This window comes from Castor canadensis, chromosome 5, assembly GCF_047511655.1.
Source record: "Castor canadensis chromosome 5, mCasCan1.hap1v2, whole genome shotgun sequence".
Lineage (NCBI taxonomy): Eukaryota > Metazoa > Chordata > Mammalia > Rodentia > Castoridae > Castor > Castor canadensis.
Window position 1 is genome coordinate 103,122,285 of NC_133390.1, and position 144,179 is coordinate 103,266,463.

Sequence of the window (144,179 nt, forward strand, 5' to 3'; positions counted from 1 at the left end):
TGGATGCTTGTCTTTACTCTTAACTCATATATTTCACTCTAAAGTGTGACTATGGTAATTTTTCTGTTGCCAATTTGTCTCTATCCAGATTAGGTACATTATTAAAACTGCAACAATGAAGGTGTTTCACGTGACTATGTACATGAGTTTCATTACATGTGAAGGATATTCATTTAGGATGCACACACTCAATAATGCTTCAATGTGGTTTTACCACCCTAAAATCCAGTAGCATATTTTTAAGTTGTCTTCTTCGCTTCTAGACTTATTTCATTTTATTTACTGTATAGGTCTTGTTCAAACAGCCTTTTCTCACATACTATATGATCCTAGACACAAAATCTCTTTTGTCTTTTTTTTTAACCTTTATTTTCTCTTTGTGGTGTTGGTAATCAAACTCAAGGCCTTATTCATTGTAGGCAGGTGCGTTACTGCTATGCCACTGCCCCAGCACTCAGTTGTGTTTTACAAGGCTGCTTATCACTACACACATGCAGTATTATTTTAATCACTAAAACTCAGTAAGTGCTAACATCTAGTCAGGCAACTTAATTCTTGTTATTTTTCTTCTTAAAAATGTATTGGCAATTTCAGTAATTTTTCAAACAAGCTCCATTCGTTAAATTTCTGAAGGGAACTTATCTGGAATTGCATATTACACAGGGAGAATGAACACCATTATAAGATTGGGTTTTCCATGTATGGAGAAGGTATATTTCTCTTTTCTGAGGAGAAGAAATTTTACGTATGGTCTTATAAAATTAAAAAACTCTGAATCACACAAAGTTTGTATTTTACCATAATTATTTCTGGATACCTCATAGATTTCCAAGAATTTGATTCGGCTTCAGTTCTAGTCTTTTCTGACTACCTTCTTTTTAATCATTTATGTTCTAATTAATACAATTTCTTCGTCCTATTTCTATTCTTTTTATTAATTTTGTAACTGATACAAAAGCATGAGACTTGTACATGGAGCACCATGTTGAGTTTTCCTGTGTGTACACACTGTGGAATGTTGAAATTACCTCAAACACAATACCTCCAGCATCTAATCCTGCCTTTGTGGTGAAATCTTTCAAAATGCTTTGTTCTAGTTTCTTGGTATAACTAGTGTATAATTGTTACCTATGGTCAGTCACTCTATATTATGGTTGTGTCACCACCCTGCAGCACTATTAGGAGGTGGTACAACTTTTGGAGGTGGATCCTAATTAGTAGTAGGTCATTGTGGACTTGTTTTCTAGAAGATGTTGAATGTGGATCCTTCCTCTCTTGTCTTACTGGCTGCCTTGAGGTGAGCTGCTTCTGTCATGATAGAACACCTTGCAATAGGCCTAAAAGCAACAGGACCAAGACTATGGACTGAAATCTCTGAAACCATGAGTGAAAATAAGTATTTCCTCACTTTAAAAATTATTTATCTCATGTAATTTGTCCTAGTGGTGAAAAGCTGTCTAACACAGCCTACCATGCAATAATAAACCAGAACTTCTCACACTGCAAAATAACTTAGTTCCTATGACCAATCTTTTCTGTCCTTCCTTGCCCACTATTTTCCTCAGCCTCTTGAAATCATCATTCTACTCTGAACTTTATCAACTCTTAGATTCCACATGTGTCAGATATGTGGTACTTGTCTTTTAATGACTCATTAATATAACAATCACCAGTTCCATCCTTTTTTTGTGAAGGACATGATTTTGCTCTTCTTTAAGGCTGAATAATGTATATGTATAATATTTGTGTATATGTGATGTATATGTACTATATTTTCTTTATCCATCCATCCTTGTGTACATACTAAATTTGCTTCCATTTCTTGGCCATTGTGAATAGTGATGCAATGAACATGGGACTGCAAATATCTGCTGAGCATACTGATTCCATGTCCTTTGGTTATATACCCAATACAGGGGTTACTGAATGTAATAGATATATTTTAATTTTTGTGGAAACTCCATAAAGTCTTTCAGAACAGTTATAATAATTTACATTCCTCCCAAGAACATGTGTAGATCTCTTTTCTCCTCATTTTCACCAGCATTCTCTGTGTTTTATTTTCCAGACAATGGCCACACTGACTTAAGTGAGGTGATTACTCATTGTAGTTTTAATTTGTGTTTACCTGATGATTAATGATGTTGGCATTTTTTCATACACTTATTGATCATTTTTCCATTTTTTATTATTGTACTGTTTTTATTGTGGGATTTATAAAAGTTCTTACAATGTATCAAATATATCACACTTGAATTCATCCCCTCCACCATTCATCTTTGTCCATTTGTTATGTCTTCTTTTCAGAAGTCTCTGTTTATGTCTTTCATCCTTTTTTAATGTTGGGGTTTTTTAAAATTTTTTATTTTGTCTTTTTTGTTGGATATCAACATCTTGTCAGATATCTTTGAAAATGTCTTCTCCCACTCAGTAGTTTATCTCTTCATCCAATCAATACTTTCTCTTTTTTGTGAAGTTTTTAGTTTCATGAAAGCCCATATTTGTCCATTTTTGCTTTTGTTTGCCATTCTTCTGGGGTCTGCCAAATAAATTCTTGCTCATTCCAATGTCCTAAAGTGTTTCCCCTGTATTTTACTCTAGAAATTTTATATTTTCAGGTCTCATAGTTAAGTCTTTAATATATTTCTTTTTTTTTCATTTATTGATGCTTCTTTATTTTGTTTTAATTATTACATTAATGATTTCCTTTTCATTTGTAATTGACATAAAATTATACACACAAAAATATTTATGGGATTCCATGTGATGCTTCAATAGGATACAATTGTATAAGCTTAAGTCAGAGTAAGCATACCTGGCTCCTAAAACATTTACCATTTCTTTGTAGTGAAAACATTTAATATTCTTTCTTCCAGCTTTTTTGAAATATTTAGTACAATATCATTATCTGTAGTTACCCTAGTATGCAGTAGGACATCCTATCTAACCATAACTTAGTAGCTGGTACCTGTTGACTAATCTTTTCCCATTTCTTCCTCTGCTCTACTCTGCCCAGCTTTTGGTAACCACTATTCCATTTTCAGCTTCTAAGAGATCAAATTTTTTTAGATTCAGCATATGAGTGAAACCATGTAGTCCTGGCTTATTTTACTTAAGTTCTATCCTATTCATGTTATCACAAATGACAGGATTTCATACTTTTATGGCTGAATAATATTCATACACCCACACACACATCACATTTCTTTACCCATTCAGTTAATGGACATTTATGTTGATTCCATTTCTTGGCTATTATGAATCAGGTGTGTCGAAGAAACATGACAGTGCAGATATCTCTTCAATATACTGATTTCATTTCTTTTGGATATAAACCAGGTATGAAGCTGCTGAAAAAAACAATAGTTTCACTTTTAATTTTTTTGCAGAATTTCCATATTTTTTTCAATAATGGCTTTGTACTAATTTGCATCCCCAGCAACAGTATGCAAGGGCTCCCTTTTCTCCACATTCTCATCCATACATGCTAACTTTTGTGTTTCTGATGATCAGCGTTCTTATTGGAGTGAGGTGATATCTCACCATTGTTTTGATTTGTATGTCCCTGATAATTAGTGATGTTGAGTACATTTTCACATACTTGTTGAGTATTTGTATGTCTTCTCTTGAGAAATGTCTGTTTAAGTCTACAGCCTATATTAATAGGCTTTTTGTTTGTTCTTGCTGTTGAGTTTTTGAGTTCTTTATAATTTCTGGGTATTAACTCCTTTTTTATTTATTTTTTTATTATTGTTTTATTATTCATATGTGCATACAAGGCTTGGGTCATTTCTCCCCCCGCCCCCACCCCCTCCCTTACCACCCACTCTACCCCCTCCCTCTGCCCCCCACCTCCTTAATACCCAGCAGAAACTATTTTGCCCTTATCTCTAATTTTTAATATATTTCAATTTGATTTTTTAACTGGTGAGAGATTAGGCATTTGTTCGATCTACATGGTACCCAATTTTCCCAACACAATTTATTGAAATGAGCATCCTTTCTTCAATGCATGGTCTTAGCATAATTGTCACTAATCAGTTGTCTAGAGAAACATTGTTTTTATTGTAAGCTCTGTATTCTATTGCATTGATTTATATGTTTATGTGACTACTAGGTCATGTTGATTACTACTATGATTTTGAAGTATATATTGAAGTCATGAGATATAATGTGTCCTGCTTTGTTCTTTTTGCTTCAGATCATTTTGTGTATATGTTTGTGTGTGTGTTTATGTGCTTTCCTGAAAGTTTTAATACCATTTCTTCTAATTCTGTGAAGAATGCCAGGAATATTTTCAGAGAAATTACACTGAACTTGTAGATATCTTTGGGCAGTATGCAAAAATTTAACAATGTTAATTCTGCCAATTTGTGAACTTAGGATGTCTTTACACACATTTAGTGACCTCTTTAATTTTCTTTCATCAATGTTTTGTAGTTATTGTGGAGGAGTCTCACTTCTTTGATTAAATTTATCCCTAGTTCCTTTTCATTATGGTTTTGAGAATGATTAAGAATTGCACTGATTTCCTGATTTCTATTTTTAGATAATTTTCTACTGACATAAAGAAGTTCTAATGAATTTTGTATGCTAATGTTATACTTTGGAATGCTGCCAAATTTGTTTAATAGTTTTAATGGTATTATTAGAATGTTTGAGTGTTTGTATCTATAAGAGTATGTCAGCTCAAAAGTCACAAGTTGACTCCCTCCTTTTCAATTTTGACAGCTTTTACTCATCTTTCCTGATTTCTTTGAGTAGTGCTTCTAGTACCACGTTGACTAAAATGGTGACAGTGGGCAGCCTTGCCTTGTCCCAGATGTTAAAGAAAGAGCTTTCATGCTTTTCCTCACTCAGTATAATGTTAGCTGTTGGCTTATTGAGTTTGTCCTTTATTATGTTGAGGTACATTCCTTCTATTACTAATTTCTTCAGAGTTATTTTTATGAAGCAATATTGAATTTAGCCAAATGCCTTTTCTGCATCTACTGAGATGATAATATGGCATTTGTCCATCTGCCGATGTGGACATATATGTCTAATAAACCAGACTCACATTTCTGGGATGAACCCAAACTTGTTATATTTTATAAATTTTTTAATGCTTTGTTGTGTTTGGTTAGATAGTAAGTGTTGTTATTGTTATTTTCGTTACTGTCTATTTATATTTTATTCTTGTGCTGAGTAGAGGTACATTGTGGAATTTAGAAAAGTTCTTACAATGTATCAAATATATTATACTTGAATTCACCCCTTCTACAAATCTTCTTTATCCTCCCCTCCCCCCATTCCTGGAAAAGTTTTACTGAGGATTTTTGCATCTATTTTCATCATGGATATTGGCCTATGGTTTTCTTTATTGGTTGTTGTGGTTGTGTCTGTGTATTGTTGCTATTAGGTTAATACTGGCATTACAGAATGTATTTGGAAGAAATTACTCCTCTCCAATTTTTTGAAATAATTTAGGAAAAATTTATGTTAGTTCTTCTTTAAATGATTGGAAGGAGACAGCAGTGAAGCATTTGGTCTTAGGCTTTGTTTTGATAGGACGTTTTTATTAATGATTCAGTTGTGTTGCTTATTATTGGTCTGTTCATGTTTTGGATTTCTTTAAAATTCAGCCTTAGTAAGCAATCTATGTCCAGGATTTTGTTCCTTTCATCTAAATTATCAAAGATTTTGACCTGACTTTACTTCTTTTAGTTTTCTTTTTCTTACTTAGTCATTTTACTTAAGCATTTTATTATTTTGCCTTTGTAATAAACAATAGCTCTTAATTTCATTGTTCCTCTGAATATTTCTTTCATCTCTATTTCATTCATTTCTGTTCCAATCTTCATTATTTTCCTTCTATTAATTTTGAATTAGCTGTTCTTATTTCTCAAATTCCTTGATGTGCAATGATAGGTTGTTTACTTGAGATTTTTCTTTGACTTTATTTTTTATCATGTTATAGTTGTAGGGGAATTCATTGTGATATTTATTTATGTGCTTAAAATATGTCTTAATTACATTCATCCTATCCAGTGTTCTCCCAAATCCTGTTTCTCCCTTTTTAGAAAAATTTCCCCAGGTGTCATTATTCTATTTTCATACACGAATACAAATACATTCATATTATTTGCCCTCATTCATCCTTTCCTTATGCCCTCCTATTTTATCTTCTTGTCCTTCGTTTTTTAAAAGTGTGTATTGCTAGTCAGTCCAAAGGAGTTTTGCTTTGTCATTGCAGATATGTATGTACCATATTTTCATCAGAATAGCCCCCTATTACTGACTCTGTCTCTCTTTATCACCACAATTCCCTATTATTCTACTGCTTACAGTACATTACTTTATATTATCTTCATACATAGATGGAATTTTTTTCTATCTCTCAAATATATATGGACATATATATAGACACACACATATGTATACATGCATATACATGCACACACACATATACATGTGCTTATGTATGTAAGCTCTTATACGTATTTATGTGTACATTTATTTTTTAAGTTTGGCTTTCACATATGAGGGAAAACATGTAATCTTTGACATTATGAGATTGACTTAGTTCACTTCACATGATGTTCTCTGGTTCCATCCATTTACAGGCAAACAACATAATTTCATTCTTTTTTATAGTTGAATAATATTCCTTTGCATACACATATAACACATTTCTTAATCCGTTCATCAATTGCAGGGCATCTGGGCTGTTTCCAAAGCTTGGCTATTGTTAGTAGTGCTTCAATAAATATGGCTGTGAAAGTGGTTCTATGGAATCCAGGAACATATTCCTTGCTGTGAAAGTGGTTCTATGGAATCCAGGAACATATTCCTTTGGGTATGTTCCCAGGAGTATTATTGCTGGATCTTATGATGGTTCAATTTTTAACTATTTGAAGACCTTCATACTGCTTTCCATAGCAGTTGCACTCATTTATATTCTTACCGACTATGTAGAAGTGTTCCTTTTCCCTTACATCCTTGCCATCATTTGTTGTTTTTTGTGTTATTGATAATAGCCATTCTGACTGGAGAGAGGTAGATTCTCAAAGTCATTTTGATTTTCATTTCCTTTATGTTCAAGCAGGTTGAGCCTTTCTTCATATATTTGCTGGACATTTGTACTTCTTTTGAGAATTGTGTGTTCAGTTCATTTGCCCAATTATTCAGTGGGTTTTTATTATTTGCAGAGTTAGATTTTTGAACTCCCTATATATTCTGGTTATCCAGAATATCACTTGTCAGCTGTATATCTGGCAAAGATCTTCTCTCATTCTGTAAGCTGTCCCTTCAGTCTAGTGACTCCTTCCTTTGTTGTATAGATTTTAGTTTCATGCAGTCCTATTTATCAATCACTGCTGAGCTATTGCAATTCTCTTCATAAAGTTATTACCTATACCTCTGTAGCCCAGTTTCTTCCTGGAATATTTCACCACTTCAGCTCTTACAGTGAGATCTTTGTTTAGTGACTTTTAACCTTCCTTTACCTGAATATTTGTATGCATCTTTAGAATTGGGGTGTTTTCTGTTACTACTTTTTTGAAGAAGCTTTCTACCACTGTTGCAATCTCAAGTCCTTCTTGAATGACCTAATCACAAACATTGCTATTTTAATACTATTCCAAAGTTCCTGGAAGCTTTCTTCATTCCTTCTTAATCTCTTTTCTTTAGTATCCTCCTACTGTGTTTTCAAATAGTTTATTTTTGGGACTACTAGTTTTTCTTCCATTTGATCTATCAATGCCTTCTATAGCACTTTTAACTGCCAAATGTATTATTCAACTCAAGTATGTCTGTTTTATAATTGTTTCTAATTTTTTAAGTTTCTCTATTAATACATGGGAATATGTGTGCTTTTATTCAAACTCACTGGGTTGTTTTCACATACTACAGAGTTTTACCAGACTCTGAGCAGAGTCAATATGGATGGACAGACTCCTACCTCACAACTGTGTCCACTAATGTCATCAAGTTATATCATACCTTTAGCCCACAGCCAACCAAATGCAGTGCAACACTACATTGAGACTAAGGTTCATACTCTGTTGGCTGCCTACTTGCTAAGCTGATGTCATAGTCCATGATTACTCCAACCAACCACATGTGAGGCTAGCTGGAGTAAAATCTGATAGACAGAAGTCATTCAACCTCCCCTGGTACTGGAGTTCTTCCAGAGGTTCCATTCACCCACAGACCTAGAAATTATTTGATGTTTGGTTTGTCTCATTTTGTGATGTCATCGTGATTCAGTTGTAGATGTCCTTGTGTTTTCTATTTGTGGGATTCAGAGTTTACATGTATCTATTAGACCAACTGTATACTAAACTATTTCAAATTTTCTAGATTCTTTATGCTTAATGATATGTTTTCTCAGAGATATGTATAAAATATTAACTGAAATATTCTACCTGGTAACAATGTACGCTTTTGTTTCTATAATTTATGTTTCTGGGACCTGCAAATTCCAAGTGACTATATATCCTGATAAAGTTAATGTTTTTGTCATTATGTAATTATCTCTTTTACCCCTAATTCTGTGTTATTCCTTATGTGTATTGTTACAAAGGTCTTCTTCTTTAGCATTTGTCCAGCATAAATTTTTTTTCATTTCGTAATTTTACATTTTGGTGGGAGTGTTTTGTAAATTGTATTCAAGTTTCTTTTAAAAGGCAATTATGTTTGCTTGGCTTATTTATTTTAATACTAGGGATTTAACTCAGGGCCTTGTGCTTGCTAGGCAAGCACTTACCACTTGAGACACTCCCCTAGTCCTTTTGCTTTTAGTTTGCATTTGAACTAGGCTCTCATACTAACTTTGCCTAGGCTGGCTCCACCTCCCAAGTAGTTAGGACAACTGGCATGAACTATCATAGCTGACTTGTTTTTGTTATTGGGTCTCACTAATTGTAGTTAGGGAACTTCAGTCCATGATATTCCAGTCCCCAGCTCCTGAGGAGCTGAGCTTACAGGCATGTCCCACCACACCCAGCCTTTGGACCTTTAATTTTGATGTTATATATATATTTTAAATTGAAATATATTGTTTGACATTTCCCCTCTTTTTAAGTTTGTGTTATACCTGTATCTATTTGATAACTAATTTTGTGTGGGGTTTTCACCACATTTTCTTTATTTTTTTCCTTTTTCCTATTTGATTTATTGAGATTCTTATGTTCCTGCTTATGTTTGGAAGTAACACCTTCATTTATAATATTTTGCTTTTTAATTCACCTAAAACTGATAAACTTTAATTAACATCTCTTTTCCTTTCCAGAGTAATACAAAGATCTATATTTTTTTAGTAGTCATCTAACTCCCAATTATCATTTATGGCTTTCCAGCAGTTGAAATCTGTGTTATTTTAATCTTATGACTTGAAACTTATTGACATTAGTTAACTCTGCTTCATAGTCATTGGTGATTCTACCATGCCAATTATATTAGATCCTATAATTTTCTTTACTCATTCATTGGACTACTTATATCTTACCATTGCCTTGGGCTTAATTTTCTATTTTCAGAGTAGAGTTTTAATAATTATTTCAATAAGAGCAGATGAGGTGTAAAATAGTTTCCCTCTGATCAGGCTTAATATGACTTTGTAGTACTAAATTTCTATGGAGTTTTTCCTTGAAAAATAAAAGACTTTAGAAAGATAATCAACTTTATCTCTTAAAAAAGAGAATATCTGAAATTAAAATTATAGCACAGTACAATAAAAGGGACTCAAATTCACATTTTTCCAAGAGTGGTATACGAATTGCCACTAGGTATCAGAAAAGGTAGACAACAACATTGAAAATCAAGAAAGCATAGATAAAATCCACAGTGAGATATCACCTCTAATCCTCCCAATTTTTAAAGGTAGTGGTTTTAATTAAATAAACAAGATGAAAAGACAGTGAATCCCTATTTGCTACTTACATGAAAAAAGATTTTAAAAAATAATTACTGCACAAAATACAAAGGATGGGTGTTATGCTGTGCTGTTAAATTTTTCTCTCTATGTTTTTCTTGACTGTTCAAGAACAAATTAAAGTTTCCACTGCAAGTTTGTTTTCAAAATGTTGAATTGTGACACGGTTGCTGGCTTCATGTCTCTGAATACCTTTAATGGGTCCTCTACATTGTAGCTTGTAAGTTTCCTTGTTATGACATAGTGGATAAGTCATATAATTTTTTTAAAGAATAACAAGTGTTGGAGAAGAGGTAGAGAAATTTAAGCCCTTATACAATGTTGCCACGTGGGAATGAGGAATAATGGAATGACTGTGGAAAACAGTTTGTAGATGGAAATACCATACGATCCACAGTTCCACTATTGGGCATATATCTAAAAGAATTTCAACCAGCTCTAAAGAGATATTGCATTCCTGTGTTCATTGTGACAATATTCATTAAATTCAAGTTATGCAACCAAACCAATTGTTTATTGACATTTGAGTGTTTAAAAGAATATGTGATATATACATACTCTGGATTATTATTAAGTCTAAAAAATAAATCATTCTATTTATAGCAACATGAGTATACATTACAAAAAATAGTTTAGTACAGAAATCTAGGCCACCATCCTCAATACTCAATAGTTTGAACACATGAATATTTTGTCTTTTTTTCTGGTAACTCCACAATCTAATTATTTTTGTGCTCCACAATTGCATTTGCAGTTTTCTTTCTGGACTTAAAATAGTTTCCTTATTCAAAATAAATATTAATTCATTTTATTCATCCTCTGTGAACTGTTCTTTTCATGTTCAATTGCTCCTTCTGAAACTTCTCTGGAATTTATGTTTGATTTATAGCTTTAATATGATTAATCATTCTCAAATAGCCTGTTTTTTACTTTGATCAATATTCTTTTTTATGACATCTCATTATTTGTTCTTGGATTGTTGAGTTTGTATTCTCTTAGAATCTTCTACTATCTAAATTTCTTCCTTGGAGTACTTATTCTGTTCTGTTGTGTTTGTTGGTTCTCTATCACAATATGTTCTTAACAAAAATAACTTTTCATCTTTACTAACCCTTGTTCTTTCTGCTGTTGATATTTTTCTTTATGTAGGACTTCTTTGTGTACTGAATTAAGAGACTAAAAACAATAGCAGGGACCCACCTCTCCCTGGGACACTGAAGCATTGTTAGAACACTATTAAATATTGTTAAGGCACTGTTACTAATAAGCCTTTGCTTTAGGAACACTTCTAAAAAGTTCATTGATTTTTCCTTTAAATGTGCGGATATGTTAGAGCTGAGGACACTTAACTTCCTAATTGACAGCTGATAGATGCTTCTTCAGGGCTCAGGGTGCCTTGAACAAAGGACTGCCAATAAAGCAGGTGGACTGCCCTTATGCCAACACCCAGAGCAAGACCCTCACTCCAGAAGGCACTGTCTCAGCAAATGGCTTGCTCTAGACTTTAGCCCACAGAAAACCAACTGCAACTTCCACCCAGGCCAAGGGTGGGACACTTCAGTTCAGTGAAGACTTGTGATTGGTGCAAACAAAATTCTTCATTTGCAAAATGGACTGCACCATGATTGTTGCAAACATGAGGAGACTGCAGATAATTTTGTTCCCTCACCTTTCTGGCTATATAATCAGTAAGCTCAATTCACTTTGTGAGTGGCTGGGAGACACTGTGAAACTATGGAATTATCATATGTTTGTCCTGGATTTGATTGCCTCTTACAATATTTCTTAGTTTTTAGATTCCTCCATCACTTGAGAAAAATAAATTCAAATTCTTCCTGCATTTAAGACACTTGTTGGCTTTGTTTCTTTTTATGGTAGATGCATAAATGTATCTATGAGGGTTCAAACAGATGTGTGCTTTTTTTTTTTTTTTAAAGAAATGAATGCGTATAGTTTATGCTGGGAATTTTCTACTGAAGACATATTCATTTAATTTTCCCCTTATTTAAGAGTCTCACTTTTAGCTTCTGACCACATATGAACCAAAGATAAATTTTCTCCTAAGGTGTGAGTGTTAAAATATCAAGTCCCCACTGTAACAATCTCATGCTAATAAATTAAAATCCTCCCATTCATCTAAAGCTTTGCAAAAGCAACTTCAGTACCATAATATATTAATGTAAGAATACCAGGGCAAATATGGTTCAGATGATGTGATCTTAAGCCCTACATCTATCATCAGTACACAATTTATAACAAATTCCTAATAGCCTAAGGACATTTATAAGAAATAAAGCATAAATACCATTCTAAAAATATTATAATATTATAATTCATATCAAGTTTTTCTTGTATCATTTCATGTGATTTTCCTGATATGAAATGAAATGGGTAAGACAAATGAATATTATCCTTTTGGGGTTTTTATTAGGGTTCTCCAGAGAAACAGAACACATACAGAAGTATAAGAAGAAATTTATTATGGACGTGGGCTCATAAGACTCAAAATGAAATGGACCTGCAATATATGATGTGTAAACTACAGATCCAGGAAAACTGGTGGCATAATTTATGCTAAGTCTGCAGATCTAAAATCTAGGGGAGCCAAATGGTGTTGTAATTTTCAGTTCAAGGTTCAAAGGTCTAAGAACTAGGTAGAGGAATGATGTAAGTTCCAGAATAAAGAATCAGGAGGTTGAATCTCAATGGACAGAGTGAAAGTTCCAGCTCAAGAAGGGAGAGAGAATTTGCTCTCTCTCTGGCCTTTTTTTCTATTTTGTAGTCCATCAAGGAATTGGAAGATGCCTGGCCACATTAGTGAGTATAAATCTTCCTTACTCAAACTACTGATTCAAATACTAATCTCTTCTGGTAGCACCTCACAGGCACACCTGGAATCATGTTGTACCAGTTTAAGGCAGCTATTAATACAAAAAAATTAACCATTCATTTCTTCTTCGAGTCCACGGATATATATTTACAAGGATTAATGTAACTGTCATTTTAATAATTTATGCATAAATGTAAGTTAGATAAGCATGCCTGTTTGTAGAAAAATACTTCTTTTTTTTTTTTTTTGGTGGTACTGGGGTTTGAACTCAGGGCCTCACACTTGCTAGGCAAGTGCTCTACCTCTTGAGTCCCAGAAAAATACTTCTTAAGGCTTACAAAGAGGTCACTTCTAAATGATGTATCTCTTGGAATTTGGAACATAATCTATATGCTTTATGTCATTTTGAGCATTTAAACAGAACCAAAAATGTGATTTCAGAAGAACCATGACACAAAAAGGTATTAAAGTGACTGTGATTTGAGGAGAGTTTAGTTTTTTAAGTTCCCTGTATATTCTGGTTGTCAGTCTTTTGTCTGATGTATGGCTGGCAAATATTTTCTCCAACTCTGTGGGTGGTGTCTTCAGTTTAGAGACCATTTCTTTTGTTGTGCAGAAGATTTTCATTTTACAAAGTCCCATTTATCCATCCTTTCTCTTAGTTGCTGAGCTGCTGGGTTTCTATTGAGGAAGTCCTTGCCTATACCTATTACTTCCAGAGTATTCCCTGCTCTTTCCTGTACTAACTTCAGAGTTTCAGGTCTGATATTAAGGTCCTTGATTCATTTTGAGTTGATACTAGTACAGGGTGATAAACATGAATCTAGTTTCAGTTTTCTGCAATGGATAACCACTTTTCCCAGGAACAGTTGTTGAAAAGACTATCATTTCCCCATTGTATATTTTTGGCGCCTTTGTCAAAAATAAGGTGGGCATAGCTGTGAGGATTCATATCCGAGTCCTCTATTCTGTTCCATTGGTCTTCATGTCTGTTTTTGTGCCAGTACCATGCTGTTTTTATTGTTATTGCTTTGTAATATAGTTTGAAGTCCAGTATTGTGATACCTCCAGCATTGTTCTTTTTGCTGAGTATTGCCTTGGCTACTCATGGTCTCTTGTGTTTCCAAATGAACTTTAGTTCAAATGACCAAAAAACACATGAAAAAATGGTCATCATCTCTAGCCATAAAGAAAATGCAAATCAAAACCACACTAAGATTCTACCTCACGTCTGTTGGAAAAGCCATCATCAAAAACACCACCAACAACAGGTGTTGGAGGCGATGTGAGGAGAAAGTAACCCTCATACACTGCTGGTCGGAATGCAAGCTAGTACAACCACTCTGGAAAAAAAATATGGAGGCTTCTTAAAAATTTAAACATAGATCTGCCATATGACCCAGCAATCCCACTCCTGGGGATATACCCAAAGGAATGGGACACAGATTACTCCAGAGGCACCTGCACACCCATATTTATTGCAGCACTATTCACAATAGTCAAATTATGGAGACAGTCAAGATGCCATACTACAGATGAATGAATTAAGAAAATGTGGTACTTATACACAATGGAATTTTACTCAGCCATGAAGAAGAATGAAATCTTATCATTCTCAAGTAAATGGATGGAAATGGAGAATATCATTCTGAGCAAGGTTAGCCAGGCTCAGAAGACCAAAAATCATATGTTCTCTCTCATATGTGGATTTTAGATCTAGGGCAAATACAGCAATGTTATTGGACTTGGGTGACATGATAAGGGGAGAGCACTTATGGGAGGTATGGGGATGGGTAGGAAACCCAAAACATGAAAGTATTTGATGTCCCCACTGCAGAGAAGCTAATACAGAAGCCTTAAAGTGACAGAGATCAATATGGGAAGGTGACCCAGAAGTAGTGAAGAGGTCAGGTAGAGATGAATCACCTTGGGTTGTAACACATTTGTACATGAAAACAATGTTAGGAATTTCTCTGTATAGCTATCCTTATCTCAACTAGCAAAAATGCTTTGTCTTTCTTATTACTGCTTATGTCTTCTCTTCAACAAAATTAGACATAAGGGCAGAACAATTTCTGTCAGAAACCGAGGAGATTGCAGGGGGAAGAGGGAGGAGATGGGACGGGGAGAGAAATTGCCTCTACAATGAATGCACATATGAATAAATGAATAAAAAGTGTAAAAAAAGATAAAGTGACTATGAGATGTGGCTTAAACAGTAGAGTGCCTGCCTAACAAACACAATGCATTGAGTTCAAATCCCAGTACTGCCACAAAAAAAAAAATAAATAAAAATACTGAAGTACCATGTAATGTGTTTAAAGAGAAAGTAAGGGTAAAACCCTTACTGGGAGGCTGCTAATCACCCCAATGTTTTGATTTGATCAGCAAAATACACTTCTGTGTCTTTAGGAATTTATTGTGAGAGAATTTCTTTTGCATACTAAAATCTTGCTGTGAAAGCAATTGCCAAATGCAAACAGACTGAGAAGCAGTGTTAAAATACAGACTGACTAAGGAAGAGCAAGATTAATTATCAGGTGCTTGATTATATTTAGCGACTGTAGTAATGTACTAGCAACCCAGTTCTCGGTATTGCTTCAGTAATCAAATTCTAAAACAGAGGTGAGTTGTAGAAATTTCCATTTTCTATAATGTAACTTTTGATTCTATTATTCCCAATTCCTCCCTTCCAAGAAAAAGGAAAAAAAACCCAAGATTCAAATTTTGGCATTTGCAAAGTTATGATGGAGCAATAAAACATTTCAAAGAAACAAAAGATGACATGTAAATATTTCAAAGGAAATAAAGACAAAGATTTTCAGAAAGAAAAAATATTCTAGAAAACAGGGGAAGATTTCCTTGGTTTTGAAGGTTTTGAAGGTGAACCCTGATGTGAAAGGGGTCACTGATTACTCTTCCTTAATTCATGTTTCACAAGTCATAGCATAACCCCAAAACATACTCTAATCATGATCAAATGTATTTTATGGCAAACTTCACTTATTTAAACTTTTTGTATGCAAATGAGGAAAACTTTCAAATTACATAAATGGAGAAAGGTTATGGAATATCACACCTTCCTACCGCACCAATATGTTACATTAGTCACCTCATTACTTCATTAAGTAATATGTGGTCTTTCTTCCCCTATCTTAGTCTCAGCTCTGCCTAGCTTGCTAGCCAAAGTTTCTCCAGCACATGGAAGCACACATCATTGATACACATGGCACACACAGATACCCAGACACATCTGATCCTAAATCACTGAGGAATAAGCTCAGTCTTTATGCACTTATTTGAGAATTTTTGGGAGACCTCTGCACCTTATCACAAAGACCTTTGTAAAGGTCATTATGATGCATGTATCTCCCCAGCACTTCTCTGTAGAGTGCTTCCTGACCATTTTGTCATTTTTAACTTCATCTGGCTCTCATGCTATTTACCCATGTCAACTTAAATCTCTTGGCCCTGACAAAACTACAGCTTATCTTCATGTATTTTATTTTCCTTAACTTGTTTGCCATAAAGATTATATCATTTCAGGACTGTAATTTAGAAGCTTTGCCTTTTTCAGATTTTTCTAAAACAATACAAAAAATATTTTTTCCACAATTTAGGGTAAAATCTATTATTAGATTCTCTGAGCACAGAGGAAAGACAAGCTTTTGTACTTTTTTCATTTAGATGTGAATTTTAACTTACATACATATAAAATATATATAATGATTATAGAAATATAGAGCAGTACAATTGTATTATAGAACATTGTAAAGTTAAGAAGAGCTAATATTTAGAAATAAGTTATTTTAAAATGACTTTGATGTAAGAAGGGAAGTGGGGAAAAGGAGAATAATGGAAGAGATGAACCAAACTAGGGTATAGAATATATATATTTATATATGTATAGAAATGTCACCATGATTCCTTCTGTTTAATTATCAGATATTAATAAAATCATTTTTAAAAAGAAATAACTTTTTTTTTACTGTTGTGCTGGGTGGGGGCACATTGGAGTATTTGCAAAAGTTCTTAAAATGTATTAAATATATCATATTTGAATTCATCCCCTCCACTGCTCTCTTTCATCACTTCTCCCCTGATTCCTGGATCAGTCTCAATGGGTATCATTTCTGCATTTACTCACATATATAAACACTATTTGGACCACCTCTTTGCCCTCCCCCGCCTCTGGGCAGAACTTATTCTATCTTCTTGTTCCCTGATATTGTAGAAAAAAAAAAAAACATAGAAGATGAGAAAAACATGACGTTTTTGCTATTTTGTGATAATGATATGTATATAGGTAGATTCCTTGTGCTGTTTCCTAGCGTATATGTATTACAACCCAAATTGGTTCATCTCGACCAGACCTCTTCACTACTTCCTAGTCCCCTTCCCGTAGGGGTCTATGTCAGTTTAAGATTACTATATTTATTCCCACACAGTGAGCACATCAATCACCTTCAAGTTTTTGGTTTCCTTCCCTTGCCCTGTTCCTCATGCACATTCTCTCCTTAGCGTGACCCATGTCCAAAAATATTACTGCATTTGTTTTAGGTCTATAATCTGCATATGAGGGAGAACATGATTTTTGGTCTTCTGAGCCTGACTATCTTCGTTTAAGATGATGTTCTCCAGTTCCATCCATTTATCTGCCAGTGACAAAACTTCATTTTTCTTTGTGGCTGAATAAAATTCCATTGTGTATAAGTAACACATTTTCTTAAACCACTTATTGGTAGAGGGGCATCTTGGCTGCTTCCAAAGCTTGTTTATTATGAATAGTGCTTCAATAAACATGGGTGTGTAGGTGACTTTGCAGTAACCTGAGTCTCATTCCTTCACTTATATCCTTAAAAGTGGTAGTGCTGGATCATATGGCAGGTCTATGTTTAGCTTTTTAGGAAGACTCTATATTGTTTTCTGTAGTGGTTGTACTGGCTTACATTGCCACCAGCAGTGTATGAGGTTTCCTTTTTCCTCTATCTTAGACAAAATTTGTTGGTGGTGGTGTTCTTGGAGCTATTCTAACAGGAGTGAGGTGGAATCTTAGTGTGGTTTTGATTTGTAGGAATAACTTATTTTACTACACGACAGTAACTTCATCTGGATGCATTGTGTGTGACTATGTGTATGTAAGTGTTTATGAATGTATGTGTGTGCACAGGTGTACCACAGTAGGATCATATTTTTCATAATCTTCCCTAATGCATTTCTTTTAATTGAGAATTTTCACCTCACTGATTATTTACTGCAATAATATAAAAATTATTCGGATTTCTAAAACTGACCTCCCAAATGTCCTTTCTTATATCTGGCAATGATTCGTGCATTGCATCTGATTATGTCCCTGACATAAAAGCTTTATTTCATTGTTTATTTGGAAAAACCAGATCAGAAAGTCCACTTTTTTGGCAGTAATAAGGCTTTAACTTAGGACTTCAAGTTCTAAGACAGGTGCTGTACAGCTTGAGCCATACCTACATCCCTGTTTGCTCTGGTTACTTGGACATGGGGTCTCACTTTTAGCTCAGGCTGATCTGGAATGAGATACCTTATTTCACACTTCCTGCTGTTGCTGGGATGACAAGTGCACGTCACCATGCCCAATTTTTCTCCATTAAAATATGGTCTTAGAATCTTTTCTTTGCTCTTTTTTATTTCATTAAATTTTTTATCAGGATATATTCATTGTACAGGGAAAGGATTCATAGTGACAATTCCAATTAGACTTATATTGTACTTTATTTACATTGCACCCATTGCCTCCCCCACACACACACTTAAAGCAATTGCAAGAGGTTTCTTAGCTCTGTTTCATGTAGGTATATGAAGTCTATCTGCCATATATTGTCACCTTAATCTCTTTCCTTTACCCTCTCCCCTCCCACAAGTATCCCCCAAGCACACGTTGAACCTATTTTAAATTTATGTTCGAAGGAGTGTCTCAATGTGGGTTTACTTAACTTTGGTCCGTTCAACCCTTTCCATTACTCTCCCTTACCCCTTCATCTCCCACCCTCCATTTTCCAACAGCTTGCAATTCACATCTTTATATCTTTTACCTTTGTATCTTATGTCATGCTATGTTACTGTTCCTTTATCATTCTCTTCCTTTCCTGCTTTCCCCAAGTTCCACAAGGTAGTTCCACTGTTACAAACATGCTCTACATCTGGCTTGATTTTTGTGTACATGTTTATCTTTGGATGTATCTTCCATGGATGAGAGAAAACATGAGGCTTTTGTGTTTCTGATCCTGGCTTACTTCACATAACATGATGTCTTCCAATTGCATCCATTTACCTTAAAACTACATGATATTATTCCTTATGGATGAGTAACACTCCATTGTGTATATATACCACAATTTCTTGATCCATTCATAAGTTGAAGCATGCCTGGGTTGTTTCCAAAGCTTGTCTATTATGAATAGTGCTGCTATGAACATCAGTGTACAGGTGTCTCTGCTGTATCTTGTTTTATGTTCCTTTGGGTAGATGCCCAGGAGAAGTATCATTGGAAAATGGCCATACTACCAAAAGTAATCTACATGTTCAATGGAATCCCATAAAAATTCCAATAAAATTCTGCATAGAAATAAAAATCAATCATGAAATGCATATGGAAACACAAAAGACTTCAAATAGCCAAAGGAATTCTAAGCAAAAAGTCCAATGCTGGAGGCATCACAATACCTGATTTCAAACTATAATACAGAGCCATAAATGAAAAAACAGCATGATGTTAGGAAGACTAATGAATCAGAATAGAGGATCCAGACATAAACCCTATATATAGCTAACTGATCTTGGACAAAGGAGCCCAAATCACACGATGGAGAAAAGACAGCCTCTTCAATAAATGCTGCTGGGAAAACTGGATATCCACATGCAGAAGACTGAAACTAGATCCCTGTCTTTCACCCTGTACCAAAATCAACTCAAAGTAGATTAAAGACCTTAATGTAGGCCTGGAACTTTGAAACAACCCCAGGAAGCAGTAGGAAATATACTGGAACAACTTCCAAAACAGAACTCAAAATGCTTACCATGTAAGGGAAAGAATGAACAAATAAGACTGCATCAAACTAAAGAGCTTTTGCACAGCAAAGGAAAGAGTCACCAGACTCAAAAGATAGCCCTCATTATGGGAGAAAATCTTTGCCAATTACTCATCTGATAAGGAGCTGATATCCAGAATTTACAGGGAACTCAAAAATCTCAGCCCCCAAAGAATCAACACCCCAATGAAGAAATGGGCACATGACTTACACAAGGAATTCTCAAAGGAAGAGTTATAAATGGCCAATAAGTAAATACATGAAGTATTCAACTTCTCTGGTTATAAAAGAGATGCAAATAAAAACAACACTTAGATTTAATCTCACCCCAGTTAGAATGGCCATAATCAAGGGTAATAAAAAATTCTTGCAAGAATGTGGCAAAACAGGAAAACTTTTACACTGTTGGTGGGAATGCAAATTAGTACAAACACTATGGAAAGCACTATGGAGATTCCTCAAAAAACTAGAGGTAGAACTGCTATATGATCCAGTGCTCTTTTTGCCTGGAACTGTGATCCTCCCTTTCTTGACTTCTCAAGTAGCTTGGGATAACAAACACACCCCACTACACTTGAGCCATTCCTTGAGATGATTTGATCTAGACTGTTCTGGAAATATGATCCTCCTGATCTCAGCCTGCCAACCAGCTATTATTAAAGTTGTGAGCCACCAGTATCCAGTTTAGAAAGCCCATATTTAAGAGTTACTTGGTTACTTCATTGGGATACAATTTGTTTTGTACATTATTTTATTTCATATAAAGCACAAATTATATCTTCCAATGCAAAGTGGAAGGATTCAAATAAAACCATTTTGAGGAATAAGAAAAGATGACTTTGGGTATCCAGTATCCCATTGACTCCATTGATGACACTAAAATCAGCCTTTTTCTTATGTTATGAAATTCTGAATTCAATCTGTGTAGTTTCTTAGGCATATCAAATATGCAAATCCCCATCAATCACACACTTAGTGATTTTTACTACCAATTATTAGATCTTGATGGAGACAATATTTTCATCAAAGTCACAAATTGTTCCTTCTGTTGATGTTAATTATCCTTTTAAAATTAATGGTGTCTCTCAATAACATCTATTTAGTTTTAAATATAAAACAGAATACTGTTCACCAGATTGTGAATTAAATAGACTTATTATATCCTCAGGCAGAGAGCAGGTGGAATTCCTTAGAACTTACTGGAGTGTTTAGGGATACAAGAGCACATTATTGCTAATAACTATGAAGTAATTCAGAAAAAAATGTAATATCTATGTGCACGCATATACGTACTATCAGCCCTATTTGCATGTTCTTCATGTGCTGATTCAACCAACAACAGATGGAAATACTTTTTTGAATTGTTTTTGTAATTTGTACAGACTTATATTGCTTGTCATGATTCCTTTAAAAATGCAACATAATGTCTGGTTCAGATGATCGCACCTATAATCCCATCTATTTAGGAGTAGAGATTAGGAGGATCACAGTTTGAGATGAACTCACACAAAAGTTAGTGAGATTCTATCTCAACAGATTAACTGGGTTTAGTGACACACATCCATAATACCAGCTACACAGCAGGAATGGGTAAGATCATCATGGTCCAAAGCCAGCCCTGGGCAAAATCTGCTGACTTTACTGGAGAAATAACTAAAAAAAAAAGAAGGGCTGGAGGTGTGGTTCAAACGGTAGAGCACCTGTCTAGCAAGTGGAGGCCTTGACTTCAGATCCCACTACTGAAAAAAATAAAGCAGAATGAGAACTATTTATATAGCACTCATATTGTATGAAGTACTATAAATCATGTAGAGATGATTTTATTTTTTAAAATTTTTTATTGGAGTGTATTCATAATATGGGTAGGATTCATTGTGACAATTCCAAATAGGCTTCTATCATACATTGGTTAATCATGCCCATCATGTCTCCCCCTCAACTCCTTCCTGCCTCACTTAAAGCAACTGCAAGAGGTTTCTTTGTTTTATTTCACATACATATATGAAATCCATCCACCATATACCTTCACTTCAATTTCTTTCTTTCACCCCTACACACACTGGATCTATTATAATACTGTCTTTTGTTATTAATATTTTACTAAATATTCAAAAGGGTTTCTCAATGTCTCCCCACTGTGAGTATATACTTTGATCTGTTCAACCCCTTTCATTATTCCTCCTTACCCCTTTACTTCCCATTCCCCAGTTTTCAGTACATATCCTTACATCCTCTACCTTCACAGATGTTGTATTTTATGATATTGTTGATGCACTATCATTCTCTTTCCTTTTCTCTCCTTTCCTGAGTTCCATAGCGTAGTTCCACTATTACAAACATGTTTAAATGTATGGGAGATTGTGCAGCATTGAGTATACTTTGGCATTTTAAATGGAATACTGGAGCATCTGTACATTTTGGTATCCATTGGGGACCTGGAATACCAAATGAGAACTGTAATGTACTCACACACATATATAAATACACATATAGACATATATATGAAGGAAATGAGAATGATACTGACAACCATCAAAATGTTAACATGGAGAATACTGGTAAAGAATATAGGAGTCCTTTATAGTAATTTGAGACTTCTACAAATTTAAAATTAAAAAGTAATAATATACTAACAATCACTAATGAACATTTGAAAACATGGTTGATTATAACAATAAAAATTAAACGTAAATAAAAAAAATTAAACATTGCCTTTTTAGGCTAATGGAGACATACATTTTCCTAAACATCTATAAGAATATAGGTAGCTAGTATTTCATGGAAGTTGCTGGTCATATTGGTTTTAAACACAAAAGTATGCATCCTTATTGAATAATTGTAATTTAAATGATTACTCCATAAAAAAGAAAATATTAACACTAACACTAATATTAGTATTTCCAGGAGAAATTTCAATCTACTCTAAAAACAAAAGTAGGTTAGAAAAGTTACATTTACAAAAGTATTCATGTATGGATAATAAAACAAAGCTGAAAATATTTGACTATTATTGTGAAAATTCTAAAATAGACCATATGAAAGCAGATCACAAAAGAGTACATGAAACACATCTCCAAATGAATTTAATGTAAAATGTTGAGTTCTGTGTGAGTAAAGGTAGCATGTGCAATAGGAAGAATGGCTTCATCAGGAGCCTGGCTACAGGCTTTTGCTCTGGAGGGATGTCTGGAGTTGCCCAATCAATCTCAGTTAGGAGAGCAGTTAGAACAATCCTCCAGATCTCCTGAAGGCAAAGTGCAGGATGGTGACCTTGGAATCTGCATTTCTGAATAGCACCCTGAATGATGCGATGCCTGATGTACACTTCTGAGAGTAGATTGCCAAGACTAAGCATGTGTTTAGCAAGAGTAAATTTAAGCCAATTAAACAAATGAGATCATAAACAAAGGAACATGTTGTTGCCTCTCTCTCTCTCTTTCTGCCCTCTTTGTCTAAAAAATGACTTTTCCTTTCTTTACTCAATCTCTGAGCAATCAATTTTTTTTTCTTACCTTTCCTTGTTTCTTCTGCCTTTTCACCTCTATGAAAATCTTCTTTGTACCATATTTCTTTATAGGTTGTGTCTTGCAGTATTATGAAAAACAGATCACAGTAAGGGAAGATCACCAAAGGGAGAGGGAGGGTAAAAGAAGGAAGGTGAATATGGTTGATGTACTTTCTATACAGAATGAATGTAGAATTTTTAAACCTGGTGAAATTACCATAAGAAGGGGACTGAGGTAGAAAGGATAAAAATAGAAGAGATGAACCAATTTGCTTTATAATACTTATATACATGGAAACTTCACAAGGAAACTCCCTGCATAGCTATCTTAAGCAAACAAAAATGTCTTTTTTTCTGGCTGCTGGAGTTGCTCAAGCTATAGAGCACCTAGCTATCAAGTGTGAGGCTCTGAGTTCAAACTCCAGGACAACCAAAAAGTCATTTTTCAGAAATGGAGAACAAGAAAATAAAACAGGGCCTGTCTGGGGTTTAGTTCAGTTGGAGGGGAAGGACACAAGGAAAGGGTGTAGGAGGATGATAAGTAGAAGTATTTTGTATTCATTTATGAAAATGGAAAAAAGAGACCTATTAAAACTATTCAGGAATGGGGGTAGGAGGGATTAAAGAGAATGATGGAGGGGGGGAATTTAACTATAATATATTGTTAGAATTTTTGTAAATGTTACAAAAATAATATGATAATAAAGAAAATAAAATTTAAAAAAGCAGTTATGGCTTCTGATTGATGTTGGTTATCTCTTCAGAGTCCAGTGTTCTAGACTCTTTCCAATTTGTTGGTGCCTAGAGATCTTGTTTATGAACTTTTTCACCTAAATCGTCTGCATCCACATATAAAGAGAAGCTCAAATTTCCCGTTGCTCTCTTTTCCTTAACGCCAAAGGATCTGTTTGCTATCCCTTACTGAAGCCTCTGACAACAGGCACTTCCATATTTTATCTGTCACCACAATCCTAAAGCATTTTATTATTTCAGTCGCTGGGCCCACTTCTAATAGCAGCTGAGAAAATCCATCTTCCAACACTTGCCGTATTTGGGAAAGAGTGTCTAGTAGTTTGGCTTCAGAGACTTGTTGAGAGTTATTCTAATTAATAACATTTTCCTTGTCTGCCAGAATTGTTGGGAACATTCCTATTCAGATGTCCATGGACATCTCAGAAGATTGAAGATCTATTAGTGCTTGTCATATTCACTTATTTCTCTTCTGGGAAAATGAATAAAAAAATAAGCAAAAGATGTATGCAAATAATCATACGTAAAATGCATACTAAAATTAATGATTTCATGGATATTAGAAAATAACCTTATAGCTTTATGGTTTGAGAGAATTTGCTTCCATCCTTTGTGACTAAATTTTCTCAACCATAAAATACAGATAATAGTACTTACTTTGAAGATTATTATAAGTTTTAAATGAATCAATATATTCAAGGGTCTAGCACAGTTTTTACAACACTTGTTTTACTCAACATTATCATATAAATAAAAAGTTAAAATGTTACATTATACCATGTTAATAAATCACTGTCACTACAAAATTTTAGTAGATAAATATTATCATAAAATCTAGGGAAGCAAACTATATAAGGGTACAACTATATACATAGATGTTTTTAAAAAATACACCAAAGTGATCTTTTCTGCTCTGTAATGTGTAAAATGCAAACATAGGCTTTCTTTTGTGATATATATTCTTCCAATCCATTTTGTTCTTGCAAAAAAGAAAGTATTGATGAAAGGAAGTATCAGTACAATTTGGCGAACTGTGTGATTAATTTTACCCATGTAGTTTCAAATCACTGAGTGTTACTATAAAGAAAACAGCCAGCCTAATGGTAACTGAGTTACAGTAAAGTCTTAAAAACTTAAGAACTCATGCCTGGGTAGCTGAAAGAGACCCTAGAATTACTATCATACAAGTTGTACCTCCCAAGCTTCCTCAGATACGATTGCAAATTCTGAGCAGTGTTAATGCAGTGCCAAGAGTACTCTGGTTTTTCATCAGTGTCACTTACAAGGCATGCTGGACATTTAGCAGCAGGACCATTAGCCATCAAGGCTGTGAAGTAATGGGATAATACTTGTCTACTAACCCTGAAATAAGCTCACTGTATGTGACCTACATCCTCCTGATGGAAGTATGAGAAGATGATGACACCACAAAAGTGAAGCAGCTGCTATATGTCAAGCCAAAAAGGAAGAAACTCAAGTCAGACAGAAGGAAGGAACGCTATAAGAGTGAGCTGAAGTAATAGACCTAACAACGTGGCATGGCCACGTAGATAGAAAGTGATCTGAAGGGGCAAGAGCTAAACATTGAGGTACAAACATTGAACAAAGGAAAAAACTGTCAAGATTTGCAATCAGTCAGTGTTGACAATCAGCCACATGAAATGTGTTAAAAATCTGGTTTTTACCGATTGCTTTATTTTAGCATCCTTTTTTAAAGATGAAAATTAAATATGTGTATATAAGTGATATATTTTATATGGCACTGAGTATTAGGAAAATGAAAAATGCTCTGTCAAATTTATTAAAAGGAAAAAGCAATGCTCAATCATTGTGAGGTTTGAAAATAAGATGAATATATGTATATTCTACCAATATGCACAGAAAACAACATAGTGGAGTTTTGTGGGAAGAGGAATTTTGACATCTGAATTTCAAGTCATATACATTAAGCCAGTAGACTCTCACGTGGGCGACTGGAATAACCACATTTTAAACAGAGATGCTGCCACTTTGCAAACTTTACAAAATTGTCAGAGTGCTTCCTTTAAAAACCACCATGTAATTTTTGTTTAACTAGGTTGTTGTTGCATAAGCGATATTCTAAAGGCATTAAAAGTGATCGTGATTGTGATGTTTATCATCTAATCAACATTGCTTAAATAGTAATTTTCACACAAAGGTTATTTTATTTAAAAGACAAGAATGAATATTTTGGGGATTGAAGTGGTTGACATGAAATTATATTAGACAAATTAAAGTTAAGTTAAAATTCTGATTTCAAAAGCTACTAGTGATAGTATATATAGCTTCTGATTTTTTTTAAGCCTTAGCTTCCTCAACTAAAAATTTGATTGAAAGTATTAAACTCATGCCTTTTGGAACAATAAAATATTTCATGTAAGTTAATGACTGGCACAAGGTAAAATCACAGCAAATTCTCATATTTGCTTGTTTGAAATTTTACTATGCTCTTAAAAAGCAAAAATGGGCTTTTGGACAAATATATTTCTTCTGCTTAGCTGATACTGAGCCCCAAGTTGAGAGATTTATAAATGAAAGCTATCGCTTGCAAGAAATGAAGAGAATAACTGCATTGAGAAGTCAGACATTCAAGAGTTCATTTAAAGATTTTTAAAAGTTTTCCAAAATACTTATTTCAAGCTTTGTTGAAGAGAAGTTTGCTTTAGAAAGTTCACCGTATTTTCCTTGTTTTGGTCAGAAAACTGTCTTTTCATTACATATGTTTGCCTGCAGGGGCCCCTGAAATGTAATTTTCCAGGCAAGGTGAAAGTTCTCTGAATTAAAGAATATCTATGTTTCAGCTTATTGGGTACATATATTCATTCAGTTAATTCAACTAATCTTTTTATTTGCATAACTTATATCTAAGGAATGATTATTTTGTTTCCTATTTTCTTTATATAGTTACACAATTTTCAGATTGAAGATATGACAGATATCAATAACAGCATTTCTTCCAAAGCTGTATATATCTTTAAATTTTAAGCATAAGAAAAATCCATAAAAGAGAAAAATTAGAAAAGTTCTGATAGTGTAAAAAAAAAAAAGTGCATTTCCTGTTAAAGAAATTTCTCTATCCTTTTTCTTCATTCCTAGAACAGAGTCTGTTATTATAAAGCACGATGCAGTAACACTTTTGTAAATGAATCACTGTAGCATTATACCATTAACCTCTGAACTGATGTCAGAAAGTAAAGACTGGCTGCCTCTAGATCAAGTTGCTGCTGCAGCTCTCGCGAGCTTTGTCAGTAGGGCTTTGTCAGTAGCGGCTGATTGTAATGTCAGTGCCTTCCAATTTACAGGCTGGAGCAGCAGCTGCATCCTGCATTTCCCTCAAGTGTTACATGACTTCCACTCCTTCCAAACTTCATCATCTGTTTTTTTGCAGACAGTCGGGTAAGTTGCTCTGAATTTACACCTTGGTGTAGAGATGAGAGTTTATGTGAAGAATATTCTGTGGGAAGAGTGGAGTTTCTTCTTGTGTTTACTGTGCCCCTTGGGGATCGCTGGGGACAGTCACTGGTGCTGGGAATGGGATAGATGCAGCAGGCTGAAAAGGCACATGCATCAGATCTTTCTATTAGGGAGGGAACACAGATTCAGTCTATTTAACGACTGAGAAAATAATAAATTTATTCTGCTTTGTGGAAAGGGCCATAGCACTTGTGGAATCTCTGACATCTATATTCTTTTTGAGCAACCTAAGAAGAAATATTTTATGTGACTTTGCCCTTAAATGCATTGCTAAGTGAGTTGCTCCTTAAAAGAGCAACGAAAGTACTCTTTGGCTGTTTTGATCAATTTGTTCCCTTTTTTTCTTTTTTAAGTGACATGAATTAAATTATTCTCTTATTAGTTGCTTAATAGGGTAGTTTTCTCAATCAACACATTGTCGTCTGAAACTTTTACAATATTAGCTGGCAAAGGATCCTCAAAGTTTATGTAAAAGGGAAAATCTACTTCCTAGTTTGATTTACAGACTTATCCCTTTTGCCCTGCTTGTCCTCTTTCCTTTTTTACATATGTGTACTAATTTTTATATATGTGTTTAAATTGTGACAAAATATTGTATATTTACTATTAGTCTTATTACTGTAGAAAAATAAGCAAATACAAACTTTATTTTCATGCTCATCCTATATTCTTGGGAAGCCCCCATTATTTTTATGACTTCAGATCCAGTTTAACCAGGGACTAAGAATTGAGTATAAAATGTATAATATTGAAAGAAAGTTGATGTACAGACAAAATAGCTTCATTACTTATATTTCTGTTTGTTACATATATTTTCATGCCATGAATAGGTCTTCTGTGTTTATATGAATAATACTCCAATTAGGACTTTCTAGCTGGAGCATGAGGAAGCATGTGTAATACTTCCTTAATATAATCTATCTAATAGTTATGATAAGTATAACTACATTTCACTTATATAAATACTTTAGTAAAAGAAAAGCACGAGCTTCTAAAGTATGGCTTAATGACTGGAATGGTAATTTTTGGAGTTCTCTATAGATATGAAATACATTGCCTTTTGGACACCAAATGTAATTTCTAATTACAAATTTCAAATTTCTAATTTCAAATTCTGTTTGGTTCTCCTAGTTTTAATATTCTTGTTTATGTGCAATGTCTAACAGTTTTACTTGGAAAAAAGTTTGAAATCTACTCCTTATTTCATTTTTGTAAAGTATAATCTGAGAATATCTTAACTAGGCACATTTCATCTGTAGAGTTAGTCTGGCTTTGATTTATTTCTTAGTTATTACTAGTAATAAATATTTAAATTTTATAATTTCTTTCTTTTGATGCTTTTACAAAAATCTGGTCCTTCTTGCCAAAATAGACTGTTCTAGATGTTAGAGAAGTATGACTGAACAAATAATAGAGCAAATTCATTTTCCAAAGAATATCTGATAAATCTAAAAATTAAATGTTCAAATTATTTATACAATGCAAGTTTGTGAATTCTCTTTCTGAATGAGAACAGAGGCAGATCTTATGTTTCTTGAATCTAATATATTATCTTCTATCTGTAGGCAACCACTCGGTGCTTAATGGATATCTGAGCATGCCTAAAAGACAGTGGTAGAGTCTATTTATAATCAGACTTCCTCAACTCCCTGCTTCGCTTATCCTGAAGCAAAACAATCTTTTTGGGTTTGTATAAAGACTTAACTGTTTCTATTTGACCAAATACACTTTAACAGTGCTTCTGTGTATCTATCATCTATCTATCTATCATCTATCTATCTATCTATCTATCTATCTATCTATCTATCATCTACGTATCTATCATCTATCTATCATCTATCTTAATATTATCTAGACAATTTTCACTACCATTTTAAGAAACTGTTTTCAAATAAGAAACATTTTATTGTGACTTTCTTTAAAGATAGGAAAAGTACTCTATGACCACAGGACAGTGTTGTGAATATTTTTTGACATTTCTTATGAAGTCCTACGATAGTGCATTATTTTGAATATTATGACAAATAAATAGCAAATAAATCATTCATTATTTCACTTATTTTATCACACCCATATGTGACAGTATATCATTGCATATTTTTTCTAAATTAGTTGGAGAATTTTGATACTTTCAAAATTGAATTACAAATGCAAAAAGAAAACAAAGTTTGCCTTTTCATTTTAAAAGTTATAGTTTTAAATATTTAATATTTCACAAAAAATGCCACTGAATTTTGACATCCTAGGGCTTTTGATAAACTTGGAACTCTTTATCCTGGCTTTTTGTACTTCTGCTCTATCACTCATTTACTTTTGTTATTCCAAACAAAGCTCCCACTTCTCTTTTAAATATTAACTACTGCTTCAATAAGTTAATTGATCTAAATTCAGGTAATTGTACTTTGTACAAAAAATATGTCCCATTCCTTATGATAAACATGTGATACTCTCTCAGAGTTTCACCATTTATTGAATAACAATTACCATCTATACCAGAATTTATAGGAGAAGCATTGATGTTTTATTCAACTTTTTAATTATTATTGAAAACTTGGTCATATAGACTAATGGTATTTATTTAGTCTTCTCTTATTTACTTCCAATCTCATTGTTTAATCATGTGATAGGTATATACCAAAATGTAAATGTTTTAATTGAAAAACTGTACAGCATCATGTTAAGAGAAGGAATACACATTATGAAAAGACAAAAGTGTTGCTTATTTAAATAAAATACTACAATCAAATGTAAAGATCTTAAATACACTGCTTTGTGAACCTTGGCTTATTTTCCTATCAAAGTACATATTTGCTGATATGATGTCTAGAGATCTGCAACAGGTAGGACTACAGTTGGAACTAAATTGACATCCTTGTAATAAATGATCTTTAATGGTACTAATGATTTTCCTTAATTGTGCTAATTACATTAGTTGCAAGGTGAAAACTTATAAATATTATTATTGAAAAAAGATGACTGTAGCTCATATAAATAGACTATATAAAAATAAGATCTATTTTCTACAAAAGGTAAATAAAAACACATAAGAAACATTTATGTCAATAAAACTAAGTGACACTGTAATGATATTTTGTTTTAGCAGCTGTTTTAAGACATGAGTAACACAATTACCATATTTATTAATTGCATCCCAAACAAATATATTTTGGCTATAACTATATTTCTTTGCAGTAAAATTAATAAACTATTGACAAAAGTTCTAAATCCTTGAAAATTATTAGAAATAACAATTATGAGAATTTTGTGTTTGATTTTTTATCATAAATTAACATTTAAGTAAAACTGAGAAACAAACCAACAAACTAGCTTTGCTATGGACTCAGAAGACCACTAATTGAACTAATCAAGAAGGAGGAATCAGAACAACCAGAGGTACAATAATTAATTTATTAAAATGCAGTCTAGAGTAAGTCAGCTTTGCATCATATTCATTTTTCTGGACAAAGTAGGCTTACAAAAATAGAAAAAAGTATCCCTCACAGCACTTTGTTCTTTTCCTAATGCCTATTTACATTTTATTTAATTGTCATTCTCATATAAAGATATAAATTCTCTTGTCTTTTTTTCCTTTATTTTTGTAATGGGTGGTGTTACATTGTTACATTTACAAAGATTTTTACAGTGCATCAAATACATCATACATGAATTCACTGCCTCTACTGTTCTCCTTCATCCTTCCCTCCCTTGATTCCTGGATTAGTTTCAACAGGTATCATTTTTGCCTTTACTTATTAAAGAGAAAGATATTGATAATTATCAGTGGAAAAGAATAGAAACGATGGTAATAGCCATGCTTCTAAAACTCCTGTCAAAAATATAAAATTCCCTTATGTCAAGTCACCAGAACCTTTAATTTATTATTACAAGTTATTTGCTTATTATTATTTGTAGTATAACAAATTTAATTTATTATGATTATATTAGTAGGTAGGTGTCATAAAAGAGCATGCCTCAATAATTTATTCAATTACTCTTCTTGTTCAGTTGTATCAAAACAGAACATAAAAAATACTTTGTGGCTTGATTTTTAAAAACAAAAGTTATTATTATAGCAATCATCTTATAAATGGATAAATAGCTTATATATACAAATATTGATAAAATTGCACAGAGATATATTCAATAAATACTGAGCTATTATTCCTGTTCTATAGACCATATTTTAATTTTTCCAGGTAATTGCTAAAATAAAAAAAAAACTTGTTTAATTTTAGCCATTCTGCAAGCAGCAGTGAATAAAGCTGATTTAAAATAAGAATATTCTAAGTTTGGAAATGTCATAATGAGGATAATTCCTTACTCACTTCCTCCTTAGACAAATTAAATTAAAGAAACAAACAGAAAGCTAACAACAACGTTCAGTGCTGACAGGATTAGTTTCTTGTTCATGCAGGGTGGATTTACAATCAGGGCACCACCAGATAATGCAGAGCACTACTATTGTTACGTGGATTAGAAACAGTACTTCTAAATGAGTGTTTTAATTGTGTTTCTTACAATTATTGAAGATGCTGATTCTTTAGTATTTGCTTTACATTTTTCTATCTCTTTATATCACATGGAGTTTCAGTGTGAATTTTTAACTTTTTATTCAAAAAACTAAGGTACTCATCACGAACTTTTGAAAAAATTATGATTTCCCAAAATAGTTTCCTTATGTCATCCATAAAAATTATTTAATGAAGTATCAAATATTTATTATTTTTTAGTTCACAAAGATAAATCTTGCTTCTTTTACTTATTCCAGTAATCTCTCTGTTTTAGTCCTCTGATTTTAATCATTTTGCCCACTATCAAAACAAAAGTATCTTTGACGATGCTAACACAGTTAGCCTGTTGCATGGCTTTAAACAATTAACAAATTAGCAGATGTGTGTTGAGTAAAATTTGTTCTAAACCAGTGTCTTCTGCCACACATAATACCACCAAATGTCTTACCATTGAGAGTGTAATTCAGGCAGAGTCCCCTTACTATTCTCAAGTTTCAGAGAAATTGCCTGTTATAAATATAAAAAATAAATAAACATAAATCTTACATTTGATTCCTAGCTGTCAATTTTCTCTTCTAAGGTAGGCTTTATAGTGGGACCAAGTTCGTCAGCTTTTTTTTTTTTACAATTTGTAAGATAAATCGCAACTTTGTATTTTGTTACTTAACATCCTGTTAAACTGTCTAAATTTTTTTTTTGACAATAGACTAGGATAATGTAGAAGAAGAAGTTTCTAGGAAAAAGGACCATGAAGGGGCCGTGGAACAGGAAAGAACAATGATAGACATATATGGAGCCTTAAAAGTTCTTCACCTATTTCACAGTTCCATCCTGAGTCAACCAGACATGATATTCAACAGAAAGTATATCTGAAGTAAATCAACTCCAGTTATACCATATTTGATGTGGCTGTACATGCTACAGAATTAATGCTTTCTATGCCTGGAACAAGATTCCTCTATGAAGTACTGAAAATCTTTACAGATGCTTGATGACGAGCATTTCCAGAATGAAAAAATTTCTTTCTACTCTGTTTATTTCTCTTTTGAATTGAAATATTTCCATTTTCTGTTTTACGTACATAAACTCTTATAGCAGTAACAGATTAAATAGTTTTCCTAATGTTAAATTAAAAATCATGACTACATATTAGTAAATTATCATCAGTAAATCATAACACCATATGACTTGCTTTCTTTTAGAAACCAATATGCAAAGCACACGTACAATCACAGGTCTCCAGTTTCTCTTGTGGATTCTTTTGCTCTGTCTGCTCATCAAAAATTCCCACACTGAAGAAGATGTAATAATTACAACCAAGACAGGAAAAGTCAGAGGGATGAACTTGTCGGTTCTTGGTGGCACAGTAACAGCCTTTCTTGGAATTCCCTATGCACAGCCACCACTTGGTCGACTTCGATTCAAAAAGCCACAACCCATGACCAAGTGGTCCGAAGTTTGGAATGCTACACAATTTGCAAATTCATGCTATCAGAACATAGATCAAAGTTTCCCAGGCTTCCGTGGATCAGAAATGTGGAATCCAAACACAAACCTTAGTGAAGACTGCTTATACCTGAATGTTTGGACTCCTGCACCTCAACCAAAAAACGCCACTGTAATGATATGGATCTATGGTGGTGGCTTTCAAACTGGAACATCTTCTTTACCTGTTTATGATGGCAAGTTTCTGGCTCGGGTTGAAAGAGTTATTGTAGTTTCAATGAATTACAGAGTGGGTGTTCTAGGATTCTTAGCCTTACCAGGCAATCCTGAGGCTTCAGGGAACATGGGCTTATTTGATCAACAGATGGCCCTTCAGTGGGTCCAGAAAAATATAGCAGTTTTTGGTGGGAATCCTAAAAGCATAACTCTCTTTGGAGAAAGTGCTGGAGCAGCTTCAGTTAGTCTTCATTTGCTTTCTACTAAAAGCCACTCTCTGTTTACGAGAGCCATTCTACAAAGTGGATCCTCTAATGCCCCTTGGGCTGTAATGTCTCCCTATGAAGCTAGGAATAGAACATTGACCCTAGCTAAATTTATTGGTTGTTCTAGAGAGAATGAGACTGAGACATTAAAATGCCTTCAAAAAAAAGATCCCCAGGAAATTCTTCTGAATGAAGTATTAGTTCTTCCTTATGATACTCTCTTGTCAGTAAACTTCGGTCCAACTGTGGATGGTGATTTTCTTACTGAAATGCCAGACACACTTCTACAACTTGGACAATTCAAAAAAACCCAGATATTGGTGGGTGTTAATAAAGATGAAGGGACAGCTTTTCTAGTATATGGTGCTCCTGGTTTCAGCAAAGATAACAATAGCATCATAACTAGAAGGGAATTTCAAGAAGGTTTAAAAATATTTTTCCCAGGAGTGAGTGAATTTGGAAAAGAATCAATCCTCTTCCACTATGCTGACTGGGTAGATGATCATAGACCCGAAAATTACCGAGAGGCCTTGGATGATGTTGTTGGGGACTACAACATCATATGCCCTGCCTTGGAGTTTACCAAGAAGTTCTCAGACTTGGGAAACAATGCCTTTTTCTACTATTTTGAACACCGGTCCTCCAAAATTCCTTGGCCAGAATGGATGGGAGTGATGCATGGCTATGAAATTGAATTTGTCTTTGGTTTACCTCTGGAAAGAAGAGTTAATTACACAAGAGCTGAGGAAATTTTGAGTAGATCTATAATGAAATGCTGGGCAAATTTTGCCAAATATGGGTAAGTGCTATTTTCTCTGGTTTGTTCTTTTCTTTGCATGATCTCCAATGTAGACTTCATTAAAGGCATAGAAAAGTTTTAATTATTTCTTCTCTGTATCTGAGCTAATTTTGTTTGTCATTATAGAGTGAATTCCAGTTCTGTGTGTCAGTGCTGAAGGAAAGTCATCATAAAACTTTTATGAAAACTATTTTATGATATCATTTCCAAAATATTACGAAGTACTTTAAGAATGTCAGTCAATGTTCTTGAGTAATAAATACTTACCTCAACAATTAAAATTATGAAGGCAGTGCTTTTTAACCTGAAAGTTTATCATGCTCAAATATTAAGGAAAGAATAGGAATGTATCTGCTCATGCTTTTACTCCAGTTCCGTGGTATCCTGTAGATGAAGAAACTTCTCTGCTCAGGAAGACGAAGGGGCAAGCTGGTGATGGGCTTTCCCAACATTACCAAGAATTCACAGCAGTGGGCATTTTTATGAATTTATTTTCCTTTCAGGTTTACTGAGAATTCTCAGGCAACCTTTTTGACCTCTTGTTTAGCTAAACTGATGTCCACTTGAGGAGTCTTATGACTAGTATTAGACAATCAATGGCTTTACAAAACATCACATTTTCACTCCTGTCTTACAAATATTGTGCTGTGTCATCAGACATCAGAAGAAAACACAGACAGTCACCTCCTTACAAATGGTTCGACTAATGCATTTTTGACTTTTCAGTGGTGTAAAAGTGATACCACTCAGTAGAAACTCTACACTAGTTTTGAATTTTGATCTTTTCCTGGTCTAACAATATGAAGTAATGAGGTATGATACTCTCTCAACATGCTGGACGGTGGCAGCACGACAGAGCTCCGAGTCAGTGACGAGTGGGGAAGCAGCCAACACTCTGTAGTATACTGGGTTGCTAAGCTGCTGGTTCTGCCAGCATATATTTACCTCCTAGAGAGATTGTGCCTGTACTGTTTTACTTTCACAGACGTTATTGTTTTCTTGTCTATATCCTGTGTTTCATTATAAGCTCATCCTTCTACACGTTACTAAATTAGCTTCCTGAAATAGAAACTGTGATTTTAGTGAACATTCATTAAAGTACTAAGAAGGGAATATCATACGTACCAAATATTTGGTTAATGAGAACTTGTAAAAGCTAGTATGAAATATAATTTTACTATATTTTCAGGATACCTGGGTTATTATATTGTCTGAAACTGTACATTCTCAACATCATCCTAAATTTCTTCTCAAGAATAGAAGGATCATCTTACTTTTAGAGCTTCATTAAAGCTACTTGTGTCTCATTCTGTTCTTTCCCTTAAGGCTGAATCCATATTGAATCATTTGAATATGTTTTAAATTTTTCTTAGAATTCTAGAGACTGTAAATTACTTAAAGAGAAATATTTCTTAAAGTTATTGATGTCTGTAATTTTAAAAGGCTGAATATTTTGCATATTGAAATCATAAAGGAATTTATATTTTGTCATCTCACAGTGGATTGCACTGAGAATAAGATATGTAAATATCTTGTTTATGACACACATTGCAGCAGACCTAAGAAAATAATCTTTAACATTGAATTGAATAAGCTGCTTAACCCTAATCAATTACATCTATGACTAATGTATTTTAAAGGGAAATAAATGAACATCAAATATTTATTTTTAAAGATAAGATAGAGATTAAAAACCATAAAAGATTAAAATAAACTTGGTAAAATCATAACAGGATTTTACTTAGAAAAGTAAAATGCTCATTATGGTCCATAATTGGCTATTGAATAGGGCTAAGAATAGTGTCACGTGTGTTGAGAGTAGGCTGGAAGGCAAACAAATTCATAACGTTAAGTGAACACCAGTGGAAACCAAATAGGTAAGCATTAGAATTGGAAACCCATCTGAGTAGGCCTCACCTCAGACATGATGATACAACTTTACTTCTCAAGGTTGTAAATTTGCCCCCATTCTCCCCGTCCTTAGGGATATTTAACAATATTGACAATGTCTAGAGCCCATTATGAATGTTCCAGTTGGAATTGGTGTAGTACTAGCAGGTAGAAGACAGAGATGATACTAAGCATCACGTAATATGAAGTACAGATTCCCACAAGTAATTAGCATAGTCCTCAGTGTTAGTAACAGCAGGTTGAGAACACCTGCCAGTACTTACAATCCCAAAAAGAAAGGAATGGTAGAACTTGAGGTTGCAATTATTATTCAGGAAAGTGAGTTTTCAGGTTCATGTTTCATACAGTGGTCTAATTAATTCTTCTTAAATAGTAAGTCTTTGTAAATAGCTTATGAACTTCATTGGAGTCTGATTTGCACACAGTAAATACAATTTAAACATGCAGTTCAATAAGCTCTGACCAGTATATATGAAACATAATTCTGTGGTCTCTGCAAATTATCCCCTGCCTATTTGCAGTTACTTTTCATCCCTCACCCTCACTCATTGATTACCTTCCTATAATATAGATTAGTGACCTTTCCTAAACATACATGTTTTTGGTATCATACAGTGTATGGTTTTGTTTCTACATCTCTTGTTCATTTATTAATATATCTGAAATTCAACTCTTATATTGATTAATAGTTAATTTGTTACTCCCTACTTATGACTAGTGCCCATGGAGGTTATACAACAATTTGGTCATTCACATGTGATTTGTTTCTTGATTAAGAATATTATGAAAAACTTAGTATGGATATTTTTGTTTGAGAAACTTACTGGATTTTTTTCTCATTTAGTATGTAAAGAAGTAAGAGAGGGAGTGCAAGATTGTATGCTTACTTGAGAAACTGATCAAGTGTTTTCTTGTTATTGTACAAAATAATGGGTTTCATTATCACATTCACAAACAGGGAAGTCACTTTGATCCTATCCACCCCCATCCACGACCTTGTCCTTTCCCCCTCTTACTCCTCCTTTCCCCATAAAAAGCTCCTTGTTTAGGTTTCTGTGGGTTTTTTTCTATTTATGAATCAAGTTTCCAAATATGAAAGAAAACTTGTACTATTTGTTTATCCAATCTGGCTTACATTGCTTAACATGATAATTTCCAGTTCCATCCATTTTCCTGCCAATGTCATAATTTCATTCTTCTTTATGGCTAGTAATGCTCCATCATGTACATATACCACATTTCTCTTATCTATCCATCTCTTGATGGGGACCTAAGCTGATTCCATAACTTGGCTATTGTGAACAGTGTCGCTATAAACTTGAGTGTGTAGGTATCCAGATATATGTCCAAGAGTGGTATAGAAGGATCATAGGGTAATTCCATCCATAGATTTTGAGGAGTCCTTACTGATTTCTATAGTTCCAACACTAATTTACATTTTCAACAATAGCGTGGGAGGGTGCCTTTTCCCTACCCCCTCACCAGCACTTGTTTTTGTTTGTTTTCTCCGAGGTAGTCATTCAGACTGGGGAGAGGTCGAATTTCAGTTTTGTTTTGACTTGTATTTCATTTAGGATTTTCAATTTTTTCTCTTGTAATTTATTATTCTTCATTTGAAAATTTTTCAACTCATTTGTTCATTTATTAATTAGATCACTTGTTTGGTGTTAAACTTTTTGAACTTTTATATATTTCAAATATTAATCCCCTGTCAGATGAATAGCTTACAAAGATTTTCTCCTATTCTGCAGGTTGTCTATTCACTCTGATGATTGTTTCCTTTGATGTGCAGGTTTTTAATTTGATGTAACTCTATTTGTCTTATTTCCTGGGTAACGGGTGATATTCAGGAAATACTTGCCTGTGTCTATATCTTCAAGTGTTTTCTCTATTTTTCTCTCTAGTAATTTCAATTTCAGGTTTACATTATACTCTTAAATCCATACAGAATTCATTTATGAAATATGTGTGAGAGAGAGAGGTCTGATTGAGCTCTAATTTTACCTTTCTGCATATGTTTATGCAATTTCCCCAGAACCATTTTAAGATGCTATCTTTTCTCAACATGTTTTTTGCCCCTTGACAAGAATTAGATGACTATAACTGTGTGATGTTATTTCTGGGTCTCCTATTCTGTTTCATTGATCTTCTTGTTTGGTTTTGTGTTATTGCCATGCTCCTTTTATTAATATAACTCTGCAGATAATTCAAATTAAGGTATTGTGATATCTTTAGCATCAGTCTTTTTGTTCAGGATTGCTTTGGCTGTTGAGAATCTTTTCTGCTTTCATATGAATGTTGGTATTTATTTTCTACTTAGGTGTTTCCTTTAGCTGAGAATTTTATACTCTAAGAATCAGTGTCCGAGAGCCCCAATGGTTCCACATCCTCAGCACCACTTGGAATTATCATTCTTTCTAATTTTGGCCATTTTATTGGTTTTGTAGTGGAATCTCATTGTGGTTTTTCTATGTATTTTTCTGGTGACTAGTGATGTGGGTCATCTTTCATGAGCTCACTGGTCATTGGCATATCCTCCATTTTGAAGCATCTAAGTCTTTTACCTATTATTAATGATAGTTTACTTATCATGGAATTATGAGTTCTTATATTTTTATGATACAAATTCTACATGTGTCGAATATTTTGTGTTAATCTGCATCTTGACTTTGAATTTTTAAATTGCTTTCTTAGTGCTGGGAATGTGGCTCAGATAGAACACCTTAGCAAGTGCAATGTCCTTATAACTTGCCTACATTTAATTTCATTGTAAGGTTTAAGTATAAGAGTAATTTTCCTTCTCTGTATAATTTCGGACATTGCATATGGCTGAATTATTTACTCTTTAAGTGTTTAACACATTTCACCAGTGAAACCATTTGGCACTGGTACTTCCTCTTGGGAAAGTTGTTTATTTTTTTAAATGACAATAATACTTCAATTGGCATGAAGATATCTACAAATTCTATCCCTTCTTGATTCAGTTTTGATAGGCTATATTTTCAATTATATTTATCCAACTAATCAAAGTTATCAAATTAATCAGAATAAAATTACTTATATTTCCAGTTATACTAATGTTTATAGTGCTTGTGAATATATTGCTGTCATTTCTAGATTTGTTCATTTCTTTTCTCTTTTTTCTTGATTATTTTCACTTGAGTTTTTAAAATCTCTTTTGCTAGTTTTTTCAAGTAATTTCCTTTTGCCTTTTCTAAATTTGTTTCTCAGTTCTCTTGCTGTTTGTTCCTTTGTTTTTAAAATTAATTTACTTCCTCATATCTATTAGGATTTATTTCATTCCTTGTTTGCTGACTTTATAACATCCAAGTAAAGATTTTTTTAAACATTTTTCTTATCTAATAGACACATTTAGATTATACTTCCTTCTCAGCATTACTCTATCTTCTTTCTGTAAATTTGGATATTCTCTATTTTTCATTGTGAATGAATTTAAAATAATTTGAATCTCTCTTTATGATTTATTTATATATGAGTTGCTTAGTAATTCTCTAATTTCTAATATTTGGGGGATGTTTGTAAATAATTTTTGTTGGGGATGTCTAATTCAATACAGTTCTAGGAAGACAATGTACTCTATATTTTCTCCTTTTGAAATATATTGAGCATTTATTATGAGACAACATATTATCTTTCTGGATAAATATTTAAAGTACTCTTTAAAATAATGTCAATTTTTCCATTATTTATGAGTTTTGTAAATTAATTAGTTCCAGGTTGTTCAGTTCTAGTATTCTTTCTAATATTTTGTCTGCTGCTTCAAATACTAACAGAGGGTTATTAATTTCTCCAACAGTAATTGTGGTCTTAAGTATTTCTCCATTATTTTTCTTTTAGTATTTCAAATCCATCCTATAGTTGTGTGAATACATAGGATTATGAATTCCTAATTGACTGTCTTACCATTATAAAATGTACCTCTTTGTTCTAAAGTTAGCTCAGTCTAATATTGAGAGATAACACCAAATTTCTCAGGCTTGTGTTTGCATAGTGTATTTTGTTGTATCCTTTTTATTTTCAACCTACATATATCTTTTTTTTTTTAGGTTTTTAAAAAAAATTTTTATTATTCATTTATTCTCATGTGTGTACATTGTTTGGCTCATTTCTCCCCCATGCTTCCTTCCCCCATCTTCTTCCCCCTTCCCCCCTCACTTACAGGCAGAACCTGTTCTACCCTTATGTCTAATTTTGTTGAAGAGAAGACATAAGCATAACAAGGAAGACAAAATGTTTTTGCTAGCTGAGTTAAGGTCAGCTATACAGAGAGATTCCTAGCATTGCTTTTATGTACAAATGCATTACATACATCTTTTTAAACCCCTTTCTTATTCTTGTTGTGTTTAATCTGTTTGCCATTCCATAAAATTTTCAATATAGCTTTGGTGAAGTCTTTTATTGTTTTAAATCATCTTCCACACCATTTCTTTGAAGATTTTTTGCATTTACTGAATGTTTAATATTACATTTTATTTTATGTAGCTTTGCACATGAATTTTTCAATGATTATTTTATAACAGTCTGGAGTGAGTACACAGGACGCACTCCACTTCTCCCCTGCACACTTACCATGGCCTGATTCAGGCATTGGATTATTCACTTTGTTCTCCCCACTTCACAAATGTAGAAAATTACAAAAGAATGATATGTTCTCTTCAATATTTTTCTTATTGCTGTCATAGGAGCTTTTTTCATTTTTTTTTTTTTTATTTTGCAGTGTTGGGGATTAAACCCAAGGCCTTTCATGTGCCTGGCTATTATATATTTATAACAATGTGTGATATAAGCCTGCCCTTAAAACTTTTTTTGTGTTAATCAGTTATATTTAAGTAAATTTATAAAAAGAAAATAAAAAATAGTCCTTTAGAGCTACCCTTGTTGATTGTTTTTTCCTGTGGTAAAAAACATTTCCTAATGTAGTATCATCTGACAGGCTGAAGAAAATCCATTAGAATTTCTCATTGTGCAGGCTGGCTACTTATAAATTCTCTTGGGTTGATTTCAAAATTTTCTCTTCCTCTTTGGTTTTCAGTGTTGTGTCCATGTTGTTTCAGGGTCTGATTTCCTTCCTCACCTACAAAGAGGTAGTAGTGCATTTCCTTGAGATTCTTCCTAAGTCGATATTTTATGCCATGTTTAAAAAATGTTGGTGTTAGCATTTAGTCACCTATTTTTTTCATCCTGCTCTCCATCCTTTCTTCTCCTTCTAGAACCCCACTTATACATATGCTAAACTGTTTATTATTGTTCCATGGGTCACAATGGTTCTGTTCTTTTTACTCAGATTGTATTTCCAGTTCTTATATTGGTACTCTTTATTGATTTCTCTGCAAACTCGCTAACTCCTCTTCAATCTGGAATTGAACCCATTCATTTCATTATTTTGCTCATTTTAGACTTCAAAGTTTTAAATTTCCTTTTTTAAAAGTTTCATTTCTTTTATAAGACTTGCCTTGCTTACCATTGAATAGCATGTTATTCTTTAGTTCTTGAGCATATTTTTTAATAACTGCTTTATTTAACTGTTTTCATGCAGCTGGACATGTTGACTCATGCCTGCAATCCCAACTATTTGAGAGGCAGAGTTTAAGTGGATCATGGTTTCAGACCATCCTGGGCAAAATGGTAGCAATACTTCCATCTGAATAAACAAGCTGTGTATTTGGGCATGCTTGACATCCCAACTATACAAAAGGCATAGGTAGGAGGATCATAGCCTGAGGCATTCCTGGCCCAAAGTGTGACACCTTATCTGAAAACCCAAATCAAATAGGGCTGGAGAATGATGGAGGGGGTGAATTCAAGTATGACATATTTGATATATCGTCAGAACTTTTGTAAATGCCACAATGTGCCTCCACTTAACACAAAAATTAAAAAAAGAAAAGGAGCTGGAGGTGTGGAGGTGTGAGTCAAAGGGTAGAGCATTTATAGTGCAAGACGCTGAGTTCAAACTCAAGTACTGCTAAGGAAAGAAAGAAAAAGCCTCTTCATTATTTGGATCATTATGGATTCAGTGTCTATTTTCCTGAGGTTTTTTTTTTTCATTTTTACCAATTTTTATATTTATACTATACTTTATAGATGATAAATAGAAAAGGTTTCAAGTAATTTTGTTTTTCTCCTAGGGTACATACTTCCTCTTAAGAGTGTTTTTATTTTAGCATGCTATTCAAAAATGAATGTGTAGAGACTTAGTTTTACACCAAATATTTGTGTGTTACTCACTTTCCATCACTGTGATGAATTACCTAAGATAATCAACTCATAAAGAGGAGAGGTTTATTTTGGCTCATGGTTTTGGAGGCTTCAAACAGGAAGTAAAGGAAAGGGACAAGAAGGATTCCAGGGTTACAATATCCCCTTCCAGGGTATTCCCCTATGACCTATCTAAAATCTACTAGGTCCTACCTCCCCAATGTTCTAAAGACTCCAAAAAATGCTACAAGCTGGTAATCAAGTCTTTAACATATGGACCATTGGAACATATGCTAAAGTCACAGCTCTTGGTTTTGTGTTTTCTTAGGGCGGAATCATGGTCAATACAGATATTTTATAGACTCACCAAATCATTATCCACAAAGGACATTTCAGATAATTGGATTAAATTTGGAATAAGGTGAGGTTAGACTAGGTCCTGTTGTCTGCCTCATTCCTAAAGTATGTGTTCTTCTTAAGTGCATGATTAGAATTAATGAAATGTAAATGAGATATGAACAAAGTATTCAGAAAAGCAAGATATTTATTCACCTTTTAATTTTTCCCAGTACTCTTATTATCTCTTTTCTGTCCTCAACCCTATGTTATATTCGCTATACTCAGGGTCAGTCTCTCATACTTTTACTCCATATATATTCAAACCATGACCCAACAAAGGGACTCCTCTCTGGAGTCCTGCTCCCAAATATTACTTTCTTCAGTAACCCAGAACTCTAATTTCTGTGTCTTAACCTCCTTTGGAGCTGTCTTATTCTGTAGCCACAGTCTGTATGGATTATTGTCAAGTAAGGGGCTACAATAAACATAGACTAAACCTGGAGTTTCCTTTCTCTCAAATGTCATGGAATTGGGCTGCCTATTATCCAGTTCCTGAAATGTTTGCTTTTTCCGCTATTATAATTGTTTATTATAAGAAGACTAATCCAGTCTTAATGATTCCATCATAGAGGAAGGTGAAAGTCTAGCACACTGTCATTTGTATTTTAAGGGACTTTTAACCCTTACATATTTTATACTTTTTTAAAACTCACTTTTCTGTCATATTAAAAGATTTCATCATAGCTTGGGGGTGAAGTTTAGTAGTAGAGTATGTACTTAGGATGCATATTGAATCCCCAACACAAACAAAAATGATCAAAAAATATTAAAATATTTCAAATTTGTTTTCATGACAAAAGTTAAAGTTATTACATGATAAAATTAAAAACTTTCCAACTTGGAATCATTAATTACACTGCTGAAGATTCCTTATAAAATAGAAGGCATAATAAAATCTACCATTTTGGTAATTAGAATTGCTACCTATATACACTGTGGTCCTGTTCTTCCTGTAATTCCACCTGTAAAAATGAACATAAAACCCTATTCAAATAGCACAGAGGTCCATCTGTGTATTAATTCAATATCCTATAACAACATATGTTGAAATATCAGTAAGTACAATGTATATATCTATCATCACTCATCTAAGCAATAACTTTGATGGGCCTTCAAATTAAGTGAAAAATACATATTGTCAACACTATCTCATTAATAAAAGGATTTAGAAATCAAACTTGGTTTCTCATAGAGAATGGGCACTGAACACATTACTAATGGAAAAGAGAAAAGGTCATTTTTCCAGGGCCTCTAGAGTAGCTTGCAATTCTTGCAGTCTTCTGCTTGCCAGATCCTCACTGGCAGCTGTATGCAGAGCTTCCCCACTGTGCCACTCACAATGCATTTGCACAGCCTTCAGATTTTGTGTGGTGCCAACATAGTCAATCTTCCTACACACCATTCTATGTATAGCCTTAGGTAAGTTATTTAAAACTTTCTGCTGTTTTTTTCTTACAGGTGAAATGGAAATAAAGATTATGCATACTCCAATTCACATATTGTAATACACTATATCATTGATGAGGGATTACATTCATCCTCTCCCAAATCTATTTTATCCAAATTTCCCCCAGACCTATTTTATTCTCATCTAAAATTAAACATGGTTTTACCCCAAAATGCACAAATCTTTACTTTCTTGGTTTAGATGTAATTACTTAACCAATTGAGATTTCAACCAAATAAAGGTAAAATTTAAAACTAAAGTAATTGTCTTAATTCTTAGATTTTTACTCAAATCTCTATAATGAATAATTTTTTCTAGTGTCTTTCTCAGAAATAAATGTCATTACAGGCCAATTTTCTTCTAGTTCATTTTAGTATCATGATATCAAAAAAAGTTCTCAATGAGTCACATCACAACATATCAGCTACTATTCCCATAGCACAACATTTTATTTATTTATTTACTATGTATTCCTTTAAATTTTGAGGAACTTTATCATAGACAGAACAATTTGTTAAATGTAAATAAAATGTATTGGTAACCTTTACAAAGTCATGCTTAAGTGATCTGTAAAAAAATAAAGAACAGTTTTTGACTTTTGTAATAAGAAGTAAGTCAGATTAAACTAAATGACAAGTGATATTTTGTTAGTACACATGTTATTTTAAAAAACGGTGACAATTTAAAGGTAGGTATGCTTCATTGTAATAAACTGACATGTAATAAAAAATCAGGAATTATGAATTTGACATATTTCTAGAAAAATAAACTTTGTTCCTAATTTGAAATGCACACACACAAATACAGAAGAATGCTTTATATAGATAGCCATAACTATGTTACAGTATTGGAATACACTCAGTAATAATACATTATTACTCATTATATTGTCTTCCTCCCTTGGTCTCTTCTAGCAGTCCCATTTTTGGGTACACATTCTGTATATATTTGTAAATATAATAATGTTTATATTCCACATATGAGAGAAAATATGAAGACTTAAGCTCTCTTAACCTGGATAAGTTTACTTAAGATGATGTTCTCCAGTACCATCCATTTACCTGCAAGTGACAAAATGTCGTTCTTACTATGGCTGAGTAAAACTCAACTGTAGCCGGGCATCAGTGCCTCATACTTGTATTTCTAGCAATTCAGGAGGAAGAGATCAGTTGGATTGAGGTTTGAAACCAGCCTGAGCAAATAGTTGCTAAGACCCTATCTCAAAAAAGCCCATCACAAAAATAGGGCTGGTGGAGTGACTCAACCTGTAGGCCTTGATTTTAAACCCTAGCTGCACACACACACACACACACAGACACAAAACCTTTGATACTAATACAGGGTGATAGATATGGATCTAGTTTCAGTTTCTTGCAGATGGGTAACCACTTTTCCCAGCAACATTTGTTGAAGAGGCTGTCTTTTCTCCATCATATATTTTTGGCACCTTTGTCAAAAATGAGGTGGGTATAATTGTGTGGATTAATATCTGGATCTTCTATTCTGTTCCGCTGGTCTTTATGTCTGTTTTTGTGACAATACCATGCTGTTTTTATTGCTACTGCTTTGTAATATAGTTTGAAGTCAGGTATTGTGATACCTCCAACATTTCTCTTTTTGCTGAGTATTGCCTTGACTATTCACGGTCTCTTGTGTTTCCAAATGAACTTTAGGGTAGATTTTTTAATCTCTGTGATGAAAGTCATTGGGATTTTGATGGGAATTGGCTTGAATATGTGGATTGATTTTTGTAGTATAGCCATTTTTACTATGTTGATTCCATTGATCCATGAGCACTGGAGGTCTTTCCATCTTCTGTAGTCTTCCACAATATCTTTCTTCAGGAGTTTGTAATTCTCTTTGTAGAGGTCATTCACATCCTTTGTTAAATTAACTCCTAGATATTTGATTTTTTTGAGGCTATTATGAGTGGAATTGTTTCCATGTATTCCTTCTCAGTTTGTTCATTGTTGGTGAATAGAAAAGCTAATGATTTTTGTAAATTGATTTTGTATCTTGCCACCTTATTGTAGTTGTTTATGGTATCTAAGAGTTTTTGGGTAGAGTTTTTTAGGTCTTTAAGTTATAGGATCATATCATCTGCAAATAAGGATATTTTGACAGTTTCTTTACCTACTTGTATTCATTTATTTCTTCTTCTTGCCGAATTGCTCTAGATAGAATTTCCAGTACTATTTTGAATACTACTGGGGATAGTGGGCACCCTTGTCTCATTCCTGATTTTAAGGGGAATGGTTTCATTTTTTCACCATTAAGTATGATGTTAGCGGTAGATTTGTCATATATAGCCTTTACAATGTTGAGTTATATTCCTTCTATTCCTAGCTGTCTTAGAGCTTTTATAATGAAGTGGTGTCAGACCTGAAAGTCTGAAGTTACTACAAGAAGGAGCAAGAAACACTATGAAACAAATAGGTATAGGCAAAGATTCCTCAACAGAACCCCAGCAGCCCAGCAACTAAGAGAAAGGATGTATAAATAGGACTTCATAAAATTAAAAAGCTTCTGCACAACAAAAGAAATGGTCTCTAAACTGAAAAGACCACCCACAGAGTGGTAGAAAACATTTGTCAGCTGTACATCAGACAAGGGATTCATAACCAGAATATACAGGGATATTAAGAAACTAAACTCTCCTAAAATCAATGAACCAATTAAGAAATGGGCAACTGAACTAAGCAGAACTTTTTCAAAAGAAGAAGTTCAACAGCCAAAAAACACATGAAAAACTGCTTTATGACCATCTCTGGCCATAAAGGAAATGCTAATCAAAACCACACTAAGATTCCACCTCAACCCTGTTAGAATAGCCATCATCCAAAACACCACCAACAACAAGTGTTGGTGAGTATGTGGGAAAAAAGGAACCCTAATCCACTGCTGGTGGGCATGCAAGCTGGTGGAACCACTCTGTAAAAAAATTTGGAGGCGTCTTAAAAATCTAAACATAGATCTGCCGTATGATCCAGCAATCCCACTTCTAGGGATATACCAAAAGGAATGCAACACAGGTTGCTCCAGAGGCACCTGCAAACCTATGTTTATTGCGACGCTATTCACAATAGCCAAGTTATGGAAACAACCAAAATGCACCACTACTGATGAATGGATCAAGAAAATGTGGTACTTGTACACAATGGAATTTTACTCAGCCATGAAGAAAACTGAAATCTTATCATTTGCAGGTAAATGGATGGGACTCGAGAACATCATTCTGAGCGATGTCAGCCAAGCACAGAAGATCAAAAATCATATGTTTTCCCTCATATGTGGACTTTAGATCTAGGACAAATGCAGCAATGTGTTTGGACTTGGATCACATGACAAGAGAAGATCACATATGGGAGATATAGGAATAGGTAGAAAACCCAAAACATGAAAGCGTTTGATGTCCCCACTCCAGAGGAACTAATACAGAAATCTTAAAATTACAGAGGTTATCATGAGCAGAGGATCAGGAACCAATGTAAAGATCATTGAGTTAGAGTTGAATCAACATGGGTTTTAACACATGGGTACATGAAAGCAATAGTAGGAATCTTTCTGTATAGCTATCCTGAACTCAACTAACAAAAACGCTTTGTCTTCCTTATTATTTCTTTAACAAAATTAGTGATAAGGGCAGAACAGGACCTTTCTGGAACTGAGGAGGGGAGGGGGGAAAGTGGGGGAAGGGGGCAGAGTGGAGAAATGACCCATACAATGTATGCACATGTGAATACATGAAAAAAAAAAGACACACACACGCAAAATCCATTGTATATAAATATCATATTGTGTTAATCCTCTCATTAGTGTGGTCATGTTGGGTGTTTCCACAGTTTAGCTATTATGAATAATGCTGCAGTAGTCATGATTGTACAGGTTACTTTATAGCAACCTGATTCACATTTGTTTGGGAATATCTGTATATGCATTTGAGTATATCCCTATAATCCTATGGTGGATCATAGAGTAGTTCTATTTCAAGTTTTTGACGAGTCTCCATACTGTTTTTCCACAGTATTGAAACTATTCTCAGAAGAGAGTGAGGGGTAATAAAGAACAAAGAAGCAGTAGTGACTTTAACTAAGATATATTGTAAGCACTTTTGTATATGTAGCAATGTACCCCCAGTACAACAATAATATAATAAAATAAGAATGAAGTTAGTTCTATGTTGTTTGGTACTTATAATGTAAAATTAACTTAAAAATATTTGTCATTTCATTGAAGAATTTGTATCTTGTCTAGTTATATGTCACAAGAAATATAGTGATTTAAATAACACTTATTTTCTAAAAGGATATATTTCCTTGGTATGTCCTTTAGTTTTTCTTTAGAATCATTGTATATTTTCAAAAGGCAACAAAAAATTGGAGGGATGTTGAAGAAATTATGAATGGAAAACCAGTGATGCGTCATTCTAAATCACTACACAGATATTTGGTGTGTGTCTGCCCTCATCATGCATTGATACAGATCTTTCTCCAATGAATGAATTTTGAAATTATTCTTTAATTTATGTTTATTATATTTTCCAACTTAAAAATACATAATTCTTTAACTACAAACCATTTCTTACTAGGAGATATTTTATTATACCAGACCCTATTAATTAAAGGTACTTTTAACATGAGTGGTAGCATCACACAGACAAGGTATTAAGTATATGGATTTTTTTATTAGAAAGAAAAAATCCTAAAATGATGAGACTAACATTTTTCAGATGAGAAAATTGTGGGCCATAGTACAAAAGTGAATTGCAGCTAATAGGTACCGGAACAAAGATTAACTGTGACTTAAGACTATTAACTTTCACTGCTTTATATTATATATTCATCAAGCTGCCTGTACATGAATTATTAAAAGCAGTCATTAAGCAAGCTAAGAAAATGCATTTGATGGCAAACTTATAATTTTAAGACTTAGCATGCTGATTCCAGCCTGGTTCATATTTCAAATATAAGGACAGAGAACAGACTAAAATTAGACATCATGAGATATAGAAACAAGTTTAAGTTTGTGAAAGAGTGTCATCTGGCCATCTACTCCAATTTTAATCAGACTTATAATTAGATTTTTTGACAGATAATAGTTCATGTGGTTTCTGGAGTGGAGAAAAATTCCTTACCCTCTGATTCTGTAATTATTTGTGGTGTATTATCATAATTAACCCAACTGGAACATTTTGATGACTTTGCAGAAGGATCAAGGCTTAAATCCCCCTGGATTATTTTATTGCTATCATGACAGCATCAATGTTCTATCACTTCAAATCCCCTTTCCCGCTTAGGAATTGGATGAGGAATTACTCAGAAATGAATAAAACAATAAATGGTAACTGCAGCATTCTTGGAACTAACTTTAATGGATAGAATATAAATGCAGGTGGAAAAAACTCAATGCATTAATTTAACTTATTTGAAAAGGATGAATTACATTATGAGATGGTATTAAATATACACAGATCACCTCTAAAATTGTTTCAGACAGCAACAGTAACTTCCATCAATAACACTGGAATGAGATGGAGAAGTCAGATGTCCCTCCCCCAAAGGCTTAATCTATGAAGAGAGAAGTAAAATAAAATGTTGGACCAAATATTTCAGAATACTCTTTTGCAGTGCAATAAAAGCAAACTCTAATGCTTTATTAGTATGAAAGGGCACATGAAAACAGGGGAATTATATTTATTGCAACCATTTACTTGGAAATATGTGTTTTCTTTCTTGTTTACTCAAATGCTTTTTGAATTAGGAAAAATTATAACATTCATCCTATTTGTAAATCTTTTCAATCTAATAGTAGAATTAATTATACTTTACAAATCAAAGTAATAATTTCTGGAATATACACAAAAATGGAAGAACATCAAAAAACTAGTCAGATACAAAGTAATGGCTTCAAAAATAAAGTAAGTATTGTAGCCATGCATGACTTTCAATATGTTCCCATATAAAATGCTACATTTTTCTTACTGTTCCATGATCAGATATGGCTAAAATGAATTTGATTAAACTGGTGAGTTCTAAAAAATTATTCTTGCTCCAACTTTTCTTTCCAGTCAACTATGCTCAGGTTAGGGTGGTAAAAAGCATAACTCGACCCATTTACTTTCTGTATGTTAATTTTTGGGTTTTTCTTTATTTCTACTCCTTTTATACTAACTTGAGAGGTATTATTAACCTGATGGCATTATCGATTCATTCACAATTAGTGGAATATTAATTATAACTAGTCCACAGAACTCTGTTATATATAATCAAGTTAACCTTAATGCAAATAAAATTGAATTTTCTTTAGTGGATCAATCTAAAAGAACTAATATCAAAATAGTATTTGCTTTATGACAAACTACTATTTTCTTTGTTTTTTTTTTTTTGTTTCACACAATACTTTCATTTTTAACTTTTTTTTTCATTTTTGGGTGTGAGAGTTCATTTTTTTTGCTGTTCATTTATTCACATGTGCATACATTGTTTGGATAATTTCTCCACAATGCCCCCTTACCACACCCTTTCCTCCTTCTGCACCTCAGTTTCAGACAAGTCCTGTTCTGTCCTTATCACTGATTTTGTTGAAGAAAAGACATATGCATAATAAGAAAGACAAAGCAGTTTTGCTAGTTGATTTCAGGATAGTTATACAGAAAGATTCCTACTATTGTTCTCATGTACCCATGTGTTACGACCCATGTTGATTCAACTCTGACTGATCTTTACACTGATTACTGATCCCTTCTCACGATAACCTGTCATTTTAAGGTTTCTGTATTAGTTCCTCTGGAGTGGGGACATCAAACGCTTTCATGTTTTGAGTTTTCTACCTATTCCTATATCCCATATGTGATCTTCCCTTGTCATGTGATCCAAGTCCAAACACATTGCTGCATTTGCCCTAGATCTAAAGTCCACATATGAGGGAAAACATATGATTTTTGGTCTTCTGAGCTTGGCTGACATCGCTCAGAATGATGTTCTCGAGTCCCATCCATTTACCTGCAAATGATAAGATTTCAGTTTTCTTCATGGCTGAGTAAAATTCCATTGTGTACAAGTACCACATTTTCTTGATCCATTCATCAGTAGTGGTGCATTTTGGTTGTTTCCATAACTTGGCTATTGTGAATAGCGTCGCAATAAACATAGGTTTGCAGGTGCCTCTGGAGCAACCTGTATTGCATTCCTTTTGGTATATCCCTAGGAGTGGGATTGCTGGATCATACGGCAGATCTATGTTTAGATTTTTAAGACGCCTCCAAATTTTTTTACAGAGTGGTTCCACCAGCTTGCATGCCCACCAGCAGTGGATTAGGGTTCCTTTTTTCCCACATACTCACCAACACTTGTTGTTGGTGGTGTTTTGGATGATGGCTATTCTAACAGGGTTGAGGTGGAATCTTAGTGTGGTTTTGATTAGCATTTCCTTTATGGCCAGAGATGGTCATAAAGCAGTTTTTCATGTGTTTTTTGGCTGTTGAACTTCTTCTTTTGAAAAAGTTCTGCTTAGTTCAGTTGCCCATTTCTTAATTGGTTCATTGATTTTAGGAGAGTTTAGTTTCTTAATATCCCTGTATATTCTGGTTATGAATCCCTTGTCTGATGTACAGCTGACAAATGTTTTCTACCACTCTGTGGGTGGTCTTTTCAGTTTAGAGACCATTTCTTTTGTTGTGCAGAAGCTTTTTAATTTTATGAAGTCCTATTTATACATCCTTTCTCTTAGTTGCTGGGCTGCTGGGGTTCTGTTGAGGAATCTTTGCCTATACCTATTTGTTCCAGAGTGTTTCCTGCTCCTTCCTGTAGTAATTTCAGAGTTTCAAGTCTGGTATTTAGGTCCTTGATCCATTTTGAGTTAATACTAGTACAGGGTAATAGACATGGATCTAGTTTCAATTTCTTGCAGACAGGTAACCACTTTTCCCAGCAACATTTCTTGAAAAGACTGTCTTTTCTCCATCATATATTTTTGGCACCTTTGTAAAAAATGAGATGGGTATAGTTGTGTAGATTCACATCCAGGTCCTCTATTCTGTTCCACTGTTCTTCATGTCTGTTTTTGTGCCAGTACCATGCTGTTTTCATTGCTACTGCTTTGTAATATAGTTTGAAGTCGGGTATTGTGATACCTCCAACATTTCTCTTTTTGTTGAGTATTGCCTTGGCTATTCGCAGTTTCTTGTGTTTCCAAATGAACTTTAGGGTAGATTTTTCAATCTCTGTGATGAAAGTCATTGGGATTTTGGTGGGAATTGCATTAAACATGTAGACTGCTGTTGGTAGTATAGTCATTTTTACTATGTTGATTCTACTGATCCATAAGCACGGGAGATCTTTCCATCTTCTGTATTTTTCCTCAATCTCTTTCTTCAGGAGTTTGTAATTCTCCTTGTAGAGGTCATTCACATCCTTTGCTAAATTTACTCCTAGGTTTTTGATTTTTTTTGAGGCTATTGTGAATCAAATTGTTTCGTTGTATTCCTTCTCAGTTTATTCATTGTTGGTGTACAGAAAAGGTCGTGATTTCTGTAGGTTGATTTTGTATCCTGCCACCTTACTGTAGTTGTTTATGGTATCTAAGAGTTTTTGGGTAGAGTTTTTTAGGTCTTTAAGTTATAGGATCATATCATCTGCAAATAAGTATATTTTGACAGTTTCTTTACCTATTTGTATTCCTTTTATTTCTTCTTCTTGCATAATTGCTTGGGCTAGAAATTCCAGTACTATGTTGAATAGGAGTGGGGATAGTGGGCACCCTTGTCTCATTCCTGATTTTAGGGGAAATGGTTTCATTTTTTCACCATTAAGTATGATGTTGAGGTACATTCTTTCTATTCCTAGTTGCCTTAGAGCTTTTATCATGAAGTGTTGTTGGATCTTGTCAAAGGCTTTTTCTGTATCTATTGAGATGATCAAGTGGCTTTTGTCTTTGTTTCTATTAATGTGCTGTATTACATTTATAGATTTGCATATGTTGAACCTCCTTGCACCCTGGGATGAAGCCAAGTTGGTAGTGATGAATGATCTTTCTGATGTGTTATTGGATTCAATTTGCTGTTATTTTATTGAGGATTTTTGCCTTGATGTGCATTAGGGAAATTTGCCTGTCGTCCTATAGTTCTCCTTTTTGGAGGTGTCTTTGTCTTGTTTTGGGATGAGTGCAATATTGGCTTCATAAAATTAGTTAGGCAGTGTTCCTTCCTGTCCTATTTCATGAAACAGCTTAAGGAGAGTTGGTATTAGTTCTTCTTTAAATGTGTGGTAGAATTCAGCAGTGAATATGTAAGGTCCTGGGCTTTTCTTTTTTGAGAGGCTCTTGATGGCAGCTTCTATTTCTTTTTCTGTTTTAGATCAATTCAGGTTATTAATATCCTCTTGGTTCAGTTTTGGGTGGTTTAAATTTCTAGAAATCTGCCCATTTCTTCTAGATTTTCAAATTTATTAGAGTATAGGGTGTTAAAGTGGTCTCTGATGATTTCCTGTATTTCTGTGGTGTTTGTTGTTATCTCTCCTTTTAAATTTCTGATTTTACTGATTTTCCTTTTTTCTCCTCTCTTTTTTGTCAGGTTTGCCAGGGGTCTGTCTATCTTATTTATTTTTTCAAAGAACCAGCTTTTTGTTTCATTGATTCTTTGCATTTTTTTTTTATTTCGATTTAATTGGTTTCAGCCCTTGTCTTAATTATTTCATTCCTTCTGCTTGTTTTGGCATTTGCTTGTTCTTGTTTTTCTAGGTGTTTCAGCTGTACTGTTAGGTCATTGATTTGAGATCTTTCTGTACTTTTGATATATGCACTCATGGCTATAAACTTTCCTCTTAGGACTGCCTTTGCTATGTCCCATAGGTTCCTCTCTTATTTTCATGACTGTTTTTTGCTTCATTTTATTTTGTTTTGTTTTCCTGTAGCTTCCACAAATAAGAGCAAACATGTGATACTAATTTAAGCTTCATCATAAGGCTGTATGTATAGGAAAAAAAATATATGTGACTCAGTACTATGTAATTCCACACATCCACTGAATATCTTAGAATGAATCTCCCATACATAAGGTGAATGGACTATTATAATGTATCATATAATGATGAACTGTCTGGAAAATATATTTAAAATATTGGAATAGAGCCTGATGTACATGAAAGGTATTATCACATATGTACAGGGTGTCATGCAAAACCTCTGACAATGTTACATAGAGCAGAATGACAGAGTAAATCATGTTGATACCTGGAAAGTGGGGAATGTTTTCTCAGAAAAAAGAGCAGCAAGGACCAAACTTAAGAATAAAGTATTTAGGATGTTGCAGGAACAAGAAAATTAGTGCAGCTAGAAGAGCCATGAGAAGGAAAAGTGCTAGCTGGTAAGGTTAGAGAAGTACACAGGTCTACGTTACATAGGGTTTCAAACTTAGGAAAAGCTTTGCAATTTAGCCTGAGTGAGATGTTGATCCAGGACAGTTCACTGGGATAAGGTGATTCAAAATTTGTAAAGAAGTCTCTGACCATAGGTAGAAGATATTACAATGAAGCAAACAGAAGAACTAGGAGACACACTGGTGCTTGAATTAGGTAAAAGCAGGAAAAAGTAGTCAGATTTAGCATATATTTTGAAAAATCAATAGGATTATGTGATAGACTGAATAAGAAATATGAGAAAAAGAAATGGAGACCAGGCTTCCATTTGGACCACTATAAGAGCAGAGGTATTATTTTATCACATAGTAACTAGGATGGAAAGAAATGTAAGCAAAAGTGCTATTTTAGACATTATAAACTCTTTGTTTTGCACACACATGAAACATTAAAATCAATGTTGTGACACAGAAATTTGGAATTCTAAAGAGAAGCAGGGCAAGATAAATACTCTTTCTCTAGTAGCATGAATAAGGTCTTTAAAGCAGTAACATAGGGTTGTGTCACTTGTGGGAGTTGGAGTAAGAGTAGGAGTCTAAACTCTCCACAGTTAGGGGGCAAGAAGAGCAAAATAGAATCACCAGAGAAAGTTAAGTAAGCAGATGAGTAAAGAGACAACCTAGAAGAAGGTGTCCCACTGCTATGGAAAGGATTTGGTTTGTCTTCTGAGGGGCTTATGTGTTTAAGGCTTGATCCTCGCTTCAGAAATGTGAGGTATAGTAGAATCCTTTACTGGTAGGTACAATGTGGCAGTCTTTGTGTCTTAGGAGAGCAAGGTGTCATAGGAGTGAGCCTGAACCCTGAACTGCTCTCTGGCTGCCTGTAGAGTGGTATGATCACTCTCTGGCACACACTTCTCCCATCTGCCTCAAGATCCTCCTTACCAGAGCTGAGCTGATGCCAGCTTCATCATCTTGAACCTCCAGAGCTACAAGCTAAATGAGCTTTTCTTATAAATCTTGGCCAGCCTCAAATATTTTGTTGTAGAAACAAAAATGGACTAACCTACCCTTCCAAGATTAAATAAAGTATTTGAAGGAAAGAATGCATTAAAAGTGGCATTATAGGAACTAAAATCTTAATGGAGATTAAAAAATGAATGAGAGGAGATGAATCAGGAACCGCTTTTCGTCAGTTCTTTCACAGAGCTTTATTTTTGAATTAAGGCAGGGAGGTCAGGATCAGAGCTCTGAAGACAGGAGCAGGGGGTAGGATTTTGATTAGCCTTTCCTTCTTATGGAAGATACTGCAACAAGTGTGTGTACTGACGGGAATTGGACAATGATAAATGTGAATAATTTAGCTTTGTGTCAGAAAAATTACATGTACCTAATTTACTTATTATTTATAAAAAACAATGCTTGCAAATAAGGGAAAGTCATTTGATTAAAACTTAGACTTTCAGTAATTTGGACTATGTGGATCACAAATGAGAGGAATCAGAATAAAGGAAAAATAATCAAAGCAACCACCCCAAAATTCTAAGCATCAGAGAAAAGTATCACAGAAGTATTTTTCTGGTATTTGTTCCCAGAAAAATAATGTATTCAAACCTACTGAGTCGTAATGTGCCTTACATGCTTAGAAAATTATTCTTCATTTAGTTTGTTTATTTATTTATTTAGAATGGGGTCTCTCTTTACTGATCTCTAGGATCTTGAGCTCCTGAGCTCCAGTAATCCTCTCATTTCAGCATCCTGAGTAGGTGGGACTATAGGCAAGCACTCCCATGCCCACCTATCCCTTTATTTTTTAAGATGTGTGAAAAATAAACAATAGTTTCTAAGTAGGCTTAGTCTGATGGCAAGACACTTTACAACATAATTGAGAAATAGAGAAATAACCTATTTTGTTTATACTGGAATTAGCAAAGAAAAATATTGACTATGAGACCATAATATATCTACTGTCTTCTAAGTTTCCTTGAACATTCAGAGAAGTATTGATCCCTTAGAAAATTAATTTGTTAAAATGCATATGGTTATGATAAAAATGACTGAGTCTTTAAACATATACTTTTCATGTACATATAAGCAAAAATAGTGCAAGCTATAGAATGGTAAGAGCAGTCTCAAGAAAGTACTGACCATGTTGTCTTTGATCAATAATTTGGGTCCTACAGCATTGTTAGTATTAATAGCAACACTTAAAACTTATTAAGTGTACTGACTTCCCGCTCAGTAATTCACTTTTATTATCACAGCGGCACCACTCTAAAACAGTGTTATCAGCCACAGGTGGAAGTAATACAGTGAGGCTTAAAGAGCTTACGTTGTTCAAAATTCCACAGCTGTTAGTTCAGCCAGAGCTCAAAACTGAATTCTGTGAGTGATGAAGGACCACAGGTAAGACTTCCCTAAACTTCACTCCCTCTCTATTAGAATTTTTTTGTACTATGGGGAAGCAAAAGAGGAAATAATCTCATGCTTTTTGACATTAGTTTCCTGAAAGAGTGCTACTTATTTTCTAAATTGTTATAGAAATTTAAGAAACTATATATAAAATACATGACATCATTATTCCATATATACTTGAAATAGGGCTGCCAGATAAAATACAGGACATGTAGTTAAATGTGAATGTCAGCTAACAAAGGGGTATTGTTTAGTATAAGATATCACCATGAGAATTTATGGCCATCCTTATACAAAAGTCATTTTATTACTTTTTTCTGCCTTAAGTTTTTGTTTGGGTTTTTCTTTACTGGTATCAAACTCATAGCCTCACACATGCTAGACAACTGCTGTACCACTAAGCTACATCCCCAGCATTGATCTTCACATTTAACTGAGAGTTTTTGTTTTGTTTTGTTTTTGCTAGATTTGGTAACTCTAACTGCAATTTAGTGGCCTAGAGAGAAGAGAAAGTTGCTCCGAGGAGCAGGCTTTGGCGAAAAGTGAGGAAAGTATTAGAGGGAAGATCAGAAAAGGGCACAAAGACTGTAGTAAGAACAGAAGTAAAAATCCAGGACACTGAACTAGAGCTGTGTCCAACAGGCATCAGGCCATGAGGATTGGAAAACAAGCACTCAGGGACACACTCCATCTTTAGGCCACTGATTATAGTGCAGAAGGTCAGCCCAGGGTCCAGGGCAGGGAGCATTCATTCTAAAATCCCCTTGAGGGTTACTGAGCAGAGAAATGTAAGGATTAACATCTTAAGGACAACAGTTAACCGAACTGTTAACATGAAAGAAGTAATGTTTTCTTCTCTCTTTGCCTAAGTCTATATAGTTTTGAATGCATATTTGCATTTATTTTATTTGTTTTTGGGTTTTGTTTTCTTTTCTGGTTAAGAAAAGATAACCTCTAGGAAATGAATGTTTCATAAAATGCATTTTAAAAGATACTGAATCATGTTACTGAGCCCTGAAATAATGAGTGAAGAAAAATATAAACCAGAAAATAAATTATTTGAAGAATCTTCTAACTACTTAAATATTTTTGTCATTACTGGGGGTTTGAACCTTGTGATCTAGGCAAACTCTCTACCACTTGAATCACACACCCTGCCCCACTAATTCTAGCAATAAAATTTGCCATCTTGTTTTTCATTTTCAAATAGTCTATTGATAAAATAACTACTTACAATGCACTATCTACTCATGGAATTTCAGTTATTAGAGAAAAAATTATTCAGACCTTGCAATATAAGGGAACCACCTACTTTTGTTACAGAAAATCATCATGGATCTGAAAGAAGAAAGTTAACAATTCCAAAAATGACAAAATCATCAGGGTATCCAAGTCTTAATCTAGCATTCATCAATTTGGGGATCAGATGTTCTATTAATTACTTAGGCTTATAATAGACTATGTGTAAATTAAGACAGTTTTAAAAATTTCTATCTTATATTATGACAGAGAGCCACATCAGCTTTTTTTTCTACATTTATCATTTATTTATATTCTTTTATATTAATAAGTCAGTAGCATTAAGGTAAAAAATAATGCTAACTTTTATATACGACTTTAAACTTTGTGATTGCAGTGCCATTTCTTATTCTGGAAACACAGAAAATTTGTTTAAACCAAGAAAGTAATTTTTGGTTTTTTTCTTTCAATTTTAGACTCTGGAAGATTTTGGTGTAAAAGTGAATTCAAATAGTAGGATGAGTTAGTTTAAAGAGAATATGCTCTTAACCAACTATTCAATGTGAATAAGTAAAAAATAAACAATCACTTTTTTTTTTTTTTTTTTAGTGATACTGGAGATTGAACCCAGAGTTTTGCTCTTACTAGGCAAAGTGCTGTACCATTTGGGTCACAACTGAGTGCCTTTGATTTTTAGTTTAATTTTCTGTACTGGCCTTGTGCTTATACATCCCCAAAAGCTAGAGCTACAGATATGCACAGTTATGTCCAGACCTATTACTTTTTAAAGAAGCATGAAGTTTATAGTATAGTAGTATAATAACATGAAAGTTTTCTGACTGTGTTCCTCCTCTATATATAAACATATAAACAATTTAAACATAGAAAATAATAAAATGCTTAAAAATAAAAATTTACCTTTATTCTTTAGTCATTTAAGAACTGAAAATTGTTTATTTAATAAGGTATCAAAACACAAAACAAAATACAAGATGAGTATTTATTATTTAATATCTGAAATTTTAAAAATTCAACATTAGAAAATACAAATTTTTTATTAAAGAATTTTGTAAATTTTTTGACAGTTATTTAGCATCATAGAAAACTGCAATGGTAATTTTGAAATTTGCTTTGTTTCATTCACTATAGACTCTCTTTTTACTAAATTTTACTTGCTGGAAAGATGCTTTGAACCATAATCCCAACCCCCTCCCCACAAACTGTATACCAAGAATATTTATTGAATGGCTGAGAATGAAAGTAAAGATCAAGCACTTAGAAAATTGTGCAAATCCTATTTCTAGTAGTGATAGACAACAGAGAAAGGGGCATGGAAAAAAATCTGGGAGAACTAACATCAATGTAAAATGTGAACATATTTCAGTCCTTCAGTGACTAGACAACACATTTGTAAGTGTTCACGTTTTTTTATCTCTCCCACACACAGAGTACATGTATACTGTGTTTACCAGCTTTCTATTGCCATGACAAAATCCTTTACAGAGTACTGCAAAGGGAGGAAAGATTTGGCTCGTGATTTCAGAAGTTTCAGTATATGATCATTTGGCTCCACTGTTTTCCTGTGGTGAGGCAGAACATCAGAGATACTGTACTCTTTGTAGTGGTCAGGAAGCAGTGAGGAGAAGCTAGGAAGAGGGAGGAGAGAGAGAGAGAGAGAGAAGGAGAAGAATAATGATGAGGAGGAGAGGCAGAGGAGGAGGAGGAGAAGAAAGAGAAGGAGAAAGGGAAGAAGAAGAAGAAAAAAGAGGAGGAGAAGAAAAAGAAGAGGAAGGAAAAGAAGAAGAGGGAGAAGGACAGGAGGAGCAGGAGTGAGAAGGTAAAGAGAGAAGAAAAGAGAAAAAAGAAAAAGAGTAAAGAACCAGGCACAAAATACACCCTTGAAGGGCATGCCCTTGATGACTTGGTTCCCCCAAGTATGCTTTACCTACTAAATTTTCCATTACCTTTCAGTAGCCCTTTAAACTATGAATCTATCAGTGCCTTAATCCATTGATAGGCTAGAGCACTCATGATTCAATTACCTCCAAAAGGCCCCACTCCTGAATGCTTATTTATTAGGGACAAAGCCTTCAACAGAAGAGCAGTTGGGGGCCATTTCAAATCCAAACCATAGCACCTACTCTACTATTATACTCTACACCTGGTCTGCTAGACAGTTTAAATTATGGGTTATGCCACATCAGAAAAAATCCTAAATAAATACTGTAGGAAACTGACAAAAATATGGAAATTTTATGTAAAATATTTAATTTTCTTTTTTATTTCTCTTGTATTTTGAAATAGTTGAGTTCTAAATACAAGAAAGATATGAATATTATAATCTATGAAATTGGAAATACCAATATAAATACACTTTAAAAATGGAAGTGCCCATTTATTTGAAAGTACACTGCAATTGCTTAATGAATTCCTATTATTGGCATGTGAAATAAAGGTATATATTGTCATATGAGAACAGAAAATACCTTAAATTAGAATATGCAGTATAAACAGTGATGAAAACTTTTGTCTTTTATGTCTTATAATAGGATCACATAAAAAGAAAAGACATTTTAATTCCAATTTTTTATCCAGTTATGAACTCATGTCCAAGAAATTTTTATGTGTGGATATTTTATTATTTTTTATTTCCTCAATGTGTCCAGCTATTTGACAAAATTGTACATGTCATACTTGGTACCAATGTACAAAAAATGGGGATACACGAAATATGTATTTTTATAAATTTGAGCTTGTCCGTGACAGAATTAAGGTGCTACTTGGTCTGTTAAACACAATGTTCACAGTATTTATGATACAACTTTCAGATATTCTGAACTATGGAACAAATCTACATTAAAAGGAATCTCTAGAGATTGAAAAATAAGAATAATAGAAAGGAAAGAAAGGAGGGGAAAAAAGACAATGTAAATTTACCACATTTGTACCACTGGACAAGTGGTTTCACAAGCATTAAACTCATTTAATTTCCAGAATGAATTTGCTCAGATAATATTGTATCTAATTGATAAAAATAGGATCACTTAAATTGGATAATGTCAAATTAGTAGACATGATTTGAAATGGATTTCTTAATTCTTTCCACTAGATCTTTGTCCACCTTGTCATGCTATATTGCAATGTTTGTACTGTTATTTTTAATCCCTACTCCAAACAACATTTGTTCATTTTTTCTGTGGCTAGGCTGGAACTCCACCTATTAGCGTGGTAAAACACTGGTTACTCATATACTGTGCCATCTTTCCAAGGAAATACAAGTCTAATTCTAAATTGTCATGTTGAATTCTCCTTGTTTCAAGTATACAAGTTAAAATTTAAAGTTGAACAGAAAAATTCAAAAGGAGAATTTTTATAAAAGCAAATCAAGTTAATATTTTTATTAATTGAGTTTGGCAAATTTTTTTATAGATGTAGATAATTCAGCTATTCGTGGGACATTTTCATTGTCTGACCTCACTTGTGTTTAAATTTTTAATTATAATATTTTTCCACTTATTCACATTCTTACATTATATATACATACCTATACCCATCTGTTAGATACATTTGCATATCTGTGGGTATGTTTTCACTTTTACTTCAAATTGCTGTTTTGGATATGGAATGTAATTTTAGTGAGAAGCAGCCTTGGAACTTCACTGATCTGTGAAGAATCATTTTAAATTTTGACCTTATATTAGGGCTGCAATTGCTTACCAGTTCTCACAGATTTATACACATTTGTACATTGACTCTTACATTTTTGAGCAAGATTGTTTCAATTCTCAGGTTGTTAGAGTTTATTAATTCAAATTTAACTTCAATGCGTTTTCACAGGTGATTTAAAAATTAAAAATTAATTCTATTTTAAATATTATTGGATACTTCCACTTCATTTTCATTATCAATGTGCAATAAATTTCAGTCAATTTTATTTATAGCTCAAATAAAATACAAACTAAAATGCAACAGTGCATTCGACTATGTTTTAGACATAGTTTTAATGTACTAACCTTGACCCAGGTACTTCTGTTCTTTCACAGTTTTCTCCTGTGTCTTATCTGCTGTTCCTTATTCCTTATGCAGTGTATCTGTAGATGAGAGCACCCTGTGGGCTCTTCATTTAATGGTATACTAAAGGACAAAAAGTTTTAAAGGAAAAAGGGAATAATAGCTTGCCTCAATACTGTTATGGAAAGAGAGTCTAAAAACTTAGCATTAGTTCATGTGCAAGTACCTGATTCTATAGATGGCCCCAAAAGCATCCTGGAAGACAATCTGACTAGGCATATTTTCTTTCACTTCGTTTGTTAAATTTATTCCTAGGTATTTTATTTCTTTTGGGTCTACTGTGAATGGAATTGTTTTCTTGATTCCTTTCTCAGTCTTTTCATTGATGATATGCAGAAAATCAATGATTTTTTATGTACTGATTTTGTATCCTATTTGCAGAAAGTTTTATGATGTCTAAGACTTTTTTGGTAGTGTTTTCAAGGTATTCTAAGTATAAGTTTATATGATCTGCATATAAAGATAATTTAAATTCTTCCTTCCTCACTTAAACACCTTTTATTTCTTTATCCTGTCTTACTGCTCTGGATATAAATTCCAATAATATATCAAATAACATCTGGGAGTATGGATACCCTTATCTTATTCCTGACTTTACAGGAAATGATTTCAGCTTCTCCTCACGTGGTGTGTTGGTAATAGGCTTGTCATGATTAGCCTCTAATACGCTGATGTTACTTTGGAGCTTTTATCATGAAAGGATATTGAATTTTGTCAAAGGCTTTTCTGCATCCATTGAGATGAGCATGTTATTTTTGTTCTTGATTTGGTTTATATGCTGTATTATATTTACTAATTTGTACATGTTCAAAAATCCTTGCATCTCTGGAAATAAACCAATTTGATCATGGTGTATAATCTTTTTGATATATTGTTGAATTCAGTTTGTAAAATTTGAGAATCTTTGTGGTCATGAAAGATACTTGCTTATGATCCTCGTTTTTGTTTTATTCTTGACTGATTTTGTAATAAGTATAACAAGGGCTTCATAAAATGTGTTTGGTAGTGTTCCTATCCTTTCTAGTTCATGGAAAAGTTTGTGGAGCATTGGTATTAGTTTTTCATTAAAGGTCTGGTAAGAATTTTGGAGTGACTCCATCAGGTCCTGGGCTTTTTTTATTGGGTAACTCTTTTACTGTTTCAATCTCATTGTTTGTTGTCAATACATTTAGGTCTTTTATATTCTTTTGATAAGATTTTGGTTGCTAAAATACATACAGAAATTATCCACTTCTGGATTTACTAGTTTATTTTAGTATTTCCTAAGAATCTTCTGGATTTCACTGGCATTTGTTTTGATATCTGCTTTTGCACCTTTAATGTAATTAATTTGAGTCATTACCTCCACCTTCTAGTCAGACTGGAAATGGTTTGTCGGTCTTATCTTTTAGAAGACCCAGATTTTTGTTTTGTTTTATTGACCCGTTACACAAGGGTTTTTTTGTCTCTACTTTCTTAGTTTCTTAACTAACTCTTACTATTTTTTTCCATGTTGTTTGTTCTTTTCCTGGGAGCTTCAGGTGCTACTTATTTGTGATGTGTTTGTTTCAATACAGGTGCTCTTCACTGTAAACTTATGCCTTATCACTTCCTTTGTTGGAGCCTATAGGTTCTGGAATGATGAGTTTTCACTTTCATTAGGTTTGAGGGATTTTTTTAATTTTCCTTTTTCATCAATAACTCCTCTGCTCAGTCAGCATGTCCTCATGTGTTTGAATATTTTCTATAGCTTCCTTTTTCAGAGTCCTAGCTTTATTCTATGCAGGTCTGATAGAATACAGGGAGTTAATTTATTTCAACCTTCTTATGGTTACTAATACTTGCTTTGTGTCTGAAAATACGATACATTTGGAAAAAATTTCCAGTGAAGGAGAATGCTGCTGAAGAGAATGTGCTTTGTGCTGCTGCTGAGTGAAATACTTATAGATGTCTGTTAAGTGCATTTGGTCTCCAGTATTATTTAATTCTGAAGTTTCTTTGTTGACTTCTCGTCCAGATGACCTGTCTATTCAATAGTAGAGTATTTAAGTCTCCCACTGTTATTGTGTTGGGGGTCCATCTGTGCTTTTGAGTCCAGAAGTACTTGTTTAATGAAGTTGGGGGCACCAACATTTGGAATGTTTATGTTAAAAATTGTTATTTTCTCTTTCTGTATGGTCCCTTTTATTAATATGAAGTGATTTTCTTTCTCTTCTGACTAATTTTGGCTTGAAGTCTAATTTTTCAGATATAAATATAGCTGTTCCTACTTGTATTGGGGGGTAAATTTTCTTGAAAGATCTTTTTCTATCATTTCACCCTTAGTCAATGTTTGACTTGTCAGTGACATGTATTTCCTGGAGGCACAAATCATCAGGTCTGGCTTTTTAATCCAGCTCAACGTTTTGTCTTTTCATTAAGATATTGAGACCACTAGCATTTGGTGCTAACATTGAAAGTTGTGTGGTAATTCTTCCATTTTGTTGCTTTTTTAAATGTTTGATTCTTTTCTACTCTTCATTTGCTTATCTGCTTATCCAATGAGATTCATGTATTTACATACTTTCACAGCTATGTTTATCTTTATCTTGTTTTATGTAGTATTCCTTTGAATTAGTTCTGCAGTACTGATTTTGTCCTCATAGGTTGTTTTACATTTTATCATGAAAAATCTTTATTTCTCCTCTAGTTATGCATAATATCTTTGCTGGGTAGAGTAATCTAGATTTGCAGTTATTTTCTTTTAGAACTTGAAATACCTCATTCACAACCTCCTTGTTTTGAAGGTTTATTGTGAGAAATTTACTGTTATTCTGATGAGTTTATCTTTGTAGGTGGCTTGGGACCCCTCTTTTTCATTTTTGAATATTCTTTCCTTGGTCTCTGTATGTAATGTATTGATCATGATCTGTGATGAAGAAGTTCTGTGTTGGTATTGCTGGTTTGGAGTCCTATAGAACTCCTGTACCTGGATGGGCATCTCATTCACAATACTTAGGACATTTTCTATTATTACTTTGTTGACTATGTTTCCTGTGCCTTTCTCTTTCTTCAATGCCCATTAAGCATGTAATTGCCTTTTTATGGAATCACAAAGTTCTTACATGTTCCAGTCATATTTCTTTATTCATTTTTTATATATTCATCTGATATTTTTATTATATCATCTGTGTCTTTACACCCTGATATTCTAACTTCAATTGATGCAGTGTGCTGGAGAGGCTTTCAACTTAACTTTTGACTTAAGCAGCTTTACATTTCCAAAGTACCAATTTGTTTTTTTTTTTAAACATTCTATATTTTTATTGAATTCCTGTTTCATGTCTTGTATTATCTTCACTATTTCATTTAGCTGTTTATTTGTATCCTCCTTGAGTTCATTCAGCTGTTTGTATGTTTCTTTTAATTCACATTGAATTCATTTAGCTATTTATTTGTATTCTCTTTGATTTCTTTAGGTATTTATGCACATCTTCTAATCTCATTTATCATTCTTTTAGCTTTGAAATTGATTCCCTTCACTATCAACCTGATCCTTTGTTGTATGATTGTAGACCTTTTAAGAACTTGTATTTCCTTACTTTTTTTCATATTTCTTATGCTTCTATTTTGAGATTTGCTCACTTGTCGTCAATTAATTGGTTGGGGGTTACAGTCACCTAAAATCTTTAACTTGATTTTTTTTTTTTTTTTTTGGTTTGGCAGGACTAATTTAGTGGTAGGTTGATGTGGCATTTCTGACCACTGGCCGGTGGATATAATTCAGGAATAACAAATTCACCAATTCAGTCAATCCAGATATTTACATGAACTAGAATACCATTGAAAGCATTATCTATGTAACCATTCATGTTATGCATGAAGGAGACTAACATTCTTATATGGTACAGTGAGGGCTTATTAAAATAAAACTTGTTTGTGTTAAAATAAGGGAGATCAGGGAAGAAATAAGGATGAAGGGAGATGGGGAAGAGAAGAATGAAGTGTGTGAGCCTCAGGTAAATAAAACACTATTTTGTAGGGATTTAATTCAATTGTTGTGGAGAAGGGTGCTGTTTTCTGGAGTTGCAAAAGGATGGAAAATTTGAGAGTAACAAAAGAAGTAGGTTCACTAAAACACCAGTAGGGTGATTTTTAAGCAAGAGATTGGAAAAATGAACAAAAAAAATGAAAAAGTAGGGAGAAAAATGGCATTGAAAAGAGATAAGTGAAATTAAAAAATTAAAGTATTTCTTCCTTGTTGAAGTGAAAAGTGAGTGTCTGCTGATATCTGTCATTATACTGGATTTTCCACTGTACTTGGATTTTCCACTCCAGTCTCTTGTCCTCATGTGTTTTGTCTTCAGTTCTTCTGTTGTGTTACTCAGATATCTCCTCAGGGCCCTGGAATGTCCAGATGTAACCCGGGAAGGGTGTCTGGATTAAGGCAGCTGCCAGAGTGATGTGAGGAAGATCTAGGTATGTGAGCTTGCAGTTGGGGTGGGGGGAGTCTCCAAGCATAGCTAGTGAGTTAGAAAGCACTCCTGTCACATTTGAACCCTAGGCTTTTCCCTACTAAGGAAGTCCAATGGCTGCTGTGGCTTGTCCATGTTGGTTTTTTTTTTCCCTCTTGTCCACCTAAGTCTACAGTTTAATGTGTGATTTTAGGGAATAAGGGGTGAATAGTTCCTGTCACATGTATGTGCTTATACTACTAGGTTGAGTTGTAGGTTAAGACTGTAGCTAGTTGACCAACTCTTAGGTGGCCTCCATGTCTTAGGGATAGAGACCAGGATGTTGAGCTCAAGCCAGCTGGGTTGCTCTCTACCCTCTTCTCCTTTGAATAGAGATCCTGGGCTGAACAGCTTCACCCTGCCCCCACTGGAACTCACTTAACCAAAAATACCAAAAATTGTCTTGATGGTTTGATGTATTTGCTCCCATGTACTGAGCTGCCCTGTATATTGGCCCTAGTACAGCTTGATTTGCCAAGCTGTTTATTTTCATGCCAGTCTTTCTGATCTGGATGACACAGCACAAACACAGGCTGGTGTCTGTCTGGTGGCCTGGACAAACATTGTTCCATCTGCCTTTGGCCCTCTGTGCATTTGTTTTGTTAACAAGGTGGCTGTCACAAGTGGCACTTGTGGGAAGCTACTCAAGTCTGCTCAGGGGAAAATAAATAAAAACAAAAAAAAAAATTCTCCAGGCACCAGTAGCTCACACCTGTAATCCTAGCTACTCAGAAGGTAGAGATCAGGAGGATCATGACTCAAAGCCAGCCCAGGCAAACAGTCTCAAAAAAACTCATCACACAAAAAGGGCTGGTCAAGTGGCTCAATGTGTAGGCCCTGAGTTCAAGCCCCAGTACCATTAAAAAAAAATTATTTCACTTTCATTAGCTGAAGGTAAAATACACATCATTGTTTAAGGTAGGGAAGATTGTACTAGATTATAAGTATGTCTTAAAGAAATTCAACTCAACAGTATATATAGAAATCTCAATAAACATTTCTCCATTTGATCTTAATTATTTTAAGTAAATATGTCATATTCTATATAGCTTATAATAACTGGTGTTTAAAACCAACTAAAACTGTTTTAGAGGTATCAAACTATTATTGTGTCCCAGCTAGAGACAACTTCAAATATAACTTTTCTAGAAACTTACTGAACAGGGTTGTAGGGTTGCTCAAGTGGATGAACACTTGCCCAGAAAGCAAAAGGCCCTGAATTCAAACCCTACTATGCCTCCCCACCACCCAAAAAAGAAGTACAAAGAAGCAAAAACTTATTGAACAAATAAGGTTTGTGAAAAAATTCTTTTCTTAGCTTTTTTTCTAATTACATTATTGGTGTCTTGAAGGTACATTTTGACATGTACAAAAGTGCTTACAGTATGTCTTAGTTATTAAATTCACCCCTCCTTCATTCTCCTTCATCCTCTTCCCCCCATTCTTAGAATAGGTCAACAGATATTCTTTTTCCATTTTCATATATGACTACACAAAATTTCTACCATATTTACCCTCTTATATCCTTTTCGTATAGCCTCCTCCCACCACTGGTACCAACATCCAGGCAGGAACTTTTTAAGTTCCTGTTCCCTGTTTGGGGGAAAAAAAGATATTTTTGTTTGTTTAAGATATCTATACAGATAATTTCATTATGACATTTTCATGTATATATTTGTTACATCCACAACTTGTTCATCTCCTCCATTTTTCTCCTTCCTACCTTAGTCCTCTTGTTATGTTAAGTTCAACAGGTTTAAAAATCCTATATGCATTCTTGTATAAAAAGCACATTAACCATATTCACCTCTTCACTTTCTTCTTTTAGCTTTCCTTAGTGCTTGATAGGCCTTATCATTAGAGATTACAGAGAAAATGAACCTTGTATGATGTCAAAATGCTAAAGAATAATTATAATTCAATTATAATTTATCTCAACATCCAAGATTTTTTTCCTCAACTCACAAAAATATTAGATATTATTAATTTATAATGAGTTAATGTGAAGAACCATATTACCTGTCATAATTCCCTTTTTTATTTTTTCCTATAATCTTTTAGCTCAAAAGAAAAAAGAAATGAAAATAAGGAACTATTTAAATTTCATTCTCCACTTACCAAAGAAATATGGAAAAAGGACTTCTTACAGAAAATACATTAGATCATAGTTATTTTTTGAATGTTTTTCTTTTTTCCAGCTGTTCTCATACTTTTGGCAAAGAATTATTCACATTTAGAATAACCCTGTCTTTCTACAAGATATGGTTTACTATGAGCTCACCATTGTATTGCACCAGTCAACAGAGAACTGGTCAGGTGTGGTGGTGGGTGACTGATCATGGTTATTTTACTAGTAATACTTTTGATTCTATTTATATCCCCTCTGGCATGGAATCATTTAGAGACATTTCTGTAAAATTAGATTTCTAATCATGATATTTTTTCTTCTCTCTAATTTAACAACTGAGTTTTGCATAATTAATCAATTTTGCTATAAAAAACCCAATTTGGTAATTAAAACAATCAGAACCATATCTTATCCATTTTGACTATTATTCAGGCAGATTAAAATAAACTACATAATTATCATAATAAAGATGTAATTACAGCATTATTTGGGCATCTGGTTCTAGTCTGTTTTATCCAACATTATGAAAATAATGGATTTTAAAAATTAAATTTTTATATCAAAATTTACCACACATCTCTATAATATCTGATAACTTCATTAATTTAACAAATATTTATAGAGTACTAATTATAAGCTAGGCACTGGGTTAAATGCTAGGCAGTCAGCATAAATATAGTGCAGAATAAAATACAGAGCAGCAATCTTCTTGTTACTCCTGGAAGACAGCATGAAGGGAACAATGTACCAATCCAATGGGTACTATGCATTGGTGAACTACAAGATTGTGGAATAAAATGTTAAAGAAACCTAACCAAGTCCTAGAAGCTTATAATAACCTTTATCAAGGATAAAAATTCCTTTGCAAAGATGAAACAGTATGTGCAAAGACAGAGGCGGCAGAAAAGTAATAAGGCAGGTTGGAATAGGCATGCGTCAGGAAAATTACAAATTTATCAATGATGCTAGTTTGGGATTATATCTCCAGGATGCCACATGGAAACTTTCTCATAAAAATTAATGTCAAGAGAGAATGCTATCAAATTTGAATATTAGGAATATTATTCTGTATGCTGAGATGAGAATACCCTAGAAGGGAACAAGAAAGTGAAAGGGGGTTTATTTGGACACAAGTTCCATGGTATAGGGCAGAGATAATTGTGATCTACATTGGGGAGCACTGGAAATTATGGCACAGACAGAGGATGGAAAGGAGTGGAGCAGTAAATATAATCAAGAGGGGTTTGATTACTTGGATAATTGTGGAGAATATGAGGAATGAGGAAAATTAGTGATTGTTATCCAATTTTCTGACTCAGCAAAAGCCAGAGCATTTTGCTTAGTTAAGAACATGGACTGAAAATCAGAATGAGAAGTAAAATTTGAATAAATTATGTGGTATTTCTGAAAGCAATGATAGTAAGTTTCTCAGAAATACAAATAAAACATTGGCAAAGCAAGGACTGAAAACAGACCTTTATATTTATTGACTTAGGTCCTTTCTCTCATCCACACCAATATGTTTTAGGTCTTTGAGAATCAAGAGAACAGAGAAATATCTCTCCATCTGCCAATGTACATATGAGTGTGTAATGTTACAAACTCAGACTAGGGAGCAAAACACCTTATGCCACTGAGAAACATTTAAAAAAAGTCTTTGGAAAATATATTGGTTCATTTAATAATCTATACCGAAATCTGCACTAATCTGTTTTCAGGATTTCCAAACTTCTAAACCTATTATTCCTTCTGGTATTCTTAGTCAGGAAGGAAAATAACTGCACTTTCACCTTCTCAACATTTCCTTTCTCCCCAGATTTAACTGATGTCCAGGTGAACCTGAAGGTTCCATTTCACTGTCTTCCTTCCCAAGTTGCTGACTGTTTTGTGTTTCCCTACTATGGGTCAACCTGGGCTACTCATTAACATTTCCATAGCATTATTCCTTCCTTCTCCCATAAACACTTTTGAAGTAAGACTCACTGCCCTTTCTTGTTGCTGTCATCTGCTTAAATCTTGTTGAAGTCTACTTATTCATTAGAGATCTTCAGCATCTACATAAAGTAAGGATCACCTTATTTAAATCAAATTATGTGATCACTAACAGCCTAGTTTGCCTGGAAACACACACACATGCACACACACATGCACACACACATGTGATAATAAAATCAAAGCCGTAAACTCAAGAATCTTTAATGGGCCTAACAGAATCAGCCAGTTCATTCTTCCTTCTTTTCTAAAGAATATTAACACTTTGTTTTACTAACAGTTCAAAAATTCCTCGTCCACTCACATTTTCGTTACAAACATGCTTCTCATAATTAAAAAAGAACCAACCATAAAACTCAGAATCAATTAGTTCACCAAGTCAACCAACCTGCCAAAATCCACACTCAAGTGCTTTCTCCCTCTTTTTGCAGTACCTACTCTCTTCTTGTCTCCCCCTCTTCCTGAAGGTAGGATTATGTAGAGTCCATCCACTTATGATTTTGCAAGCACTTAGCTTCTAAAATTATTTTCCCTCTTCATCGTCATGGTTTTAATCTCTACTGAATCATTTCTGTAGGTTTACTAATTCACAATAAATATTTTATTCTTAAAAAATGCCTTCATGTTATTCTATAGCTACTTCTCCATTTTTTCCATTTTCCTTGGCAGTGAAACTCTCTAAATTAAAAACCTCTACCTATTGCAACCTTATCTCGCCTCATTCCTCTATTCCAGTCACCTCATGTCTATTACTCTTACATTGGTCAGCAGGTAGTTCTGCATTTTCAAATTAATTGATCATTTCTCAGACATTTTTTGACTGTCATAAGGGTTTGCTGTTTTCTTCAGATGGGTCATGAAAACCCAGAAATCCCCAGATTTTCTCTAACATTTCCAGACTTGCTGTTTTGTTCTCCTTTGCTGTTTCCTGACTTCTTCTCATCTCTAAATATTTTAATATACAAACTTACTCCTTGTATATGTTCCCTGCTAGGTACATATTTATTCTATAGGGAATACACAGTTTCAGTCTAAACTAACCATGACCTAAGTACTGATGACTTCCTTGATTTCTCCTAAAATCTTGGGCCTTATACATGTATCCACTTAGGTATTTAGTAAGTAAGTGCCTCAAATTTTATGTATTCAAAATGTATTTTAAATATTCTCATTACATCTTTCTCTATCTCAATTAAAAGCTATTCTATTCTTCATTTAGGCTCATGCAGAAAATTAAGAATAAATATAACTGCTTCCATTTTTATCAATCCTCACACTAGCTCATCATTAGATTCTGTCAATTTGACCATTAAAAGGTAACCAAGCCAGAATTCTCTTCAAGAGAGTACACTTACTTATATTTTTATTTAGTGATTTATTTTATTGTTATGCTAGTTGTGGGTACATTGTGGCATTAAAATATATCAAATATAACCTACTTGAATTCACCCCTTTCATCACTCTCTTTTATCCCTTTTCTCCCCATTCCTGAAACAGTTTAAACAGGTCTCATTTTTCCATTTACATACATGTGCACACAGACACACTAATCGGTGGTCACATATGAGAGAGGGAAGTTAAAAGAAGGAAGTTAAGAAATGAATAAGAGAGTCTTTGCTCCCATTTCTTGAATCGGGAACAGGAAGTGTTTATCTCTCTCTTTCTCCCCTCCCCTTGTCTATACTTTTTCTTATTACACTAAAGTAAATCCTTGATAAAAGTTATTAAAAAAGAAGATGAATATGATTAGTGTATTCTATATACAAGAATGAATATAGATTTTTTAAACCTGTTGAAACTCCCATAAGAAGTAAACTAAGGCAGAAAGAGAAAATAGAAGAGATGAATCAATTCAGATCCTAATACATCTATACATGGAAATGTCACAAGGAAACTCCCTGTGTAGCTATCTTAAACATATATTTTATATTCATTAAATAGTGTAGCCTGGGCATCAGCTCACATTAATAGATGATTGTAAAATTTTACTATTAAAATGTGACAATGTTGTAGTTTTGGCTAATTAGTAATATATTCTTTATTTTTTGGAACTACATACTGAATTCTTTAGGGGTACAATGCTACGGTTCATGCTACAGCATAAAATAAAAAATCACATAGAACAAGTTGAAACCATACAGTAATATCCTGCATACCTAACATTTCCATTCTCTGCTTTTTATTGTCTCAGCAGATGTTATTCAATTGTTTAATTGTGTTTTTCATTATCTCTGCCTTTCACCAAAATGTTAGAAGTACAGGAGCTTTTTTGGGGGAGGGTCAATAATGGAGTTTGAACTCAGAACCTCACATTGCAGAGCAGGTGCTCTACCCCTGAGCATACTGTTTTTGCTTTAGTTGTGTTTTAAATAAGATCTTGTGTTTTTCTTCCCCCTGGGGCCAATTTGAGACTTTGATTCTCCAGCCTATGGCTCTTGAGTTGCTGGAATTATGGAAGTGGATCACATATTTGTTCAGATGTGGTCTCAGTAACTATTTGCCCTTGCTGGCCTGGAACTGTGATCCTTTGGATCTCTACCATCAAAGAGCTTAAATTGAAGGCACAAGACACCAAACCTGGCCCAATTTATTTTGTTTGTTTTATCTCTAGCTATATTCTCGTACCTATAGCATGTTTGGTTATGTAAAAAGTTGTCCAAGAGCTATTGTTGAATCAAAGAGTAAATAAATAATTGAATAGATTCTTTCTCCCTTTTCCACCTCTAAATCTCTTGAGAGTTTTACTGTCACATCTCTTTCCTTCTCTTTTCCTAAATTCTTTGCTAAGGCATCTTTTTCTATTGTGCTCATATTAAATACCATATATACACACATAAATTCTGTTTGCATCTCCACAAATGTTTGTTTCCCTTACTTGTTGCTGGAAAGTCAGACACTTAATATTTTTAAATCTTTATTCTATTTCAAATCAACAAATTCTACTAGTAGCTCAGCTTTCAAAAAACATATCACAATAGTTTAGGTGTCAATATTTTCAGTTACCTGTGGAATCTAAGCAGCCATAAGCAACAAAGCTATCTTTTCTTTCCTTGTATACTATAGTAGCCCATCTCCTTGGGCACAGCTTTCTCTTTCTACAGTTTATTTTCCTCATTGATATTGGAATGATATTTTCAACATGTAAATTAGCTCTTTTCACTGCCTATATAATAACTGTTTAGTAATAGTTTATTTTATGTAGAATAAAATTTGAATGTCTTATCAGAGTAGAAAAGAGGGCATGAACCAATTCAAGTTACTATATATATATATTTATATATATATATATATATATATATATATAAATACATGGAAATATCACAAAGAAACTCCCTGTATAGCTATCTTAAACAAACAAAATGCTTTTTGCAAAAACAGAGAACAGGAAGATAAAACAGGTCTTGTCTAGGGGTTGGCACCAGTGGGAGAGGGAGGATACAAGGAAAGTGTGGAGGAGGTGAAAATGGTGGGAATATTATGTACTCATGTATGAAAATGGAAAAATGAGACCTGTTGAAACGATTCCAGGAGTGGGTGGAAAAAGGAGAATGATGGAGGGGTGAAGTCAGCTGTGACATATTATAAGAACTTTTATAAATAACAGAATATACCCCAGTACAACAATGATATGATAATTAAAAAAAGGACATTATTATTCAACCTCTGTTGGGAGTCTTTCCCTGATCATCCTATTCCTGCCATGTTGGCCTAGTGATATCACAAATTAAAGGCAATAGATTAACAGGTTCAGAGAATTTGAATAACTTCATGAAAGTTTAATCACTTGTAAGTAGCAGAGTCCAGTTGCATAGTCTGTGATTCTAAATCATGTATCATATAGCCTCCTCTGTAAGTGTAAGGTAATATCAAGAAAAGGTTGGGCAATGATAGGAATATTTCTGGATAGCAATCCTTAACTCAACTAGCAAAAACACTTTGTCTTCTTTATATACTTGTCTCTTTTCTTTAACAAAACTAGTGATAAAGGCAGAACAGGACCTGCCTGGAACTGAGGGGGGAAGGTAGGAGAGGGTGGTGGAGGGGGGCATGGGGAGAAATGACCCAAACAATGTATGCACATGTGAATAAATGAATAATAAAAAAAAGAAAAGGTTGGGGATCTTAACTAAACCAGAGAATGCAGAATGTGTGTTTTCATGGGGGCTTGGATGGTGAGGGTTAATACAGTGTGGTCCTACAGAATGGAAGAAGAAACCTGCTGAATAGAGATGCATACGATGTAGGCAGACATCATGACTCAAAACTTGTAAAATGTCTGAGTGAATGAATGTAGAGAGAGACATGTGAGTCACCATACACAAGAATAATTCAAACCAATAATGAATATGTTTTTCAAAGTAGTAGAGACAATATTTTAATCCCAAACAGGTTGAAATAATTTATATTAGAAGTTGAAAATCTAAGCACTAAGTGTTTGGGCCTCTTGTTTTCATTTCACCCTCATATTAAACAAAAAAAAGCCTTGCTTTTATTTAAGCTGCCAGTATATTAAATTCATCAGAAAGACAATGGCTTTAGAGGAAGACACACTTGATTTTAAAGCCCATGTTTACCACATAGATGTCAAGTTTATTAATCCCTCTGTGTGACTATTTCTGTATCAAGTCCTGCCACACTTTTATTGTAATAACTTGTCCAGTGGGTAATATGTACCCCACTTTAGATATATGTGGTCTCAGATATATGCATGGAGAGGCTATAAGCAGTCACCAGACGGCATGTGGTGATTCAAGGGGTATTTTTGCTGTCTCCATAATAGTCGTTATATCATTATTCTTCCTTTTCTTCCTCTTCATCATTATGGTTTCCATTCATTAATTATTTTATTATGATCTGGGCATGACTGTAAACACTCTGTGTAGATATTGTATATATTTTTTGCAAGCACTTTGTAAAATCATAAAATCTCTGTTCTATAAATAAAATCACTGACAATTGGAAAGCTTTGAAAAATTTCCCAAGGCAATATAAATAATATAATTTGTAACAAATATTTTCCACCTCAGTTGCTTGATTTTAAATTGATTTTAATACTAATATGTAAAATAACATGTCAGAACATTTTTTATCAGGAAAAACTTCAAAACGACATAAATATACTATTGGTTGGAATACTTCTCATCTTCTTTATAAAACTTCCATTTTCAATGCAGTAAATGTTCATTCTATCCCTTAGCTTGAAAATATTTTAAGATTTCTAGTGTCAAAAATCTTTTATTAATAGTGTATATTTTATTTAATAATAAATTCCATGTCTTATCATTATGTATTCATATACTTTAAGTGACAGCTGATCATAACATTTCTATACTCTCATCATAAAACAGTGTAAAACATAACTTAGCAATCCCCACACAAATTTTTGCATAAAATTCATTAGGTAGTTTTCAAGATATACTATGTTTAAATTCATAAGTTATTTATTAATCCTTTGTGCAATATGATTGTCTTCAAAGTTTTTATTAAGACACATAAGCCTTGAACATGAGAAGTTAAATCCTGTGATGGACTTAGCTACAATTAGCAAGTCAGTCAAAAATCACATTCATCACTGTCAAGAAAGAGAGTCTGAGAGGAACTGTCCAACCTGCACTTAGCATCTGTGAGAACTGCAGTGTCTAGTCTGTTCATCCTTCTCATGCTTCTCTTTCCAAGTAAAAGCCAATATGGACATGAATGATGGTTTGCTTTCAACACTCTGGTTCAACCCAAACGCCTGTCTATGACTCTGTTTCAAATTTCCACATACTCTTTAAAAATATTTGGTTATCATGTTTGTCTTTCTCACAGACAAGTTTATGTTGTTTATGTTTGATTTATAGTCTATCTTCATTCATTAAATTAGTGAATGTCTGAGGTCAGAGACTTTATCTGTTTCTCCATTGCCAATAGACAAGTTCTTGGTATAGTGCAGGCAATAAAATTCAATTAATGAATGACAAATGGATTCCTGAAAAAAATCAGTTTGGTATTTTATTGCAGATTTATGAAAAGCAACAAACTATTAGGGGGTACATCACAAGATAAGAAGTAAATTCATTTTCTTGCAAGTGAACAGTGCGATTTTAGTCTTGAAAGCAGAAAAGGTTTGTGTAGGAGAATTTAGAAGAATGAGAATGAATATATCCGGTTTCAAATATAGCTAAAAATAGGTCCTAAAAGAGAATTTAGATGTATTCTATGTGGGCACAAAGCAAAGAACTTAGGGGTAAATTGTATAGTGAAATAGTTTAACATTATTATTTTAAAAGACATATTTTGCTTTGAAAAATAAAATAGCACAACTCCTAAAATACTAGTAGGACCTAAATACAGACTGTTTTATCAGCCAGATTTAGTAAAGAACACATTTGCCAGGGAGTAGAATTGTCATGTCTAGTGTGTGACACACACCCATTATGAAAAGTGAACTAAGAATAGTTAGAATGGCTTTATGAAGAGAAAAAAAAAACTGAGAGGTTAAACAATATAACTTCAAGGAGATGTCTCCTTTAATTAAAAGGCATAGGCATTTTTGAGTGAAAAAAATAATTTATGTAATAATAAATTACTAAAAGTAATACCCAGAAAAATATTAACAAAACAAGTTAAATTTAGGGAACTTTTATTTTAAAACATTTCTGGTTGCACGCTAATAAAATAGATGCTTTGATGCAAAATGATTGAAAGCTAAAATGGGTCATCATAAAAGGTTCAAATAATGAAAAATGTAAATATGTTATTTCTACTTAGCTAATTATTAGTCCAAAAATTAGTAGGATAGAATGATATTTTAAAACAACATGGACTTTTATATGGTAGATAGCAGACACCAACTAGTCTTTGAAGTATCTTAAATTGGCCATTAAAATGAAGTTTTATATAAATCACTATATGTACCTTAATATTAGGAATTCAGTTCACTTAGATTCTCACTTTGGAAAAAATCTCTAAGCAATTAGGATATGGATATATTGTAATAATACCACTTAGTGGTAAAAGATTCCTGAAAAAATGTCATTGCTATTCGAGAACTTTAAACTAGTACATTACTTTTCATGAAAGTGATGTCTTACATAACACATATAAATAAAATAAATCACAAGAATGTTGAAATTTTATTTTGCACTATATTCCACACATTACCAAAGTTGTTTACTTGCACATTTGATATTGAATACATTAGTACATAAAATTACACTGGGTTCAACATCTTAAAGTTTTAACCTAAATTTGGTTTATGAATGATCAACACAAAGCATAAGATGAGCAGTTACTCAGGAGTAGGAGGCAGAAATGTGGGTGGCGTCACCATTCAACATAACCCATGCAAAAAAGTTAGAAAGACCCTTTCTTAGTACACAGCTGGACATGGTGGTACATGTATGTAATCCCAGCTAGATAGAGTTAGATGGAGGAGAGAAATGTGAGATCTTATCACAAGAATAGCTAAAGTAACTTTAGCGAATGAAAGCAATCTAAAAAGGGCTGAGAGTCATAGTTCAATTTGTAGAGTAATTGACTAGGAGGCCCTATGTTCAAACCCTAGTACCACCCTCAGAAGAAAAAAAAGAAAAAAAGAATGAAATCAAGTGAGATAGTTACCTACAACCATGAACATAATACTAAAAAGTATATTATTTCAGATTCTATCATTTTAAATGGGATGTTTTTAAATTTCATTTGTATAATTGAATGCAACTATAAAATTTAGTTTTCAAAACGTGTGACTACTTTTCATTAGGAAACACTACTATAAAATTTTAATGCTCTTATTGAAACAGTTAGTTGAAATGGTGAAAGCATCAGCTTTATACTTTCAATTTCTAATCTTTGAGATCACTGAATCCAACCAGATGACTTTTGTTTTATCCAAACCATTCCAGTTGTGTGACTTGGACAAGTTATTTACACCTTGCCACTCATCTTTCTGTTCTACAAAATCTGAATAACTTTACCACTTCCCACAAAGAAACTGTTGTGAAGATTAACTGACTTTTCAAAAATGCATATAATAGTATCTAATAGATATAAATGTTTGTGTAAATGATGTATTTACACAAATACATCATTCTTACTTATTCACATATCTTAAAAACTGATCTCAAATAATCTCAAAATACCTTGAGCAGCACATATACTAGTTGTTGAAGAAAGAAACAACTTTATTCTTTCATTGAGAAAGGCAGGCTGTAAAAGGCAGGCTGTAATTTGTCTTTTTTTTGTAGTTTAATTCAAATCATTTTCAAGATTCATTCAAAGATAATCAATTTAATGGTTTACTTGCTTTAAAAAAATCTTCTGGTAGGTAAAAGTTTTCACAAAGCAGCCTTTGAGTACTTTCTGTCCTAGGCTACACAGTGAGCAAAACAGACACATGATCTGCTTCCACTAACTTTCACATTCTAATGGAGGTTGTTAGTCAACTATAAGGACCACTTGTGAATAGTGATATAAAGAAAATATGAATTCAAGAATTTTTGATATGCTCAAATTACCATTAAAGAAAATTCTTAAGAATTACACTTTTGTATAATTTTTTTAGTTCATTTTATTTCCCCAAGTCTTTTCAAATATTCTCTGCAGCTCTACTACAGTATTAAGTTTCTAGGACTTTTTATTTGGCATTTCCTCAGCTCATTTCTGAAACTGTGGGCTTGCTGCCATTAATCTATTGCACAAAGCTGAGCAAACAGACGTGAGTAACAGCAAAACTGATAGACCTTGGAAGACTTAAAAGAGAACCAATTTGTTTGGAACTTGGAAATATTTTCTATTTATATTTAATGCAAAGTCTCCCCCTTATTAAAATGAATGCTTTACTGTCATGATGTAAAAGTAAATTTGAACTTTCTGTGCATCAGTGAACTGTAACACCTCTGTGATTCATGATTACATCCAAATGGTAACTATTTCTCAGTTGACACAGACAAAAAAATAGTACAGATATAATACATCTTCATATTTGAAAATTAGGTAAGATGTCTGGATGCACTTGTCAAGCTAAGGAAAGAGAAAGGAAGGAAGATTAAAGGAAGGAGGAAAAAAGGGAGAAAGGAACAAATAAATAAAGGAAGAGTTTCTGCTTCTCTTTAAATTGATGCAGCTTTCTGCTCAGTGCCTTTTCTGGAGAGCTAAACATTGACTGGTATTCCTCTTTAACTCTCCAATTAATTACACAAACCCTTCTCACTGAACAATGCAGAGGAAAGAAGAAAGAATAATTTTCCAGACCATGAAAATTGTTCATCCGTCATACCAACAGTATACTGAAGCCCTTAGAAATTGTGTGTCTGGCAGCCCTTTACCCATTCAGCTGATGAACAACTGAAGATGTGCAGAATACCGTAATTACTAAAGGAGAGCCAAGAATAAGTTGATTTTCATGACACTATCTAAATATTTTAGTGAAGTATTTAGGACAGTGGGTTAAATATCAAGCCTCTTTTAAACACAAAGATTTTTTTCAAAATAAATCAAGTTTGTTGAGGTAAATTTTAAGTATGAATAAATGCACAAGTTTTAAATGTACAGTCCAATGAATTTTGACAAATGTGTAAACTTGGAAAATCATAACCATTATCAAGGTACCAAATGTTTCCGTCACCTTTTTGTGATCACCCTTTCCCCTGCATCATCACCTCTCTCTTAGGCAACCATGGATGTGTCATGACAAATTAGCTTTGTAGGTTCTGGAATTCTGAATTTAAATATTCTTACAAAATACAGAAAATGTCCTTCAAAATGGATGTTTGATTCCAAGTTAAAAATTTAAGATAAAAAACAAGAAAAATATATCTCATCAAAAGTGAAGTTATGTTGGAAAATTCTGATTTGGATTGAAAAGAAAATTATGTTTGTGTTTGTGGAAGGCTGTTTTTACTTCATTGTTCTCTTAAATATACCTGAGTGAAACAATATTGATTAGCAATGTATATAAGGCTCTTTGGAAGGTGCCAGAAAAAAATAAAGAGAAAATGATTGTAGCAAAATAAGGTGCCCCATGTCAGAGGTCACTCAGTAAGTCCAACCTAGCTGGGTGTGGGGGTACATGCCTGTAATCCTAACTTCAGGAGACTGAAACAGGACAATGAATTGAGGCCATCTGGGCTGCATAGTGAGATCCTATATTAGAAAAACAAAGAACAAACAACTAAAAAGAATTCTCACTTATTTTTTTAAATTCTTTTATTCTTATGTGCATAAAATATTTGGGTCATTTCTTCCCCTTTCCCCCCACCCTTTCCCTTTTCCCCCAACCCCTCCCTCCCTCCCCCCACCCCCTCACTTCCAGGCAGAAACTGTTTTGCTCTTATCTCTAATTTTGTTAAAGACAGAGTATAAATAATTACAATAAGGACCAAGGGTTTTTCCTAGTTGAGATAAGGATAGCTATACAGGGAGATTCCTTGCATTGCTTTCATGTACATATGTGTTACATCCTAAATTGATTCTTCTCGAACTGACCTTTTCTCTAGTTCCTGGTCCCCTTCTCCTATTAACCTCTGTCACTTTAAAGTTTCTGTATTAGTTCCTTTGCACTGAGGACAACAAATGTGATCATGTTTTTTTGGGTTTCTCATACCTCCCTTGTGTGCTGTTGCCTTATCATGTGACCAAAGTCTAATCCCCTTGCTGTATTAGCCCTTGATCTAAAGTCTGCATATGAGGGAGTACGTATGACTTTTGGTCTTCTGAGCCTGGCTAACCTCGCTCAGAATGATGTTCTGCAGTTCCATCCCTTTACTTGCAAATGACAAGATTTCATTCTTTTTCATGGCTGAGTAGAACCCCATTATGTATAAATACCACATTTTCTTAATCCATTCATCAGTAGTGGGACATCTTGGCTGTTTCCATAACTTGGTGATTGTGAATAGCACTGCAATAAACATGGGTTTATTGTTATTTATAAACAAAGGCATACAAGTGCCTTTGGAATAACCTATGTCACATTCCTTTGGGTATATCCCCAAGAGTGGGATTGCTGGATCATATGGCATCATATGGCAGATCTATGTTTAGATTTTTTTTTTAATTTTTACTTTATTCATATGAGCATACAATGTTTGGGTCATTTCTCCCCCCTTCCCCCCACCCCCTCCCTTACCCCCCACCCTTTCCTTCTCCCCCCAACACCCTCGTTACCCAGCAGAAACTATTTTGCCCTTATCTTTAATTTTGTTGAAAAGAGAGTATAAGCAATAATAGGAAGGATCAAGGGTTTTTGCTAGTTGAGATAAGGATAGCTATACAGGGCATTGACTCACATTGATTTCCTGTGCATGTGTGTTACCTTCTAAGTTCATTCTTCTTGAACTAACCTTTTCTCTAGTTCCTGGTCCCCTTCTCCTATTGGCCTCAGTTGCTTTAAAGTATCTGCTTTAGTTTCTCTGCATTGAGGGCAACAAATGCTATCTAGTTTTTTAGGTGTCTTACCTATCCTCACCCCTCCCTTGTGTGCTCTCGCTTTATCATGTGCTCAAAGTCCAATCCCCTTGTTGTGTTTGCACTTGACCAAATGTCCACATATGAGGGAGAACATAAGATTTTTGGTCTTCTGGGCCAGGCTAACCTCACTCAGAATGATGTTCTCCAATTCCATCCATTTACCAGCAAATGATAACATTTCGTTCTTCTTCATGGCTACATAAAATTCCATTGTGTATAAATACCACATTTTCTTAATCCATTCATCAGTGGTGGGGCATCTTGGCTGTTTCCATAACTTGGCTATTGTGAATAGTGCTGCAATAAACATGGGGGTGCAGGTGCCTCTGGAGTAACCTGTGTCACATTCTTTTGGGTATATCCCCAAGAGTAGTATTGCTGGATCATATGGTAGATCAATGTTTAGCTTTTTAAGTAGCCTCCAAATTTTTTTCCAGAGTGATTGTACTAGTTTACATTCCCACCAACAGTGTAAGAGGGTTCTTTTTCCCTGCATCCTCACCAACACCTGTTGTTAATGGTGTTGCTGATGATGGCTATTCTAACAGGGGTGAGGTGGAATCTTGGTGTGGTTTTAGTTTGCATTTCCTTCATTGCTAGAGATGGTGAGCCTTGTTTCATGTGTTTTTTGGCCATTTGAATTTCTTCTTTTGAGAAAGTTCTGTTTAGTTCACTTGCCCATTTCTTTATTGGTTCATTAGTTTTGGGAGAATTTAGTTTTTGAAGTTCACTATATATTCTGGTTATCAGTCCTTTGATGTGTAGCTGGCAAATATTTTCTCCCACTCTGTGGATGTTCTCTTCAGTTTAGAGACCATTTCTTTTGTTGAGCAGAAGCTTTTTAGTTTTATGAAGTCCCATTTATCTATGCTATCTCTTAGTTGCTGTGCTGCTGGGGCTCCATCGAGAAATTTCTTGCCTATACCTATTAATTCCAGAGTACTTCCTACTCTTTCCTGTACCAACTTTAGAGTTTGGGGTCTGATATTAAGGTCCTTGATCCATTTTGAGTTAATATTGGTATAGGGTGATAATGGATCTAGTTTCAGTTTTTTTAGTTTTCCCAACAGCTTTTGTTGAAGAGGCTGTCTTTTCTCCATCGTATATTTTTAGCAACTTTGTCAAAAATAAGTTGGGTATAGCTGTGTGGATTCATATCTGAGTCCTCTATTCTTTTCCACTTGTCTTCATGTCTGTTTTGTGCCAGTACCATGCTGTTTTTATTACTATTGCTTTGTAATATAGTTTAAAGTCAGGTATGGTGATACCTCCAGCACTGTTCTTTTTACTGAGTGTTGCCTTGGCTATTCGTCTCTTGTGTAAGAAGTCTCACTTATAGGCAAGATTCAGTTTCATGTTTTTTCCCGTCTTTCAGACCAAACATTTTTTTATTTATAAGGCACTCATTTTAACAGAAAATACATATTCATACTATATCATAATTATCCTTTGCTTATTGTCAGTGCTAAAACTTCATTCCACATTCTGAATCCCTCCAATAACTACTGCTAATTATACTTAAATTAGAAGATGATATGCAGCTAAATATATCTCATCTTTTTATCACTTAACAGAGTTTAATCTCCCCCTTTTTTCTAGAACTATGTGAAAAGAAATCTTCTTCTAGTTTTTTTGTTGTTGTTTTTAGAAAGTTTAGTGTACTGATGTTTTAGCTTGTTCAAATTTGATAATAGGAACATACATGTATATTTTCTTGGGCACTTTTCTTTCCTTCCCTTTTCCTTCCTTTCTTCCTTTCTTTTACCTCCTTTGCTAAATTTATTCTTATGTATTTAAATTTTTGGAGCTATTGTGAATGGTGTTGTTTTCTTGATTTCTTTATCAGATTATTGTTTGTGTATAGAAATGCTGCTGATTTGTATATATTGATTTGGTATCTTGCTACTTTGCTGAACAGGCTTATGAGATCTAAGAGTTTTTTGGTCTAGTTTTCAGAGTCTTTCTGGTATAGGATCATATCACTTGCAAATAGGGACAATTTGACTTCTTCCTTCCCTGTTTGAATCCCTTGTATTTCTTTCTCCTGTCTTATTGCTCTGGCTAGAAATTCCAGCACTTTATTCAATAAGAGTGGAAAGAGTGGACAACCTTGCCTCGTTCCTGATTTTGAAGGAAATGGTTTCAGTTTTTCCCCATGTAGTATGATGTTGGCTGTAGGTTTTTCATATACTGCTTTTATAACGTTGAGTAATGAGCCTTCTATTCCTGGTTTCTTCAGAGCTTTTATCAGGAAAGGATGTTGAATTTTGTCAAAGTCTTCCTGAGTTCCTTGATTTCCTGAGTTGCTTTTTGTCCTGCATTCTGTTTTTGTGTCAGCAAACTTTTCTGAACATGTATTTTGACAAGGCTGATAATAGCTGTTGCAAGTATCAAAATAAATAAGATGTGATTGACTCTGAAGCACAAAATACAATTCTTATATGTCTAATTTGGCATTGTTACAATGTTTTACATTAACATGATATTGTATTATTAAATTATTAACTACATTTCCAAAAACTACTTGTTTAATTATTTTTGTTATTCTAATATTCAAGTTTCTGAGTAAACAAACACACACACATACAAATCTTTTTGTGTCTGTGATTTGTGTTTGATATACTGAGTTTGTATCCCCTTAAAACTGTTATGTTGAATTTCTAACTCACAATGTGAAGTTATTAGGAAGTGAAGCCTTTTGGTGTTTAGGTCCTGAGGGCAGAGTTCTCAGGAATGGCATTGGTGTTCTTGCATCAGAGGTCTATGACAGCTCCCTTCCTCATCTTCCATGAGAGAACAAAACAAGAAAATGACCAAGAACCAGGAAGTGAGCTTTCACCAGACACCAAACATGCCACTGATTTTGGCCTTCCCAGCTTTCAGAACTGTGAGATATAAATTTCTGTTGATTATAAGCAGCCCAAACAGATTAAGATGGCATGTGTACATATGTCTGTACACAAAGGAAAAAAATGGAATTATTTCATTTGTCTTTAAGATTAATCTTGGAAGATGGTATAAAGACATGAAATTCAGAACGTGAAGTTCCATAAAACTAATTCAGCCTGGGATACTGGCTATGGTTTAAAATGGTGACAGTATGACTAAATTATGGGCAATGCTTTAATAGAATTCTGTGGCCTTAAAACACATTTTAGCTGAGAATATAATTAGAATAAATGTTACAGTTAATTTACTTAATTTTAAAAAGTTATCCTTGGTCATTCTTATGATCTTACTAATCTATAAATTGGTTAGATTTTAGAAATTAAATCATTAATAGAACTTGGTCAAATTTATAACAATATTTGAGTCATAGAAAAATCCTCTAGAAAGAATCAAAAACTTTGAAATTTGTTCAATGCTCAAATGTAGTCTAATGAGCTCATGTGCAAAATGAATAATAAAAGACGATATTGGGCTAAACAGAATTTTATTGTTCCCTTTCTGTTTTGGCTTCACTGTTTCACCTAAATTATTGTTTGAACCTGCATTGTCCTCTAAAACTCATGTGTTTGTTATAGGCATGTTTGGCAGTTGATTGGCTTCTGTAAGGTAACTGGATCTTGAGGGCTCTGCTCATATAAGTAGATTTGTGCATTGATGAACTCATTAATTAATGCCATTATCAGGAGGTGGTGGAACCTAGGAGATGGGGCCTAGTTGAAACAAGTAGGTCACTGAAGGTGTTCTCTGGAGGGGTATAGTTTGTCCCTGGAAATTGCTATCTCACTTTCTTTGCTTACTGGCCTCCATGAAGTGAGAAGACTCTTCTGCCACATTCTTTCTCTACCACTATGTTCTGCCTTACTATAGGTTCAAAGCAATGGAGCCAGCTGACCATAGATTGAAACATCTAACACCATGCTTCCAAATAAATCTTTCCTCCTTTAAGTTGCTTTCTCTAATATTTTGTTACAGTGACAGAAAGCTAACTAACACCACTGCTTTCCATATTTTCCTGAAACAAATTATGGCCAGATTTCATTTTCATAATTTGCTGAAATGTGAAGCATGACTTTGTTTACTATGTGAAAAATTATTTTGTCTGTTCCTTATGCAAATATGTCAAATAATAGAAGCAATGTGTGAACATTTATATTAACTGGCATCACTACCAATTGATACAAGTAAATAAAGTTTCTTTATGCTGTATTTTGCTCAATTGGCACATAAATAGTACTAAATTTTCACATTTCACTTTTAAAATGTGTCATTTTGGCCACAGTTTACATGTGATATTATCATTTATTTTTATTTAAAGGAAAGATATCATAGGAAAAATAAGGAACATATGAAGCACATGTTAAAATTGACCCATGGTGTCCAATTGCTACAGTTAAAATTGACTGAAAGCAGAATTTTTACAATATTTGTATCAGAATATGAACTTTCCTAAAATGGAGAGATTATCGTTTATAAAGTATGTGTGTCTGTTTTGTGATAGTTTTCAAATGTAATCATTTACTAACTTTAACTCTGTTAAAAAACAAAGAGTACCTTATATAACAAAGTACCTGGTGTTATGTTCCTTATTGGTGTCTATGTTCTAGTTATACTTCTTGCCTGAACCCTATGAGGCAGGCACAGTTTCAGGTTGCAAACAAAGCAATCAAATTGCTGTTTCCATGGGACCTACCCTCCAATGAGAAAAGAGAAAAAGAGGGCATCTAACATGAAAAAAACCATTTGAGGAGATAAAGACAGGCTGCATCATGGGGCTAATGATGAGGTTTCTCTGGAGAGATGGTAAGGTATGAGAAGACATGGATCAGTCATCTGGGCAAAAACAGGCAGCATATACCCCATGATTCAGTACATTGTTCTGTGTTTTAAAAAGCCATGAGAAAGAATTTGACTGATTTTGACATAAAGAAATAATTAATGAGAATGTAGACATGTTTAACCTGATATAAATATTATACAACATACTCTTTTATCCAAACATCATCTGTTACCTCATCAGCATGTATGGTTTTTATATTTTAATATGTGAGTTAAAATAAATTTAATTAAAATAAGAAAAACTCTAACCAGTAAAATAGATCTATCACATGGAATTCTTTGTTATTGTCCTCCAAAGTTTCTGTCCTCATATTCTTATCTACCTCAGTGATGGTAACTCCACTCAATTTTCTAGTTTCCCAGGCCCAAATCCTCATTAACTACTCTTTTTCTTTTTATATCTCACCTATTCACCCATCACATGTGCTCTATCTTCAAAATATATGTACCAATACCTCTTGTTCCAAGCAATCATAACTCTCACCTACATTATTCCAGTAGCCACCTTAGGGTCTCCCTGCTTCTGGCCTTGAACCATTTGTACTCTATTTCAACACTGTAATCAAATGATGTTTGAAATAATGCAAGTGATTTCTTATTCTTTTTTGTGCAAATCCCCTTATTGCTTCCCCTGTTACACTAGATGCAAATTTTTTTCAAGAACCGATGAAGCATTAAGCAATGTGGATATCCTGTCGCTTCTCTAACCTCATCTCCTTCTACTGCCATCCTAGCTGGTTCCACTGTGATCACATTCTCCTACCTGATTTTGTTGGAAAATGGCCAGGCATGTGCACATCTTGCAACCTTTGTTGTGAAAAGCTTCTGCTGGAAAAAGTCTTCCCTGAAACTACTGCATTGCTGGCTTCTCTTCTTCTTTATTTCCATTTTAAAGTTCCTTTCCTACCAAATATCACAAATCTCCCTTGCCCGGAGTTGGCCAAAATGGAGTTTAAGAGCATAGCTCTCCAGATTGTCAAGTTAGTCTATTTTCTGTCACTAGTCACTGGTTTGAGTACCATGGCTACCTTTACTTCAGACAAGGCTGCTACAAATTTTGAGTCCCCTGGACTCCCTCACATTTAATAATTCACTAATCCACTCATTGACCTCACTAAAACTCTATAATTACAATTGTAGTTGTATTATAGCAAATGAATATAAATCAGAACCTCCCAAAGAAGAGACAGAGAAGGCAGAATAGTGCCTAGGCAATTCCAAACACAAAGCTTCTGTCTTCAGACATTCTTGATCCTCAGTGGCATCAATGATGGCAGTGCACACGTTTGGTATCATCAATCCAGAGAGGCCACACTGTTCATTGGATTTCATTATATGGCATGATTGATTGAATTGTTGCTCATGTGTTGAGGCTCAATCTTCCACCCCCTCTCTTCCTGAGGCACCAGGCTATCACAAGCATGGAAGTATCAGATCTCTATTCACACATTTAATCCTTCCGGGAGAGCCAATTTTCAGTGTGGCCAGCCCCACTATGAGTCATCTCATTAGCCAAAATTATCAGGTGGCCATGATGAGCCATCTTGTTAGTATTAACTCTCAGGTATAATGTGCAACTTCAAACATGAGAGGTTATGTTTGAGGGATAAATGCCAATAAAATATGTGAAACATAAAATAGTTGATCTTATAGAAGTTGATTCTGAAATGATGGTACCAGTGGCTGGGGAAAGAAGGAAGAAGGAGAGATAGGCAAGAACTGATCAAGGAGTACTAAGTTATGGTTACATAGGATGAAGTGGCTCTTGTGTAGTAATTTACAGTAGGGTGACTATAGATATTAATTCCTTACTGTGCATCTCCAAAAGCTAGAGGAAAGTATTTTCACCATGTAGAAATGACAGATGTTTAAGGAGATAGATATATTTAACCTGATTTAAACTTTACACCATGTGTTAAAATATCATATGACACCCCATTAATATGAATAATTTTTATTTTGTGTATCAGTTTAAAAATATTAAATAGGCCAAAGTCTTGATTATACTACCCTACCTACAATACCCTCTACACATTGATGCTCCCTTGGATTCACTGCTATCCAAATTCCTCAGTTTTTTATCATCTCAAGTACCTATTACTATGTAATGCATTAAATATTTTTATTGATGTTGTTTATTATCAATATCTCTTATACTTGAAAATTTTTAAATTCAAGAATTTTTATTTTGTCTCTTTAATTTCCTGTGAGTCCAATAAATAATATCTGACATAGTTCATACTTTACAAAAATTTGTTGCACTAATGTATGATTTTGATTTCTAAAGTATACTTCTCTTACATTCCCTCCATTCCTTAAGTTAGAAATGTAATTAGCACTATTATAACATGAAATATAAATTCATCAGTATTTTTATATTAGTATATTTAAGATATTACTGTCACTAGTCCTCTTGGGAACAGTGAAATACTTCAATTGGCTTTTATAACTACTAACCATGGTTTCATTTTACTAGATTTTATAACATATCATAATACATTCACTTTAAAATCAACTATACAAGTCAATTGAAAATAAGTTTCTTACATTATAAATTATAAGTTCTTAAGGAAAATGATAATTTCCATGTTAAGATTGGATAGGCGCAATTGAGGTTCTATAATTCCAACAAAACATTCATTTGCAACTAAGTGCATACTTCTTATTAGGACACCTTATGTCAATTCATGGTATTTTTGTTAATCTAGTCACAAAATGACTTGTTAAATATCTGCCCAAGTATCAATGACAGGAAGATAATTTTTTTGTAACACAGATGTCAAGAAGACAATTTCTGCCTTTTTTGGTTAAGTAGGGTATGTCTCACAGTCTTTCAAACCTACATAAGAGAAAAATTATAATAGATGATCTTTTGAACCATTTTGGTATGTCAAAAAGTATGAAAAAGAACCTGGTAATAAAATAAAGCAGAGTCTTTTCTATTTTTTGAAATACTTTAGGAATAAGCACTTTGAAGTCTATTTTGTGACAAAAGCAAAAATGTTTTGAAGAAATAACACACTCGAGATGTTTAAATGACTCTTAAAATTTTGAGATTGGGATTATATAGTGTTCTGGAATTGTAGATCTGTGAAATATGCTGTATTTCACAATAGGAAGAGAATTGTATCTCTTTATAAATTTTAAGTTCTTAGGAGATTTCTTCAAATTATAGATTCAAGTGCTCTGTCACTTCAATAACTACTTCAATCATGTTTTTGAAACTGTCTGCAGCCATAGGCAAAGGAATTTTATTATCTCTGAATGACAGTTTGGAATGTCATAAGTTATTTCATATGACAAAGTTTGCTAAATGAACTCAGGTATTGCCATTAGTGCATTGCTCTTGAACTCAAGTATAAATCAGCTCTGTTTAAGTCACCATTTGCAAAAGCCAAAAATGAATGTGCTGTTAAAATGGTGCCATAAGTTAATTAGAGTGGAATTAGAAGGAAAGTGGGCAATTTAGGAACATAAGAATTGCTGTACTGAATCAGACCATTGGTTCTCCTGCCTTAATATCCAACCTCCAACAGCTGCACTTGTTAGTTTCTACAGCCTGAAAGGAAAAGAACTGCATCAATTCTCTTAGACAATTGTACCATCTGTGTTCTAAAGAAATTTTCTTCTTGACCTCTCTCAAATAATACCCTAAAGCAGGAGGTTTCAATTCTACCACCGTTTAGCATGAACAGTTCTGGTTATTAACAATCCTTATTAAATCATCCAATTGTAACATAACATCAACTAGTCCATCAGGAAGCTGTTTGTATCTAAAACTCCTGAAGTCATGGATGATATGCCTGCTTCTATGACAATATGAATTTATTGTGCTTTATCTGTGTAAGTTCCTGGAGGTAAAACCTGCCTCTAGATAAACTTGTTGATGAATGTCTGCTTTTCTTCCAATTTCTATTGTGTTGAGACTCCCTCTCCACCTCAAACATTATCTTGTATGTACTTACACTACTCCCAAATTTCTATGTATTAATAATTTACAGATGCTATATATGAACAACGAATTTTGTGTGCTGAACTTTTAGAAAAATCTGCTGGGAGTTTTTCTTATATGATTTTGCTTAACATATTAGCTAAAAGAAAGGAATAGATCTCTCATCTTTATCATAAACTTCATTCATCTGTTTATGATAGAAGTACACGCAACTACCCACAAAGTAGTCAGGTCAATGTTTCTAAATGAGTGCCTTTGCAGTAGTCTTTTTTTGTTGTCAAAAATCCCTGAAGAACAAGCTAAAGTCTAAACCACTTTCCTAGGCTGTCAGATGTTAATGTGATAACACAAATTTTATGAATCTGTAACTCCAATAATTACTTCTAGAGAATAGTTTTTCATCGTTAAATTTAATTAAGAAGCAGTTTCCTTATTTATTTCTATATTAATTCTGTTACCTCTCCCTACTTATCTTTCCGGTTCTGTTCTGTATTTCTTCTCCTTACATCAACCAGAATCCCATTCTTTTGGGTGACTTCCTTTTGAATATGCAGTGATGCCTGTTTCTTTTGACAATTTCTGTCCTTTTATTTAACTTGGATATATTGCATTGTCAATTCTTTGTTTCCATGGATGTTTTTGCTGGTGAATTCCCTGAGGGAAATAATATGTCCCAAATATATTTGTATCAGTAGATCCCAGCTTAGTATTTAACTCATAATAATAATTGCATTTCCATTTATGTAACCTCAGTAATATTTATGGAATGCCACAAAGTTACAAACAAGCTTAAAATATTAAAAAATATAGTCAATTGTTATTTATTTTAAAATTAGAATCATCTATATAAGATATCAGCAAAAAAGATAATATGAAGTTTCTGAACTAAGCCATGAGATTAGGAAATAAAAGAGTTTTAAGAACTTATAGCTAGAGCAGAGGCAAAGAAGTTAAATAGAGGCAGGAATTACAGTGCATAGTCACTAATTCCTCTTGGCTGGTTTGTGAATAGAACATTATTCTGGGAATAAGCTCAGAAATGTGACCTAAATCCTGCATTTTACCTTGATCTGAACCCAGGTGGGAATTACTGAGGAATTTTTAATTAGTTAGCCATAGAAAGATTAAGATGATACTAAAAGTCAGGTGTAGTAATTTCCTAGAATAACAGAATCATTATATAATAAGATAAGTGGTCAGTCCCAAATTCAGGCAGAACTGACAAGAATAAGGGAAATGAAATTGATGTAAGACACTGAGTAGGTGCTAAGATAAATTGTGAAGAGGATGCATCTGGGATAAAAGAAAAAAATGGAATAAAATTACACTGCCTTTGTGAGTATATTTCAGTACAAATCATGAAATATTTTATTGAAATTGAAAAATGTTTTTATCCTTGTATGCTATATTGTTTCAAGGTACTCAATATTCTCAAAGCAGTTGATATATACTTGAAATCATCAAAATATATCAGTATTTTTGGAATTGTTTAAAAGTTCTTGTTAACAGTTTTTAAAACATAATACTTTTTTCTAACAATGACTTCAAAAGAATTATAATGTCTCTAATTATTTAGACATCCAAATGGGACCCAGAGCAATAGCACAGGATGGCCAGTCTTCAAAAGTACTGAACAAAAATACCTATCCTTGAACACAGAGTCACCAAGAATACACATGAAACCACGTACTCAACAGTGCCGATTCTGGAAGTTATTTTTTCCCAAAGTCTTGGAAATGACAGGTGTGTGTGTGTTTTTTAAACATTTGGTTAATCAATTGTGTACCATGTAAGTGAAAGAAAAGATAGAGTACTTAAGATATGGTGTTAATATACACACCTATGCTTTATAGTTACTTGATTTCAGTGAGTTCATTATTTTATCAGTTTTCTTCTATGAAGTTTACATGTGTTTTGATCACTTACTGTGTGAATAACATTTTATTAAAAAGGAAAAAAACCAAAATTTCCTCCCAGAGAAACATAGACTCTAAATGGTGTCCTGCCTACTCTTCAGCTGATCCTTGAGAAATTAATTAGTGGATAAATGTGTAAATGGATATACAAAATCAAAAAATGAATAGAACTAAAAATTAAGTACTCAAAAATAGATAAAAACAAATTTATTGATAAATAGTAAGGCTTGGCATCTAAGAAGGAAAGTTTCAAAATTTGCATATGAAAATTCAGGAATGCACTCATAGATGTACCTATAAATTGACCAATATCATAAACAATAATTTCATTAGCTAGTCCTCAGAGTGTGATGACTTAAAGCTATATAAGGAAATGCTAGGAAAATTGTTTCAGAGTAGCATATTATTTCAATTGTAAATATTATTTATTAAATACTTCAATCAACTTAAGGAAATTTTAAAGAAAACATATCATCTAACTTTGATGATCTTGGAGAAAACCGACACATATTCAAACCACTGCCTAGTTTTAAAATACACGTCATTTTTATATTCACTTAGTCCTTTTTTGATATTTTTTATTGTTGTGCTGGATAGGGGTGCATGTGGCATTTACAAAAATTCTTATAATGTAACAACTATGTCATACTTGAATTCACCTCCTCCGAAACTCCTTATCCCCTTTCTCCCATTCCTGAAATAGTTTCAAAGCATATCATTTTTATATTTACATACATGTTCACACAATATTTGTACCATATTCACCCTCCTACATCCTTTTTCTGCCACCTCCCCCTTCCCACTGGTACACATCTATTTTCAACTTTTAAATTTTTATTTTTTAAAAAAAGTTATTGTTGTCCTGGGGGTGCACTGTGACATTTACAAAAGTTATTGCAATATATTATAGTTGAATTCACCCCCTCTATCATTCTCCTTTATCCCCCATCCCCATTCCTGAAATACTTTAAACAGGTCTCATTTTCAAAAAGTAACCAACTTGCAGTCACCGGACACTGCTGGCCAGTTCCACCATTCTGATTGCCATAACTTTGTGTTGTTCAGACTGTGTATCTCAAAACAGTGTATGCTTTTATTTTCTTGTTTAGAAAATTTGGGAGTTATTTTCAGACAAATAAAAACATCTCAAAGATTCAATAAACTGTATAATATGCCTTTTGATTAACAGACTTTACTCACCAAAATTATAATTGTGTACTCCATCTGTTTGGGAGATGTTTCTGTGTAGCAGTGCTCTGTGTATTACCAAAAGCTGTGTGATAAGTATATGACCAGAGTTGGGTCTCAGAACCCCTTGGCAGAACAACAGTGCAGACCTTGAATCCACTGGGTATGAATAACAATTAGGTAGCTCATTTAATTTTCTGACCTCCAAACAAATACCATTTAACATATAACAGACCGCATATTCTTAAATTGTTATTTTAAAATATTCTTAAATGAGATGGTATTAATTTATAGGAAAATAAATAAAGGGAGAATGCAGAGGTGATCATAATTTGTATTTATTGCAAGCTAAACTTGGTTGTGGTTTAGACACAAGTGATCTATGGCAATTTCTTTATTAATTAAATAAAATTGAGTACCAGTCATTTTTCAAGATAAAATTCAAAAATCTCTATCTCTAAGTACTTATCTGCCACAAAACATTTTTCATAAATAAATTCCAAAATTTGGGGCCAGCTGCTGCTGCTTCTACCAATGCCTCACAGTTACCTACATGAACAACAGTAAAGTTACAGAAATGCCATAACTGGGTCTGGACTGCCACCATGTTAAGGGTTCTTCCAGTGTGTCTTCAGATATGATTTTATATTTTAACATAGTTTTCAAAATGCTTTCTCCCCCAAATCTTTTCATACTAAAGATATTTTGTAAATTCCAAAGTAAATGCAGACATGATTGTTGTAACACCAACCATGAATTTAAAAAACTGATCCATTTAAACAATCAATTTGAAGTTGCATGTATTAGATTTTGTAAATAAGCAATGTAGGGGGATTAGAAAGCAATAAAAATACCTTGTATTTTTTGGCTCTCAAAACTGAATATTTTATCTTTAATGTTTTAAAAATTGGTGTTACTTACATACCTAAACTAAACTTTTTCTGGGATACTTTAAATGTTGGTCTATAATCAAAGAAAAATTTCAAAGATTTATTACTTACTTTCTTTCTTAAGAGAGTGAGAGGGGGAGGGAGAGGATGGGGGGGAGGGGAGAGAAATGACCCAAACAATGTACACACATGTGAATAAATGAATAATGAGAATTTTTTTAAAAGAATAAATATTTAGTACACTTTAGATGGACATGCAAGAAGCCTTATAAGTACCACTTCAGTTGTAGTTTACACTCAGCAATAAATGTTCTCAAGTAAAATGATTCTTAAGACTTGTTTAAACATGTGAATTCTAGCACTTCACTTCCAGGCTGTACTTCAGCCTATATCTATGCTGTATTGTACCTGCAAGAAATAAATTTGTAGCATTTGTTTCAAAAGTTATCTGCATCATATTTTCAGGAAGATTACCACTGAAAAGTATCTCATACATGCTTCAAAAAAGAAAAGGATGTAAATCACCCACTAATTGTCATCAATGATATATTTTCAAAAAATGAAAGAATACATTTACTTAAAGGAAAATATTCTTTGACCTTCATATCATTAAAGAAATATGTTAGCTACAATGGTTCCTCTACTGGCCTTTGAATGAATAATGGAATATGTTGCTTGCCAAAACTAAAGAAGACCACCTCTAAATTTAAGAGCTTCGGATGTCTTTTGGATGGGTTACTTTGTATAGTCAGTCACTGCTCTTTGGCAATTAATGAGCAAGAATGACAATCACAGATGTGAGAGTGGAAAAATGATTTCAATAAAAATATCAAAATAGATTTATTTTCTAAATAGGCTTGAAATTTCCATGTATTATTTAAGATAAATCAAACAGAAGATTGTGATATTAATAGTTGAATCAATTAACTATTTATTTCACATTAATAGTACAAGAAGTTTTCATAATACATAACATGAATTTAAAGTACTTCACTCCACTATCTCAACCCACCCTCAAATTATAACAAGTAAAGTAAAATTTGTAATCTACTATAAAAGGAATTATGCATTTCTTAATAATTTTTGTAAATCACTGACAATAGATAAATAAGCATGTGACCAGGAACAAAAGAGATTTTTCAATGAACTCTTGAAAAATGAATTATGCTTTTAATTATTATGCTCATCACAATTCATTACCCATGTAATTGCTTCCTCTAGCTTTACCTCCAGTAGCAATTTTGGGTTGATTCACCTTTCTTGTGTTCTCTCCTGTTTGTGGTCTGAGTGTTTGTGTCCTACTAAAATTCATATGTTGAATTCTTAATCCCTGAGGTTATGGTATTAGAAAGTAGGTCTTTCAGGAGGTGATGAGATCATGAAGGTAGAGATCTCATCAGTGGGATTAATGAAATGTTCTTACTATAAAGGCCTGAGATAACTTTCTAGTTCCTATGTGTGAGGACACACGATGAGATTGCCATCTATGAAGTGGGAACCAAGTGTTCACCAGACATCGGATATGCTGGAACATTCATCTTGGAATTTGCATGTGAGAAATAGGTGTCTGTTCTTTAACAGGCCACTCAGCGTATGGCATTTGTTAAAGCAGCCCAGATGAACTAAACATCCCTTAATTCTCAGTCTGAGTTCCACTCTAAACGTCTTCTTTCTTCTTTATTGGCAAGACAAACACTAATTCTTATTTTTAATGAAAAGCATAAACTTTTAATTTTCAAATGAGAAACAATGCATACAAAACAAAGTTCACAAATATGTGAATTGAAAACATAATGTCAATCAGTTTGTGACCTTACCATTTTCCATGTCACCTCCATGTCTATCCCCTTGTCTTTATCCTGTGAATCACCAGACAAAGATGATTTCATTCTCCTCTTCCACATTCCCCCAAGTCCCACCAAAAGCAGATTAACTCTTACATTCAGGAAATACTTTGTGCTATTTGAATAATTTAAAAGTAGTTAAATCATTCATACAATTGAGTTGGTTACAAATAACAATTAAAGTAATTGATAAGAAAAGCTGAATAGGAAAGCTGAATAATAATCATTGCAAATAGGTTGCATGTATCTAGATGCATATATAAACAGTTTTAAAATATATTCATGTTTATATGTATAAACTTATTGAATTTATGTCCTAAGATTCCTATCCTTCCTATAAAGGAGTATTCTTTTCCAAACAATATTCAGGTCAAAACTATGAGTTGCTGAATATATTTATGTACATTCTGTCATGAATATTCATGGTTTCTACATATATTTACTACTCCATTGGGCAATTATTTTTAAGGAAACAAAAACTTCATTATTTATCATTTTTCATAACACACAATATTAGTTAATAACCTTCCAGAATTTAACTTTATTCTTGACTACTTATTTATTCTTTACAAAATTTTAAGAGTTTCTTTATCTGGAGACTTTAAAATGTACTTTTATCTGTATTAGGAGATTAATATGGTAGCAAAATTATACATTAGGATGAGTAATACTGATATAACTCCAGCCTTAAGATATCCTAGAGGACTTGAAATTTGTCCTAGAGGACTTTTGGGGTAGGGGGTTGTGAATGACTGGTAGAAGAAGAATATTTCATCTGAAATTAACATTTTTTAAGATTAATAAAAGCATATATAAAATGTTGATTAATTTCAATAAAAATAAGTTATCCTAAATAAACTACTCATGAAAACATGAATAATATGGAAAGAGGAAAATAATTGCTAAACAACTGGACTTTTGTAGTGGGTTTGATTGGATTATGTTTCCTAGGTAGCTAGCAGCTAACAAATTTCTGAACATTTTTAGGAAATGTTTTCACATGTATACCAAAATGCCTGGCAGGAATATAATTTTTTTTCTTCACTTTTTCATTAATTCATTTGATAAAACTTTAAGGTGTTTATACTCTGTTACTGTGTTCTAGGAACTGCATTGGTAGATAATAGAGATATTCAAATAGAAGTGACCATCTATTCACTCACAGTGAGGTAGTGGAATCAGGGTCCAGGATCATTGAAAGTTTTTAAGGAAAGATGCCTGCACTGAATCTTAATATGAAGGCAAAGTGGAGAGAAACTAGATAAGCAGGACCAGAGTGAAATGTCTGTGCGTCATGCTAATGAGTTTAAATTCTATCTTAAGCAAAGCCATTTAGTAATTTTAAAAGGAAGGCTGACATGTTCTGGTTATTGATTCATGAATGCATTAGCTTTCACTGCATATGAGAATTTTCTATCTAGTCTACTTAGAGTTGGTGAACTATTACATACCTCATTTCTGAGGTAGTGCAATTCAATCAAAAAACTGCTTTTGTTTGTTGGTTTGTATCAATATACTAGCTTTTTGTTTTTTCATTTTATGTATTTATAATTTGTTCATTTATATTTAGTTTTTCTTTAAAATATTCTAAAACTGTTTTTAATTGTTTCATTTTAAAGTATTTAACATTAAATTTGTTGCTAAATATGTTATTCAAGAAACAATAGAGATGAGTAAAATTCTACAATATTTATTTCTCCTAATATATCTTAAATATTTGAATAGTGATTTTACCTTATATGTTTCAATTTTGATGCTATTTAGAAAAACTGGCTGGAATTGTAAGTTCTGTTAATTTGAAGTTTTTAATCTTATCCATAAATAATTTTTGCTCATTTACTTTTTACCTTGTTTAATTCCATGTCTGTTGTTCATACGGCCAACCCTTATTTTTTCACTTAATTTGTTCTACATATTTGTCTGTGTTCTTCCACTTTTCTCTTTTTTGTGTTACTTTATTTGAGATATATTATTTAAATACATGAATTGAAAACAATGAATAAATAACATTTGCTCCATTGTTGATATCATGAATAAAGTGAACATACTTTTTCTTACATATAATTGGACAGGTTAAACATTGTATAGCATAAATAGAAAGGATATTTTATATATAGTTTTTATAGAAAAACTCAGGAAGTTCAGTCAATTGATTGATACTCCTTCATAAAAAGTATTTCCTAATATATCACAGTCATCATTACTTTTTGTCATTGTCTGAAACAATGTATTTCCATTGGAGAAAAAGAGAAAGTAATACTACTAACAATGACTTTCTAAACATTACCATACTTTCTTTCTTAAAAAGTTGAAGAAAGATGGCAAGGGTTAATCTGTTTTTAAAATATCCCTTGAATATTTTCAAGTGTTGATCAATATTTTCCCTTTAAATTAGTGCTATCCTTCACATTCTTTTTCTATTTTTTGACGTTTGCATTTTTTCCTCTGAGCCACTTTGAAGCTTTTTAAAAATTTTTTTCCCTCCCTTACAAGAATTTTACATGTATGGTGTATTGATTAATGTTGCTATCATCAGTATATTTATAGACTTTTAGAAACATCTGGTTGTAAAGAGAGACATTAGGGCAGGATTGTTATTCCTCGGTGACTGAAGGCATGTTTGTATTCTCTTGTCCTTAACAGCTATTCCATTCTGTTAAAACCCTGTAGATTTTAAGAGTAGAATCCGATAAAATCCCATTTTGGAGCATTGTGTTTGGACATAATTATGATTTTTCTGTTGTGTTTGTGGCAGTGGTAGGGATCAAAACAACAACCTCACACATGCTAAGCATGGACTTTGCCTCTGAGTTTCACCCCAGTTAGGTTTAATTAGTCAACTACAGATCAAATACACTGCCTACTCTAATGATTCTCCTTCTCTCAAATTTTGAATGAGGTGAATCCTTTTTTGTGATGTGCCACCATAAACGAATGTTGCTGGTGGTGATAATAAACGCATTGTCTCATGACTAGGTTTTTTTATCTTCTTGGCAATAAACATGTTAATATGAGTTGAGAAGATAAAGGAGAGAGGGGGAAAGAGCAGAATAAGGGAAAGGAGAAAGAATTTTTAGTTAGGTTTTGGGTATTTTATAACATTCAAACCTTCCATTTCATTATTATGGTACATTCACTTTTCTGGATTTTATTAGAAAATAATTAAATGTTTCATATTTCACTGTATTAGCAGTTCCAACTACTTTTAAAGGAAAAAAATGTATCCAGGTTCACAGAGCCTTGGTGCACTAAAATGTTTTTCAAAATACTGAATTGCATAGATATTTGATCATGACATGTAAGAAATATAAATTTGCATTTATATGAATAAGCAGATTTTGTAACAGTCCATGAACATGAAAAGAAAATTAGTTCCTTTTTGAAAGTTTAAATTTCATGATCTTAATGCTACATTACCAATAATTTGCTTTTTACATCAAAAATTATATTCTTTTTTGAGCTTTAAAGTTCAGTTTTATGTACCATTTAGAAAGATTTAATTATCATTTAAACAAAGTATAAAGGAAAAGTATTTGGTATTATATTTATCCTTTTCACGCTTAGTGCTTTTTGACCATTAAGAATAAAAGCTATATTATTCACAAAAATTATAGTCATTCACTATTTAAAGGCATTTTTACTTAAAAGTGGAAAATTTTAAATAAATTTAAAATTATTTGTCCAATGTCCAAGAATTAAAAACATTCCAAATCTAAATATATCTTAATAAATTACAATGTATATTTTAATGGCACATACGTTTTAAATATTTTGACTTTCATTAGAACTTAAAATGAATCACTAAATGGTCTGTTCCAAATTCATTTTTTTATTTCAAAGTTGTCTAATTACTAAGTATATATTTCAAAAAGCCAGTCCTTAGTTTCAGGATACTTAAAGTTACTTAAAATTTTGCTTTTATTTTAATTGCTAATGCTCAGCCTCTTAAATGTTTTAAAAATAAGAGAACTACAAGTTATAAAATACAGATTTAAGCAATTTATACTCTTATCAATTCTACTTATTTTGGGAACATAAATATATAATTTAGAAGTTTATAATTTTAGAGTTCTAATGTTCACTGGAACTTTAATATTAATCTAATACACTTTTTAAAAAGTCAGGATTTCAAAGTACTTGAAGTGCATAAACTTTTTCTTTAATTCACTGTCTTCCATTGTTCTTCCTAAACACTTCTTTCCCCTGATACATGCATATACTTTGTGAGCTTCATGAAAGCAAAGATTGTCTTAGTCATCTATTTTACAAAGGAATCAATAAACTGACTTCATGTAGTAGACAGCTGAAACAATTAAGCATTGCTTAGAATTAAAATATATTTTAATGAGTATAAAATCTGTATAAACAATAATTACAAAGTTATCACTCATTAATCAATATTTACATAACGAATTTTATCCAAAGTAATGTTCATTGTATTCATCTATATAAATTAGATCTATTTCATGAGTTATTTGCTATGTTGTAAGGAGTCAATTAATGAGAATAACACATATATATCTTCTTGGAAACTAAAGTTTCATATGCAATGTTCTTTGACACAAAGTAATATATAAACTCATTTTTTATTTTACATCTTTTACCTTTTATATACATTTTGTTCATATTTGTATTTTCATATGCTGCATAAAATTTTTATTATAGAAATAGAAGTTGATATATAGCAAAGAATTAAAAATCGCTGTGCAGTATACATGGAGAAAATGGCATGGGTAATCAAAATTATATTTCAGTTAATGTAAACAGAGATTAAAATTTAGATTAATGCAATTTCATCCCTTGTTTTACAGGAAATATTGATGAAGCAGAGCAAGAGTGGAGAGCAGGATTCCATCGCTGGAACAATTACATGAGGGACTGGAAAGATCAATTTAACGATTACACTAGCAAGAAAGAGAGCTGTATGGTCTCTAATTAATAGATTTACCCTTTATAGATGTTCATTTTCCTTTAAATGAAGGCAAAATATCAGTAGCTCTCTCCACACCTCCTAGGAAAGCTATTATGTAGCTGAAACAAAAATGCCAGCAGGAAAATATCGATCTCTCACATCTTTCACTTAGCATTTTACCTAGCATTTCAAAACTCAAATAGCTAGAACATGTTTAATTAAATTTCACAATAGAAAGTCAGACAATTAATTATATGCATATTAATATGTTATGATGCTTCAGTCTCTTTATGAGTAACTAACATCTTTACCTTAAAATTTATGTATTCTGTTTTTAGTCACATATGTATTTTCATTACTATTCATATAAAATTATCTTTCTAGCATAACTTAAATCTTAAAATATTGGATAATATAATTTATAGTGTAATTTCTTCTTCTCATAAATTTATAAATTTAATGTTAATATAAGACATTTTAACAAACATAAAAAATAATTGGCAGCTTTAGTTTTTTTTTCTGTAGAAGCAAGAAAAAATATTAAAGTAAAAGGCTCAGTCTCTTGGAAATACTTTGTATATGTGCAAAATGTTGTTACCAACAGACAAAGTCAAGGTGCATTTCTGTATAATTCAAAAGCATATCAACTGGATCATCATTTCATAGGACTTGTCACATGAAGTAGATTACAGGTGTTCTACACAAATTAGTTAAATTTTCCTAATTATTTATCTTGCAAACCAAATTTTCACATATCAGAGGATCCTACATCAAAAGAAGACACAACTTGCCAAGTGTTGGTGCCTCACACCTATAATCATAGGTATTTGGGAGGCTGAGAATGGGGAGATCTCTGACCCAGGCCAGCTGGAGCAAAATAATTCGTAACATCATATCTCAACAGAAAAAACTGGGTGTAGTGGGGCTGATTGTCATCCCACGTATATGTCGGAAGCATAAAATAGGAGTTTCACAGTCCATGCTGGTCTGGGGAAAAAACAAGAGATCTTATCTCCAAAACAGCAACAGTAACAAAGGCTGGAAATGTGGCTCAAGCCTGTAGAGCACCTATTGAGTTCAAACAAGAGTACTGAAAGAGAGAGAGACAGAGAGAGAGAGAAACCAACTAAAAGAAGACAGAAAGGATTCAGAGATGAGCACTGGAATCCTGGAATAGTTTCCTGTGAAGCTAAAATGGTAGTTCAGAATGGAGAGACTGATAACTCTCTTACCCTTTGTGTGGTGGTTACTTTTAAAAATGATGTACAAAGCCAGAAGATCTACTTAACACTAGCACTTAAATAATATCAAAACTGACTTAGTAGCCAGGTGCCAGTGGCTGATGGCTATAATTCTAGCTATGTGGGAAGCTGAAATTGGACGATTATGGTTCAAGACCAGCCCAGGCAAATAGTTCATGAAACCCTATCTCCAAAAAATACCCAGAAAAAGTAATGGACTGGGTGTGTGGCTAAAGTTCTAGAGTGTCTGCTTTGCAAGTGCTAATCCCTGAGTTCAAACCCTGGTTCCACTGAATAGAAAAAAAAAAGTGAATTGGCTTTTATCACAATTATTTCTAAATTATCATGAACTCTGGGTGATTGGGCTATGGCCATTTGAACAGCAGTTTAAATGCAGGATTCTAATTCAAGGACTCCCAAGTCAAGTGAGAATACTGACGGAGAGAAAGAAATCAGTGTCTCTGAATTTCCTTGGCGATTTGCACTTCAATAGGCTTGTTTTCTAAAAGGTTTAATGTATATAAAATACTAACAGTATGTGTATAACAACTTCAAAAATGTAGCAGAGTTCTTTCTAGAGGCAGAATGTGGGGAGATACAATCTTAGCAGAGCCATGGGAGCTATCATCCAATTTTGGTGATTTTTTTAAGAACATATCTCAAAAATATGAAAAATAATTGCATCTAATGTTATAACAAAACACTAATAGTAAATCAAACCAATATCAGAACATTAGTTTGATTATTTACATAGTGAAAAAATATCCATTTCTTGGACTGATATTCAAAATATTTGTACACATTAAGGTAACAACTCAGATGCTTTAAAATGCCACAATAATTGGTTTTAATTTTCTAAAGTTCAGCTGCTGAAAATTATCAGGATGAAGAGTGTAACCAAAAAGTAAAGTAATTTATTTCTGTCCAATTTGAAACTGAATATAATTTCAGCTGTGACATGTTTAGCACAATATTCTAATAAATAAACCTGCACATTGCTGAGGAAGTGTTGGGGGGCCATTCCAGGGGTTCTTCTCTTTGCTGGGCTTAGGAATAAACTCATGAGACACAAGACACAAAGAGTGCACACACAGGTATATTTATTAGGGACAGAAAAGGCTGCAGCTAAAGAAATGAAGTGGAGCCCTGAAACCCTTAGCTCCCTGCAGTAACAGCAGAAGGACTCTTTTATCTTCTGTCAGAAGGAAGGGGTAGAGGTTTTCTTCTTCCCCCAGCTACATAGTCAGCACCCATCAGCAGTTTATGGTCAGCACCTGTCAGCAGCCTATGGAGGCTATATCCTGTTTTTCACCCTGGTGTTTTATGCCCAGGTACTCCTTTCTGAGGCCCACTTGTGAAACAGCTCCATTGGTTTCGGGAGGTTCAACATTAAGGTACTCCCTGAACTTATTCTTTGTTCTCATGCTGCTGAGACCCAACAAGTCCCCCCTCTGAGAGGGATACCCAACTGCTGTTGGGCTAGGAGCAATGACTCATCTGGTTGCTTCCTGCTGGGAGGGGGCAATGCAGGGAGAGGGGAGCAAAGGTGTCTGTCTCATAAGTGGTCTCCATCAGGCCATGGTAGAAACCAACAAGTTTCTTGTGTTGGAACAGGGGAATATTCCCAGACAAGGAAGTGGAACTTGATCTTGTTCACCAGGCTGTAAAATGACAAGAAGATGGTCACAGACCCTATCATCATTTGGATTGTTTCTTCTTGAATAGCAGCCTTAAATCCTCCAGAGGTTCACAATAGTAGGTCAATGGTGCTGAATGTTGGTCTTCAGGAGTGGGAGTGTCCTGATCTGGAGTCTAATGTTTGGCCAGGAAATATGAATCAAGGAATCTAATCTGGAGACCTTGACACCAGTGCAGGTAGACAATAGAACCACATAGGGCCTCTCCCAGGGGACCTCAGAAAATCCCCAAGAGGCTTGGGGAAGTTTGACCAGGACCATGTTGTCTGGACAGAAGGAAGGAGGGCCTATCCAAAAAGATGAGGGCTGTCTCTAAACCCTTGAGGCAGAACTGTCCAGGTCAATTGTTGTGAGGGGTACTAATGGTTGTGAGGTTGTGGGGGTCTTCAAAGGCAAACAGAGGCTGACTGTCAGGCTGTAGGGAAATGCAGAAGAAAGCATCCTTTAAGTCTAATACCAAGTAATATTGAACTTTGGAGGATATTTGAGCCAATAGAGTATAGGGATTGGGAACAATAGGGTGGAGAGGAATGATTGCTTCATTTATGAACCAGAGATCTTAAAGAAGTCTCCATTTATCTGGTCCTTTTCAGACAACAAGCATAGAAGAATTGTAGGGACTGGAGCAACTGACTAGTACTGCTTGTTTTTTTAGGGAACTAATAATTTTTAAGAGGTCTTGCCATCTTTTGGGCTTTAGGGAATAGTGCTTTTGATGTGGAAACTATGAAGGGTCTCTAAGTCTTATTTGAATTGGAAGGGCCATTTTTTCTCACCCTACAGTTACTCCATCAGTCCATACCATAGGATCTACTTGTTCCTGAAGGGGGGGACAACAAAGATAGTCCCCCTGTTGTAATAACAAAATTTGAGCCTTTAGTTGACATAGTAAATTCCACCCCAGCAAGGGTGCTGGAGTCTCAGGGACTATAAGAAAAGAGTGACAGAAGTGGAGGTCTACCCAAGAGTAGGCCAGAGGCTGGGTGAAATAGTGATCCAGGGGCTGGCCAGATATGCCCCAAACGATAACCTTGTCGTTGGACCAGGGACCAGGAGAAAATCGCAAGACAGAGAAATGGGCTCCACTGTCTAAGAGAAAGATGACCTTTTGCTTCTGCACTGTTATGGCTTCTCAACATTAATGTCAAGAAGCTCCTTGACATTGTTGTCAAGAAGTGGAGCCTGGACAGGAGGCCCTGGGAACCATCAATCCATAGGAGATGGCATCTCACCTTCTGCCTGGAGATGGGGGCACTTAGACCTCCAGTGTTTACCATTGCAGATGGGACAAGGTCCCAGGGAGGTGCAGGGCTGTCTACCAGGCTGTCCCCCTTTGGGGCTTTCCCTGTGGCAGTGCCCCTCCTGTCCACAATAGTAGCTGATTCGTTGATGTACTCCCAAATCAGGTGATCAGGTGGGGGACTCCCTGAGAGCTATGATTAGGTCATGATTTTTTTTATTCTTTTCTCTCTTTTTAGTGAGGTCCTGATTATAGTATACAGACATGGCTAGTTGAATTACTTGGTCCAATGACTTCCACGTCAGCCACAGACTTTTGGAGTTTTCTATGATATCTGGGGCTAACTGAGTTAGAAATTTATCCTTAAGGAGAATCTCTCCCACCTGTGACTCTGGGTCTACTGAGGTATGTTTCAGGATAGCATCCTTAAGATGCTGCAGAAAGATAAGGAGGTTTTCATCAGGGCATTGTTGTACTGCAGTTACCTGGGAATAATTTAGAGGCTAATCCTTGGCCCTTTTAGTCCTTCTACTATCAGATGGATAAAGTGGTATTTTATCCATTCATCTCTTCCATTATTTTGATCTCAGTGGGGGTTCACCAAAGGGAGCACTTGTGCCCCTGTGGCCATGGGAATTTCTATCCCTTCATTTCCTGGTGCCACAGGTATCAGGGCACATTATAGATGGAAATATTCCTCCACTGGGGTGGCCTGGGTCAGGGCCTGTCATGTTTCTAAGGAAGAAAGAGTTGTCCAGTAGGTGCATGATATCCTTCCATGTCAATTCAAAGGTTTGGATCACAGTAATGAAGGCCTGGATATACAGGATTGTCTGAGTAACTACCTGAATCCTTTTTGGTCTCCTTTAGATCTGATAACTGGAAGGGGACAAAGACTCACCCTCTTCCCACTACTGCCTGTTGGAGGGGGTAACACCCATTGGAGGCAGAGGGTTTGGTGGACGGGGGGGGGCTCCCTGGTTTCCTTGGGAGATTGGCATTGAATTGCTAATTGCCGATTTTCCTTTGTGCTGTTTTGGGTATTACAAAGCATGGCCAAGGCTGGGGTATCTAAGTGGCAGTCATGGAGTCGTTCTGGGTGATCCTGGAGAAAAAAGAAAAAGTTTGCATAGGGGATCTCAGTCCATTTTTCCTCCTGCTTACAGAAAAGATCTAGTTGGACTATGGTATTATAATTTAAGGAGCCCTCTGAAAGGCACTTCTCCTAGTCACCCAAGGGATATTGAAAGTATAAAGAAAGATGAGGGTTTTTCTCTTAAGATTATCAGGGTCAAGATCTTTCCAATGTTTCAGTAGACAAGCTAGCAGAGGCTGCTTGGGTACTGAGGCCAGAAGACTGGAGGGGGCAGGTCCCATCTAGAAGAACAACAGAAATACTTGTGAGACTCCCCTTTTGTCAGCATCCCAACTAGGGGCTGACCCAGTGAGAACAGGCATCTCCACCCCGTGATTTACCTCTGCTGTCCATGGCCAGGACCCAAGGAAATGGAGTAATTGGTCAGACTGCAACCACCCTACCAAAGCAGTGAGAGCATTTAGGATCCTGCCTGTTAGCCTTGTGACCCAGGTGCCTGGTTCTCCTCCACCAGCTGAAGGGTTGTAATTTAAAATCAACTCTATCAGTGAGGGGCTCTAAAGTAACCAAGAAGGCTTGTGTAGCTAGAGTGAAGACCCTTGTGGAGGCGTGGATGGGGACTCTTTATGAGGTAGACCTTTAGTCCCTCTACATATCCTGTGAGACATACATTTTATAAGAAGAGAGGGAGCATCTTAAACCATTGATTTTTGGGTTTTTTTTTTCCCCCTGTGGTAAGGGACAAAAGTGGAGACAATCCTTGAGGTCTCTATCCCTTTAACTCTTTTCTCGCCTCTACGGGAAGCTGCTTAAGCAGATCAACCAGATGCCTAACAAAAACAATTAAGTCCAAATTAGAGAGTAGCACATTTTGGTGTACTCAACTGAAAGGGGGCTGTAAAAGAGACACTGGAACTCTTGAGAACATAGTCTAAGGATTAGGTTTTTGTTTTTTTCTTTTTAGGATCTAATATAGTGATGCTTTTTTTTCCCCATTTATTCACATGAGCATACACTGGGCCATTTCTCCCCCCTACCCCCAGCTCCACATTCTCCTCCCTTTCCCTACCCTCTCTCCTCAACTAGCATTTTTGCTAGTTGAGATAAGGATAGCTATACAGGGAGATTCCTAGACAAATGGATTAAGAAAATGTGGTATTTATACACAATGGAATTCTACTCCACCATGAAGAAGAATGAAATCTTATCATTTGCAAATAAATGGATGGTACTGGAGAACATCATTCTGAACGAGGTTAGCCAGGCTCAGAAGACCAAACATCATATGTTCTCCCTTATATGCAGACTTTAAATCTAGAGCAAATACAGCAATGAGATTGGACTTGGGTCACATATGGCAAGAGCACACACGGGAGGTATGGGAATAGGTAAGAAACCCAAAAACCATGAGAGTATTTGATGTCCTCAATGCAGAGGAATTAATACAGAAACTTTAAAGCGACAAAGGTCAATAAGAGAAGGGAATCAGGAACTAGAGAGAAGGTCAGTTCAAGAAGAATCGACTTAGAATGTAACACATTTGTACAAGGATTAGGTTTTGAATGGGGGATATAGGGATCTCTCCCAGACTCTGCTGAAGAATGAAGCTCACTGCTGTTATGACAAAGGGGGAGGACACTTATCCTAATCTACTTGGGAAAGAAGAACAATAAGCTAAGGATTGGGGGAAGGAGAGTTTTCAGGCTCAACTCGTGATGTATTGTTAGTCATCACTCCTATCCAGGGCAGGTCAGGAAGTTACATATTCAGCCTTTGAGTCTCACCAGGGAGTTACCCTGGCCAGAGTGTCCTTATAGCTTAAACAGAAACTTTGCTTTCCACTGACTGTTTTCAGCCTTCCTCTTTAGTGGGTCAGATCTGAAAAGGAAAGAGTTGAAGGAGGAAGGGAGCCAAGAGTTGAGAGGAAAAAAGCTTTGGTGCACTGATGTTTTTAGTTCCACCCACATAGCGTTGGTAGTCTGGCTGTCCCCCAATTTCTTGGGTTGCCTGCCTTAACAACTGTTGAGGGCTTGGATCTTCTTCGCCAGGTTCCCAAGGGAGAAACCACCCTTAGCAAGAGAGAGAGAAAGAGAGTCTGCCTGAGAGATCACCATAGTTAAGCCACGGTGTATGTGTGTGCGTGGCAGGGCTCTCCTGGAGCACAGACTCCATCTGAGTGCCAGATGATCACTACCACTTCCTAAGCAGTCCCCTGCAGCTTGGTGCAACCTGTACCAACCTCAGGTGATAAAGTGTCCCTTTGAAGGTTGCCACAAATGTTAGGGGGTTGTTTCAGGGGTTCTTGTCTTTGCTGGGCTTAAGAATAAGCTCTTTTTTTTTCTTTTATGACATGAGACATAAAGAATGCACACGTAGGTATATTTATTAGGGATAGAAAAGCTGCAGCTAAAGTAGCCAAGCAGAGCCCTTAAACTGGTAGTTCCCTGCAGTAACACCAGAGGGGCTCTTTTATCTTCCATAAGAAGAGGAGTGGAGATTGACTTCTTCCCCTAGCTGTGTGGTCAGCACCTGTCAGCAGCCTATAGTGGCAACATCCTGTTTTTCATCCTGGTGTTTTTTGCCCTGGTGCTACTTTTTGGGGCTCACTTGTGAAACAGCTCCACTGGTTTTGGGAAGTACAACAGTAATCCGGTCCCTGAACTAAGTTCTTTGTTTTCATGCTTCTGAGACCCAACCAAAGGGTTGCAAACTCAATACTTAGTGAAATTCCCTATTTTATTTGTGACACTAGTGAATTCAACAGAAGTGTTTTATTTGAAAAAAAAATCAAGCTTTGTGAGTAAATGTCCTAAGTGCAAATCCAAAGGACTATTTATCATCACTTAGACTGTCAAAGAATAAGGTGGTACCAGATTTAAAAATGCCTATACATTGGTACATGCATACTTACATACCTTTATACATCCAGCAGTCCTTTGTTCTCCAGTATGGGAAAACAGTAGAAAAAGTCAACTAAATGGCTCCATGGCAAGGGAGAAGAAGTCAGAGAGTAAAAAAGGGAGAGTGCATGATAACCATCTAAGCATTAGAAACTAATGTACAATATATAAAATACATTTTATAACTGCAAAATATATTTATTATGTTCTTAGCCACAAATATCAATATGTAACATATATAATATATATTATATGAGGTCAGTTGTGATAACCCCATCATCATTTTGGATATATCATTGTCAAGTGCTGCTGTAATTGAAAACTTGTAAATTAATTAGAGAAAATTTTAGGTTCTCCCTTTGTCACTAAGTTGTGTACAAATCTTCTCCCAGTCTTATTTATTACCCAGGAAGTGGTATCTTTCTCAAGACCTATGAACTATCACTTGGAAAGGTAAACATCAAAGGAGTCAATGCTTCCATCTCCCAGTGTCAGTGAGAAGGCCAAAGCCTAACTTGGATGAACAAAAATTACCAACACAGGTGGTGTAATCACAGAGAAAACATTTGGGACTCAGTAAAAACTCAATGTGCTGTGCACATTCTGTTGGTCACTCCTCCCCAAATGCCCTGCAGCACTTTTCCACTCATTTACCTTAGCACTTTAAAATTTCATGTCTTTTGTTCCAGTGGAGTTCAATTCTGTCTCTTGCCCATATTGCAATACTCTTCAAGAAAGTCTTCTTTTTGCTTTGTAACTTTGGTGCAAATTTTACTTTGAGAGTCAAAAAAATGCAACACTTTTTTAAGTGCCTGGGCCATACTGAAATTTCTACTAGTTTTCTATTACTATATAAAGTTTTTTAAAACATATTTGCTTGAAACACACTGCTTCAGAAATAGTGATGCTCCTGACAATTGGATAAAGAGAATGGCAGAACTGAGGTACTGAATAACTAACTTTTATTGAATTCTTCCTAACATCATTCAGATTCCAAGCAGATAATTTGAACATTTGTTTTAATCTCAAGCTATTGTCATTTTTTCTTTTTCTCTATTTCTCAGTGATTTCAGGTTACTTTTCATTCTTCCTTTCTACATTAAATTTAACTTTTCATAATTATGCAACTTTCCTGTTAGAATGGCTCTGAGGAAATGGGTTATTTCATTTTGCATGTAGGATTTCTTTTCTTTTCCTTTCTTTTCTCTTCGACTCCTCTTTTTTCTATTCCCCACTAATGCAAAAGAATAGCTGGTCTAGGAACCAAGGGTGATTTGGTATTGTATTTGTATCAGTAATGCAAATTTTCACTATAGTCTTAGGTCTTTGGGAGTAGCTACTAGAAAGTAATACTAAGATATATCATGAGTTAACATACAGGAATCCTTGGTTGCAAAGAAACTTTTGAAGGCATCACATACAATTTTGTATTTGGAATTTCACATTATTATTTTCTAAGGAGTATATCCCAGGAGAATATAGGTTTCAAAATATACAATCTTTGGTTTAGCTCTTTCTTATCATGTTCATGTGAATGTGCAATTTGTTGATTGCCCCAAGTACAAAATATTTTTAGTTTTACAGGAGAATTTCTCTCCCCTGGCCCTTAAAGATATATCCCTGATTTTCATTAGTTGAGATGTGTTATCTTTGTTTTATAGTACTGTAATATGATAACTTGGAAGTTACTATCTTTGTTTAAGAAAATAAGTGAATGAAAACTCAAATGCTAACATTTGCAGGGGCATTTCAATTTTAAACTAGATGTATGCATTAATATTGTCTTTGGTAAGTTAATTCCATTTTTGTACCACCATGAAATCATATGCAAAATATTAAGTGAGAATTCTAACAAAACATTATTCCTTCTCTCTTTTCAGATTTTAAAAGCTTTCAAAGGGAATATATTGCCTTCCTTCTCAATTTCTCTGGTGTAACAGACAGCTAGAGAGGTACCATTTACTTATCTTACTATGAATAAAAGGGTCTGTACTAGGGAAGGCTTAACTCCCAAAGTACCTAAGGTTCTATATCATTTGTTAGCATAACTCTATGGAATTCTTCAATTTCACATGCATTTCCCATTGACTGAAAAATATTCCAACTTTGTATAGAATCTCTTTTAACTTTTTTTCAGCCTATTTTTATAGAAGACATTTCCTTACTTTAAGGAATTCCTACTAAAGAGATTTTAAAAGATGCTTCAAAAAAGAAGTCCCTCATATCCTATAAGAAGACAGGTGCCTGGGATCTCTATCTTCAAAGTAATTTGATTATTGTATATCCATATGCTAATTAATTATCCTTTCTTTTTCATTTATCTATAAAAATATTAATAGTATAGAGCTTCATTTCAAAATATGTATTTATTGAAAAAATATTGCAAACATGGAAATAACGCAAATCATATTGAGGAGATGTAACCTGTACCTTTGATACATTTACATATATATATAACAATTTTTATAGAAATATAAAGTTTTATAAAAATACAACATGTATATTTCAAAGTATGATGTAGGACACACTAGAATAAATTTTTCGTTTATCATTTAAAAGCTATCATTACTTTCCATGCATACTTCTAGACACTAGGCACAGAGTGGTGTTCAAAACAGAAAAGGCACCTGCCCCTGTGGTATTCGTATTGTAGTGGCATGAGATATACAAAGAAACAATGAACAGAGAGCATATAATTATATAATATAAAGGCTATGTATAAAATATGGTAGAGTTAGCAAATAGAGATTTGCAGTGAGATAAATCCTGTCTTATAGTTTAACAAATATTATATCAGACAGACCTGAAGAAAGTGAGTCATGTGAGTATCTGGGAGAAGATCAATTCAGCAGAAGTAACAAAGGGTCAGGCCTTGGGGAGGCCTGCTGAAGAAACAAGGGCGGATAAGGGATGAGGGCAACAAGGGATTAGAGAGGGAGATTGGGAGCCACTTTGAGCCCATGAGTAACAGGATCGTGACATTTTATTTTAAAAGGATCAGTCTGGTTCATGTGCAGGCAAATGTGGGTGTTGAGGAAACTGTTTAACTACACCAGCCAGGCAAGAGAGGATGTAGCTTGAGCTGGGTAATGAATGTGGAGGAGTGAAGGGTATTATATTACCTATATTTCTAAACAACTGATAACAGGATGTGCCAAGACACAAGTAGAAAATGAACACAAGATTGCCTAAAATAACTGGTTGAAAAGAATTATCATTTTCTGAAACAGGAAAATCTGTTGGTTCAGCAGGTCTAAATAGAGAAACAAAAGTTTGATTCAGAGCATGTTAAGTTCCAGATGTCTTTTCAGTATCTAAGAAAAAGAAACTGCTTTACAGAGTGAGAATGAAGTTGAGTGGATTTATAAAATTAGAAATATAATTAAGTTAAAGATATAAGTTACTATGATAGATTTGAGATGTAAATTAGGAAGCCTTCATCATGAAGATAGCATATAAAGTCATAAACTGAAGAAAATTACATATGGATTGAGTATAAATCTGGACCAAGAAAAACCTGCATGCTAGCACAGAGACTCATTTTTTTGCTAAGCCTTCAGTGCTAAATGCCAGGCCTTTATAAAAGAAATTTGTTTTTAAATTTCTAAACTTGATGGATCTGCTATTCGTCAATAATTTTATGACTTTATTTTTTTGCTTCATGAAAGTTAAACCAAGTGTTTTACAGTTGAGTAAATCTTTTGGTTGCCTTCACAAATAAGTGAGTACTTGGTTGAATTTATATTAATATTAAAATATATTTCCTTCAATGCCATAGAATTCTCCACAGAATAAAAGTGTTAGAGTAACCAAATTCTTGCCTCTTTGCTTGTTTGTACATAGTCCATATCTTCCCCTTACATACTTGCAGGATATGTTGAAGAATTATTTATGTAACATAATTTTGCCTAGGTTTTCAAAAGAATTTTCAGTCGATGAGCTTGAATATATCATCACCTAATGAGTTTTCAGATATATGTTCTTCTTATTTTTGCTTTGTCTACTCTCTTCTCCTCTTCATTAATCTTATTACATGGGTCAGATTATGTTAATCTGTCCCACTTTTGCCTTGCTGTATGCTTTTTTTATTGCTTTCCTTAAAAGTATCCTAGTCAGGGAAATTTTCTTTCTAGAGTTTGCTTTTCCTTTCAGATTTGTCGTCTATATTTTAGTCATTTTTATTATTTCAACTATCATGTTCTTTTAATTTTATATTTTACATTATATAGTTTTCTTATGTCAATAAAGTCTGTTCATCTCATTACACATAAAATTTACAAATTTTTTAACCCTTCAAAAATAAATTCTTACCACATATTCACAAATATTCTAAAATTTTATTTCAGCACAAAATAATTTCAGAAGTAGGTTATTTTGGGGTATAGTCATTCCTTTTTAAGTGAATTATTTTTCTGTATATATCCTAACACAACATTATTTGGTATAAATCTTGAGATAAGTTTTGATAAAAATCAGTTGAGTCTCTGTGGAACTCTTTAGATACTGACTAACGAATGGAAAAGATTCAGGTTTTGTTTAATATAACTTTAACTTTCCTATGCGGAAAATTAACATTTTGTAGGGTCTAAAAGGAATTCTGGTGGAACAGAAGGGGTATGTGTATGGGATGTAGTTGTCTCCTCTTCAAGATATGCATGATAACCAAAATATTTCCTGAACAATGCTACATTTCAGTGTAGTTATCATGGTGCTTGTTTGATTCATCCCATTTTATGTCAGCCTTGCACAGATCTGGTCTCAGGGATTTGCTTTCAGTGGTCTGTTTCTTTGTTTGCATGGCTTAATTTTCCTCAATTTTCTTTATTAGATATATGATTACTTTAAATGCTGGAGCAAATGCTATGGACCCACAATGGCATAGAATTTTAAAATACTAAAACCAGTAATGGTTACAACTTGGGATTATATTTAACTCCAGTGCAGATATTCCTGTCTTGAAAAATAAAAGCCTATATATGCTAAAAATTAAAAGATAAAGCAGAATGAAATTTTGTTATTTGCAGGTAAATGGATGGGACTAAAGAACATCAACTTAAGTGAAGTTAGCCAGGTTTAGAAACCCAGAGACTACATGTTTTCTCTCATATGTGAATTATAGACCTAATACAAATGCAAACAATGTTATAAATAAAATAGGTTACACTAAGGGAAGGTCACATACAAGTCAGGGAGGGTAAAAGAAGGAAGTAAAGAAGGTAAATTTGGTTGATGTGCTTCCTATGCAAGAATGAATACAAAATTTTTAAACCTGTTGAAATCACCATAAGAAGGGGACTATAGTAGAAAGGAGAAGAATAGAGGGGATGAACCAATTCGAATTCTAATACATATATACATGGAAATGTCACCATGAAACACTATGTATAGCAATCTTAAACAAACAAAAATGTCATTTTTAAATAAAAAGCAAAACAGAAAGGCAAAACAGATCCTTTCTGGAGGTAAGTAGCAGTGGGGGAGGAAGATTATAAGGAAATGGTGTTGGAGAGTGAATATGATAAATGTACACACGCATGTAAATGGGAAAATGAGACATGCTGAAACAATTCCAGGAATGGGGCAGAGGCTGTAAAGGAGAATGATGGAGGGGGTGAATTAAACTATCATACATTGTAAGAACTTTTGTAAATGTCACAATGTATCCCCCATACAGTAATAAAAATAAATTTTGAAAAGTTTAAAAATGTTAATCAGTTTGCAAGGCATATTTTATTAGAGTTCCAAGGTGGTATATGCCCCATAGAAAAGTAAGTCACTTAGTTATAATGGTATCAATTGATGATGGGAATATTGGTGTTAATTTTTCCATAAAAAGACAATAAAAATTTATTGATAATAGTTAAAAATGTGATAAGTCAAGAATTCTGAAGTTATTTTATCAAATCATATCACCACAGTTTTCAGTTCAACTCTGACATATTTATAATATGCTTATACTTTCAGGAACATTCAAAAATTCACTACATTTGTTCATTGAGGTGTTTTCTTCTAGTTCAGAGTCTAGAAGTATGGTGCTAACTCTTAGCTGGAATAAATTAACTCTTGCTGCTCAGAAATATTCAATTTACTAAATGCCTACTCTTTTCAACTGCATTGGTTGATGATGGTCAGGATGAACAAGTGGATTCCACTGTGCTAATAGATTTTGAGTTCTGTAACTATCCAATTTATTTTTTGGCAGTACTGGGGATTGAACTCAGGGCCTCATGCTTGCTAAGAAGGTGCTCTTACTGCTTGAGTCACTCCACTAGCACTTTTTTGTGATGGGTTTTTTTCTAGAAAGGGTCTCATGAACTATTTGCCTAGGGCTGGCTTTGAACTATGACCCTCCTGATCTCTGCCTCCCAGTAGCTAGGATTACAGGAGTGAGCCACCAGTTCCTGTCTTAAAGCTTATTTAAAATAAAATCTTTTATGTCAATAACAAGTTAAGTAGTAATGTCCGAATTCCGTAATGACCCTAAAACACTTCCTGCATCGTCCAATATTCTGCAGATTTTTCCATGCCAGAACTTAACTGAACTTAAGAAAGCAGCACAAAATTTACCACAAAATGCTAGAATAAAAAGGGCAACGGTGGGATATACACAAAAACGTACTTGTTAGAAAAGAAAAGTGGTTGGATGGAGCATATAAAATGTGTGCCCATTAGCCAGGCATGTTGGTACACATGTATGATTCTGGCTGTTCACACTGAAGCTGGAGGATTACAAGTTCAAGACCATTCTGGGACAACCTAGTGTGACCCTGTTGAAAACAAAAGAAAAGGGCTATAGAAGTAGCTAAGTGATGGAGTACTAACCTAGTATGTTTGAGGCCCTGGGCTGGTCCCCACTTCTGAAAAACAGTTATTTTTTATCCAATTACATTGTCATTAAATAAAATCTTAATAACACTGCAAGAAATCTTATAAATTAGCATTTGAAAGAGATATGAGAATTCAGCAAAGATGTAGAGAAACTTTACAAAGGAGATCCAGTCCAGTCAGCTAAATAAACTCAGAAAACTAAAATAACAGGACAAAAAAGAATAAAGATATAATTCAAGAAGAATATGTTAAATAAATCTTTTTTGTCTATAAATTGGAAAAGAACATTATTTCTTAGGGGAAAATGTGTTAAAAGTAGTTCATATATCCTATAAGTTCTACCAGGCTTTATATATTTTTTCTTTAGTAGAAAGCTTAGAAAATAATCTAATGTGACCCAGTAAGAAAGAACTGAAGTTAATCTGGTTCATTCATAAGATGAAATGCCATGCAGTAGTTAGATGAGGTCTCTCTATGTGCTAATATGGAAAAAATCACCAAGACTGTCTTGGAAATCACTATGCATAACATCATGGATGTATTACGATTCCTATCTAAAAACAATATGCATGCCTTCTGTGCTTGAATATGCATGCATTATCTCTGAAAGAACACATTTAAAAAATATAACAGGGAAGGCCTCTGGGGAGAGAACGGGAAGGCTTCTGATACCGATGGGAGACTGACTTCTCCTATTCTGTCTTTGAAGTCTACCTTTGTAGCACATACATGTATTATCTATTCAAAACAAGTAATAAAGTTTAGTTTTAAATAGACAGTCAAACCTATTGTTTAACTTTTCTCAAGCAGAATAAAAAATCCAACAATAGTAAAATACCAGTACTGTTCTGGACAGGTATCATTCAGCATTATGATGGATTAAGCTATCCAGCACGTTAATATCTCCAACTACTTGGAGTAGGATTTTGAGTATTTTTTGCTAACTAATCCTGGAGGATCAATGAAGGCAAGACTAGTCAAAATTATACATATGGCAAGAGTTTTTCTAAAGTTGCTCGATAACTGGTAATATATGACTTTAGCTTTCCAGTCAAAACGGTTCTTCCATGCCCTGTGACGCAGATCTCTGGGATCTCAACCAAGGCATCTATTTCTTTCTTTTTACAGGAAAGAAAAACCAACAATAGGATTCTTGAAATGGAAATACAACTATATTTTCTTATTTCCATAATGATATATTAAATAGCCCATTATAGTTTGCTTCAATTGGTATCTGAATGGATCTATATCTTAAATTGATACATTTTCCCTTACCAAAAGATAAAGGAAAAATCACAAGAATTTCAGTATCCTAAACTCATTCCAACAAAATGCCTTTCATTTTCATGTTGCTTAAACATACTCCTGTTTATCTCCTTTGAAAAGATAAGATAGTGAGGGTATGAAAAAGGTTGAAAATTCAGAATGACTTGCCCAAATTCATTATTACATTAGCACATCTGTGTTCTGATCCAAATAGAATTTTGCCTCTACAACATTTCCACCATACTAGCTTCTGTAATTTTTAAATAAACCTAGTATGACTATTATAAACAAGATTTTATAGTTGATTTTTTAAAATCAGCTAGCAATACTTTCTTAGTAAAGAAAGCAGTGCCTTGTTTTACATTACCATTCCCATTTATTTCCATTTCCAAATACTTGAAATGAAGTTCTTAGAAGAGCACTGTGATGACGTAAGCCTGGTAGATGACTTTAGGGGTCTGTGGTCATGAAATATCCCCCAAGTCAGTGCTAGTTAAATCTGGGAAGAAATCAACAATAATAAATCTGTTATGCAAAGATTTGAGGAATAGAATTCTAGATAGTGAAAAATCCCTGAGGCAGAAATAAGCTACAATATTTGAGGACAAGATTGGAGTTCAGAGAGGAAAAAAAGACACAACAAATGAAGTTGAATCATGCAAGGTCTTCTAAGAGCATTAAGCCATTGTGTTTAATTCTAAGTTTAATAGAGAATTGTTAGGATATAAAGCATGGGACTCACATGATGTGATTTAGATTCCAAAATATCACCTTGACTGTTCTGTGGCAAGTAGATTTCTACAGAAGTCTGTCCTAGCAGAAGCAGGGAGACCACCAATAAGGAAGCTGCTGACGTTGTCCAGATAAGCAAAGATTTTGCTTTGAATAATTGTGGCTTGAGGGAGAATAGTAGTATTGAAAGTTCATATAAAAAATGGAATATGCTTTGAAGGTGAACTCATCAGAGTTTTTTAATGTATTGAATACGAGTTATGAAGGAAATGAGTACTTGAGAGCGACTATGATTTTTGATTTAACTCAGCATATTGTAGTACACAGAGATGAGATAGGCATACTGTGATAGGGAAGCTTTGCTAGCTGAGGGTATAATTTAAATGTTCTATCATGGCATGCTTATAATTTTCATTGCTTATATTAAAGTAAATCCCATATTCCTTATTTTAAAGTAATAGATCTTCAGATCTCATCTAAGATTTTCTCTACAAGGAAATTGCTAGTTAATCCCAGTAAAGATACATAAATCTCATCTGTAAAAATGGCAAAAAAAGGGAAAAAAAAGCCACTATGTATTTTGGGGAGGGATAAAAGGGGTGCTAGGGATTGAATTCAAGATCTTGTCCATGACAGGCAATTGTGCTACCACTGAGCTATATCTTCAACCTCAACCTATATATTTTCTTAATGAATGAAGTACTATGCATCCTGTAAACCCTACAAATTTTTACTTCCTGTAGCTTTCCCTGACTCTTATCAGGCATAATCTCTTCTCCCCAGATGCATATTTCATTTTATTTATATTTTTAGCAGAAATGTATCCTGCTGACATTCTCACCAGCCAAAGCATGAGTTCATCAAGAATAAGTCTATACTAATTCATGTTAGGATCTCTAGAAACTAACTCAGTGAATATATTCTTACAAAAACAAATTTTTATATGTACTCATGATAAAAAATCAGCATGATTTGAAAACTAAGGGAAAATGTCTTTTTATTAAAACAAACATTTTATAACTTATTTTTATTATAGAAATATTTCATTTGAGATGTAGAAGTACAAGTACTGTCAAAGTTCTCTCAGTTCCCATTCTTTGTTGGTAAAAGACTTACATAAAGGAACACATGGTTTCCTTATTAAATTAACCCATTTGTAATTAAACCAAAAGTGGTTTTTTCACAAGTGACAGATATGGTCAAGAAGCTGACAGTGATTCAGGAACTAAGGAACAATGACAGAGTGGATCTGGCTCAAATATAGGACCCATTGCAGAGAAGGTTGAATGCCAGCAGAATGAATATGTGTTCTCTCTCTCTCTCGCTCTCTCTCTTGTTCTTTGTACAACCATGAGGTCGGCCAAAAATCTGTATAGTGCTGGCAGGCAAGCAAAGCCAATCCAAGCACCTGTGTTGCAAAACCCAGCAATTGTGTGATCGCCATTAGTGATCCATCTGTGTGGATGTGACTTGCCATTTGTCAGTTGACTCACAAAAAAATGGATTGGAAGGGAAATTCCATCAGAGAAAGAGGACACAAAACTAACATATCATTTGTTCTTTGTGATTTAAAAATATATAGCAAACATGAATACAGAGCAAGAAATTTACTATCAAATAGAACAGATTGATAATGACTGTTATATAACAAAGGAAACCCAAATTGAAAAGAAGACAAAAGCCTAAATAATTATGTACAATTTGAAGAACAAAGTCTTTATCTTCTTCAATGACTTGTTATGTGCAATTGAAATGCCAAAGTCACTAGTTTACTGAAGAGGTGAAAAAATGTCATTTTAACCAAGACTAGGAAACTCTTAGATGATGTTCATTATTTTAGATGCTTCAATAACAAAAGTCTCATTAACTGGGACCCAGAAAAATTCCTTTTTAATGCCAGAAGTTAATGAAAGATACACATACATTATCAATGAAAGAAGGTCTAATAAAAATATTGTAATATGAAAAATGCTTGTGGAAAAATGAAACCTATTTTGAGAGAAAAATTGCATGTTATGATCTGTCACAATTCTAACAATGTGTAAATCAAAATAACATAATAATAAAAATTACCACATGAGCATGTGACATGCATTGATGAGATATTAGAAGCTTTTTTATTTTAATCTTTTTAAAGCTGTAAAATGAGAAAACTGGGACCCAGAGAAGATATACATTGTAGAAATCCAACAAAAAAAGACTATTAAAAATTTCTCAAAAGAAGTTTTATTTCCTTTATATCATTTTTGTGGCACTATTCATAATGGTGCCTATTAGGCAATACTTGATAAACATCTCAGTCCCTAAACTATTGAGACAGTACAATCCAATACTATTGTATTATGAAGTGCATGTATAATACTGTACTAGCTGAGAAAATCAATAGAAAGTGAAATATCCATGGAATAGATCAATGATAAATATGAAGAATAAAAATAAATATTTGTCATGAAAAAGTTCAGTTGGGAAATGAGAAATTTGGATTTTACAAAGTAGGGTTTCTGGCAAGATCAATTGAAAGACAAAGATAACACATGCTTCCCATACATTTTCTTTAGTTTCTTTCACTTTTAAAAGAGCACCAATTAAAATAAATTCCAGAAGAATATATACAAAACACCTTGTAGTGAATACACAAATAATTCATACTTTGGAATTCTGTTCTTTTACAATTCTAAAATGCATATCTCTTCATTATGAAATTAAACACTTGCAAGGAACATCTAAGATGATTCACTATAAACAGTGAGCAATTGAACTAGACATTCCAAAAGTAAATGACTTTAAAGTGATATAAAATATTATCATGAAAGTGATAAGAATACTGCCTTACAGTATGTTGGGTCACAGAAGTCAGGGAAACGCATTTCCTGGTTTATAAATAAAGGAGGAAGATGAACAGGTAGATAGAGTGATCCAGAGGGCAAGGTCTAGAAGGGCCTCAGGCTCAGGAGCTTCTGTCCCCATGGAATTGGGGAGCAGCATCCTCCTAGAAAATAGATGATTTTGTTTTTGTGCCCATATCTTTCCAAAACTCATAATTCAGAGATTTTTATGGAGGCATTATCATGTAGGCACAATCAATTTTAACTCTATTTCTAGCCCCTTTTCTCTCTACTAGAGAATTGTGGAGGAATAACCATGGCTTTTCTGATATCAGGCCCCAACTAAGAGCTCACCAAAATTTGGAGTATTAGAACAAAAGATGCCTTTATTATGCAGAAAACTGGTGTCAAAGGACAAGCATTAGAACAAAAAATTCTCCTAGCATCCTTATCTATAAGGTTATTAGGATGATTAATTAGTTCTGGAACTTGGAAAGAGACGAAATACAGAAATCTCCCTGAAACTCAAAAAATTATAAGGCTTTTTCATTTTTCCATTTATTATTTTATTTTAATTTATTCTGAGTTCTGTCTTAAGGACTGGGGACAGCAATACATATACATGTAGCACTGGTAAATTTGTTTATCTCAACCAAACGTGTTTTACAAGTCTTGGTCCTTAATATAGTTTTGTAGGAAGTTAGTGCTTTTGACAAAAGGTGATTGGTTAAATAAGTTCTTTTCATAGAAGTTGAGAGTAATAATGGTGGTCTCCAGAGGCCAGAGAAAATAAGGTGGAGGGACGATTGAGGAAAAGTTGATTGATGTGCTAAAAGTTACATCCACAAAGGAGCAAGTTCTTTTGTGCTATGGCACAGCAGGGTGACTATAATTAGCAATAACATACATTTAAAAAAACTACAATTAAGAATTTTGAAAATGCTCACTATAAAGAAATGACAAATATTTGAGGAGATAACTACGTTTAACCTAATTTAAATATTAGGCAACGTATACAAGCTTCAAAATAGTACATAGCACTCCACTGATATGTACAATTTTATATTTTTATTAAAAAATAAGAAAGTGATTTGGTCATTAAGAGGAATTAATGCTTTTATAGCATGAATATGTTGTCATAAAGCAAGTAGAGAATTCTTCCTTACTCCTTCATTTCTTTCCTTACCTTGTGACCTCTCTCACCTCACACATGGAGTCCCACCATGTAGTGCTGTCTGACATGACACCCTCAACAGTAGCCAGTGCTATTGCCATGCTCTTGAACTAAACAATCTGTTTTCTAAGGATTCAGTGCAGTGGATCATGGCCATAATCCCAGCCACTTGTGAGGTGGAGATTGGGAGTCATCAGGCTTCAAGGCAACCTGGGGCAAAAAGTTAGTGACATCCATCTCAAAAACTAGCTGGGCATAGTAGTTCTTACCTGTCATCTAAGCCATGTGGGAGGAATATATAGGAGGAATTCAGTCCAAGTCCAGGCTAAGCAAAAATGTGATATCCTATATGAAAAATAAGGTCTGGGAGATTGATCAAGAATAGAATGTGTAGCAAGAGTTAAGTCCTGAGTTCAAAACTCTAGGACTACTTTATAAATTACCCAGGCTCACTCATTTTGGTAAAGATACATCCAACAAACTAAGAAAATCCACTTTTCTTATTATTCTATGCAAGTCAATAAAGCATTCCTGCTTTATGGGTGAGGAAGATTTTTAGAACAATACTTTGTGAGTGTGGCCTTCTCATTAAATTTCCTGGCTTAACTAGTGAGTTCTTGGGTAGAGTAAAACAGTGAGACTGCCCCTCTGAGAAAAGGGCTACAGGACCTGCTGTGGTTAGAATAGGAATGACATTCAACTGACACAAACTGGGCTAAATAGGTCCTTATCAAGGATTTTAAAAATTCAATCTCTGTTGTGGTACTCTTCACAGGAGAGGAGTCTGAATTTCGAAGCCAAAAGTAGCCTTTTTCAGCTATGAGAAGTATGACTAAACAAGGAAGCAGGCCAAAGTAATCCCTGGTGGCAGACGTGATACTGCTTCCAGATATTTTTCTGAGGCCTCGCCACGTGATGACATGAAAACGTGAATTACCCTTATATGTAATTCCAGCAACAAATGTTCCTTTCTGTTTAAGTACTTCCCAAGAGGGTTTTTATTTGTAAGTAAGAGTTAAAATCAGTTTATTAACTATAGCTGCGTGGTCTGAATTTAAACTTACTTTCGGACTGGAGGTGTGGCTCAAGTGGTAGAGTGCTGCACTGCAAGCACGAAGCCCTGAGTTCAAGCCCCATTGCCACCAAAAATAAAAGTGTATCAACCCGGTTGTCTTTGGGAGAGGGTTGAGCAGGAGAGACGATGGGGGCAATGTAAATAATGTACAGTATAAGTCTAACTGAAATTGTCCCTATGAACCCCTCCTGTATAATGAATATATACTAATAAAAATTTATTAAAAAAATGAAAACGTACTTTCACCTTACATCACAGAGACACAGCAGAATTTAAGTGTAGACCTCGAAATTTTCTAACTATAATCCTCCTCCTTAATAAGTAATTCCATATAATAATGAGTTTCTCTTAAGTCAAGAATGTCTGTTTGCACTCTTAAAAGTAGAAGTGAGACTAAAAAGGGATCGAGAAGTATTGAAGAGTCATCTCACCTTCATTTAAATTATTCTCCATTTTATCTCCTCCACCCTGTTTTTATAAAACATTAATAAAGCTGTAAGTCTCAGCTCTTATGTCATTGTAACTGTTCATAGCTTTTGGACTCTACAAGAGATTGACTCCAAATATGGCATTTTCTTGCTACAAGAAATGTGCATATGAGAGGCAATAACTCATCTCTGCAAGCTCTAATTCCATAATAATTTATTCCAGGGCCTTGGCAGCTAATGCTTCAAGCACTATTAATAGAAAACTGTGTGAGTAGTGTAGGTGGTTCTTTCAGTTTAGTGATGCTGTAGTTAATTTCTTTAATTTATAAAGTATTTATAAATCTCATCTTTGCAAAGCTGCTGAAACTGTGTAGGCAGAAACCAGTTATCTCCTTATCTCACAGCCTTACAAATTATATCCACTCCAGTAGCCTACATAACCATTTTTACTCCTCTTACTAATTCTGTTGTGTGACCCCATCTGTTAGTTGGTATATTATGAAATAGTTGATTATTTGTATGGCTAAAGATTAGAGTTTTTAGATTTTTTTTCTTCTAATTACTTTAGAGCAATTTTTGTCACAGAGGGCTTGAGAGCTTCTTAGCATCCATATTTCTAGGCTCCCTCTCACCACTGGCAGTAACACTCCCAACTATTACCTTTATGAATTATTTTTGCTTATTTTGTGATGGTATAACCATATTAGCTTCCTCATGCTTAGTGATGTCCTGGTATACATTTTCATGTTTTAAAAAACTGCAACTACCCTGTTTTCTAATAAAACTTTATTCATGGCCTCTTAAGTTTGAATTCCTGAGGTTTTTTTTTTTTCTTTTATTTCATATGGTATCTTCTCTTTTTTTTCCCTAATCATTTAAAATACAAACAGAAAAATTCTTAACTTGTTGGTCATATAAAACATAATCCGTGGGATAGAATTAGCCTTTGGGCCATAGCTTGGCAACCCCTATTTGACAAAAGAAAGATTATCATTTCTCACATATTGGATTCAATAATTATTGTTTATTTTATTTGCTCAGTTGATACTTACTGTTTATCTAAATTGGACAAGGCACTGCAGAATTGCCAAATGGGTAACTTAGGCAAGACACAAACTTCCAACAGGGAAAGGAATGCCTATCAATATACCAATAATCCAACATTAAATGTAACAACAGGGTATTACATAGAATACTGGGCAATGCCTTGAGGTAATGTTAAGAGAGAATATGCATGCAATAAAATGCACATTAAAATGTATAGCCTAAGAAGTATCACACATGTGTATATTTGTAAAACCAACACCCCAATCAATACAAAAGATATATTTTTCATCACTCTGAGAAAATGATACTGAGTCCTTTACAGTTAAGCATCCACCAAGCACAATCATTATTATGAATTCCCTCAGATTGACAACAGGTACTAAGTTCTATTAAGACAGAATAATTTTATAATAGGGTGTATACAGATAGCAATAATGTACTGTGTATTTCAAAAATATGGAAGTAAAGATTTTGAGTGTTTTTACAGTGAAGAAATCATAAGTGTTTGAGGGAAATAATTATGTTTACACCAATTTGAACATTACACAATGTATACATGTATGGAAAACTTTCAGGGTACCTAATAAATATGTACAACTTTCATGTTTTTATATATTAGTTAAAACTAAATTTAAACTAAAAAAGTTCCCCTCAGATTAGATTAGTATTTGATGCTCTAGAAATTTATGTAAGTAAAATCATACAGTGTGCTACTCCAAAAATAATTCCTGATTTCTTTACTTCTTTCCTTATTTCTGACAGTTATAGCTTCATGTTTTGATGAAGTTCTGTTTTTAGGCATTGCCTGGTAATGCTCTAAGCTCAGGGGTCTACTTAATCTTCTGTAAGGTTAACCACATCAGCTTTATTATGCTCTGTGTTTACATAGCTTTCCTTATGTTTTTACTTTCAACTTTCCTGTGTTTTCATGTTTAAAATGCATGTCTTGTAAATTGCATACAAACGAGTCTGTCTTATTTATCCAATTCGACAATCTCTGATTCTTAATTGGGTCATTAAATCCACCTATATTTAACACCATTACTGATATGTTTGAGTTTAATTAGACCTTTTTGTTATTTGTCTATTTTTCAACACTATACCTTGTCCCAAGTTTCCTCCTTCACTGATTTTCTTTTCAATAGACTTTTTAGCATTCTCTTTAATCTGTTATATAGAATTTTGTTAACTATCAGCTAGTTTTATAGTAATTATGTCAAAGTATACAAAATGGTTCCTTAAATTTTCATCTATCTTGGAATGCCGTACCACTTCACAAAAAAATGCAAAAACTTATCCATCAGAATAATTTCTGGTCTTATTGTCTTCAACATAAGCCAATTCTTTCAGTGACTGTTATGCTGATCAGTCAGTGACCGATTGTCTTGGGTTTTCTTTATCTGAACGCTTCTTTACTTTGCCTTCATTGGTAAGGATACTTTTATGTATCTAAACTTCTTGGTGTTTTTTTGATTAACACTTTTCAAAAATTTTTTCATTGCTTTCCGCTCTCCATTACTTGTGCTGATAAATTAGCTGTCTAATTTACTTTTTCTCCATTTTATGCACTGTTTCTCCTTTCCCTATTTTGATTTCTTTTTTATTTACTGTTTCCTTCAAAATGTTCCCCTTTATATCTTATTTTCAGTGCTTTGACTATGCTATAATCACGCATGGCTTTGATTGTATTAATTAAGCTTCATAATTTTTTTTTTAAATGAAAAATTTATCTTGTATGGATATTTTCCCCTTTTTCTCACCTCCCTTCTGGGAACCATTAATATTATCTTATTGATCTTTAAGTCATTGTGGCTTCAATCATTCATTCATTTCACTATTTTTCTGTTCATGTGTATTAGCCAGGGTTCCCTAAAGAGACAGAGCTAATAGGATGGATAGATAAGTATCAGTCCAATGACATAAATCAGCCCCATGACATCTTAGGAATGTGGATGCACCCTCGACCTGGGAGAGATGGAGGAACCAGCTTGGCCAGAGGACCAGGAGGTACAGAAGGCCCACGTGCACTCCAAGAATGTCTTATTTCAGTCAGATTGACAGTAAGCATCAGGAACAAAAGGAAACTAGAAATATTTGGAAGATTTGGGACTAGAAGTATGGCTCGAATGGTAGAGCACTTGCCTAGTGAGGCACTGAGTTCAATTCCTAGTACTGAAAAATGATTTGAAAATTGTCGGCCTGGCTAGAGAAGCAGTAAAAGAAAAGTATGCAAAGGAGTGGCTGAGTGACACCTTGCTAAAGAGATTGGTGTGGATAAACAGGAGTTAGTGCTTTGCATAGGAAAATATGGATAAAGTCTTGATGGCATCTCATGAATCTTCAAGGATGTACCTCCCATCCCAGGGCCACAGACTTTCTAGAACAAAATTGTTTCAGAAAAGAGCATTCATACCCTCCCCCCAAGTTTTTACTATATTAGTTAAATTTCCATTGCTGTGTCAAAATTCCTAAGAAAACAACTTAAAGAAGGAAAGGTGGCTTATTTTGACTAGCAATTTCTGAGGATTCAGCCCATGGTAACTTGGCTCCATTGCCTCTGGATCCATGGAGAAGCAGATCATGATGCATAGCAAGTGATGAAGCAGTGTTTCTCATCATGGCAGACAGAAGGCAGGAAGAATGAGAGGAAACACCCAGAGACAAGGTATACCCTTCCAGAGTACTTCTCCAGTGACCTACTAATGACCTAGGCCCCACCATTTACAGTTTCCACCATCTCTTAATAGTCTATTCAACTATGGATTAATTCGTTGATGAGTTTAGCACTTTCATGATACAATCACCTTTTAATAGTGTCAAGCCTTCAACCCATGAGCCAAAGGTTTTGTACCCAAACTATTATACAGATAGTCAAGCAGATCACCACTGAACCCATGGTTCAAGCAGGCCTGACACCAACTGCCAGTGGCTGACCTTATCTGAGTTTCCAGGCAGGCAGGATGCAAGTTATATGGTAAGACAGCTTTCACAAATGTTTCAAAGGAAGCCTGGGAAGCCAGGGGGAAAATCTCCCACAGGTCTGAACCACTAAAGACAGCTCCCTATATGCTGATACTTAGTGGGCTCCTTGGTGCATGGACCTCAGAAAGGTACAGCTACCAGCAACATGAAATGGCCTCTAGGGGAAGATGAAGACATTTAGCAAAATCAGCTCTAGAGAGGAACTATGGGGCCTACCACCAGCAAAACAAAAAGGATGGGGTGGGCAAAACCGACTTTGCAATGTGCACAAGACGGCTGTACTTTTTAAAATTTAATGTTTGGCCTTCTAGGTTTGGGATTTGCTTTAGGCTAGATACCATTTTCACAAGCCTCTTACTTGCTTTTTAGAAAATGCATTTTTATCCAGTATCTGTCCTGCCATCACATATTGGAACTAGATAACTTGTTTTGATTTTATAGATTCACAATTGGAAGAGTTTGCCTTGAATCCCAGATAAGACTTTGGACTTTTGAATTAAAGATGGCATGACTTAAAACATTGGGACAATTGAGGTGGAATCATTTTATTTTGTAATGTGAGATGCTTGAACCTTGGGGACATGAGGAGTGCCCCCTACATTGTGAGGTATTAAAAGGGTGAAAACTTAATGCCATAGAATTTAGAGGTAGGACCTTAGGAAGATGATTAAGATTATATAAATTCAATAAGTACAGCCTCCATGATCAAAGACTGGTGACTATAGAAGAAGAGAGACAGAGGGCAGAGGATGTAGATACATGCCTCCTGTGTCTTTGTGTCTTGCCCTGTGATTCTCTACAGTACTCCAGAACTCTGCCAAGCAAAAATGTAGATTCATTCCCTCAGTTTTGAACTTTCAACTGTGATCCAAATACACCTCTTTTCTTTAAACTTTACCTAGTTTGTGACATTGTGATATTAGCAAAAGAAAACGGACTTGAAGTAAGCCTTATTTTTGATGTAGGTTACATTCAGAAGGTTGTAGTACAAAGGAAGCCAAAATAAAAAAAAACAAAATGTCTCAATGCACTAAAGAATCAAAGTTCAGATTTCTTTATTTTTCCTTTATTGTTATTGTTGTTGTATTAGGGGTACATTATTACATTTACAAAAGTTCTTAGAATATATCATAATTGAATTCACCCCTTCCATCACAGTTCAAATTTAAAGGAACTCAAACTTATTGAGAAGAATAGTAAAGTGGAGTCAATAGCACACAGACAGAAAGAGTTTCAGAGAACTATAAAGAGGTTTCTTCAAATATTTGTATTATTATTGGTCTGTACAAAAAATAGATAAAATTCCATGAGATAATAGTAGTCATATTCATCTGAAAAAATCATAAGTTCAAAAAAAAATGTTAAGACATGAAGAAGAGCCCACATATGAATTTCACTTTAGAAGTTGGACCAACTTAGCTATAGACTAAATTCTTCTCTGAACCAATTCTTGCAATGTTTACTAGTAGTCCCTAAATGATAAAATTGACCATGAGTAGCTTACTTATGTATGACAGCAAAGTACAAAAATCCCTAAAGAAATAGAATAAACTCTAGCTCCCCTAAATGCAAAATTAAAAATATTCAGGCATTCAAACAAGCTGGAAAAAATGTGGCCAAAAAGCAGCAGAAAAATCACTGAAGTGAAAGACAGGCAGAAATGATAGAAATATGCAAATTAGCCAGCAAGCATCTTAAAATAGCTACCACATGGATGTGGGGCCAGAATGCTCCACAATGAAACTGAATATGAGAAGAAAAGAACTAGAAGATGGCAAAAAATCCAAACAGAATCTTTAGAGTATAAAATAAGTTATACAGTGTATGTATTAATAACAGATTAGATGATACAAAAATAAAAATCAATGGGTTTGAGAACAAAGTAAGAGAATAAACATGAAGAAAATAAGGATTGAGTGAGGAAGCAGTAAAATACAGAAATAATATCCAGGAGTGTCCTGATTTGATGAACAAGATGAACTTACAAGTTCAGCAAACACAATGAAAATAAATATAACAAAAACAACACCAATAGATATCACAATCAAATTCTGAAAACCCCAAAAGAGAAAAATATATTAAAAGTAGACTGAGACCAAAGACATCACACATGAAAAGAGAAAATAAGTATGACAAGAGGCTGCTCATCAGAAGGTGTTCAGCAAAACACTAAAAGAAAATAAGATAATTGGCTCAACAAAATATCTTTCAGAATGAAGGCAAATAAAGATCCTGCTTTGTATAGAAAGTCTTCTTGAATCTAAACATAAATAGAAGATAATTGAGTCTAAGCAAAAGTAGTAAAATGAAATGTGCAGCTTAAAAGTATAGGTTGAAGTAAAATATTTGCAACAAATTGAAAAAGAGAAAAAATGTTCAAGAGAATAAGTAGAAACATTGTTACAGGATGGTTGAAGTGGTATAGTATGATTTAAGGTGGACTGTAATATTTAAAGATATATACTCTAAGCTGGCAATGGTGCAGCACATCTATAATTCCAGCTAGTTGGGAGGGTCATCAGTTTAGATCACTCCAAAACAAGTTAACAAGATCCTATTACAACTATGGTCTGGGTGCAATAGCTTGTGCTATAATCCCAGCAACTTGTGAGACAAACGTTGGTTCAAGGCCAGCCTGGAAAAAAGTTAGAATGACCCAATCTCAACAAACCAACATAGTGTGATAGTGTAGCTATATGAGAAATATAGGTAGTAGGATAGTGGCAGAAGAGAAGCAAAATCATGATACTACCCCCACATCCGAAAAATAACTGAAGCAGGAAAAAAAAGGAAAGTGGGGCTAGAGAACATTGCTGAAGTAATAGGGAAATTGCCTAGCAAGCATGAGACAGAGTTCAAACACTAGTACCTATAGATATACTAGATAGATAGATAGAAAAAATATACAAACTCTAGAAAATCACTAAAATATAATCATCATGTTTAATTAATAATAATATATTGAAAAGAATTATTTTAGAACACTGAAACTGCCCAAATAAAAACCAGAAATAAGGAGAAAAGAAAGAAAAATGTTCATATAAATAGAAAGCAAGTGAAAAGATGGTAGTTTGGATCCAAATACATTTGGAATTACCTTAAATGTAAGTGAGCTAACAACTTCAAGTAAAAGGTCGCTATTTTCCAATATAAGAAAGACAAACAAATGAATTGGCTAGCAATAAATAATATTCCTTTAATGTAAAAACAGACATGTTTTAAAATAAACAATGGGAAAGACAGAGCATATGAGCATTAAGCAAAGTAAGGCTGGATTATCTACACTGTAATCTGAAGAAGAAGACTTCAGAAGAAAGAATGACACTAAAGATAAAGTGACATTTTATGATGTTTAAGGACTGAAATAATCAATAAGATATAACAATCTTAAATTATACATACACACATATTTTTATTTCTCTTAAAGAACTTCAAAATGGGTATACAAAATTTGATAGAAAAATCTATAAATATAATTAAAGATTTCAGAGGTCTGTGTTACAATCAGATAATTTAATAGTTAGAAAAAAAATAATGTAGAAGACTCAAATATCATGATTAATCAATTTGACCTAACTGACATTTATACAGCACTCTACTGGGAAACAAACAAACAAACAAAAAAAAACCCATACACTTTATTTCAGGAACAAACCAAACATGTTACCACATGATACTGATTTCTTTTTCTCTGTATGGATATTTCTGTGTGTCACTTTCAGGGCAGTGATTTTTGAGATATCAATAAGTAACATAATGACCTCTAAACATTGCTCCTATTCCTTGGACAGAGTCCATTTCCCATGCTTATTATACATACATTTTTATTGGGTTGTCTCTAATACACTGAGTCTTCAAGATCATGATTATGACTCTTTATGTTTGCTACCAGCACAGCATGTGACATGAAATAAGCTGTTCAATATTTTCTGAATGAAAAATTTTTACATATATGACATGAAGCATGATTTCACATACATACAATCTGAGACCATAGGAGTAATTGCTAGAAGTATTTCAAGTTAAGCACACAGATTTAAACAGATCATCCAAACATACCATATCTTTAATCCTACAGTGTCATCAAACTCTATATCTAAATTTTCTCCTCAATAAGATGAGGATGATAATTTACAGGTACCTGTTGACATTATTATACAAGCATTAAATTGCCAACAGAAGTAATTATTTAGAAAATGACATCAAAGACTCAGGACTACATATGTGTTAGACATTATTGTTGTTAGTATTATTGTTATAGTAAAGAGTCTCACATTTAGTACAAAAAATCTAGTGAAAACTCTGTACATACAGATTGATTGGGTTCATTATTTACTACATCTGTTCACTTGCAATGAAAATAACAGAAGGGTCCAGGATATAAACAGAAAATTACCTGACCAAAGGATAAGAAAAAAAGTGATAAAACAAAACAATGATAACACAGACAGCTAATAAGGAATCAGTAGGAGATTCCAAGATGGCGGCTAGAGGTAGGAAGCACAAAGCAAGCCTCCTATAGTGAAATCTTGGAAAGACGCTGGAGACACACTTTGCAGGCATAATCACTGAGAAAAGGCATAACTTTGACTCCTCCACATCTCCAGCTGGCGCAGAGAATCTCCACCTCACGTTAAACGGAGAAATGAGGAGGGCCCCCGGGGCCGCCAGTGGCCTGCACCCAGACGGCTTGGGAAGACGCTAACCAGGTGAGCTTCACGGTACCGTGGTACTCCCAGAGACAAGCCTGGGCCAGAGCAGCATAGCCCCCTGGACAGACTGAGCTCTGCCCAGGGAAAAAAGAGAAACTGAGTAATAAGCAATATGAACAATTAACACACGCTGGAAAGAGGGTGGGGCGCCCTGAGCGCCAAAGATTGGGGGAAGGGAATCCTTCCCGGGACTGTAAATAAACAAGCCGGGCGGGCCAGAGAGCCTCTGACAGGAGCCTGTGAGAGTGGCGGAGGGAGAAAAACTCCACAGGAGAGGAGGGAAGACCCACTTCCCACGTGAACTGTAAACAAACATGGCGGCTGGCAGGAGCAGCAGCACCGCCCAGTAAGCAGGAGCAGGAAAGTTGTGAAAGTGGCAGTGGGAGGAAAACTGCACAGGAGAGGGGGGAAGACCCACCTCCCACATGAACTGTAAATAAACACGGCAGGCCTGACGACAACGCGGGGACAGTGTCACCTTTCCAAGGGCTTGGAAAGGGGAAAGCCTGTAGCAGAGGCTCCCGCACAGGAGAACTCTGAGCAAACAAAGCCTGTGGGACCAGGTGAGAGCTAAGTTCACCCCAGAGATCTGCAAAAATAACGATCCCAGCTACAGCAGGCTGAGAGCAGCAGGCAGGCAAGCCACAGTGGCAGATACCACTCTCAGAACTGTTTCCAGACTCTTTTTTTTTTCCTTTTCTCCCTACCTTTGATGAGAGAACAACCGAATTACACCTTCAATCCGAAAAACTTACTGAAACTGTATTGCATTTGAACTTGGGACACTTGATGGGGCTTTGTGTGTGTGTGTGTGTGTGTGTGTGTGTGTGTGTGTGTGTGTGTAGTTTTGTTCTACTTTATGCATCCCCTTTGATGAGACAACTACAGAACAACATTTGAGGCACCATCTCCAGGACTGGAGACTAAGATGGACACCCAAATTATTAAGACTGAAACTGCATTGCATATAAACTTGGAAGTTTTTTGGTTTTTTTTTTTTAATTTTCTATTTTCCATTTTATTTTAATTCATTTTTATATATAGATATTTCTTTCATTTACTTATTTTTTTATTTTTTTATCTTTGATTTTCAACCCTCTCTCTGTCTCTCTAATGTCTGTTCAGCTTACTGTCTATTAGTACACTAACGTTCCCTGTTTATACCTTTGAAACTTTCTTATCTGAAACCTTGTTCTGCTTTCTCCCTCTTGTCTGTATATTTGTTTTCCCCTTTTCTTTAACTTCTTGCTTTCCATCTCAGCTCACCTTTCCATTCTAAATATTACCATTGTTATTATTACAAGCTAGAAAATACTTAATTGCACACAGTACAGGGACAGTAACAACAACAAGGACAATGACGGGAAGACAGAAAAAACAGGGAAACCAGTTTCCCCACAGCAAAAAATTAGTACAGGAATCAGAGGGGAATGAAGAGAACAGAAACTCAGATCCAGACTCCAACAACAAAATGAAGATAAACTATGCCAAAGGACCGAATGAAGCCCACAAGAATAATTTAAAAGAAGACATACTACAAGTACTCAATGAGAATTTTATAGAGATGATACTGGATAGGGTCAACCAAAATGTACAGGAGACACTCAAGAAATTCCAAGACAACAAAAATAGAGAATTTGAAAAAGCAAAAGGAGAAATAAAGGAAACCATAGAAGCACTGTATAAACACCAAAGTGAAAGAGAGAACACAATGAATAAATGGATAAATGAACTCAGGACAAAAATAGACAACATTAAAGAAGAAAACTGCCAGGATATGGAAAACCTCAGAAAAAAGAACGAAACAGAACTGCAAAACAAAACGGAAGGCCAATCCAGCAGAATAGAACAAACAGAAGACAGAATCTCAGAACTTGAAGATGAAATGGTAATTAAAGGAAAAACCGAAGAACTATTAATTAAACAACTCAAGACCTGTGAAAAGAAAATGCAAGAACTCACTGACTCCATCAAAAGACCAAACTTGAGAATCACGGTATCGAAGAAGGAGAAGAGGTGCAAGCGAAGGGAATGCGTAATATATTCAACAAAATAATAACGGAAAATTTCCCAAATCTAGAGAAAGATATTCCCATACAGATGCAAGAGGCCTCCAGGACACCAAACAGACCAGATCAAAATAGAACTACTCCACGACATATCATCATTAAAACAACAAGTTCAGAAACTAAGGAAAGAATATTGAAGGCTGTAAGAGAGAAAAAACAAGTAACATACAAAGGTAAACCCATCAAAATCACAGCAGACTTCTCAACAGAAACATTAAAAGCAAGAAGAGCATGGGGTGAGATCTTCCGGGCACTGAATGAAAATAACTTCAACCCAAGGATACTCTACCCAGCAAAGCTATCATTCAAAATAGATGGAGCAATAAAAGTCTTCCATGATAAGCAGAAACTAAAACAATATGTGACCACAAAGCCACCATTACAAAAGATTCTGCAAGGGATCCTGCACACAGAAAGTGACACCCAACTTAACCATGAAAAGGCAGGCAGCACCAAACCACAGGGAAAGGAAAAGCAATACAGTAGAGAGTAACATCAAGCTAGGTACACACAATCAAAGCTTCAAACAACTAAGACAACTAAATGGCAGGAATCACCACATACCTATCAGTACTAACGCTTAATGTTAACGGACTTAATTCACCCATCAAAAGACACTGTTTGACAAAATGGATTAAAAAAGAAGATCCAACAATTTGTTGCTTACAGGAGACTCATCTCACCAACAGAAATAAGCATATGCTTAGGATGAAAGGCTGGAAGAAGATTTACCAAGCCAATGGCCCCCCAAAACAGGCAGGAATAGCAATACTCCTGTCAGATAACTCTAACAAAGTAGACTTCAAACCTACATTGATCAAACGAGATAAAGAAGGACATTCCATACTAATAAAAGGGGAAATAGACCAAAAGGAAATAATAATCATCAATCTGTATGCAACCAATGTCAACGCACCCAATTTCATCAAACATACCCTGAAAGACCTAAAAGCATATATAAACATCAACACAGTGGTTGTGGGAGACTTTAACACCCCATTATCATCAATAGATAGGTCATCCAAACAAAAAATCAATAAAGAAATCCAAGATCTAAAATATGCAATAGATCAAATGGACCTAGTAGATGTCTACAGAACATTTCATCCAACCTCTACACAATATACATTCTTCTCAGCAGCTCATGGAACCTTCTCCAAAATAGATCATATCCTAGGGCACAAAGCAAGCCTCAGCAAATATAAGAAAATAGAAATAATACCGTGCATACTATCTGATCACAATGCAGTAAAAGTAGAACTCAACAACAAAAGTAAAGACAAAAAACATGCAAACAGCTGGAAACTAAATAACTCATTACTTAATGAAGAATGGATCATCAATGAAATAAAAGAGGAAATTAAAAAGTTCCTGGAAGTCAATGAAAATGAAAACACAACCTACCAGAACCTATGGGACACAGCAAAGGCAGTCCTGAGAGGAAAGTTTATAGCCATGAGTGCATATATTAAAAAGATTGAAAGATCCCAAATCAATGACCTAATGATACATCTCAAACTCGTAGAAAAACAAGAACAAGCAAATCCCAAAACAAATAGAAGGAGAGAAATAATAAAAATAAGAGCTGAAATCAATGAAATAGAAACCAAAACAACCATACAAAGAATTAATGAAACAAAAAGTTGGTTCTTTGAAAAAATAAACAAGATTGATAGACCCCTGGCAAACCTGACTAAAATGAGGAAAGAAAAAACCCAAATTAGTAGAATTAGGAATGCAAAAGGGGAGATAACAATAAACACCATGGAAGTCCAGGAAATCATCAGAGACTACTTTGAGAAACTATATTCAAATAAACTTGAAAATCTAAAAGAAATGGACAGATTTCTAGATACATATGACCATCCAAAATTAAACCAAGAGGAAATTAATCACCTGAATAGACCTATAACACAAAATGAAATTAAAGCAGCAATCAAGAGACTCCCTAAAAAGAAAAGTCCAGGACCTGATGGATTCTCTGCTGAATTCTATCAGACCTTTAAAGAAGAACTGATACCAACCCTCCTTAAACTGTTCCACGAAATAGAAAGCGAAGGAAAACTGCCAAACACATTTTATGAAGCCAGTATTACACTTATCCCAAAACCAGGCAAAGACACCTCCAAAAAAGAGAACTATAGGCCAATCTCCTTAATGAACATTGATGCAAAAATCCTCAAAAAAATAATGGCAAACCGAATTCAGCAACACATCAAAAAGATTATTCACCATGACCAAGTAGGCTTCATCCCAGGGATGCAGGGATGGTTCAACATACGAAAATCAATAAACATAATAAAACACGTTAAAAGAAGCAAAGACAAAAACCACTTGATCATCTCAATAGACACAGAAAAAGCCTTTGATAAGATCCAACATCATTTCATGATAAAAGCTCTAAGAAAACTAGGAATAGAAGGAAAGTTCCTCAACATTATAAAAGCTATATATGACAAACCTACAGCCAGCATTATACTTAATGGAGAAAAACTGAAACCATTCCCTCTAAAATCAGGAACCAGACAAGGATGCCCACTATCTCCACTCCTATTCAACATAGTACTGGAATTCCTAGCCAGAGCAATTAGGCAAGAAGAAGGAATAAAAGGAATACAAATAGGTAAAGAAACTGTCAAAATATCCCTATTTGCAGATGACATGATCCTATACCTTAAAGACCCAAAAAACTCTACTCAGAAGCTTCTAGACATCATCAATAGCTATAACAAGGTAGCAGGATATAAAATCAACATAGAAAAATCATTAGCATTTCTATACACTAACAATGAGCAAATGGAAAAAGAATGTATGAAAACAATTCCATTTACAATAGCCTCAAAAAAAATCAAATACCTAGGTGTAAACCTAACAAAAGATGTGAAAGACCTCTACATGGAAAACTATACACTTCTGAAGAAAGAGATTGAGGAAGACTATAGAAAGTGGAGAGATCTACCATGCTCATGGATTGGTAGAATCAACATAGTAAAAATGTCGATACTCCCCAAAGTAATCTACATGTTTAATGCAATTCCCATCAAAATTCCAATGACATTCATTAAAGAGATTGAAAAATCTACTGTAAAATTTATATGGAAACACAAGAGGCCACGAATAGCCAAGGCAATACTCAGTCAAAAGAACAATGCAGGAGGTATCACAATACCTGACTTCAAACTATATTACAAAGCACTAACAATAAAAACAGCATGGTACTGGTACAAAAACAGACATGAAGACCAGTGGAACAGAATAGAGTACCCAGATATGAAGCCACACAACTATAACCAACTTGTCTTTGACAAAGGAGCTAAACATATACGATGGCGAAATAGCAGCCTCTTCAAAAAAAACTGCTGGGAAAACTGGTTAGCAGTCTGCAAAAAACTGAAACTAGATCCATGTATATCACCCTATACCAAGATTAACTCAAAGTGGATCAAGGATCTTAATATCAGACCCCAAACTCTTAAGTTGATACAAGAAAGAGTAGGAAATACTCTGGAGTTAGTAGGTATAGGTAAGAACTTTCTCAATGAAACCCCAGCAGCACAGCAACTAAGAGATAGCATAGATGAATGGGACCTCATAAAGCTAAAAAGCTTCTGTTCATCAAAAGAAATGGTCTCTAAACTGAAGAGAACACCCTCAGAGTGGGAGAAAATATTTGCCAACTATACATCAGACAAAGGACTGATAACCAGAATATATAGGGAACTAAAAAAAGTAAATTCTCCCAAAACTAATGAACCAATAAAGAAATGGGCAAGTGAACTAAACAGAACTTTCTCGAAAGAAGAAATTCAAATGGCCAAAAAAACACATGAAAAAATGCTCACCATCTCTAGCAATAAAGGAAATGCAAATTAAAACCACACTAAGATTCCACCTCACCCCTGTTAGAATAGCCATCATCAGCAACACCGCCAACAACAGGTGTTGGCGAGGATGTGGGGAAAAAGGAACCCTCTTACACTGTTGGTGGGAATGTGGACTAGTACAACCACTCTGGAAAAATATTTGGAGGCTACTTAAAAAGCTAGACATCGATTTACCATTTGATCCAGCAATACCACTCTTGGGGATATACCCAAAAGACTGTGATACAGGTTACTCCAGAGGCACCTGCACACCCATGTTTATTGCGGCACTATTCACAATAGCCAAGTTATGGAAACAGCCAAGATGCCCCAGCACTGACGAATGGATTAAGAAAATGTGGTATCTATACACAATGGAATTTTATGCAGCCATGAAGAAGAACAAAATGTTATCATTTGCTGGTAAATGGATGGAATTGGAGAACGTCATTCTGAGTGAGGTTAGCCTGGCCCAAAAAACCAAAAATCGTATGTTCTCCTTCATATGCGGACATTAGATCAAGGGCAAACACAATAATGGGATTAGACTATGAGCACATGATAAAAGCGAGAGCACACAAGGGAGGGGTGAGGATAGGTAAGACACCTAAAAAACTAGCTAGCATTTGCTGCCCTTAACGCAGAGAAACTAAAGCAGATACCTTAAAAGCAACTGAGGCCAATAGGAAAAGGGGAACAGGTACTAGAGAAAAGGTTAGATGAAAAAGAATTAACATAGAAGGTAACACCCACGCACAGGAAATCAATGTGAGTCAATGCCCTGTATAGCTATCCTTATCTCAACCAGCAAAAACCCTTGTTCCTTCCTATTATTGCTTATACTCTCTCTACAACAAAATTAGAAATAAGGGCAAAATAGTTTCTGCTGGGTATTGAGGGGGGGGGAGAGGGTGAGGGCGGAGTGGCTGGTAAGGAAGAGGGTGTGGGGAGAGGGGAGAAATGAACCAAGCCTTGTATGCGCATATGAATAATAAAAGAAAAAGGAAAAAAACCAAGGAATTGTTAACCAATAATTGTAATGCCTAAGGCCATATCTGTTTTGCTTACTTTACCTTTTATAATAATGAGATCTTTCGTGCCTGCAACTTTTCCTTGTGAGTTTAGACTTGTGTGTGTTGACATTTCAGCAAAACTTGCTTGTGACAACAAAGACTTAATGACAAACTATGTTTAGTAAGTACTGGAGATGTTTCAAGAGTGATAATGTCACATATGTAATATAAAGAACATTGTTGCTTTGAATTTGCTACCTGAGCAACTTTGCTTTTTAAAAAGTATATAAATTACAGTGGTTTTTAATGACTTGAGAAATTTGCAATGATATTAACACTATAATAAATTACATTTATATTATTTTTATAATTTACAAATCAGATTTACATTCATTATTCCATTAAAAATTTATAATTATTTGAAAACAAAAAGAGGTAGTATGGCCCTCCCACACTTTAAATATGAGAAATACTAAACAAGTAGAGAAAAAGAGATTTCTCAGAGTCACATAGGTAACATTGAACCTGAAATCAATGTTTTGATTGCTATTCCAGTGCTATTTCAATTGTAAAACAAAATGTCTTCAGAAACAAAGGCAAGTTTGCACTGTTCACATCCTGATTATCCTTTCTTTTAAAAGGAAACATATCATTATAATTCCCCAATTAAACCTATAATTAAATTTAATTAGTATTTTTTCTTTGTGATTAAAAATTCTTAACACTGAGGTGATTTCTCGGAGCTAAAACCACAATACAGAGTACTGATTTAAATTGTGTGCTAGTTTTCTATTGCTGCAAACATCTTCCCACAAACTTAACACAGCTTGAAACAATGTCCACTTCTTATTTCACAATTTTGGCAGGTCAGAAGTCTAGTATGATATTGGTTTGGAAAATTCCCAGTCATTTTTTAGAGCCTTTTGCTCCTGAATGCAAATTGAAAACAATGTTTTGCTTTTAAACAATATTTGGGGTGGTAGAAAGATTGGAGGAATAAAAGATATCAGTCTGCCCTATTATATATACCAAAGGTGTTAGTTAATAAATGAAGTAATGCACTTTGAATAAATGAATAAATACACTTTGAGTAAGCAATATCTATTTTTTCTGATATTATATAGTGTAGACTATCAACTGTTCTCTCTGGATCTAGCTTAAGTTTTACAATCCATTAGTGGATTCATTATGATGAACAAGTGCACATTTTCTCTGTGACCTGTGATTAAACACTACGAACATTTTTTAAGATTGAAAAATTGTTGAAATTATCATAAACATATTTCACAAGTGAACATACTTGCTTACCCCTCTCCACTAGTCACAGCTTTCCAATGTAATCCTATTGCATTTAAGTTAATGATGAACTCCATGATAAGCTCAGAATACTTTGTATTTTTGAATCTTTGCATATTCTTCTCACCTGTACTCAAATAAGCTGCCTACTTTTACTGTGCTTGTTACACTAAAACTTTCATTTAAAAAATTACACATTATGTGATATGGTACTGTTACAAATACAGACATGTAGACCAAATGAATAGAACACAGGACCCATAAATAAACCCATGTAGGTAAAAGCCATCTGATTCTCAACAAAAACACCAAAAACATGCCAGAGAAAAAACAAGTAGTGCTCGGAAGACTGTAGAAGACTGAAACCATATCTCTGTCTCACCTGGTACAAAAGGAATTCAATATGGACTAAAGACCTTAATACAAAGCTTGCAAACTACTTGAAGAAATTATATGGAAAACACTTCAAAATTTGGGCTTAGGCAATGACTTTCTAAATAATATTCCAACACCTCAAAAATAAAAGTAGGAATTGACAAATGGGGTTGAATGAAATTAAACATCTTTGCAGCAAAGGAAACAATTACCAGAGTCAAGAAACAGCCTAGAGAATGAGAGGAAGTCTTTGCCAGCTAATCATCTGACAAGAGATTAATATGCAGAACATATAAAATACTTAAAAAAGTAAAATGCCAAAATAATAATCCAATCAATAAATGGGAAACTAAATTAACTGCACGTTTTTCAAAAGAAGAAGTACAAGTGTATAAATGGATAAATGGATGAAAAAAATCTTCATCATTCTTAATCATAGATGACATGCAAATCAAAACTACATTGTGATTCCATCTCACCCGTGTTGCATGGCCATCACAAAGATGAACAACAACAAATGCTGGCAGGAGAGGAAGTGGGACCATTATAATGGTGGGAATGTAAATTAGTGCAGCCACTATGAATCAGAATGAAGGCTTTTCAAAAACCTTAAGTGAGAACTACCATATGATCCTGCTATACCATGCTGAGGTGTGTCCCAATAGAATCAGTCAACATACAACAGAGATACCTGTACATCCATGTTTATTACAGCACTATTCACAAAAGTCAAGTTAATGGAATCAACTTAGATCCCAATTGATGGATTAATGGATAAAGAAAATGTGGCATTGATACAATGAAGTATTATTCAGCCATAAAAAAGAGTGGAATGATGTCATTTGAAGGAAAATAAATAGAACTGGAGACCATAATATCAAGCAAAATTAGCCAGTTTCAGAAACCCAGATAATCACATGTTTTCTATCATTTGTGGAATCTACACTTTAAAAAGGATAGGAAATTAAAAGGAGGATGACTATTTTGGAGGAGGGAGGACCAATAAGAAGGAGAAGGAGGACAAGAGACAGTGGTGAGGAGTGTATATCATGAAGTGTATATATTAAAATGTCACATTGAAATATGTGCGAATTAAATTAAATACTTAATATCAATAAATATATTAAGTTAATTATCAATTATATTACACTACATAATCTTTATCTTAATTCATCCATTATAATTAATGTCATTTGAAATATTGAATTTTGTATTTCTGTCTTAAACCGTAAACTTCTAGGATCCCTTCTCATTCTCCATTCATTGAATTACTCTATTTTTGCATGAATGTGTTTTCTATTTTTAAGAAGATAAACTGTAATATAAAATCTTTTTTATTTCTCTCTTTTTGTTTCTATCTTTCATATTTGAGTCAGGCATTTATATATATTTTTGAAGTTTCAAGGGTGAGTGAAGGTGAATGCAAACTTTTATTTTCCAAATTTTGCTAGAGTTTGAAAATGTACTACTAGTAAACAAAGTCAAATGGAATATTGACAGTATTTGTTAAAACTAAAACTCAAGTGCAGCATGATATAATACTCCAAAGAAACTAATATCACTAAATTTTACAGTTGTGGTTTTACCAGTCAGTTTTAAGAGTAACTTCTAAATCCTAGAATAACATGAATTACAATGTGATTTTCCTAAATTGATGCATAAAATTTTTGCAAAGAAAACATAGTCTTCAGGAAATTCAGTTTTATTATCTTGATTAGCAGAGAAACTAAGAAGGAAGTATCAAATGAAACTAATGGGATCCTCATGTTAAGATTTTGCTCAATAGAACCCCAGCAGCTCAGCAACTAAGAGAAAAGATGGACACATGGGACTTCTTAAAACTAAAAAGCTTCTGCAAAACAAAAGAAATGGTCTCTAAACTGAAGAAACCACCCACAAAGTAGGAGAAAATATTTGCCAGATATACATCAAAGGCCTAA

At 34.1% G+C, this 144,179-nt stretch overlaps 1 protein-coding gene across 4 annotated transcripts; it reads left to right on the forward strand.

The window, feature by feature from the left end:
* Nucleotides 1-12,597: 12,597 nt before the first annotated feature.
* Nucleotides 12,598-104,621, forward strand: Bche (butyrylcholinesterase). Of its 4 annotated transcripts, none has more exons than XM_074073858.1 (6): nt 12,611-12,733; nt 27,389-27,482; nt 29,126-29,246; nt 32,778-34,798; nt 93,207-93,373; nt 102,280-104,621. In XM_074073858.1, exons 4-6 carry the CDS (start codon nt 33,255-33,257, stop codon nt 102,405-102,407), a joined length of 1,839 nt encoding a protein of 612 aa, XP_073929959.1. In that variant the 5' UTR covers nt 12,611-12,733; nt 27,389-27,482; nt 29,126-29,246; nt 32,778-33,254; the 3' UTR covers nt 102,408-104,621. The 4 variants fall into 4 exon arrangements, with proteins under 4 accessions (XP_020010269.2, XP_073929961.1, XP_073929959.1 ...); XM_074073859.1 differs by having other exon boundaries at nt 33,274-34,798; XM_020154680.2 differs by lacking the exon at nt 29,126-29,246 and having other exon boundaries at nt 12,598-12,733; nt 33,274-34,798.
* Nucleotides 104,622-144,179: the final 39,558 nt, after the last annotated feature.

Bases quoted from the DNA above. Each gene is read 5' to 3' on its own strand.
- Bche (XM_020154680.2), top strand. From the start codon at position 27,431: ATGACTTCCACTCCTTCCAAACTTCATCATCTGTTTTTTTGCAGACAG. The intron at 27,483-33,273 runs GTAAGTTGCTCT...GCTTTCTTTTAG, and splicing joins GTTTTTTTGCAGACAGTCGG to AAACCAATATGCAAAGCACA. The intron at 93,374-102,279 runs GTGTGTGTGTGT...CTTGTTTTACAG, and splicing joins CAAAGTCTTGGAAATGACAG to GAAATATTGATGAAGCAGAG.